This window comes from Equus quagga, chromosome 7, assembly GCF_021613505.1.
Source record: "Equus quagga isolate Etosha38 chromosome 7, UCLA_HA_Equagga_1.0, whole genome shotgun sequence".
Lineage (NCBI taxonomy): Eukaryota > Metazoa > Chordata > Mammalia > Perissodactyla > Equidae > Equus > Equus quagga.
In genome coordinates this window covers 123,654,383-123,798,561 of record NC_060273.1, presented here as the reverse complement: position 1 = coordinate 123,798,561, position 144,179 = coordinate 123,654,383, and positions in this window count along the sequence as shown.

The following is a 144,179-nucleotide window of genomic DNA, read 5'->3' as shown; positions in this document are numbered from 1 at the left end:
TCATGCTGGGTCACTTGTCCAGGGTGATCAGATATATGGGACCAACTTGACAATTCACATGTAAGAAATCACTTATAAATAGACTGTGCATATAACACTATGAATCAAAGTCAAAATATTTTGCTGAGTGACTGAAAGAAGCCAGACAAAAACGAGTAACATTTTGTGTAAACTTCTAGAAAATGCAAACTAGTCCACAGTGACATGAAGCAGACCGGTAGTTTCCTGGGGGTGAGGGAAGGGGATAGGAGGGAGAGATTACCTTGAGGCACAGGAAACCTTAGTGGGTCATGGATATGTTTACTACCTTGATTGCTCATTAACTTGATGGTTTTACAGTGGTATTCATGTGCTTACATTTATCATATTGTTTACTTTAAATATGTGTGGTTTATTACATGTCATTTATATCTTAATAAAATTGCTTTAAAAATAGGTTGTGAAGGTGGAGACAAATCTGAAGACAAGATTCTCACTCCAGTGGCTTATAAAGAGGTAAGTTTTACTGGAATCACAGAAAAAGAGAAGGATTTGGAGTATTGGATGCTGCATCAGGAAATCAGTCTAAGATTAGGTATCCTAGTGGGGAATTTTACAAGCTCTAGAATAGTACAAGAGCATTTGCCTACTCAACCAATTTACTTGTTTTTTAAAAATAAATTTAAGAAATTTTATTTTAGAAAAAGAAAACATTCCAAATGCTTTTTACATTATAATCAAGTGAAATATTAAATTATTTATCTACATTACATATTATATATGCCAGTTAATGACAAAGGAAGAGAACTGTGAGCACAGAAAGAGTAAAAAGGAGCATTCGAGGAAATGCAGATGGACAGAGAAAAGTGCACTTGAGAGAAAGAGAACTAAGGAGAGACAGAAAAAAAGAAAAATAAGAGCGTGGAAGAAAAGCCAAAGAGGAACTTGAGTAGCGTAGGTTCATGCCACACGTATTGCTCATCTGGTCAAAAAGTGGTAATTCCTGAAATATCAATGAGCTTTCTAGTAGTTTAAAGTAGTCATTTTTGTAATTAGGTTCTCTTAATTTACTTTTAGTTATCTATTTTTATTTATTTTCAGCACAATTCTAAACGGTTTGCATGTATTTGAAGGACTGACTTGGATTTCTGAAAGATATCTAAAAAGGGACTATTAGAGTTAAACAAACACATTCCATGTTATCAAGTGATAGATACAGGCCAGCGTGCCAGCCTACAAGAACCAAAGTTATTATCTGGCTGCATTAGAGACAAAAGTTGACCCACTTACTGACCTTTTTAAATAAGAAAACTGATCTCTTACTAACCAATTTGAAGATATTTCTTGTAATCTTGTCTTAAGCCATGAAAATCTACTTGTTATACTTAAATTTAAGATTTAATTATAGAAGGATGGTGTCAAGATGGCAGCGTAGGCAGACTCTGAACTCACTTTCTCCCCCAGACACAACAAACTTACAACTACTCTTGGAAAAATTATCCCTGAGAGAGAACTGAAAACTGGATAAAAAGAACCCCTGCAACAAGAGACAGTGCTGACTGAGGTGGAAGAGGCAGAAATTCCTTTCTGGAGAGAAAAAGGCCACCTTCTAGCCACAGCATGCCACGGCATGTCATGGCTGGCCAGGAGCAATCTTAGGGTTCAAAGCCTTACCTAGAGGAGTGGGGGATCTGAGCCAGGGAGAATTACTACAATAAGCAGCTTTTGGACTCAGCCCAACTGAGACAAGCATCGTAACATCTGGTGTTGCTGGCTATTAACGACAAAGGAGAATACCCCCAGAAAAGCTCAGAAAAGCTATCAGAAGTAAGGGAAGTAAAAGCCTCCTCTTAAAGGACCCACGCACAAATTCACCCATTTCAGAAAGCAACCTAAAAGCACTAGAGAGAAAAGTTCATACACCTTTGGTGAAAAGAGACTCACCTGATAGGCTCTGGGTACATCTCAGTGAGAGGTGAGACCTTCCCTGTCTGGGATCACCTGCCCACGGACTGAGACATTGGCAGCAGCCATTATTGTCACATATTACAGATGCCATTAGAGTTCTTCCCCTGGCCTGTTATCCCAGGGGTCTGCCCCACTCACTAGAGCAATGACTTAATCTAGTTCAGTCAGGGCAGGAAGCCTGCCATAGGGACTGGCCTCACCCAACAGCAAGCCCTTAGGCAACTTGTGGGTCCACATAGGCAAGGTGCCTGGAACCTCTGCAGCTGGGAAAGTGGGTCCATTTCTGTGGGGTAGTGTGTGCAAGGGATGGGCCTGCATTCGTGGAGTGTGTGGGGCCTCTGCAGTGGGACGACTGGGTCCATTTCAGTGGTTTGGGGCATGCACACAGGGCAGGACTGTATTGACAGGGTGTGTGGCCCTCCAGGTGGTGGGGCTTGTCAGCTGCAGTAGACTTGTGCTTCTCAAACAGCCACATAGGGCATTGGTCCCTTCTTCCAAAGCCTGAAATAATTAGCTTCTCCCATGTATGTGGCTGGCTCCACTGAGCTGCAATCCTGAGAGAGCTGACAATAGCCTTGCAGGCCAGAGGCCTACAGCAATGATAAGCCCCTGAGAGTAGCAACAAGTCCCATTGGGGGCCTACTCACTTAACAGGAAAACTGCAACAGGAATGTATTATTAGACCTTTTAACCAACTGTGCTGGGGCTCTCCATGCCCAATAAAGTGGCCGAAGGGTACATGGCAGCCACATGCAGGTGAGCATTACAACCAGCTGGCCAGGGGGACAGCTTAGCCTCCCCTGGCACTTGCAGCAAGAGCACCCCTGCCACAACAGAAGGAGACATGTAGCCCACACAGGGGAAACCCCTGGAACATTTGGAACTGGTGATGAAAGGGAAGCACACTGCTGGCATCACAAGACATCTCTTATATAAGCCCACCTCTCCAAGATCGGGGGACATAGCTGACCTACCTAATACATACATATAAGCACAGACAAAGAGGAAAAATGACGAGACAAAGGAACACATTCCAAGTGAGGGAACAAGACCAAACCTCAGAAGAAGAACTAAATGAAACAGAGATAAACAATCTACCTGACAAAGAGTACAAACTAAGAGTCATAAGGATGGTCACTGATCTTTGGAGAAGAATGGATGAACTCAGTGAGAACTTCAACAAAGAATTGGAAAATATTAAAAAGAACCAATCAGAAATGAAGAATACAATACTAGAAATGAAAAATTCACTGGAGGGACTCAGTAGCAGAGTAGATGATACAGAAGAATGGATCAGTGAGCTGGACGAAAGACTAGAGGAAATCACCCAAGCTGAACAGACAAAAGAAAAAAGAATTAAAAAGAACGAGGACAGTCTAAGAGACCTCTGGGACAACATCAAGTACACTAACATGCATATTATATGTGTCCCAGAAGGAGAAGAGAGAGACAAAGGGGCAGAGAAACTATCTGAAGAAATAATAGCTGAAAACTTTCCTAATCTAAGGAAGGAAACAGATATCCAGGTTCAGGAAGCACCAAACAAGATGAACCCAAAGAAGTCCACATCAAGAAACATAATAATTAAAATGTCAAGAATTAAATAGATTATCCGAAAAGCTGCAAGAGAAAGGCAACAAGTTATATACAAAGGAAACCCCATGAAGTTATCAGCTGATTTCTCAGCAGAAACCTTACAGGCTAGAAGGGAGTAGCATGATATATTTAAAGCACTGAAAGGAAAAAACCTACAGCTAAGAATACTCTACCCAACAAACACATCATTCAGAATGCAAGGAGAGATAGAGTTTTCCAGACAAGAAAAAATTAGAGTTTATCACCAAGAAACCATCCTTACAACAACACTAAGCAGACTTATTTAAGTGGGAAAGATAAGACCACAAATAAGAATAAGAAAATTATCCAAAAAAACCCAAAACAATAAAATCACTGATAAAGGCAAACATACAGTAAACATAGCATATCAACCACTTATGAAGCTAATATGAAAGTCAAAAGACAAAAGTACTAAAATTATCTATTTCTATGATAAGAAGCAATGGATAAACATGCACAAAAAGAGAGGTTAGATATGATCTCAAAAACATAAAATGTGGGAGGAGAGGAGTAAAAGAGTAGAGCTTTTAGCAAAAGGTCAAACTAAAGAGACCATCAACTTAATATAGATTGCTATATGCCTAAGTTATTATATATGATCCTCATGGTAATCACAAACCAGAAATTTATAATAAATACACAAAAAATTAAGAGAAAGGAACCCAAAGATAATACTAAAGAAAGCCATCAAACCTCAAGTGAAGAGAACAAGAGAAGAAAGGAACAGAGAAGAACTACTAAAACACCCAGGAAAAAGGAACAAATGGCGATAAGTACATTCTTATCAATAGCTACTTTAAATGTCTATGGAATAAATGCTCCAACCAAAAAGACATAGGGTGGCTGATTGGATAGAAAAAACAAGACCGAGATATATGCTGCATACAAGAGACACGCTTCAGACCTAAGGACACTCACAAACTGAAAGTGAAGGGATGGAAAAAGATACTCCATGCAAATGGCAATGAAAAGAAAGCTAGGGTATCAGTCCTTTTGTCTGACATGCCAAAATTAATGAGATACAGCGAAAGTAGATCTAAGAGAGAAGTTTACAGCAATACACACCTACCTCAACAAACAAGAAAAATCTAAAATAAGCAATCTAACAGTGCACCTAAAGGAACTGGAAAAGAAGAACAAACAGAGCCCCAAATCAGTAGAAGGAGGGAAATAATAAAAATCAGGGGAGAAACAAATGAAATAGAAACTAAAAAAAAAAAAACAGAAAGAAAGAAAAAATCAATGAAATGAAGAGCTGGTTCTTTGAAAAGATAAACAAAATTGACAAAGCTTTATCTAGACTCACTGAGAATAAAAAAGAGAGAAGGCTCTTAGATAAATAATATCAAAAATGAAAGAGGAGAAATTACAACAGACACCTCAGAAATACAACAGTTTACAAGAGGATACTACAAAAAGCTATATGCCAACAAATTGGATAATCTAGAAGAAATTGATACATTTGCAGAATCATACAACCTTCAACAGGCACATGAAAAGATGCTCAACAGCACTAATTATCAGGGAGAAGAAAGTCAAAACAATAATGAGATATCACCTCACACCTGTCAGAATGGCTATAATTAATAAAACAGTAAATAGGTGTTGGAGAGATTGTGGAGAAAATGGAACACTCACTTACTGTTGATGGAAGTGCAAATGGTGCAGCCCCTATGGAAAAGAGTACAGAGATTTCTCAAAAAATTAAGAATAGAACTACCATAACACCCAGCTATTCAACTGCTGGATATTTATCCAAAGAACATGAAAACACAAATGAATATGATCTATGCACCCCTATGTTTACTGCATCATTATTCACAATAGCCAAGAGTTGGAAGCAACCTAGGTTCTCATCAAGGGATAAACGGACAAAGAAGATGTGGTGTATATATACAATGGAATATTACTCAGCCATAAAAAAGGATGAAATCTTGCCATTTGTGACAACATGGATAGACCTTGAGGGTATTATGCTAAGTGGAATAAGAGGGAGAAAGTCAAATATCGTATAAACTCACTCATAAATAGAAGATAAAAACAACAACAAGCAAACACATAGAAATTGGATTGGTGGTTATCAGAGAGGAAAGGAGAGGGAGTAGGGAAACGTGGTGATCAGGCACATGTGTGTGGTGATGGAAGATAATTAGTTTTAGGGTGAACCTGATGTAATCTACACAGAAATCAAAATATAGTGACGTATGCCCAAAATATATATAATGTTATAAACAAATGTCACCACAATAAAAAATATTTACTTGTAATTAGCAATACTATGGGACATTACTAACAAATGATAAATGAGGTTCTACAAACATTGTTGAGGTAGGAATTTACAAAAATAATTCTGATACTGAAGATTGTTTCTAGGACTAGATACCACCAACTTCTCGTAAAGGAAATGATTGTGCAGAGATCCAGGGTTATCTTCATTGATGCAATTCTTAAACTCAAAATGTTGCATAAACCTGTTGAAAATTCAGGGGTAGCACACTGGCGTGACGAGAGGATTAAATTCAGAATAGAAGTAAAAAAATAATGCTTAGAGTGTGCAAAAAACGGGATGTGTAGCTATAATCAGACACACACAAAAAACACTTCAAAATTAAGATGTCCAAAGATGACAGTGGGCTAGACAAGATAGCAAGTCAGGTGTTAAGCAAGTCAGGTTTGCAGGTATGAAGAAGCAGGAACAAGGAGATCCTGCAATTGAAACTACCTGAGTATCAGAGAGAAAACCTCCTATAAGATTTCAGTTTTGTCTGGATCTAGCACAGACTCTAAAGATAGTAGTTCATGAGTCATTAGATGTGACAGTTATGGGGAGAGTTTGACCACAGAATGTGGTATATTCTATAAAGCAGACCCGGAAGTCTCATAGTAAGGACTGTACTTAAGACAAATTAGTCAATGCTCTTTAGCGTGGACATATTTCAACAAAATAGTATTTTTTATATAGGGCTTTCATGATGTTGCTGAACCATGAATATTTACTGATAATTTTTTAAAAAGATTCCCAGACTAATGATATTATCTAAAATCCCTCTCATGTTACAGATGAGGAAATTGGAGCTTAGTGGACATAAGTAACTGGGCCAAAATCACATAACTGATTAGTAGTAGATTCAAGTTTAAAACTTTTTGTTAGGGATTTGTGTTAATACCAACAACTAAGTCCCAGTCTTTTGACAGTAGGAGACATGCAAATGAAGAAACCCCAGGTGCAGTAACACCTCTGGCCTTCATGCAAGGTACAAGATGCCAAAAAGGGTAGTATAATTTAGGTGCCTGTATGCTAGGAGTATGGGGTGGGATTTTGTTGCTAGAATATTCTTAATTCTTATTGCCCTCTAGCAATTCCTGCAGGGGCACTACACATACAGGATTTGATAACCAATTAGAAATACCCAACCCTAAATGCAAGGCATCTCCAGTACATAATGCTAGAGAAAAAGGCTAACACCACATTTATAATATTTTTGTGATAGTCCATTTTTTTCCTCTAAAAATCACATCTAAATTGTGAAATCAATTTCTAGTCCAGATTAATGCAGGAGCAAAGACAGTTCTAACTGTGCCTTCAATTTTCAACAGAGGAAAATGCCAGAGTGTCTTATGATTTAACCTGACACTTGCTCAATCTTCCACCATAGTATCTAAAGCCAAGCTGTTCTTACAAACTTTTGTGATGTAGGTTATTTAACAAGAGCATAAATGTAAAGCCTAAAGTTGTTGTGGCAGTGAATTCTAACAAGCAGTTATATGGCTCTCTGTCCTTACCTTTAGTTTCCCCTGACAATCATTCTTCCTAGAATTAATTTATAGTATTCATCTAAAGTTTCGTCCACTGATGTCAAGTTGTCTTGAAGATTGAAAAGATTTTATTCTTACAGAAAGTTTTATTGAAATTGATTCCATTTTAACTTTCAGTCAATTTTGCCGTTATTTGACCTGGACCTGAATGTACTTAACAGACACTGAGTAGACAAATTCCTATGTAAGACTATCGTGATTACCTTGATCTTTCATCAAAGTATTGCGCAAATTTAAACCATGCTCCAGGACGTATTATACTTGAATTTTGTGTTGGTTATTCTAGTGCTGTTTTCCGGCAAAAATGGTGAGAAGGTTGCCTTCCTCATGCCCAAAAGAAAACGTCAGATGCTTTCAACTGAACCCTTGTCACTAAATACTTTACCAGTTAATAAAACAACTCAGGATACCAACAAAAAGGGATGAAAGAAATATTTAGTTTTTAGTTATGGAATCATCCCTCTAAAAAGCACACATTTTATCTATTAATTAAACTCAAAAAGATCAGACAAAAAAAAAAAAGAGAAAAAGAGGAAGGAAATTGGACTTTGCCAGTAAAGGGAGGGGTAGACACCAGCCTTTTTTTCTTGCTTTCCTAGGGGCTAAAATTCTCCTTTTCTTTATAAATGGGAAGGGAAATATTTTCTGCTTAAAAACTCTTGGCTTTTCTAACTTCATGTAAGCACCTAGAACTGGAAAACTCCAAATTTTGCACTTTCTTTTCTACCTGTCTTCAATTTACTTGAGGATTTTATAAGCTAAGGAGATAGGCTATTGATTTAAGCATCTGCTGATTTCTCTGTTTCCCATATAGTAAGATGCATGTGCATTTCATGGTCCTATAGTGTTGTTAGGCAGTTTTTATAATAAAGAATATAAAAATAAGTTATTTATGATCATTTATGTCAAGATTTTTATAGTGGAATATAAATGTTTAAAATATTTTGATATAGAAACTCAATATTTTCCTGTCTTAGATGCATTAGAAAAAATGTAAAATTAAGTATTTCCTGCCCTTAAAAATATGGAAGCAAATTTTCTGTGTGGTTTAGGCTGTGGAACCAACAGCCGTCAAAATCTATTTTGAAAGGGCAACAGACAAGGTTTTGATTGGGAAAAGAGAGAGAGAAAGAGTGTCCCTTTGTAAATAAATGCTTAGTGGTGAATCTATCAAAAGATGACCATGAAGAACATTTTTTGAAGGCTCAGCAGTGAAACAGGAATTAAATCATCACTACAGTGACTATGAAATCAGGCTATATGGCCACTCTAGTGATTACCCTGCCTAGCCTTCATTTGAATGAGTTGCATTTGCTGGTCCATGAGAACCACATCTTTTCTTCTCCTAGCTGCAGCAGGTGAGGATTGACTTCATCAGAGGCCAGCGTGTCCCCAGTCAGTCACCCAGCAAATGCCACCTGTGTCTCTGCTACATGTTACAAGAAATAGCTATGAAAGTCAAAAAGCCACTTAGTTTGTGGTAATTTGTTATAACAGCCCCAGGAAAGTGATGCAATGGCTTAAAAAATATTATCTCTCATGAGTCCATGGACTGAATGGGCTCAGTCTGGCAATTCTTTCTTGGGGTCTTTCACGAGGTTACAGTCAGATTGGCTGGAGCTGTCTTGAACTAAAGTTTGACTGGGCAGGACTCCAGAAAGGCTCACTAACATGGCTGACCATTGATGCTGGTTATGGGCTGGGAGATCAGCTAGAGCAATAGACTGGAACCTCTCCCCGTGGCTTGGGTTTCTCACAGCGTGGCAGCTGAATTCCAGGAGGGAATGTTCTGAGAACATCCCACGAGTGAGTCTTCTAAGAGGGCTGAGCTGAAGCTGCAATGCTCCCTATGATGTAGCCTCTAGTTCCAGACACCATTTCCACTGTATTCTATTGGCCAGGAAGATTAATAGCATTCCAAATTCAAAGATAAATGAATTAGTCTCTACCTCTCAATGGGAAAAGAAGCAAAGTGTTTGTGGCCAGCTTTAATCGACCACACCAGGTTAAACTTTTCAATTTTTCAAATGATATAGAGTAATTCCTAACATTTGAGTCTAGCCAATTATATTTTATAATATTCTACACCATACAACCTGTTCCAGGAATTTGGCCCCTCGATTTAACCAGAATAAACACTATGCTAAAATGCTCCATCCAAGCTTAAAACATAGTCTTTAGTCCTTCACTTCTGCCAAATTCCTATCTAAATCATAGGATACAGTTTGTGTCCATGCTTTTCCATTAATATTTTCCTTTTTCTTAGTTTTGAATGCTCCACACTTTATCCATTTTCTGAATTCTTTTTCCAACTTTATTCTAAACTACTCGCAACCTCAATGTGTGTGTGTGTACTGGTGAGGGGAACCCATCCAAGACTGAGAACTGGTTTAGATACGGCGACTGCACGAGGGGATGCAATAGTCTATTGCAGTGGCTGGCATCAGCCTTCTGTTTGCTTACTCACGATTTCCTCTGATTATATAAATATAGTAACATGCCAAGTGGCTGTCCATCTATTTTACCCTTAGGAACAACTTCCCCCATTGCTGTAGATGCTTATGGGCCCATACATGGTAATTGTCACTTTAATCTTGCTGCTCATTGATGGAATTATATCTACCCTGTGGCTTATATTTGAGTTCCCACCTAGAACTCTCCCATTCTGCTTCACCATTAGGTTCTGATATTTGGTAGCAGCATCACTGCCATCCTCCAGAAGACAACTTCTACTGAGCATCTTATGATGCTGGTACCCCATCACTAGTGCATTTCTCACTTTCTTAGTGAAGGTGGTCTCCTCTAGCTACTCCCAAGTAACACAGTAAAGTAATGGGTTCTCAGGCCAAATACAATTTCATTCTAACATTCCCACATCACAGAGCCTTCTGATGAGGAAGGAAAAAAGGATGTAAGAAAGAAAGGAGAAAAATACTATAAAGTAAAGAAAAATATGCAACATATAGGTGTAACTGCATAGCTACTTTAGATTGAATGATCAGGTACAGTCTTGCTGATGAAATGATATTTAATTGTAGAATTGAATGAAATAAAGGAGACAATCATTTAAAGTTAATAGTAGAAAGTAGAAAGAGTTTTCAGAAGAAGAAAATTCTTAACCTCTATATTCAGCTCATATTTCTTTCTTAATCTTCAAATTTCATATTTCCAATTCCTTCTGGATTTCTCCACAATGACCTCAAATATAACCAATGAAAATCTGAATCTACAACACTTCCTCTCCCTACCCATAATCTTGCTTGCTCTGTTAGTCTCCTAGGTCTGCAAGAACAAACTACCATAAAGTAGGTGGATTAAATCAGTAGGAATTTATTCTGTCGTAGTTATGGAGGCTGGAAGTCAGAAGTCAAGTTGTTGTCAGAGCTTGTTCCTTCTGGAGGCTCTCAGAAAGAATCTGCTCCATGCCTCTCTCCTAGATTCTGGTGTTTGCCAGCAATCCTTGGTGACTTTGGCTTGTAGCTACATCACCCCAATCTCTGCCCCATCTTTGCATGGCCTTCTTTCCTACCTGTCCTGTCCTTTTCTTTAAGGACACCAGTCATTGGGTTTAGGGCCCACTCTAATGCAGTCTGACCTCATCTTAACTTGATTATATCTGCAAAGACTCTTTTTCAAAAATAAGATCACATTTACAGATTTCTGTGGTTAGGACTTGAACAAATCTTTGGGCAACACAGTTCAACCCACTACACTTGACATCCTATATTCCCAGTGTTAGTGATGGAACACCTATCCTCGTCCATCACTCTCCACATTCAGTTGCCAAGTATGGTCAATTGAGCATCTTTAGTATTTCTTGAATGTATCCAATTCTACCCATTCCTTGTTATATTACTTTAATTTAGATCCTCATTATCTTTAGAGCCTTCTAACAGGGCCTTGCAAAATGTCTCTCTGCCTCCAATACTATCTTCTCCCACCCATCCATTCTTTCTACATCCACTCTACAGCCAGATTATTTTAAAGTAAAACAAAATCAACTTTACCTGAATCACATCAATCTGCTGATAAAAAACATTTAAGGTAGGGCTGGCCCCGTGGCCGAGTGGTTAAGTTCGCGCGTTCTGCTGCAGGCGGCCCAGTGTTTCGTTAGTTCAAATCCTGGGCACGGACATGGCACTGCTCATCAGACCACGCTGAGGCAGCGTCCCACATGCCACAACTAGAAGAACCCACAACGAAGAATACACAACTATGTACCGGGGGGCTTTGGGGAGAAAAAGGAAAAAATAAAATCTTAAAAAAAAAAAAAAACATTCAAGGCTTCTCTCTGCCATCAGTAAAAACAAACATAAGCAAGCAAAAACAAATAAAAAAACATATAATAAAAATGAGGTTTTAAATATACTTTAGGACAGTAATTAAATTTTGCCTCTGAATTTCGAAAGGCCCTCATTCAACACCACTTCCTACGCACACTGTAATGTAGGTGGTTTCTTATTCTCTGAATCTCATTTTTCTCGCTTGTTACACAGAGCTAAAACAATTGACTAAGTAGAATTATGGGACTCTTACAAAGAATAAGGGCTCAGCACACTTCCAGGCACATAGTGAAAGCCTAATGCACAGAATTGCCCTCTGCTCCCTCTCCAGGTCCTTCTCCAACCTTATCTCATGGCAATCTCACATTTTCCTGCCTGAAGTGCTCCTTCAGCAGAATGTCTTGATTTCCTACATCAAACTATCTACTCTTTTGCTTCTTGGCTTTTGTACTTGACTTAAAAACCTGTTTAACTCTCCACCTTTTGTAGGTTAATTTCTTCACTCATCTTTAATCCTGTTGGACACAGGTATCAGCTATACCGGGAAGCTAAGCTGACTTCTTAATCTTAGCTAGAATTTCTCCTTTGTGCACACTCCTGTCCCAGCATTTGTCAACGTCAGCTTCAGTTGTTGTTCTCCATTTGTGTCTGTTTCCATATGTGATCAGCTTTTGGAGAGCAGGGATCACATCTTACACTTTTGTCTATCAACCAGCACCTAACCCAGTGCTCTGTGTTCTTGGAATGAGTGAAAAGATGAAAGCATGTTTCTTGAGAGTAGCTATTTACCTATCCCTGGAATTAGGATAAATTTATATTACTAGAATTACACTCCATGAGAGTACTGACATCATCGATTGAGTTTATTGCTGTCTCCCTAATTTTACAATGGGGGTTAACATATAGTGAATGCTCAATAAATACTTGCTGATTGTTGAGTGGGTAAGAGTACTGCTTCATTTAAATTAGCAAAAATTGAAAGATATTTATCAGAAAATTTCACTCTGGTGCTAAACAGTAAGCAAGTGTAATCTAAACCCGTAAAGAAAGATGCACAGCTTTGCTGGGGAATAGGTGCCCATTGCCTGGCATAATGTCCAGGAGACCTGGCTCCTATCTCTCTGAGTGGCTACATAGCTATGCACTTGGGACCAATTACTTCATTTTCTCTAGGTCTCAATTTCTTCCTTTGAGAAGTGAAGGTCTTGGATTATCATCTCTAAAGTCTCTTCTATGTCTAAATTCTTTCATTTTTAGATAAGCCATCTTATCTAGGTAATCTAAGATTCCACGGCATTTTTCATGTAGGAAGAAGCGAGGAGAATTGACCTATACAGCCCTTGTGTTAAAAAGAAATCCTGCCCTGACAATTTGCTATAGAAATACTCTGTGTCCTAATTAGAGAAGAATTTTTCAAATGGAATGATGGAGTTTGGCACATTTTTCTTTTGTCCAACAAACGTACAGTACTCTTTTTGTAGTTATGAATTAAAAATAAATATGCAAGTAAAATATTAGTATTATAAAATATTAGTGTTCAGAACTGGGAGAGATGTGAAGGTGGTTAGTTAAATCCTGGCCTTTTGCAGATACAGGTGTAGAGGCACAGAGGCTGTACAGGGCTGTCCAAAGTAACTACAGGGCTATTTCAGGGCAGCAAAGCATGAGAATCCAGTCCTCCTAAGTCTTTCAGGGGTGCTCTTTCTACTCCACTAGGCTTTTCCATCTTCAGAATGCTAACTGACAATATGATTTCACCGAGAAAATAGAAGCAATCAGAAACAAACATCTACAAGCACCTACCACATCCACCTAGCTACCAGCATCTGTACCTGGATAATCCATGTTCTGCCTTCACTCTTATTACTACAGATGCACTCTCCCTGCTTTACTAAGGTCAACTCCTCCACTTGTGCCCAAGATCCTGTTCCCTCTGGCCTACTCGAGGGTATCATTGTAGTTTTTCCCCTGTCTTCAAAAGTATCATCAATTTTTCACATTGTGGAGGATCATTCCCATTAGCATACGAACATGCTGTTACTTTTCTCATGTGAAAACAAACAACTGGTTTTGACCCCTCTCTCCCTGCCCTCTAATACTCTATCTCTCTGATTCCCTTTACAGCAAAACTTACTAAGAGTTGTCCCTACACTCTGCTTTGGTTTCAATTTCTCTTCTTTGCTCTTTAAAATTTATTCCAACCAAGCTGAAACTGTTGCTAAGGTAAGTATTATTCTCCATGTTGTGAAATCCAGTGGCCAGTTCTCAGTTCTCATCTTACTTGACCTATCAATGGTATACGACAGAGTAGAACACATTCTCTTCTTTGAAACACCTGTTTCACTTGCATCTCTGACATCATATTCTCATGGTTTTCTTCCTACCTCTTTGGCCAGTGCTTCTCAGAATCCTTTGCTGTCTTCTGCTCGTATTTCCAAACTCTGATTCTTGGTGTCCCAGGGTCTGGAGATGGAGGGTGCCAAGTGACAAGGACCAAGAGCAGTCTCTAGGAGCTGAGAATGGCCCTTGAGTGACAGCCAGCAAGGAAATGAGGACTTAAGTCCTACAATAACAAGAAATTAAATTCTGCCAATGATCTTAATAAGCTTCCAAGCAGATCTTCCTCAGAGGCACCAGAGGAGAACTCAGTTGAGTTGATATCTTGTGATGGTTGGTTTTGTGGGTCAACTTGGTTTGGCTAAGGGATGAGCAGATAGGTGGTAAAACATTTCTGGGTGTGTCTGTAAGGGTGTTTCTGAAAAAGATTAGCATTTGGACCAACGAACTTGTAAAGTTGAGGAAGTGAGTAAAACAGATGGCCCTCCCCAAGGTGGTCGAACATCAATCAATCCATTGAGGGTCCAAAGAGAACAAAAGGCAGAGGAAGGGCAAGTTCACTCTCTGAGCTAGAACATCCATCTTTTCCTGCCCTCAGACATCAGTCGTCCTGGTTCTCTGGCTTTCAGATTCAGACTGGACTTACACAGTGGGCTCTGCTGGTTGTCAGGCCTTGGACTAAGTTATACCACTGGTCTTCTGGTTTTCTAGCTTCTAGAAGGCAGATTGTAGGACTTATTGGCCTCCATTATTGTATGAGTCAATTCTTGTAAAAATCTTCCCGTATATGTGTGTGTGTGTGCGCGCGTGTGTGTGTGTAGTAGGATAGAGTTTGGTATATCTGAGATATAGAAATCTATATCTCTGTCTATCTATCCATTCACCCACGCGTCCGTCTTATTGGTTCTGCTCCTCTGGAGAACTCTGACGAATACACATCTTAATTTCAGCCTTTGAAACCCTAAGTGGAGAACCCAGGCACACCATACCTGAATTTCTAACTTAGAAAACTATGAACTAATAAATGGGTGTTACTATGTTTGTGGTAATTTCCTAAATAGCCATAGAAAACTAATACAGTACTCAATAGATATGTGTTGAATTAATAACATTATATTTTATCACTACAATCCTTCCAAAATAATTGATATTTTTGTTGTGTCATGAATCTGATTTTATATTAATAAAAGATGATTTCTCTATTTCCAAGAGCGTGTCTTTTTTGTTTCTGATCAAATGTATAGTATTATTTTTCAATTTCACGGTACTCAAAAATATTTATCTGATAATATTAAAGATCCATTCAATTCTATATCCCTTGTTTCTTAGAATTAAATGAGATTTACAATTGCATTAAAATTTTTGTTAGTCAATAATGTAGTTGAGTCTTGAAATTTAATTTATGAAGATTTGCTTAGATTTTAGCCTTTCTCACAATCCTGAGGTCAAATGTATTCTTTTTTTTCTTCTTCACACCACTGGATGCTAATGACAGCTGTTCCATTTTTACTTTGGGTGATCACAATTTAAAAATGACTGAACATGGCAAATTAGAGAACCTATGCATAATAGGTTTTCACCTAGCACCTACCTTCCACATTCCCATCTATTCTGTAGTTTCACTAACTGGAAAGTGTTACATTTTAATCACACTTTGTGACACCAGCTTTTTCCTTTTCCATTGAAAAATAAATTAGGTCTTCTTCCCATCTGCATATCTTGTCACAAGGACTAAGTGATGTCTTATTGTTTGATGCTAACTTGATTTGAAAACCATCACTCTTTGATAATTTTTTCCATTTTCACAAAATCTACAAGGAACTTTTGGTTTATTACCCATCTTAGAAATGTTTCATGTTAACAGCTAAATATAAAGATCAATTAGAGAATAGACTTCAATGTTCACAGCATATGAAAAAGCCAAGATAAAATGTGATAGGAAGTAGCTGAAGTTTTTTGATCATTTTCCAGAGAGTGAAAAATATATTGTCATTTGTTCAGTTGTTCTTCTGGCTGTCATCTGTTTGTAAAATAACTATAATGATACTAGTAATTTAAAAAATAAAAAGATTCATGCTAGAGATGGCATGCTGGGACAGAGGCAGTGCAGATTATGTTTCTTAAATAAATTGATCCTATTCTTTTATTCAGTTAATATTTCTGATAAACTGTTGTTTGCTGTCTGTAGCTTTCTTCGTTGACTGCCTGTGAGAACAATGTAAGTGTCTTTCTCTGGATAACTATTATTCCTCAGTGGGAAAATTTCTCCTTTTTCACATTAAAAAAGTAGTAAAACTGCAGAACAGGCAGCTAAAAGGAGCCAGCAATTTTTTTCCTGAGAGTTGATTAAAAATAAAAGTAGCAGAATGCTCAATTCAAAGCATATTGTGTGCTCAATTGCACTGTGAGCTGATGTGATTTTGCTCGTGCGGGGGTAAATGCCACAAAAAGTGGAACAAAGTCAGAGGCCTCGCTCTCAACTAGAGCAATAAGTCGTGTTGAGACAAGCGTTATGTAAACTTGCTTTATTCTTGATCTCACGGTGTTTTTCCTCCTTCATTTTCCCTGGAATCCTGCTTTCTTCTCTTCTTACCTGTTCTTTCTCCCTGTCTTTTAGTAAACTACCTCAGATGCGTTTTGGAATAGGAGAAAGGGAATAACGCAGTCTTTACTCTTCCTGGGCAAGCAATAAAAATGAACGAGGAGACACCTTAATTATCAGGCTAGACATATCTACAAATTTTAAGCATTTAGCTTATGTATTTTTTTCCCCATGGGGTTGCTGTAGATGAGCTATTCATCTGTAAGATTGATTAAAAATACTCAAGTAATTGATTATAAAAGGGAAAACATTCTATTTTCTCCTTAAAATCAGGTGTTTGGGGGTACTTTTTTTGTAGTTTTAGAGGGAAATAATACCAACTCCATTATAAAAATTAAATATATTCAAAGAAAGTGTGAAAATCATGCCATAAATAGAATTATCAAGTTATAAAAGAAGTTACACTGAATAAAAATTTGGGTAGTAGGACTCTTTGAGCCTCAGTTTCTCTGCTTGTAAAATAAAGGTGACTGGAAAGAATGAAATCGCATTTTGCCACATTCTGAAATTCCATGACTCTGCTAATCAGTTTATTCTTCTAATCATTTAATATGCTGAAAAAGTGAATTTCTTGAACTCATTATTTACAACTTGAAGAAATTCTTTAATGTGTCTTTGTTATAATGTCCTTGTAACCATAAAAGTGAAATAAAAATAAAAAATGAAGCTAAAAGACATACTTCTGCAGAATAAAATCTGGGATGTGTTTGTAGCTGTGCTGGAGACTGTTGTGAAGGCACTTACAATTAACAAAAGGGAAACAAGTCTCTGGAAGTTCAAGGCTCTGGAATCACACCTACAAGCTGAGAGAGTCTGGCTGAATTTATTTGAAGCAGAAACTGCATAAAGTTGAGAGCCATCACAGAGGAAATTCTATCAGTCTCTTAGCTGAAAGAAGCTTTAAGCTCCCTAGTGTGGACCAGGGAGGCATTGAGATTGAGGGAGAGAAGAGGGGTTTTTAGTGGAAAGAGTGGCTTAGAGATATTCCATGAGCTAAGCAAAGCTGAATAGTTACCAGGACAGGTCACAGTGCTTCTTTCATGGAGTGAAAAACTGCTTATAAGCTCCTTACTAGGCAAATCCTAGGGTGAGAAATTTCTTGTGTGTTCTTCTGTGGGCTTTTGAGTGTCTTTTGTTCCAGAGGTTCAATTTACATTGGATGAATAACCCCACCACTTAAGGTTTTGATTATTAACAAAAAGAAATGCTCATATTTGAGGAAATCATGACTTTTCCATGGAAAGTGATACAACCTTTATATCATCTTATCAAAAAAAAAGAAAAAAAAAGAAAACAGCTTTTAGTGATCACATGAGGGAACTTCATAGCAATACAGGCCCACCTCAAAAAGCAAAATAAATCTCAAGTAATGTTAAATTGTACCTAACAGAACTAGAAAAAGAACAGACAAAGCCCAAAGTCAGCAGGAGGGAAATAATAAAAATCAGAGCAGAAATAAATGAAGTAGAGATTAAAAAACAGTAGAAAGTATTAATGAAACTATGAGCTGGTTCTCTGAGAAGATGAACAAAATTGACAAACCCTTAGCCAGGTTCACTAAATAAAAAAGAGAGAAGGCTCAAACAAATAAAATTAGAAATGAGAGAGGAGAAATTACAATAGATTCTGCAGAAATACAAACAGTTGTAAGAGAATACTATGAAAAACTATATGCCCACGAGTTGGACAAGCTAGAAGAAAAGGATAAATTCTTAGACTCATACAGCCTCCCAAAACTGAATCAAGAAGAAATAGAGAATCTGAATAGACCAACCACAAGTAAAGAGATTGAAACAGTAATCAAAAACCTCCCAAAAAACAAGTCCAGGACCAGATGGCTTCTCTGGAGAATTCCACCAACATTCAAAGAAGATTTAGTACCTATCCTTCTCAAAGTATTCCAAAAAATTGAAGAAGGTGGAATGCTTCCTAACTCATTCTATGTCACCAATATTATCCTGATCCCAAAACCAGACAGAAAGAAGGAAGATTATAGGCCAATATTGCTGATGAACATAGATGCAAAAGTCCTCAACAAAATATTGGCAAACTGAATACAGTAATACATTAAAAAGATCAAGTGGGATTTATACCAGGGATGCAGGGATAGTTCAACATCCACAAATCAATCAATGTGATACACCACATTAATAAAATGAGGAATAAGAATCACATGAACATCTGAATAGATGTAGAGAAAGCATTTGAAAAGATCCAACATCCATTTATGATAAAAACTCTCAATAAATAAATAAAAAGAAGGAAAGTACCTCAACATAATAAAGGCCATATATGACAAACCCATAGACAACAGAATACTTAATGGTGCAAAACTGAAAGCCATCCCTCTGAGAACAGGAACAAGTCAAGGGTGCCACTCTCCCCACTCCTATTCATAGTACTGGAGAAATTGGCCAGAGCAATTAGGCAAGAAAAAGAAAGAAAAAGGAATCCAAACTGGAAAGGAAGAAGCAAGACTCTTGCTGTTTGCAGATGACTTGACTCTCTATATAGAAAACCCTAAGTAATCCATCAGAAAAATTTAGAAATAATAAACAACTACAGCAAAGTTGCAGGGTACAAAATCAATTTTAAAAACATCAGTTGAGGGCCAGCCTGGAGGTATTGGTATACTGGTGAATTTCCTGTGATCTGCTTTGGTGGCCCAGGATTCACCAGTTCAGATCCCAGCTGCAGACCTGTTCACCCCTTATAAAGCCATGCTGTGGCAGGCATCCCACATATAATGTGAAGGAAGATGGGCATGGACGTTGGCTCAGGGCCAATCTACCTCAAAAAAAAAAAAATCACTTGCATTTCTATACACTAACAATGAACTAGCAGAAAGAGAAATCAAGAATACAATCCCATTTACAATCACAGCAAAAAGAATAAAATACCTAGGAATAAACTTAACCAAAGAGGTGAAAGACCTGTACACTGAAAACTCTAAGATGTTATTGAAAGAAATTGAAGAAGACACAAAGAAATGAAAAGCTATTCTAATCTCATGGGTTAGTATAATAAACATAGCTAAAATGTCCATACTACCTGAAGCAATCTACAGATTCAGTGCAATCCCAATCAGAATCCCAATGACATTCCTCAGAGAAATAGAACAAAGAATCCTAAAATTTATATGGAACAACAAAAGACCCTGAATAGCCAAAGCAATCTGGAGAAAAAAGAACAAAACTGGAGGTGTCACAATCCTGACTTCAAAATATACTACAAAGCTATATTAATCAAAACAGCATTGTACTGGCACAAAAGCAGGCAAACAGATCAGTGTAACAGAATTGATAGCCTGGAAATAAAACCACACATCTATGGACAGTTAATCCTTGACAGAGGAGCCAAGAACATGCAATGGGGAAAGGAAAGTCTCTTCAGAAAATAGTGTTGGGAAAACTGGACAGCCACATGCAAGAGAATCAAAGTAGACCATTACCTTGCACCATATACAAAAATTAACACAAAATGGCTTAAAGACCTGAATTTAAGACCTGAAACCGTAAAACTCCTAGAAGAAAATATAGGCACTACAGTATTTGACATTGGTCTTAGCAGCATCTTTTCAAATACCATGTCTACTTGAGCAAGAGAAACAAAAGAAAAATTGACAAATGGGAATACATCAGATTAAAAACCTTCTGTAAAGCAAAGGAAACCATAAACAAAATGAAAAGATAACCCACCAACTGGGAGAAAATATTTGCAAATCATTTATCCAACAAAAGGTTGATATCCAAATACAGAAAGATCTCATGCAAGTTAACAGTAAAAAGACAAACAACCCAATCAAAAAATGGGCAGAGGATATTGACAGATATTTTTCCAAAGAAGATATACAAATGGCCAACAGACACATGAAACAATGTTCAACATCACTAATTACTAGGGAAATGCAAATCAAAACTACAATGAGATATCACCTTACAACTGGTCAAAATGGCTATAATTACCAAGACAAAGAACAACAAATGTTGGAGAAGATGTGGAGAAAAGGGAACCCTTGTAAGCACTGGTGGGAATCCAAACCAGTGCAGCCCCTATGGAAAACAGTACAGAGATTTCTCAAAAAGTTAAAAATAGAAATACCATGTGATCTGGCTATCTCACTACTAAATATTTAACCAAAGATCTTGAAATCACCCATCCAAAGGGACTTATGCACCCCTATGTTCATTGCAGCATTATTTACAATGGCCAAGAGGTGGAAGCAACTCAAGTGCCCATCAACCGATGACTGCATAAAGTTGTAGTATACACACACACACACACACACACACACACACACACACACAATGGAATACTACTCAGCCATAAAAAAGACCAAATTGTCCCGTTTGCAACAAAATGGATGGATCTTGAGGGTATGATGTTAAGCAAAATAAGCCAGACAAAGAAAGAAAAGTAGTACATGATTTTACTCATATGTGGAAGATAAACAAATACATGGATAAAGAGAACAGCTTAGTAGTTAGCAGAGGCGAAGGGGGTTGGGGGCTGGCGAATGGGATAAAGGGGCACATATGTATGGTGATGGACCAAAATTAGACTACTTGGGGTGAGCACGATGAAGCGTATTTAGAAACTCATAATGATATACAATTGAAATTACACAATGTTATAACCTATTATGATCTCAATAAAATTACTGGAAAAAAATAAAATAAAACAAGTTTTAAAATAGTTCCCAGATTGCCAAGCTGCAGTACAAGGGGGAAATAGGAGGCAGGACATTTACGTGTCTCTTTTGAGAATATCATCAAACAACAAAGGGTTCTTAAGTGAGGAATTTGGATAAAACTTATTTTATCTAATTAATACTCAAAACTCTGCTAAAATGCCACTCCTTCTGAAGAGTCCAGGCTAATGCCTTTTCCTCAACCACAACTCCTGGCAGAAACTTTCATCCTTTAAATTCCATCTTATTCACATTTTCTATTAGCACTTACTTCTCAGAAGCATAATTAGTTTTTGTGCGGCTCTTACAAGATTGTGTGCTATTTGAGAAGTAGCCGTTTCTTACCTATATCTCTGTCCTCATTGCCTGAACCTTGTGATAGTCACATAACAGGTACTTAGGAGTTAATGAATAAATGAATGATTGCCAATACAAAAAAGCATCTGTAGTCCCAACTGTGAGTAAGTCTTACCCCAATTTGTATGTAAGAGCTTAGTCTCATAGGACATTCTGATTTATTTTTTGACTAAGAATTTATTTGGTTTGAGATAAAATTCTAATAACTTCCAGAAACCTTGGATGCTTATCAAAACTCCATGAAATCCGTAGAGATACATTTATCTCCTAATTGATAAATCTAAAACCTTGCCCAACGTGTTCTTCATTGCTGAATATCCACAGAGATGTGTAAATCTCAAAAGCTGAATTTATTATGGACTTCTGGAATGCATATTTCCAACTGCCTGCTTTAATTTTGCCCTGTGGTTTACTTAAAGAATTAACAAACACATTATCAGAATGCCTAGAAAATGATCATCATGTTTAAATTGTCTTAATACTAATTATAATAAACCCTTTAAACTTTAGATAACGTAATTTTAAGGTCTATCAGCTGATTAAAATTTAATTTTCTTCCATAAAATGACTGGCATACATTCAGGTGTGAAAAGGTATTAACGTTCATCAAATTAAATTCTAAGAATTTAAAACTAGGCTGTTACTCTATGTAAATTTGTAGCCAGGTTAACATCAAAGGTCAACAACCATGCATTAATGTGCCCTGGCGGTTATTCCTGGGAGCTATGTGATTCCTCACCCCTGATGATCTTTTATTTATCATGACTTGTATTTATCAAGAAAGCCAACAAAAGATTCTTGAGAAAATCAGAAATTATAACAGACCAAGAAGAGCCAATATATTGTAACTGATGATGGCATTCTGGCATGTTGGGATCAGACAGCCATATTTGCAGAAACTGGTTTCACCACATCGTACCTAAGTGATTAAACCCTCTGAGAGTCAGTATCTTCATCTGCAAAATTAAAGATGCAGCGCTTGCAGGATTGTTGTGAACATTTGATGATCAGAATATAAATAACCCTCAATAAATGTTGGATGTTATTACTTGACTGCCTAGCTTTCTTTTTTTCTCCTCCCTTCTACTTTGTGAATTCTGCTTTTTATTTTCTTTTATTCTTACTTTTTTCATGTTTTCTTTCTACTTCCTTGGGTTTAATAGTGATCCTGTTATTCACTCCCACTCCCATCCAAATAGAATTAGAAGTTTAATATTTACTACAAATAAGATATAAAACTAAAAGAGACCTGATCTTCTATTTCTTTGCCCATCTACTAATAACAAGGTCTCTGTCTGTCTGTCTCTCTCTTTCCCTCCTCCTTCCCCTCTCACACCCCCTTTAATTAGGAAACGAGGTCAACATATGAAGCAACAAATTTAAAACTAATGAAGATACCAAAGAATATACAATGCATCCCAGAAAATGAATAAAGGATTGAAGGATGTATTGAATAAAAGATTTAAGGAGCTCGAGAAGTATCTTCAAATTTAACATGTTTATATTACAGGAAAATATGGTCAAACCAATGCCAGGAAAACAGATGGGCTCAATATAAAAAATGAATTCCTGGATTGAAGGTTCTGAGAATGAAGAAATCTTTGACTTGGGGCACATAGTATCACCAATCAGAATTTTCCTTATCATTTTAGTCCTTGTCATTCCAGTCTTGTTTTGTTTTGTTTTTTTTAGATTGGCCCTGAGCTAACATCTGTTGCCAATCTCCCTTTTTTTATTCTTCTTCCCAAAGCCCACAGTACATAGTTGTGTATTCTAGTTGTAGGTCCTTCTGGTTGTGCTACGTGGGACATCGCCTCAGCATGGCTTGATGAGCAGTGCCATGTCCACGCTCAGGATCCGAATCCATGAAAGCCTGGGCTGCTGAAGCAGAGTGGGCCAACTTAACCACTCGGCCACAGGCCGGCCCCTCATTCCAGTCTTGAAGTTCTTCCAGGGTGTTCTATTTGCTCTTTATCTAAATCATAGCCATGTCCAATGCAGAGAGTAATTTATTCTCAGTCTGTCATTCCCTATCTGGTCCATGGCTAGCTCCAACATTAGAGACACTATATTTAATAGTAAGAAACAAACAAATTATTTTTAAATTATGTGATAGAAAAATGTTTCCAAATTGCATCTTTCTTCTATATTACAGAAATTATGTCGGCATATCTTCCCAGCCAGATAAAATCGGCAGGGAGTCAGTCAAATTTCATGGGGTGAGGTTATGGAAAAGTTCCAGAACCACTGTGCCAACTGAATTTTATTAGACTTTTGGGCTGAGTGTTCTCAGGAAACTCCAGTGAGATTAGAACCCTAATTTTTACTCATCTTATTTAATCAGAATTACATCTTGGAAAAGGGCTTTGCTAATCTTCATTATCTAAAGCCATAATATAAAACTTTCCACTGACAGAAGACGTTAACTTCGATATTCATTGTGACTTAACTGGTTGACGACAGTCTACTTGTCTTTATACATTTCGGAGAAAAATTTTTTATTTTCTAACCACCAGATTCCCAGCATTATGATTACAGTGGAGAAGATTAAAACATAAAATATAATAAACTAAACTATTGCTAAATGATATACTTATGTAGACATCTGTTTAAGAGAATTAAAGGTGGTGGGCAGGACAGTTAGCGTTTTGAAGAGAGGATATAGTTAGCCTTTCAACTAAATACAATCCTTCACACATTAACTTTGTGAAAGCCAGCACATCAGAGCAAGATCACACTTGAACCTGCATTGTTATTTTACCACTTTTAGGTCCCTACAGTTCAGCTAGCCAAATATAAAAGGTGAAAAAAATAAAAGAGCATTGACCTTCCAAACCTTTCACTGTAAATTTGAGGTAGAAGCAAAGGTCAGCAGCAGTTTCTTTAAGCTTACACGTAATTTTTAAAAAGTTCAAAAGCTGTCAGTGTAGAAAATATGTGAGTGTTCATATTTTATTGCATTAGCCGTGGTGCAGTAGAACTTTTATTCCTGGATATTCCTGAAAGACAGCTGGTGTCCCTCTCACAAAAAGTTTTAGGCATGAAAATTGGGACCTTTTGAGGAGAACAATTGTAATTAAAAACTGTATATTTCTGGGAGAGAAAAAGACGAAAAAGTTGGGTACCGTATATTTATGATCTTGTCTTATTCTAACATTTCTGTATGATGTTACCCCCATTTTCAGGGGAAATATTGAGGAAAGAGAAATGGGTAGGTAATTTATCCAAGAGAACAGATCTAAGAAAACATGGAACAGGGACCGAAAGCAAGACAGGAAGGAGGATAAGGAGTCTGTGAAAGAGAAGCTCATCATCATTTAAAGCTATGAATATTCTCAACAGAGAAACACAAAAGTTCCACAAAAGAAACATTTTTATTAAAAAAGCAATTGGAAATTGCAAGTCTTTGAGATAGACCATTTTCTCTAAGTATGTTTTGAAATTTGTCACCAAAACGATTCGAAAGTAAGAACTGGATATTTTTTACTTTGCAAGGGGTAATAGCCGTAAGACGTCAGCTCATGGATATTACCTTCAGCAGACACAGGGTACACAGGAGCCCAGTGTCCTCAGGCAATGACACCATAGCACCTGTCCTACTGTACCAGGTCATCCAAGGTAGGGTCACCAAGGAGAATCCCGTTTCCAGGGTGAGAATCCCACCCCGACCTGCTCTTCTTGGGCTCCCAGCCGGGCTGGCCTCCAGCCTTAGGAAAACCTGTCCAACTTCAGCCCTTGGTAGTTCAGCAGGGGTGGCCGTGACATGAGCACTGCATTGGTGGTGGCAACAAAGACCTCCAGACACAACCAAGACCTGAACACTGGAGCTCACCCTCCATCACCAGCCTCCACTGTGGCTCCAGCTTCTGTAGGCAGCACTTCCAGTGGAGTAGGTAAGGGCTAACAGGTCCCTGGAGCAGTCAAAGGAGATTTAGTATCACCTAAGATATATGGTAACTGATTCATTTTTTTCTTCAACAGACAGCAATTCTTCACCCTTTTCAACAGCTCCACAATTTTTAGTGAATATTGCTGTCAGTAGGCTTTCCTTCCCATGTCCAACCAAATTCTATTTTATGAAAATTTAAAGCAAAATCCTTAATATCTATCCTTCATAAAAACTGAGAGTGTTCACTCAGTGAGTTTATTCAATCTTTTCATATGCAATGCATACTGCAGAAAATTCAGTTTTTCCTTGGTTATTATGCACCTGTATTTAGTCTTAAGATTTTGTAGCTTTTAATTTTAGTCAATCAAGCTTTTCAAACATCCAGTAATTCACATTATTTTCTTCTTTCTGATAATATAGATTCATAAAATATATTGATTTAGCTTTCATAATAGTAATATTATATTATTATCATTTAATATATAATTTATAACACCAAACAATTTAGTCTCATTTTGCTGGAAACTAATAAGTAATTCCACTTCTTTAAATTTAGCATCTTTAATCTCAAAAGAATACTACCATTTATTTTATTCTGCAGAAAGTCAACCTGCTCTGGAAAAATCATTCACCAACTTCCACTGCTCAACAGTAGCAGGACCACATAGGTCCCACAAATATTGTAATTCTGTGTAACCACAAAAGATCCTGAATAGTCAAAACAATCTTGAGAAAGAACAAAGCTTGAGGCATCACATTTCTTCATTACAAACTATATTACAAAGCTATAGTAATCAAAACAGTACAGGGAAAAGCAAATCAAAAACCACAATGAGATGTCATCTCATACCTCTTAGAAAGTATCAAAGAGACATGAGGTAACAAGTGTTGGTGAGGATGTGGAGAAAAGGGAATGCTTGCACACTGTTGATAGGAATGTAAATTGGTACAGACACTATGGAAAACAGTATGGAGGCTCCTCAAAACTTAAAAATAGAACTATGATATGATCCAGCAATCCTACTTCTGGATATATATCCAAAGGAAATGAAAACAGGATATCGAAGAGATATCTGAACTCCCATATTCATTGAAACATTACTTACAATAGCCAGGATAAGGAAACAACCTAAGTGTCCATTGATGGATAAGTAGATAAAGAAGGTATAGTATATTTATACAATGGGATATTATTCAGCCATGAGAAAGAAGGAAATCTTGCCATTTGAGCCAACATAGATGAACCTTGATGGCATATGCTAAGTGAAATGAGCCAGACAGAGAAAGACAAATACTGCATGGTATCACTTATTTGTGGAATATAATAAAAAGCCAAACTCATAGAAACAGAGAATAGAAAAGTGGCTGCCAGTGGCTGTGGGGGGAGGAGGGCAGAAATAGGGAGAGGTTGGTAAAGGGTACAAACTTGCAGCTGTAAGATGAATAAGGTCTGAGTACCTAACGCAAAACTATATGACTATACTTTTATATGACATATAGTCAACAATGGTGACTATAGTTGATAACATTATATTATATAATTGAAATTTGCTAAGACAGTGGAACTTAAATGTACTTGCCAAAAAAAGAAGACAAAAAAGGAATTTAAAAAATGTTGTACTTCTGTTAAATTTGGTGACACTGGGTATTAATTTTCTATCGCCACTTAGGAAACTGTCACACAGGGGCTTAAAAATGCACATATTTATTATTTCAGGTTTCTATGGATCGAGTCAGACATGGTTTCACTGGGTCCTCTGCTTTGTCTTAGAAGGTTACAATCAAGATTTCGACCAGACTGTGTTCTCATCTAGAGGATAAACTGGGGAAGAATCTGCTTTCAAGCTCATTCAGGCTGCTGGCAGAATTAATTTCCTTGCAGCTACATGGCTGAGGGCTCCATTTCCTTGCTGGCATTGGCTTTGGCCCCCTCAGGTCCCAGAGGCTGTCCACAGTCCCCTGCCATGGAGTCTTCTTCAAGGCACCTCTCAACACGGCTGCTTGCTTCTTCAAGGCCAGTAGGAGAATCTCTGGTTCCAGTCCGCTAAGAGGATGTTATGTAAAAGTATATATCATTTTGCCATATTCTATTGTCTATATGCCTGCACTCTAGTTGAAAGGATGATACAAGGGTGTGACTCATGGTGGGCAGGGGGACGTCACTTTAGGTGTGTCTGTCATACGGGCCTAATGAAGATCTTCCAAATCTCTTGATTAAATGACATGCAAGCACCTGAAAACTAAGCACACATTATTTAATGTATTTCTCCACATTGCTTGTGAGAATTTTTTTTTGTATGAAAGTATGCATCCCCAAATGGCTCAAGACCGATTAAAGGGCTTTTGTTGTCAAGGATATTTTTTAACTATTTGAATACAGGTACTACTGCCTCATTTACCGTATTTTCTAAAAATAACATTCCACTTAGCTTACAATTCTACTTTCTCTTTTCTTCTTTTTCTGTTATAACGGGAACAGTAAATAAACTTATAATTTGCTCCATTTTGCAGTTATTCATATCTGGAGGTCTTCTCTCTTTGTAGCAAAACATATTTTTGATGTTCAGTAGTGGTTTCACCTACAGTCCTTCTATCTGTGTTTTCTTACAAAAAGGGAGAGAGTGAGAGAGCAAGCTCTAGTGCTAGCAACAGCAGCATTTGGAATAACAAAGATAGGCATTGAAAGGCTTGGCTGGATTGACATCAGTAGCAAAAACAAAGCATTATTTATGAAGTCTGTCTGGCTACAGTTTTCCAATGGTAATTTCTATTCCCTGACTCATTCCTCTTTTAGCATACACATTTAATGAAAACATTATGGAACAAAACCCAAAAGCAATCTGATGCCAAAGCACACTTAAGTATTGCTTAGCATGATGAAAAATGTTGTAAGAACAAATCACTGTGACTAGGATATTAACGGGACATACCATGGCTTCAAAGTGGCTGCGGGTATAGAATTTGGTACACCAGGTAAACAAAGCAGCAGCTTTTGTCTTTGTTGAACACAGAAAGCCACACCCTTATCTAATTGCCAGGCTAAATCTTTCCCCCTTTACCGTAAAGCTGCAGTGTTTGTACAGGGAGGCAGTTTCCCTGTGGAAATTATCATGATGGACCAGACAGCTGAGGTAATGATGTAACCAGGGTTACTGAGCATTTCACTGCTTGCATTAGCAAGAAGATTATATAGTTAATCAATCCACAAATACTTCCTGAGTTCTTATTAAATGCAAGACACACAGTGGCAAACCAGCCTATAATCAAATGTGATAACACAAATGATGGCACAGTGTAAACTATAAATCTCTATTACAATGTAAGTTATGATTATTTCAAATAATATAAATTATTATTTATATTATTTTGCAGCCTGACCTCCAAGTGGCAAGATAGTGCTTTTATCTATTCTGGGAGTGAACCAGAATTATCTGGATTGAAGTACATGTTTAAAACCAAGCATACTGGGAGCTGGGTCAAAAGGTTAATGGCGATGGATGCTAACTAAACTCATTGTGGTAATCATTTCACAATATATTTAAGTCAAACCATTATACTGTATATCTTAAACTTATACAGTGATTATGTCAATTATAACTCAACAAAACTAGAAAAACAAAAAGGTTGATGAAAAGTTAGATTTTTAGGAAGGCACCCCCAAGATTCCGTTATTTTCACTATGTAAGTAGCAACACAAAGAGTCTTTGCTCCCCACTGAATAAATGAATGACTTGGAGAGAGAACCGTGCATTTGTGGATGCCCAATGTTCCAGCCAAATCTAATTTATTAAACAGTGCTCTAAATTAAAGTTGTTTTTCTGCTGAGCAAAATATAATTGGCCTCAAGATCATCACTTTATCATTGCATTTACCTTTGATTATAAATGCATACTTTGGCATAACATTGGTGCATTTTATTCACAGAGACATTGAGAAATGGCTTTTTTACACATTTCACTGGTTATGAAAGGGAAGTTATGATTTAGCCTTAAGCCAACTTTCCTGCCTTGGGCTCTAGGCTTTTTGTTATTTTCTATTTTCTATTTCTTTATCATTTACTGAGCAGCTTCTGTTATTCTTCATTTCTCTTCCACAAACAGAGCCCTGAACTCAAGGCAGCATTTTTAAGAGACAAGACTAATCCGAGTGACTTATTAAGTGGGCTTTGAATGCTTATAATTCAATGCTACCTCTTTTGACTTGTCAAGTTTGGTGTTTCCTTCAGCTGGAGGGCATATAAAGGGAGCCTCTTTTGTTCTTTCTGCTTTGCAATCAGCAGCAGTGATATCAGAACATAGGCAACCAACAGCTCCCAACCCAGATGGCTTCTGGTGCTGCCTTCATGTTCTTAAATGAAAGAGGGTGAGACTTTGCACACCATTGTAATATCCTTCCAATCTGTGCATTGCCATTTTGATGCTAATGCAGTATTCCTAAAGAATATTCTCCAAACTAAAAGTTGCTAAACAGATGCATTCTCCTGACAGTCCCCTTCAATTCATAGGGAGTTTTGAATTTAAAGGCATATGAAAGAGTTTCCTCGCAGGGAAGACACTTGTTTCTACGCTCGCCAGTTAGCATTGCCTATGTATAAGGAAAAGTTGATTTTAACTTAATTTTCACCTTCTTTATAATATCTCCAAGCTAATCATCAAGATATCATTTTTAACACTTTATTTTTTTTAAGGTATGAAGTCTCAGAGTCTAATTAATACCCCGTGAATTCTAAAGAAATCTACCATACTCTAGCCCAAAGCAGAGAGGGACTCAGATTCAACTCTTTAAAACAGCCTCATAAAATCCAACAATCTGCCTGTCCGGAGGTCACTCGGCCAACATTTTACAACAAGCCCTTAACATCTAAAGTAGTTTTGACTTGAGGGACGGTGTCCTGCAACATGAGCGATTCCACAGTTACTTGGCATTTGTCTCAGAGCTTCCTGATGGTGTTTGGAAAGTTCTCAATCAAGAGTGGTAAATCTTAGATGTCATAGGAAGAAAGCCACCAAGCAAGACAAGGGCAGGTATTACCAACTTCAGTGAGTACAATTAATTTAAAATTTAGAAAGAAATGAACTTTCCTAGAGACACTCTATTTAAAAAATAAAATCATAGTTTGATGGCGTATTTTGTAGAGTTCGTCTATAGTGTAGTGAAAGAATACAAAGGGTCTTTAATTAGAAACAATAGTGCTAACAAGGGTGAAGGAGATGGTGAGAACAGAGGAAGCATTTTTGTTTTAAATCACTTTATTTTAAGCTAAACCTTATGCAACAAAATAAAATAAAATTTAAAAATCTAACGTAAGAGAATCATAAACAAAGACTTTCTTTCCTTTCTGTCAAAAGTCAAATAAGCACACTTAGGGCTTGTAGGTTGCACTACAGCATCAGGGACTCAGGTGTCCTTATTGTTCCATTGTATGACCTTAACCTCAGGTCAAAGACAGTAGCAGCTGCATTTTAAGCAGCAGGGTAGAAGAAACAGAGAAGGCAACAATGTGAGTGTGCACTTGCTGTCTCTTGAGAATGTTTTCTGGAAGTCACTGCATAATCTTTTGCTTTCTTTATGACTCGTCATCCAGACTTAGTACATGGGCATGTCTAGCTGCAAGAAAGTAGGGGAAATGTGGTCTTCAAGATAAAAGTTGAAGGATTCTATTCCTCTAGAAGAAGGAGAGAATGATAAAAAGGGAATAATATCTGCCAAAACTGAGAATAGATAGGAAGATAAATAAAGAGTGAGACTTGACGAAGAAGGGTGTAAGTGTGTGTCTTGAATTGTTAGCAATTATTCACAAAAATTTTTAGTATCTTGTTTAATAGTACATCTATAACAAAGCTAGTTTAAATTCTTCCTATGATAGTAAAACTGTGTGATTTAAAAGAGAGTTACCACTGTTAAAATAGTTAGAATATTTCCAGTAAAATCTAAATTTCAAATAATTTTGATGAAATTATTATAGCATTGGCAAAGAGTTAAATGCAACTGGTAAAGAATTAAAGTGACTTTAAAAATCTAAAGTCTCCTAGAGGCTGAGGGGAATGTGTTGTTCCAACGTGGTCCATAGAGGTGAGAATTTGAAGAAGTAAACTTATTAATCAAAGGAGGAAATTATTTGGTGAAACTGGGAGATGTAATTGGAGAGGCAAGAATAAGGTGTTAGAATTAGGTTAGGAAGTTGACCATTTACTAGCAGTGTATATTTTGGCAAAATAATTAATTATCTAAGTCTTAGTTTTCACATCTCTAAAATGAGAATTAAAACTCATTTCATACAGTTGTAAAAGTTAAGTGATAAAAATGTAAGCAAAATGTTAATACAAAGCACATAGTAAGGTATTCAAAAAGTTAGTTGTTATCATTATTATAATTATGCCTTATAATTCTTACATGCACCAATCTTTTCTACCATCCAGTTGGGTAGAAAGGTGGAAGATGAACTACAGTGGGACAAGGAGAAGGGGAAGAGAATCTAAAAATATGAGCTCAGTATTATGCCACACTTATTATTCAAACCCCATCAAATATTTCTAATAAATTATAATGAACTAGTTTCTAGTTCCACATGTAGGAAGCTTAGAAGTTACCACTTCATCTTAACAAGTGAAAAACTGAACAGATTAGAAAATTAACAACTCCCCTTTAACCTGGAAGGGAAGGGAAGACTGAACAAAATACTGCCCCCCAAGATTAGAGAGAGAAACAGCCAAATACAGGGAGTCACAGACTACCAGAGCAGAGACTTACTAACAGAAGCAGCTATTGGAACCAGTGTCTGGGTAGGAAAACCTGCAGCACAATTGCTGAATTGCTGGAGTCTCAATGTGGACACTCTGAGAGCTGAAAACTCCAGGGGGACCCAGACATAAAGGAACTCACCAAAATATTGTGAGATTTACCTCCAGGAGCTCAACCAGGTTCCCATAGTAAATATTGGAGAATATTCCCTCATGCTTCCCAGGGTGGATGGGGGGAAGGTGGGAAAGGAAACATTTTAAAATACCCCAGAGCAATCTGTTCTTCTCAATAATGCCTGCCCTCAGGGAAACTAGTTAAAAAGAGCATAACCTAACCTGCTAGTATATTATCCGAGTCTAAATGACCTGGAGGATGGGAAATACCAAATTCCAGCCCATTCTAGCCATCTTTATGCATATATATATAAATATATATATAGATAGATATATATATATATAATGAATGACAGCAATGATACAAAAGATGAGAGGGAATAATTAGCATTATTTTGCTATTATAAAGTACTCACACTACCTGTCAAGTGTTATGGTTTTATTTGAAAGTGGAATTGGATTAGCTGTAAGTGTATGTTGCAAACTCTGTAGCAACCATGAAAAAAAGTGAAAAAACATGTATAACAGGTATGGTAAGAAATGAGCAAAAAAAGGAATCATATAAAATGTTCAATTAAAATCACAAAAGACAGAACAAGAGTGGGAGACAAAAATAAGAATAAAGAACAAGGGCAACAAATAGAAAAGATTAACAAACATAGTAGATATTAATCCAACTATACCAAATATTATTTTGAATGTCAATGGTATATTTACATAAATCAAAAGACAGAGATTGTCAGAGTGAATCAAAAAACAATCCCAAACCATATGTTGCACATAGAAGAAACTAATTTTAAACACAAGGACACATATATATTAAAAAACAAATGAATGGAGAACAATATACCATACTAACATGAATCAAAAGAAAGCAGGAGTAGCTATACTAATTTCAGACAACAGACCTCAAAGCAAGGAAAGTTATCAGGAACAAGAAGAACATAATGATAAAGGGCTCAATTCTCCAAGAAGTCATAACAATCCTTAACATGTATAACAATAGAATCTCAAACTTTGTAAGGCAAAATCTGATAGAACCACACACACACACACACACACACAAACAAAAAAGAATTCACCATCGTAGTTGGAAACTTCAGTACTCCTCTACCGGCAATGGACAGATGTAGCAGACAGAAAATCAGTAAGCACATAGTTGACCCCATCAACACCATAAATCAACAGAATATAATTGACATCTATGCACTACTTCATTTAACAATAGCAGAATACACACTCTTCTTAAGCTCACGTGGAACATTCATCAAGACAGACCACATTCTCAGCTATAAAATCCACCTTAACAAATTGAAAAGAATAGAAATTATACAATATCTGCCCTCAGATCACAATGGACTTAAACCAGAAATCAATAAGAGAGATAACTGGAAAATCCCAAAATACATGGAGATTGAACAATGCACTTCTAAATAACACATGGATCAAAGAAATTTAAAAATATTTTAAACTAAATGTAAATGAAAACCTAAATATTTGTTGGATGCTGTGAAAACAGTGCTTAGTGAAATTTATAGCATTGAATGAATATATTAGAAAAGAAGAAAAATCTAAAATTGATAATCTAAGTTTCCACCTTAGAAAACTAGAAAAAAAGTGCAAATTAAATCCAAAATATAAGCAGAAGAAAAGAAATAGGAGGAATTAGAGCAGAAATCAATAAAATTAAAAACAAGAAATTAATAGGGAAAATGAATGAAACCAAAAACTGGTTCTTTGAAAAGATCAATAAAATTGATATACCTTTAACCACATTAACTAAGAAAAAAAGACAGAGGACACCATCACTAACATCAGAAATGAGAGGAGCCATCACCACAGATCCCATGGACATTAAAGGGATAATAAAGGAATACTATTACCAACTCTATGGCCACAAACTTAATAATCTAGATGAAATGGATCAATTACTTGAAAGATAGAATTTGTCAAAACCCACAGAAGAAGCAATAAATAATCTGAATTGGTCTATATCTATTAGAGAAATTGAATCATAATCAATAGCCTTCTTAGCAGAAGTCTCCAGGTCCAGATGGGTTCACTGGTGAATTCTACCAAACATTTAAGCAAGACACCGCATCAGTTCTTTACAATCTCTTTTAGAGATGTAAGCACAAGGAATATTTCCTAATTCATTCTATGAGGCCAGAATTATCCTAATACCAAAACCAGACAAAGACATTATAAGAAAAGAAAACCACCGGTCAATATTCTTCATTAATATAGATGAAAAAATCCTCAACAAAATATTAGCAAATCAAATTCAAAAATACAAAAAAGAATTAAACATCATGACTAAGTGGAATTTACCCCAAATATTCAAGGTCAACATTCAAAAAAATCCATTAAAGTAATCCATCACACCAATAGACTAAGAAATAAAAATCACAAGATCATATCAATAAATGCAGAAAAATATTTGACAAAAAGCCAATATCCATTCATGATAAAAAAAAAAAACTCTCAGTAAACTAGGAATAGAGAGAAACTTTCTTAACTTAATAAAGAATATCTACAAAAAACCTACAGCTAACATCAGACTTAATGGTGAGATAATGGAAGCTTTCCCTCTAAGATCAGGTACAAGGCAAGGATGACCCCTCTCACCACTGCTTTTCAACATCATACTGGAAGTACCTGCTAATGGAATAAGGCAAAAAGTCAATTGCTTTCCTATATACTTACAATGAAAAAGTGGAATTTGAAATTAAAAACATAATACCATTTACATTAGCAGCCCCCATAATGAAATACTTGGGTTTAAATCTACAAAATCCATATGAGAAAAACTACAAAACTGATGTATAAAATTTTAGAAATTCTAAATAAATGGAGAGATTTCCCATGTTCATGGATGGGAAGGCTCAATATTATCAAGATGTCAGTTCTTCCCAACTTGATCTATAGATTCAGTGCAATCCCAATCAAAATTTCAGCAAAGTTACATTATGGATATCAACAAACTGATTCTAAAGTTTATATGGGGAGGCAAAAGACCCAGAATAGCGAAAACAATATTGAAGGAGAAGAAAAAGTCAGAAGATTGACACTACACAACTTCAAGGCTTACTATAAGCTACAGTAATCAAGATTGTGTGGTATTGACCAGAGAACAGACAAACGGATCAATGGAACAGAATTGAGACTCTAGAACTCGACTCCCATAATTATAGTTAACTGATCTTTGACAAAGGAGCGAAGAGAACACAGTGGAGCAAAGACAGTTTTTTCCACAAATGGTGCTGAAACGACTAGATATCTACATGCAAAAAATAAATGAATCTAGACCCAGACCTTATACCCTTTACAAAAATTAACTCTGAATGAATCACAGATCTAAATGTAAAATGCAGAACTATAAAACTCCTAGAAGATAACACAGGAGAAAACTTAGATCATCTTGGGTATGGATAAGACTTTTGAAAACACATACAAGGCAAGATCCATGAAAGAAACAATTGATAATCTGTAATCTGGACTCATGAAAATTAAAAATTTATGCTCTGCAAAAGACAATTTGAATAGAATGAGAAGACAAGTCACAGACTGAAAAAATATTTGCAAAAGGAATATTATCCAAAAATACAAAGAACTTTTGCAACTCAAAAATAAGAAAACAAACAACCTGATTTAAAAATGGGCAAAACGCCTGAACAAACACCTCAACAAAAAAGATGTATGGATGGCAAATAAGCATATTAAAAGACACTTCCACATCATATGCCATTAGGGAATTTCAAATTAAAACAATAAGGTACCACTACACACCTATTAGAATGGCTCTGTTCTACAACAGTGACATCCCCAAATGCTGGCAAGAATACGGAGCAACAGGAACCCTCACTCATTGTTGGTGAGAATACAAAATGGTACAGCCACTTGCGAGGACAGTTTGGTGGTTTTTCACAAATGTAAATATCCTCTTACTATACATTTCAGTAATTGTGATCCTTGGTTTCTACCCAAAGGGGCTGACAACTTTTGCCCACAGCAAAGCATGAACACAGATGTTTATAGCAATTTTATTCATACTCGCCAAAACTTGGAAGCAACCAAGATGTCCTTCAGTAGGTAAGTGAATAAAAAAATTGTGATATATCTAGACAACAGAATATTATTCAGCACTGAGAAAATGAATTGTCAAGTCATGAAAAAACATAGAGGAAACTTAAATGCATATCAGTAAGTGAAAGAAGCCAATATGAAAAGGCTACATACTGTATAATTACAACTATATGACATTCTGGAAAAGGCAACACTATGAAGACTGTAAAAAGATCAGAGGTTGCTAGTGGTTGGGAGTGGGAGGATGAATGAATAGTCAGAGCATAAAGGATTTTAGGGCAGTGAAAATACTTTGTATGATATTGTAATGATGGATATATATTTTTCCATTATACATTTTCCAATACAATCACTATGTATTTTTCCAAACTTATAGAATGTACACCACCAAGAGTGAATCTTAATATAAACTATGAATTTTGGGTGATTATGACATGTCAGTGTAGGGACTTCAATTGCAATTAATATACCACTCTGGTTGGGGATGTTGATAATTGTGAGGCTATGTGTATGTGGAAGCAGGATGTATATGGGAAATCTCTGTAACTTCCCTTCAATTTTGTTGTGAACATTAAACTACCTAAAAAAAGTCTTAATAAAGAAAAATCATAATCAAGAAAAATATAATACATAGCATGTGTCCTTACAAAATTTGTGATCTAATTATAGAAATAGATTATAAGTTGTGAGAAGTTACATAACAGATGTAAGACGTGATACATGATATTTCATGCTTAGTGAGTCTAGAGTGAGCTATAAATTCAGAACAAGGAAATTCCTGAATGAGCTGGAGTTGCCTAGGAAGATTTGATGGAAAAGATAAGACTATGAGACTGAAGTGGATTCTTTTTTTTCCCCCTCAAGGAAGATTAGCCCTGAGCTAACATCCACCACCAACCCTCCTCTTTTTGCTGAGGAAGATTAACACTGAGCTAACATCTGTGCCCATCTTCCTCTATTTTATATGTGGGATGCCTGCCACAGCATGGCTTGATAAGTGGTGTGTAGGTCCATATCTGGGATCTGAACTGGTGAACCCTGGGCCACCAAAACGGAGCACACGAACTTAACCACTTCACCACCAGGTGGGCCCCTGAGACTGAGGTTGATTCTTGAAAAATAGTTTGCTTAAAGGAAGAGGAGAATGAGGAGGCTAGATTAGAGATAAGTTTACAAATAACATTCATACCAAAACTAATTTTGAATGCATTAACTTTTGTGCATGTAAATTTATATATTTCAGCATATTTTGATTATAGAATGGGGCTTTATACCCTGTAGAACTTAATTATCTGAATGACAGATTTTTCTCACTTATATTATTTCATCTCACCATTTTCAAACTTCTTAAGTTATTTCTTTTAAATAAAAAGGAAAATGCTTTTTAAAAAAAGGCCAATACGTTGCTAACAAATTGTTCAATTTAAAAGGTTATTGAAAAGATGCTATTAAAATTCTGAGATCATTCTGCATTAACACTAATTTCTCCTGATTTTGACAGGTTTTCAGTACCGTGATGTTGCAGTAAATTAACGTAAGTAACATCTCAATGTTATTTTAAAAAGTTCTGAGTGTGTCTCTTGAGGAACAGACATTTCTATAAATTGCTTGGGGATCAATAAGGCACATAGCTGCACTACATAGATGATATAAGTGCCATGTTACATTCATTCATCCATTGATGCAGTCGCACCTCAGTCTCCTAATTTCTTTTAATGACTTTCACCATTGGGTGACTTCCACACAGTGAGTGATGCACCATCTCTAAAAATCTCTCTGTGAAATATTGTACTTTCTGAGCATGTTATTTCATCCGTTCAGTTCACTTGCTAAAGAATACCCTTTCCCCATGTTATAATTCTACAACGTTTTGAGACTACTAGTCCATGAATCCCACCACTTTGTGTCAATTCCCTCCTTCCTTTATTGGCCTCCTTACCCCACCTATCCTCCGTGATCCATAATAATCATACTCTTGCAAATGCCTTTTGCTCTTTACTTGTTTCATTCTTGGACCCGCAAACTGAATAATGTAAAAACCAAACCAAACAAACCAAACCCCAAAACAAAACGGGGGAGGTTGGTTCCACTGTAAATGTGTGATCACCTCCTAAATATTAGTGAAGTCTTCTTCCGTCTTCTATACCGTTGCCACCAACGTCTCTTTCCTGATGTCCAGCTCTATACCAGTCCATAACCTTTGCTATTGCCCTCCCTACTATCTCATCTTTGACGACTTTCACAGTGATCTTTGTAAAGTATAAATCACTTTCCACCACCCTCAAGCTTCAAAGCCTATAATGGCTTTCAGTTGTCCTTAAGTAGCATCCTAAATCCATTAAGGAAGTTTAAATACATCGCACAGCCTTCCCATCTGTCTCTCATTCTCTTCTTAGGCTGTCCTCCTCTTGAGCACCCTTAATCCACCACATCCTTCCATCTCCTGAAACATACCACGCACTTTCTCACCTGGGGCCTTCATTCATTGCTGCATTTGGGCTGCTGGAAAGTCTCGTCTCATTTTCAGGTAGGCCTTCCCTCTTCTCCAAATCTAAAGTAGATTCTCCATTATTACCCCTTAATGCACCTTGTTCGTCTAACCAGTTCTTCAGCATGTGTAACCACATTTTTGTATTTTTCATTGCTTACTCTCTGCTTCTTCCGGTAGACCCCACATTCCAGGCAGCAGGAAATATCACCATAGGCCCATTGCATAGACGGTACTTGGAACATAGACATTGCTTCATAAATATTGGTTAAATGAACGGATGAACTAAGTGTGCTGTTAGTTGACAAACGTAGTAAACTGGGAATATTATATTTTAAATACCAGTACATAAACCAAGGAAGAATCCCTTAGAATTTCCTAAATCACCAATAGATGAACATGTTTTTCAGAAAATATTCCATCAATATGTGATTTGCTTCTCATACAATGAGGTACACTTTTACTTCTCCAACACAGTTCTAATTGTGCAATCACTGACTTTTGTATTTTTAATAGCCAGAAAGAATCGAATACATCATGTGGTTCTAATCCAGCCTTATTATACAGCGGCAGAAACTGAGGGCCACAGAATGTAAATGAATCTCTAAATGCCAGACAACTGGAAAGTGGCAGAACTGCTACCAGGATCGAAGTGTAAATCTGAAATCTTCCTTTTTACATACTGTAATGTAAAAATCTTACAAAAGTTGTTTAGGTTTTACCTAGCTACTTATCAAAAATATGGTGGCAGAGGGTCTTAATAAGGTCCTAAGTTACTGAGTTATCTTAGTTCATATGTTCTAATGGTTGCTAAATAATTCTTTCCAGCTCAGTGGAACCCAGTGTCGCTTTTCTGTAATTGGTTTTCCCTGAGCCGGAGACAACTGCATGATTCAGTTCTCTTCCTTGATGCTCCTCATAGAGCTCTTCCTGTACAGTGGATACTTGTTTACTATCCGGCACACTGACATTTGAGGCCTGTTTAGCGTACCTTAGCTATCACTTTAAACTTCAATTGTATTTAGTTCTTGACTGAAAGCTGGAGAAAAGATCAGATCTGTCCACTTACTGTTGCCCCAAGACCTTCGGAAAGGATCTGTAGAGGAAATATATGGAGACAGGCAGCTTTTTCAGTTGAATCTCTGTCCACTCAGAGGTGATAAAATAGGCAGAATTTGTTATAATTACATTGCTTTCTAATATATATCTATATTTTCCACAGCCCAATAGTTGTTAATGCGCTTGGATAGTAAGTTTTATTTGGCCTGTTTCCTTATTACCACACTTTCCCCATTCCTTCCTGTCCTTGTCTCATTGTTTCTTCTTTCTAGGACACGTCTTTCAGTTAACTCACCAAGATATTGGGACTTCAAGAGAATAACTGTCAGAGAAGTGTTTCCAACTAGGCAGGTTCATTCAATTAAACCAAAGTGAGCTGTATTTCACCAGAATAGGTAACGTTCTAGAGTTCCAAGGCAGAGATAATTGCATCCACAGGTCATGCTGCTTTTATTTATGGTTTTATTAAATTGTATTGCTTACTACCATGTACAAGCCTATAACCCACACTCATTCTGTTTTCTTTTTATTTTTCTTTGTTCCTAAAGAATAATATGCTTCTACATCCATTTCTAACTTCTCATTCATAGGTTGTTTTCTGTGTCTTTTCCCTATACTTTATGTTGTGATTTTTTCCACTTTGCAGAACATTTATAGAAAGACCTCCAAGAGCTAAGCAAGAGCTAGTCATAGCTCTTGCCTCTGAGTTTAAAAAGGTGCAAATACAGTTCTCACTACAGTAGGCCTGGCTCCTTTCATTGACATGCCGATCACATTGCAAATCTCTTGATCTACAAGTGATATGAATCCCCAAATGTACAAAATTTCTTGCCTTGGGCAAGTCAAATATTTACACCTCAATCTCTCCAGGGTTAACATAACTGGCCCTATCTAATCCTTAAATTATTGTGAAGCTCAAATTACATGCTCATTGGAAAGCAATTTGTAATAGACAAAGAGATACAATAAAATGAGCTATCATTATATAATTGCTCATTAAGTCACAGGTAGAAAAGGTACAGATCCATGATTGTTCTCCACTGGTAAATCTCCAAAGCGTTTTAGAGGTTTGGCGAAGTCTTCCTCAGCTCTCTCGTACCCAAGGAAATCGCAGGATAGAGCTCACAGATGAAGGGGACCATTTAATTTTAATTTCTAACTTGTCAAGTTAATTAAACTACAAATTTCTTAAGTCAGATTGTTGCAAACAGTGCAAAACTTTAGCAAGTAAGTTAAAAAGATGATGCATTTTAACTTCCTCAGCAGGTCAATTTTTATCTATATATTTTAAAACTGTTCTCTTCTCTAAGCTGTTTTTCACGCAGTTAGCATACTATCTGTTCGATGGCTGTAATATTGTTAGCAAAAATAATCTCATCCGTTTAGATCCGATTTGGTCAAGCACTGAAACTTACATGTTATTTTATATAAATCATTCTGTTAAGTTGTTTAAATCGTTTTTTACATTAATATGTGGGTATTTCAATTCTTATAACATTCAATTGGAATTGCCAAATATTTTAAAACAAATTTCTTTAAAAAATTTAAATTGAGTGTACATGTTTGAAGCTTTATTTTAAATGTCCAATTTGATTTTCTAAATATATTGGGGATTAAAATAAGTGTTTTTGGAGAAAAAAATGAGCCCTGTAAAGCACTAAGGAAGCAGCTAATAAATCAATGTAGTTACTGGCTTCATAGATTTCTGACCTAAAATCTGAAAATAAGTTAAATTTAAAAGATATTTATGGGGTTGGCCCCAAGGTATAGTGGTTAAGTTCAGCATACTCCGCTTCAGTGGCCCAGGTTCATGGGTTCAGATCCCGGGCGTGGACCGACACCATTCATTGGCCATGTTGAGGTGGTGACCAATATATAAAGTGGAGGAAGATTGGCACAGATGTTAGCTCAGGGTAATCTTCCTCAGGAAAAAAAAAAAAAAGATAATTATTCCATCAGAGATGGTTGGTGAACATTTCGAAGAAGGGATTTGCTGTCTCCATCACAACCTACTGAGAATCTTCAGCATCACTAGCTGTGGGACAACCCAACATCATGTGTCTCCTGATATGACAGTTATTCTCACCCATGGCTGCACACTAGAGCTTCCTGAGGAGCTTTGGGAAAAAAACAAAGAATGCCCAGTCCACATCTCAGACCAGTCGTATCGGATCTCTGGAGGCGGGACCTATGCTTGGGTGGGGAATCTCTCAGGGAATTCCAGTGTGTAGCCGAGGCTGAGAACCACCTTTACTAAATTTGAATATGATCAGGGCTGTGGACATAACTGCTGTTTACAGGAGGAAATTCAGCTGATAGAGAAGAGCTTTTCAAATTTCAATAGGTGTACGAATCATCTACGGATCTTGTTAAAATGAAGATTCGAATTGTGGTCTGGGAATGACCCATGATTCTGCATTTCTGATAAGCTTTCAGGCTGTCCGCTCTCTGAAATTTATGCTACTGGTTCTCGTCCATACTTTGATTACTACTGGGATAGAGGACATGTCAAATCACACTATGAAGCAGTGAACACAGGGCAACAAATGTGAGATTTTTTTGTAGGAAAATTATTTTAACCTTTTTTAGACCCTTATGGGAATAAATGGATTTTTTTCTTACTGTCATTGTGTTGTTGGATAAAGTTTTTTATTGTGATAAAATATCATAACGTAAAATTGACCATTTTAACTACTTTTAAGTTCAGTGGCATTATACACATTCACATTTTTGTGCAACCATCACCACTATCCATCTCCAGAACTTTTTCTTCATCCCAAATTGAAACTCTGTACCCATTAAACAATGACTCCTCATTCCCCTCATTTTTGTGCTTTTTTGTTGGTAATTTTGCTGTTTAAAATGCCTCCCAAGTGTAGTACTGAAGCGCTGGCTAGTGTTCGTAAGCACAAGAGGAGTGTGCCGTACCTTATGGAAAAAATACGGATATTACATAAGGTTTGTTCAGACGAGAGTATAGTGCTGTTGATTGTGAATTCAGTATTAAGCAACAATATATACTAAATAAGATGTATTTAAACAGAAACACACATAAAACAAGGTTGTGTATTGATCTCTTGAAGAAATATATGAGAGGCTTGTTGGGTCCTAACCCTGTTTTTCTCCTAGGAGCAATCATTCAGTATTTGCTGATTTAGTGTTTGTGGTGAATTTATAGAACATAACTGCTGTGAATAATGAAAACTGTATTTATTAAGTGCATAGATTATTTCTCTACTCAAAAACTTTCAAACTCTCTGATGAGTCAAAATATAAGTAAAACAGCACATGATTTATCATGACATAGGTGGCATCACTGGTAGGAGTTAAAAGGAGACCAGAGGAAAATCAAATGGCATGGAGTGTATGAGGAACCCAGACCAGAAACCTGGGGACAGACATTTACTACTCTTTCCCCATCACTCCTATATATAATCAATCACTGTTTCTTCTGGACATCATATGATAAATGATATGTCTCTACAATCCATCATTTCCTCTATCATTACTTCTGAACTTCTTGAATTATTTCCTAACCATTCTTGCCATCTCCAGTTTTGTCTTTCTCACCTCGATTCTATTGACAAAGGCCACCATGATACACTCCTTAAAATGCCACTCTGATTAACATCATTCAATGACTCCAAAGGACTCCAGAAAGTATTTTTAACTGTGGCCCAAGAATGGTATTCAGGGGATCAGGACCCCATGAAATGGTAAACAAACTGTTAAAATGCTTCTAAAGTGATTTCCCACCTTGGAGGAGATACATAGCTTTTATCATATGCTGCAAGGAGTCTTGATCACCTACCCTTACCAAAAATATAAGATCCAAGATCCTTAACAAAGCCTAGAAGGCCTTCATAATCTCATTCCTGCCACCCTTCCAGCCTTGCCTCTCACCAGTCCGTGGTGCTGCAGCAACATTAAACTGCTCATGGTCCCCAGCATCCATCATGGCTGTGCTCGTAATAACCACATTGATTTGAATGCTCTTTTTGACTGTGCATTCCTATACTTTATTTGGCTAAGTTCGCCTCGTTCTTTGACACCCTTAACCCCAATTTGGAAATGAACTAGTTGGACTAAAATAAGTAATAAAATATCAGCATGGGCGAGCACAGTGGTAGAGGGTACAGTGGCGTGAAAAGTTGTCAGAATGTCAGAGAGGTACTCAGGAGCCAGATTATGCAGAATTTTGTAAACTGGGCTAAGAAGTTTGCATTTTATTCCTGTGCGATGAAAAGCCATTAGAGACTTGTAATAAGGGAGTCCAACACAGTCTGAGTTCCATGTTCAAAAACACCATTCTGATATATAGAGAATAGACTAGGTGTAGTGATGGGCTGAAGTAAGGAGATAGATTAGCATGATATTGCGATAATCCATTCAAGATGATGGTAATTTAGCAAGGATGGTAGCAGTGAAGATGGAAAGTAGAGCTGGATTTTGACTGGGATGTTCTTTGGGGGTCAACTTGACAGGCCATATTCATGGACTGCATGTCGGAAAAATGGGAGAACTCCTAACTTTTTACTCCAGTAATTGGATGCATGATTGCGCCATTTACTGAGGGAGCAAAAGAAGAAAGGAAGCATGACTCCCAATTCTCTTGCTTGGAAGACCGAGTGGAGAGGGATAAGCATGACGTAGATATGTAATCCACAAGGAAGAATGGGTTTTCTGTGGGATAGATTGGGTTTATATTTAAACATGTTGTGTTTTAGGCTCTTGTGAATATCTAGTTCCAGAAATCTTTCTCTAATTCTAGAGAAGTTTTGTTTTTAATGAAAACTTAGCAACGCTACCTTTAAAAGCAATGTTCCTACCTTGACGATGTTCATAAAATAACCCTGTGGGCATAATAAACTATGTGGAAAAGAAGTCTTCCAGCCCATCTGAAGAAAGATTCACGTTTAATTAGAATTATCCATACAATGCTTCTGACTTTCTGTCAAGTTTTTATGAGTATTGATGGCAAGGATTTACGTACAACTTGACTTGATGTATTATAATTAATCCATTTTTAAACAAGTGACCTTCTAAAGAAATAATGAACAAAACAAATCCCTTTGGATTATAGGCTGTAATTTTTAAATCTTGACTAATTGAAAGAAGACTAATGGCTGTAATTCTGAATCTTGAATAAAAATGGCAGAATTTGACCTTTTGATCTTACTGTATAAAGTAATATTTCAATTTTTTTGTAAATGTGGAATAAATACATTGATTTACTTTTAATTAAACAGTACACATTTTGATTCAAATTCAGTTACCTCACAAGGAGACTACTTTTCTCAGTTCTTTCTTTTTTCTACTCCTGGGGTTAAAGTTGCCACACTATATGTCATGCTGACAATGCTTTCACTCCTTTCTTACCAGTTATGTATGAATCCAGACTTATTGACATATACAACTGGATATGTAATAGAATCTCAAGCTTCACATGGTCCATATGAGCCCTTGCTTATTCCTTGTACTAGTTGTTATTTCCTCTCCCCATGTGCCTCCATCTGCTCCATTAAACCTGCTTAAACTCACTCCTTTAAAAGCTCTGGCATTGAGCCAGCCCCGTGGCACAGCAGTTAAGTGTGCGCGTTCTGCTTCAGTGGCCCAGGTTTCACCAGTTCAGATCTTGGGTGCAGACCGACACACTGCTTGTCAAGCCATGCTGTGACAGGCGTCCCACATATAAAGTAGAGGAAGATGGGCATGGATGTTAGCTCAGGGCCAGTCTTCCTCCACAAAAAGAGGAGGATTGGTGGCAGATGTTAGCTGAGGGCTAATCTTCCTCAAAAAAAAAAAAAAAAAAAAACTCTCTGGTGACTTCCCATTTCCAAGTGCTGATATTTGCATTTCTGTACCTGAGGACACTTGCTCCCCAAACTGTACAAACCTACTATGAGGCTGAAAGTGCTGTGTAAGTACCCCCTTCCAACCAGTGAGTGAGAGTGGCTAAATGTCCCAGCTTTCTCCCTGCTAGAGTGGGATAATTCAGAGCTATCTGTGGTGGTCTCTTTCACAGAGTTTTCTCACAGCATTAAGCCTCAGACACTCTGTGTCAGCTGGCTTAACAAAACATCTGCAGCGGCAGCCCCCTTTTCTTATTTCACCTCTACACTTCCCTAGTCTTCTGGTTCTTTAAACTTCTCAAGTAAACCATTTGCAGTGAAACCCTCGTGCTTCAAAAGAGTCCAAATGGAGATGCTCCTGTACAAATCTATTCTTCTTGGAGTCTTTCCTATGTCAGTCAGTGACAACTCTAATTCTACCAGCTGCTGGGCCAAAGTCTGAGGTGTCATTCTTGATTCTTCTCCCTTTTTCACACCTCACATTGGCTTCGTTAGAAAATCTTGTAGATTCTATTTCAAGTATATCTAGAATGTGACCAGTCACCTCCATCCTTAGTGACTGTATTAGTCCGTTCGGTCTGCCATAACAAAATACCATAGACTGAGTGTCTTAAACAACAGACAATCATTGTCTCACAGTTGTGGAGGCTGGAAGTCTGAGATCAAGGTGCCAGTAAGTTTGGTTTCTTCCGAGCCTCTCTCTTTGGCTTGCCTTCTTACTGTGTCCTCACATGGCCTCCTCTGTCCACACACACCCCTGGTGTCTCTTTGTGTGTCCTAATCTCCACTTCATATAAGGACACCAGTCATGTTGGATTGGAACCCATCCTAATGGTCTCATTTTAACTTGATTGCCTCTTAAAGGTCCTAGCTCTAAACAGAGTACAATCTGGGGTACTTGGGTACATCTAACATTCAACAGATGAATGTTAGAGACACTCAGTGTAGCCCATCACAGTGACCCTACTCCTATTGACCCCAGTGTGGTCCAAGTCATTATCTTGCTCTGCCAGGAAAAGCAATAGCCTCCTGTTTGCTCTACTTCTGCCCTTTTTCTTCCTGCAGTCAATACTCAACATGATGGCCAAAGTTATTCCACTGAAACTCTGCTCAAAACCCTTTACTGGCTTCCCCTCTGACTTAGAGTAAACTCCTGTGACCGACATAATCTGCATTGCCCCAACTCCTTTCTCTCTGGCTTCACCTTCTGTTTCTCTCCCCGTCTATCGCATTCATTAGCCACACCGACCTCTTTGCTGTTCCCTGAGCAAGCTGGGCTTTTCCCATTTTAGGAGCTCTACATGCTATTTCCTTTACCTAAAATGATGTTCCCTGCCCCATATGCATGGCTATCTCTGCTCCTCCCTCAGGTCTTTACTCAAAACTCATCTCAAGGAAGCCTTTCCTGGGCACTATGTCTAAAATTTCAACTCCTCTCTGATGCTTCATATCCCACTTCTGTGCTATTTTCCCTGCTTCTTAGCGTTTATCACCTCCTAGAACATTAAATATTTTACATATTTATTTGGTTCATTTCTGTCTCCCTCACTGGAATATAAGCTTCATGAGCGCTGGAATTTTTGTCTGTTTTATTCACTCTTGACACCCCAGCATCTAGAACTATGCTTGCAGCATAGTAGGTGCTCAAAAAATATTTGTGGAATGAATGAGTGGCTCTCTGTGGCACACCAGTAAAATAATCTCTCTTACAGGAATTTGACATAACGCGGATTTGTCGGAGGTTCCACAGCCTTTTATCTTTGCCATGCCTCTTGTAGCAGTTCCTGTCCTCAATATGGGATACAGATAGACAATGCATATTTCATTACAATCTAATGTCACAAGTGAATTTCATCTATTGTATTGTATACAATGGACAAAAACACAGGGAAATAGAAGAGCAGATTGAAGGGCAGCACACCCAGACTGGCAGTTTCAGAAAGGATTTTCAGAATGACATCACCATTCTGATGTTTAAAGGAAAAAAAAATCCATTCTTTTAGCAATGATTCATTGATTATTATGAATGTGCCTATTACTTATATAAAAGCTGGGGGTAGAGAGAGAAATAAGACCTGGGCCCTGCTTAGGAGGGCTGTAAACTCCATAGGGAGTCTTTCCTGTTTTGAATTCACAGCTTCCAGTTTTGTGGGGTTGTGAGGAAGAAGCAGGAGAGTGAAAACAAAGAGGAGGAGGCAGAGGTGGAAGTAGGCGAGGAGGAGGGGGAGGGGGAGGACCAGTCCCTCACACGTTAGCAGAACTCAATTTCTGAGCAAACAGAAACACAGAAAGTAATGGTATCTTAGTAGCTTAGTGAGGAAGGTCTTTTCGTGACCGAAAGGATGGAAGAGAAGAGAGCTCTCCCTAAAAGCAGCCCTAAAATGATGCTTCGAAGCCTTCTCCGAAGGCCCCTATTTTGCCTCCCTTTGTTCTACCTTTGACGCAACTGATACCCAGTTCCTTAGAGGAGTAACAGCGTAGGTGATCAAGCAACCTTAAGGAGGCTTCTGCTAGTCGGAGGGAGAATGCATTCAGTGTAAAGAGTTTTTAAACTGAAGGCAATACTATATTTACAAATATGGATGTCTTAACTCATAGTTTCCCATCCTAGTGAGAAGCCTGGCCTTGATTTTCTCTCTGGGCATGAGAGGACAATGGAAGCTCTGCGTCTGGTTCTTCCCTAGACTCCCTCTCGTATGCTTTGTCTCTTGGTGATGTAAGGTGTATCCTTCCCTGTAATAAACACTAACCCTGAGTGAAGTGTTTGTGTGGGGGGAGTCTGATTGGAAGAGGAAGAACTAAACTTGGGGTGTGATTATTCCAGTCCCAGCGTTTCCTCACAGGCACCTAACATTTGCTATGAGCGATGTACTTTTCCAAAGTTCAAAGCTATAGCATAAGTAGAATAAATGTTTATAGATAACAGGCCTTACAGCCAGTGAAATTGAAACAAACATTCTTAAGTTGCTCCTCAGAGATGCACAGAATTAATTGAAGACAGATAATTGCACGTGTAATGGCTTCTTGTACACTAAGTACCTGTTTACAAATCAAATTATTCAATTTGGAGTCTCTAGTGTGTGCTGTCTATGCTCAATTAACCCCTTATGGCTATGCATAAACACCTAGTTTGCATAAATGTGGCCTTTAATATTTGTAAGATCATTTAAATTATAATTCAAATTTATACAACAAAGTGTGAAGTCAAAAGCTGCTATCATTTCCTAACTAAAGAGATGTAATGTATCAAGCATAGCTCTGAGTCGTTCGCTGCTATTGTTTGAGGCTTACATGTTTCTTTGTAAAACTTGCGTTTAAACAAGTTCTCTATGCAAGTGACATATACTCTAAGAGACATTAAAACATGCTTGATAAAAATCTGAAAAGGCAATTTTCTAAAGACGTTTGAGAGCAGCAATCAAAAGCGCTCTTCTTTAAAGAGCTACTGCTAAGTGTGAAAAGTAGGCTTAGTAGAGCTAGTCATTTGCTCATTCATTCGAATGTTACTGCGTGCCCCACGTAAAGAACCATGCAACGTGTGCAGAGAGGCGGAAGAAATGATCCCTGCGTTCGACACACGATTGGATTAGATGAACCTGCTCCGCAGCTCTAAGTGCTGTGGGGAGCAGAGTGCGGGGCCTCGAGCTCAGACCCTGGGGTCACACAGCCTGTACACCAGCTCCATATCTCAGGAAAGGATCCAACAATAATACTTATGTCATCACTTTCAGCCTTAGTTTCCTTATCTCTAAAAGTGGGCCAATGCAGTACCTTGCTCAGGGAGCAATGTGAGAACTATTAAATGTTTGCCATATTCCAAGAACTCATAGAAAAACAAAAAGTACACTTTTTGGTCTCTAAGTCAAGAAAAAAATTTCTATGCTATTTTGCCATGATGTAATTTCTATCACTTTTACAAGTTGGTAAAAGCAAGAAAAAAAAAAAAAAGAGTCACAAACGAGTAAGGAATGCCGCAAGTGAAGGAAAATGCTTTTGAAGGTAGGGCAAAAAGAAGCAGGGCTAAGATTAAGATTCATATAGTGAAGTTAGACTGGTCCCTTGAAGCTTGTGTGAACATATGGCTAATAAATGGCAGAATAACAGGGTAAGAGGGCAAACTGTAGAATGTATGCAGTGGATAAAAATTATATTTATTACTGTTTTATAGATTTGAGGCTTAGTTTTAGAGCTAAAAAGCCTTTGATGTGAATAATCTGGTAAAGACTAGAAAAAAATAATTTGAGGTTTTTCCTTTAATTGTCATTTATTTCCTATTAGACTCTCCAACTTGAGGAAAAATGTGAAATGATTCTTCTCTCCAGATGAAAACAAGGAAAATTATCATATAACACTTGGGATGAAGACAGAACATATACCTATTTTATTTTTATATTGTCCTTTAAAAAGGTTCTGTTCAATAGCAGAATTGAGTCTGCTTTTCAGTGGTAGTAAACAAAAGTAAAGACATATCCCCCGCGTCGGTGTCCCCAGGCACAGGAGACTTGAGAGAAGGTTGTTAATTTCTTTGAACTCTGCTGTTTTAGCATTCATTTGATGACTGAATATTGAATGTTTGAATTGGGTGATGTTTGCTAGTAATCTATATTCATTTTACTTGGTTTCTGAAATATAATTGCATTATGTGTGGAGCTTAAAGGCTCAGGAAAAATAAGGCTTTTAAACATGATTTTTCTCTTTTGGTTCTTCTTTCTTTCTTCTTCTCTCTCCCTCCCTTCCTCTCTCCCTCCCTCCTTCTTTCCTTCTTCCCTCCCTCCTTGTTTCCTCCCTCCCTAATTCCTTCTCTTTCTTGTTTGCATTTCCAAAGAGGTACAAGCAGTATTTCCTATTTATATTCTGTTCTCTTAAAAGGAAGAAACTCTTGAAAAACTTATTTTTAGTCACTGACGACTTATGCCCATGATGATTTGACTACACATGTTTAATATCTATTATAAATGGTTTAAATAGAAAAGATTGATTCTTTTCTTATAAAAGAACCATGGAGCTGCCAAACTCTAATTGCACATGTCCCTATTTTTGTGATTAGATAGGGAATATATATTGAAAAATCACCATACATCCATTCCATGATTTTGACTGTTCTCTGGGAATTATGCTTCCTGTGGTAATTGCACATTTCCAGAGGTGATCCAAAGCATTAGGCTTCTGTGGCCCTTACACTTCACAGCTTCTTCTGACTCTGATAGATGGCCTTTGAGTATGCTTTTGTAGCCATTTCCTCCACGTTCAGCAGTCTATCTTTTCTTCATGAAATGTGTTGGGTTGTCAGCTGAAGTGTGTTTGTCAACATTAGAAACAGATATTCCTGTAATTCCATTAGATGTAAGAGGATTTAGGAAAAAATTACAAATTCATCAAGTGTTCATTACTGGAAAGATGATAGTATGTTATAGTAGCTTTTCAAAATAGCAGGCTGTGGCTTTACTTTGAAATAGTGGGAAAGAAATGGGAAAAGAATCTCATTTATGCCATCTGTCCCGCTTAGAACCCATTCCATTCCATCCCTTTGTATTATAACTCATTTTTTCCTTGTTATTTTTTGAAGACAAATGTTACTTAGAACATGGTGGTAATGTAGAGGAAAAGAATGTATTTGAGAAAACTAAGGCATAAAAGTAACAAATAGCTGTCTTATTGTGAAAGAAAAAAATGGATGCATGCAGAATATTTATATTGGCAGAGCCAACATTTCTTTTAAAAAGTGGGTCAGTTTCTCAGAGACAGAAAAATGTGACTTGTTGCCATGGGTGTCACAATAACCTTCATATTATTAATAAATAGACAAGAAATTTTGAAGAAGCACAGAACAATGGCAAGTGTCTGAGTTTTCTACAATAGAGTGGCGTCACAGTATCTGACTGTTGTTCTGATTTTTATTTCCTTAAAGAAAATCCAACATTGGAATATGCCTTTTACCTTTTCTATCACTTCTGCTGGTGAATAGGTAAAGAAACAATGTTTCTTTCATTAACCTAAAGAAAAGAATATCATCAACATATCCAACCTACAGATGTCAGCTTATCTACTTAATGGAATAGATATTTTTTACATTCCCCAGAAATTAAGAAATGAAATCTGGCGTTTTTCATGTTTATCTGCCATTTATCATTATGTATCAGAATTTCTCAGTTCCATGGTTTATTTTGTAAGAAGACAATAACCATCTTTTGTGTTTATCATAATGTGGAGGTGATGTCTAATTTAAGTGAAAGTATTTCCAAAACACAAGTCGTAGTGCATGTGCTCTGTGTTTCTATGGCCAGTGATGGCTTTAGATGGCCTGGTGTAGTGTGTGGCTCTCATCAGATTCCCTTTTGGCAAGGTTACGAATTTGCGTTATGCTGGCTTGGGAATACATGCTGCTTCTGACCTTTCTATCTCCAGCTGTGATCCCATTGTCATATTCTAACAAACTGAGCTAACTGCTAACCATTCTAGTAAGATCAATTGAGTAACTGCTTTATATCATATACTTCCTGTTTTGGTCATTTGATTCTTTTTGTTCTCTCTTTTTAGGTTTTCAGTAACAGAAGCTTTAAACATAAACATGAATTATTAATTGCAAACTTCCTATAAATTCTACCAGATTACCATTCAAAGGCGGTGCAAGTCTATCAATGGAGAATCCCTCTGGGACAGTGGTGAGGAACTAGGTGCAAAGCAGCATGGGAAGACCTGGGGTAGGCGCGGATTCCTGGCTTCTACTGGATCGTATCTAGATACTCAGTTGCACCATTACACAACTACCTTCTGGAAGGGAAGCACCTTGCTTATTCATCTTTATATCCCTAAAACACACAACAATGCTTTGCAAGTAATGGGAGCTTGAGATATGCTAACTGAATGGGAGAAATTCTAGTTTTGTAGAAGTTCTGGAAAAGGTCCTATTCAGAAAGATTTTCTGGAACTTTAGTTTTCTCAGTAAAGCAGTGTTATTCGTCGTCTACCTTCCCAGATCTACAAACACAGTAAGACCATTGCAAGCTAAATTTATCAGAAGAATCAGGAACAGGGTATTTTGGTTAATCAATTATTTTAGTGTATAGACTTGCTATATATTAATGATTTTTCACATATTAGATATACAACAGAATACATTTAGTATTAAAATTATAGTGTGAAAGGTAAAATTGCATCAATGGAATTACAGCTTAAGCTCTTGGAATACTTGATGGGTTATCATTATAAATATCATTTGTCCTGTTATAACTCAAGCAGCCGAGAACATCTATTGAGCATTCACCCTACGAAAGACAGCATGCAAAGATTTACCTTAGTGGAACTAAATAGATGGTCAGTAATTTACTTTTATATTATGTTGCTAGAGTAAAGCAAAAAAATATCTTTTCATAGAAATATTTAAATCTTTGTTTTTTGTATGTCCTAGTATTTGCTGCCTTTCTACTCCAATATTTCTTAAAAAGTTTCATATTTTTCATTTTCATAATTGCTTTTTTTTTTTCCTTACAAATGCTTTAGTTCTCCTTTTATAGACTTTTAACTTGTGGAAGATTTTGTATTCAGATATGTACCTCATTTTCTAAATCTTGCTTTCGAATGGATAAGATTCTTCTTACTGACCTTTCTTCATTGATCTTAATTTTTCCCTGGGACCCGAAATTGATTACGAGAATAAATGCATTATTCATCAACCAATGGTTTAGGTAACGATGCTGTTTTTCTATTTTTATTTCATGTTGTTGAACCGTATGATTTACAGAACAAACAATGCGGAAGAGTTTCAAGAGACAAGTATGCTCTATGCTTAACAAAGAAAAATTCACTCAGGTGGGCTCATCAAGATGAAAATATTTTGAGAAATGAAATAGGGGTATATTGTTCCCTGACTGAACCTAATGGGTTTATAATGATCACAATCTTTCGTCTCAATCCAATCTCTCCAAATCGTTCCTATCCTGTTCTGCTAATATGGAAATGCTACTGTTTTTTAATATCATTTCCTCCAAAGAGGTTACAAAGCCATTACTTTATAATATTTGGAAGACAACACAACTCTTTAATGTATCGGTAAGTATGTTTTTTTGAAGAAGAATAATCCTTTCCTTTTTATTTTCCAAAGAAAAAGTTGAGATCAAATGTATCCTAAAATGTTTCTATGAATCATGAAGCAACTTGATAACCACAAAGCCGTAAATGCAATGAGCATGAATAGCTTTGACGTATGGCTGTCTTCAAGGCAGGACTGTCTTCATCATCCACCATTCTTTATCGAAAGAAACAGTGGAAACTGAACTAATTCATTAAAAAAATAACCCACAGACAAAATGTGACAATAGTTTCTAGGAAACACTCTACAAACATGTTAGAAATAAAAGTCCAGATGGAAGTATAAGTCTAGTCATCAATTGGAAGAAAACAATTAGCAACATTGTAAGAGTAGCTAGCTAGTTAATTTATGTTCTTCAGAATCTCTAAGACAGATCAGAGAAAAATATTAGGGGCAAGAAATCCACGTCCATAGATTTTCTAGAGGGTACATATAAACATCTGAAATCTCCACGTGTGCACTATTGGATTCCACTTTGGGTTTTCAGAATATTTCACTTACATCTACATCCTAATCTACTGTTTCTTATGCTTGAAAAATATACTTATCACTTTTAGGGGAAAAAAATCATAAACCCACAGTATTGGACATAAACTATTTTAATTACAATGGTACTTAAAATGGTATAAAAATAAATCCAGATATAAGTCGTTATGCTTATATCTCTTACAAAATGATGAAGCCAAACAATTTTACAAATTAAATATAAACTATAAAAACAATAAAACTCAAATCAACAATATCAATTTTGTTTGACAAATAACGTTGTTTTGCTGAAATTGCTTTTCAGGATGTGAATAATAGTTTCTTAGACATAGGTTCTTCCAAATAGTCATAAAATCTTCAATTTCAAACTATACTGAGGTTTTTATGTGTAGAGTAGTGATATCATTTCCTATTTTCTTGGTGTGAATTGTGTCATTGTGTCCGCTCTTTTATTTCCCCCATTAGCTTTTGACAAAGTAGTAACATTGCCACTTCAATCATATAATAAACACAAATGTAGCCACTCAAATACAGTGATATTTGGTTTTAGGCATCTAGATGATCCAACATACACCCAAAATATTTTTTTTAGGATCTGATTATTGAATAATTAAGGATCTCCAAGAATATGCTTGGAAAAACTCAGACAGCCTCAGAACTCAGTAGAGGAATACTAAATCAGTTATAAACAAAATACAAAAAAAAAACTTTAAAAAACTACCACCTATGAGACTAAATACATGTCAGTAGACAATGTCACAAAAAGTAAAACATATGAAATGTAAAAACAAAACAGAAAATTCTCCAAAGTTAGAGCATCAAGACAAAAGGGAAATTTAGGGAAAAAAATGTATGTAAGACCAAGCAAACAGAATTTACAAAAAATGAAAACTATGAAATAGCAGTTACAATGCAGGTCTTTTAGTGTTTTTTCCTTTGTAGAAAGAAAAAAAGGCAGTGTTCATTTCAAAGAATAATCCTGGTCGGAGGATGGAGTCAAATTGATGGTGGGCTGGCGTTAGGACCGAATACAGAATAACTAGAGCTCAAGCAGAAGCATCCTACTTCCAGCCAGTTCAGAATCCCAAACAAATTAAAGTGGGAAGAAAAGGTCAATTATGTTCAAGTTTCTTTTTTGGAGATTTAGTTTTGTTTGTCAGCCAAGTCTTTATACTTTGATGTGAATTGACGTGTATCGAAACTTGAGATGGTTTTCATTCTTTTGTTTTACATTCTTATTCTTAGCATCATGAAGCAGAAAGTTCTCCCAATTCTTGCCAGCAGAGCAGGAGCTACCTTGCAGGAGACAAAGAAGGGCCTGAACTGTGTGATGGTCCTGCAGAAAGGTATGGTTACAGTGGAAATGGAGCCTTCTGTGCTGGTCTGCAGGAGGGCTGCTCTGCGGTAGCCCACGTTGGTGTTTTTTTCTTGTGGCTATAGAGATGCTAATTCAGTTGTGTTTTAACGCAGAATTTTTGTAGTAATATCAGCTTTACTATCTTTCAACTAGATTTTTTGCAAGTGTGAATATTACATTAATACTTGGATTCATATTACAATTTAAAGCAAATTCAACTTTCAAACATTTCACTGGACAAGTCTAGTTCCAAATTGCATTTTAATTGAGGTAAAAGTAAAGTAATAATGGGTACTGGTGAGCTATGTATTTGTCTGAGATTTGCTAAATGTGGAAACTTTTAAAAATAGATTCTTGGGGCCAGCCGGGTGGCGCAGCGGTTGTTTGCATGTTCTGCTTCTCAGCGGCCCGGGGTTTGCCGGTTTGGATCCTGAGTGCCGACATGGTACCGCTTGGCAGGCCATGCTGTGGCAGGTGTCCCACATATAAAGTAGAGGAAGATGGGCATGGATGTTAGCTCAGGGCTAATATTCCTCAAAAAAAAAAAAAAGATTCTTTTTATGTTTATCTATGTCAATAAATTTCCTGTTTGTGATTATAAAAAGAAAACAATAACCATAATAATACAATATAACTATTATTTCTGTGTTTCCTCCCTATGTGTCTGCTTAAATATATTTTATATGGATGTAATCTATGCCGTCCATATTCTCCTGATTCCCATGAACAATATATCATAAGCAGTTTCCATTTTATTATATAGCATTTTAACCATAACTAAAACTGATTCTGTCACTAAATTTTATTATAAAATATTAGATTATCAGACAAGCCAAAAAATATTGAAAAGCTAAACAGAAGCCCCAAATCTAACCACCTAGATATCAAGATTAACATTTTTATTTAGTTTTCAAACTTTCTTGCCTAAAAATCTATGTGAATGTATGCATATTTGTAAGAAATTCTGTTAGTTCCCCCAAAATATCCCCTAGACCTTCAGTGACACATGCCCATGGTCTCCTCTGGAAAGCACCCATGATTCTCTGAGAACTTTCTTTCTACCTCAGGGAGCAGTCCTTGGCCACAGCAATGGGAATTAAAAGATGAAGAGCTCAGCCTCCTTGAAATTCAGGGTAGGATGACTCTAAGATGTTGTGATGGCCCATTCCTATGAGACATGGGACTCTTCTAAAGGGTAACTAAGGCTGGAGAATCTGCCAAAACTCACTGAGTTTCTTCTTGCCCAATCCTCTTTCCTTCTCTTTTTTCACAGGCCTGTATTGTGGTCTGAAGACTCTTCCTGCTAACTCTTCTTCCTCCTCTGTATTCTTCACAGTTTCCCCAATAAATCTCTTTTATATTTAATCCTATCTTGGCTGCTTTTCAAAAAATCCAAACAAATATAGGTATTGTCAGGAGTAGTTAGAGAAAATAAGAGGTAAAATGGAGTTTTGGGATGGGTCAATTGATCATCCATTGGGCAAAGAGGATGCCATTGGCGTGGAAACCATGAAACTATAATCTTAAGCTGCCACCAGGCCATTTTGCTCTCCAGGTGAAAAACGAGTCACCATCTTGACTGTAATGATCAACCATCACAAGCATGAGATGGTAGAGCTGTGTTTATACAACTAGGCAGGCAGGTAGAACTATGTATGGAACCTGGGTGATCCATGTATGCTCAGTACCCTCATGCCTATTGTAATGGTGAATGGACATTTGTTAACAACTATGGTCCAAGAAGCTATGATTGCCAAGGGCTTAGGTCCTCAGGAATGAAGGTGTGGGTCCCAAGACAAGATTAACCATTGAAGCCTGACAAGGTGACAGCTGAGGGTGAGGGGTTTTAAAATGGAGGAAATGATGAGTATGACTTATGACCCCAAAACCAACAGCCTGTAGCTGTTGTCGTCCATCTCTTTAAATTTCCCCTCAAGAAGGGAGGGCCGTGGCAGCCATGTTAGAGCTATTCCTTGAACCTGCGTTGAGAATTAGATCTGTGTAGGGCAATGGGTGGATGGTAGAAAATACAGTGTTCAGATCTTATGCTGCAGGGATCATAGTTGACTGACGGTTCCAACTGCCACTTTTCTGGACCCAGCACTGCATTTGTGCTGCAGGATACTTCCCTAGAGCTGTTCTCAGTGAATGACTGAACATTAGTGGATTGCTAATGCCAGCCCTTTCTGCGGTATCGGGACACGTCTAATGGGTATTCCCAATTGACCTGAGGGAAACTCTTAGGACTGCACTGCTGTTTGAGACTCTTCTGTCAAATCTTCTTTCTTTCACCTCTCCTTCCACAGCTGTCATACTTGCACTGTATGATGCTCTCCCTGCCTACTCTTTCTTCCTTCCTTTCATCCTTCATAGGAATTTCCCCAATAAATTTATTGATCATCTAATCTCAGCTTGATGTCTGCTACTCAGAAAACTCATACTAACACAGCCAAGTTCCACACACTCTCCTAGAGGTTCCCAGGAGCAACTGAGCCCAGTCGTCCACAGTAATTATTAACCTGTGTATTAAGATACCCTGTTTTGAATTCTTTCCATTCTGTATTTCATATCCCTATTCCTCTACCAATCCCTCTTGAGATTAAAATAATGTGCTGGTTTTAAAGTAAATCCACACAGTTTTGGATACTCATTTTTAAGAGGTGGAACCTAATTTCTCTCCTCTTGAGTGTGAGCTGGAATTAATCACCCAAGTCTAAAGAAGAGAACCTAGCAGAAATGATGGTATGTTCTGTTAACAGCCGGCAAGGAACTAAGACATCCTGCCAATAGCTGTGAGCCCTTTTGGAAGCAGATCTTCTGTCTCAGTTAAGTCGTTAAATGATGGGCTAACATCTTGACTGTAACCTCAGGAGAGACCCTGCAACAGATCTGCCCAATTAAGTCATTTCTGTACTCCCAACTCTCAGAAACTGTGAGATAATAAATGTTTGCTCTTTTAAGCTGCTAAGTTTTTAGGTAACTACAGATAAGTTATACATCCTTATATTTACTGCATATACCCAAATCCTTTTGTCAGGACCAGCTTCTGGAGGAACACACACAGACACACACACACACCTATATCTACATAATGTAGATAATATTCTGGGTGTGTGTAGGTTTCTCACATTGTATCCATGAGTCATTTAGTAACAAGGGTTTATTTTTCGCCACTAACATATTTTGAATGATTTTCAAAAACATCTATGTCTATAGAATCCTTATTAGTCACTCCATAGTATTCCACAGTATTCTATTATTTAAACGTTTCATAATGTGTTTAAGCATCCTTTTTTTTTTTTTTTTTTTGCCGAGGAAGATTAGCCCTGAGCTAACATCTGTACCAGTCTTCCTCCATTTTATATATGGGTCACTGGAACAGCATGGCTGACAAGTGGTGTAGGTCTGTGTCAGAGATCTAAATCCATGAACCTGGGCTGCCGAAGCAGAGTACACCAAATCCAACCACTAGGCCATGGGGTTGGCCCCAAAGCATCCCTTTTTTTGTGAAAAATTAGAGGTGTTTCTCATTTGTAAGCTCTTGTTGTCTACTTATTATAAAAGTGATAAAAATATGCTAGTTAATAACCATTGATTAAAAATGTAAAACATTTAAATCATTTGTGCCTTATTCTGTGACGTAATTCATAATTATGCTCATTTTGCAACTATAATTAGAGCAAAGGACAGGTGGTAAAGGTTTAAAATGATGTGTTTATTAAAAATCATGTAGGCTGCCAAATAATTTCTCACCATCACAAGTGTCCATTCATTAGCTCTTCCATTGAGACAGGGCTGATGAAATTTGAAGGTGGACAGATAGAATGAAGTAACTCTAGTGTCTAAACATGAAGTGTGCATTTACTATCAAAGGGGCAGCAAACAATGCCATGGCCAGCTTTCAGTTATAGTTGTAGTTTTATCTTACTTAAATATGATAAAACTTTCCAAGAAGTCACAGGCTATTCACTATTTTTATACAAAAAAGTCATAAAAGATGAGTTAATAAGGTAGATAATATTCTGTATTATGTATATGTGGGTTTCTCATAGTAGGTATGGCTCTTCTGCTTGAAAGTAGATATATCTTAAATAATCTTAAGCACAAAGAAATTTTATTATGAGATTAGCTGAGCAGTTCATGGAAACTGAGCGGAATTCACTAGACATAGAAGTCAACTGAAGACAAGGACTCCAGGGACATCAGTTCATTTATTTCTTGATTCATTTTCTCTAAGTGCAGGTAGGCTTGCTCTAATTTTTGGTCTATAATATTTCTAAGCAACAATGACACAACAATGACAACAGAAACAACCATCAGTTATTGAGTGTGTACTAAGGGCCAGGCACTCTATGTATATTTTATCTAAAGTCATCCTCACAGGAACCCAAAGAGTAAGTACTTTCATGATCAGCGGAAACTGAGACACAAGGGTTAATAACTAACCTGTGGTTACACATCTATTATGTGAAAAAGAAAAGAATCAAAGTTAGTCAACCTGATTCAAGAGGCTCTGCTTATTGCTGCTTTTCACACTATAGTCCAGAATCCCTGAGAGAGACCATCTTGACTTTCTGAGTACCACGTTCAAATTCATGTGGAATGTACTCCTTGCCCCAACAGGGATCATATCCCCATACCTAATTCAATAAGCTGTAGCTGGAGGATTGGACCACATTCTGCTCAAATGGCATTTCCTATTGAAACGATAGGGATAATGGATCAGTGGGGGCCTTTTGTAGAAATACAAAGTGTGGGGTGGGATAACAGAGGAGAGTATAAAACAAATGAGGAAATATAAACAAATATCAAATTTTTGCTAGATTTAGAAGAGTAAATAATGTAACTTTTAGTTTTCGATGAATAATTAAATAGTCCACAAAAAGAGCTCAGAGTGATTAAAGAAAGAAGTGTGGCTTCTTATCTAAGAATGTCAAATGACAGTAGATTCAATTTTAGAGGAACCTTTTTTAAATGAGTGCTTTAAAATCAGGAGAACTTCTTTGTTATGGCTCAGTTTTAAAGTGCATTTTAGGGTTGAAAGGCACAATTCTGTATAATGCTAAACATCTTTGAGAGTTACATTAGATGCTGGGTAGAGTACCTATAAGAGGATTTGAGGTGAATTTACGGCTTGGAAGAGAGTTTCAGGAAGGACTGCAGTGAGAGTTGAGCAATGCATATTATCCTTTACGTATCCACCTATATGCATGCCTATCCTCAAGGAGACTTTCTAAAGTGCTGGGAGTTTTGTGCCGGTACAGCCGATACAGCCATGTGCTCTCCTACTATTTCCCTACTATCCAAGATCATGATCTATAAAATTGTTAGCCCTGGTTCGGATTATATTTTGACCACAAATAGAGAAAAATTGGTGATCAGCAAAGTTGGATATCACAGGGGAAACTGAAAACTGGTCCAGATTGTTTACTTCTCTGTTTGGTTTGGTTTGGCATTTTCCTAAAGGCTTTTTTTCACCCTGATGATGGCTAAGTTTATCCATTATTTAATGAAATTTAATAACAGTGTAGATATAATCCATATGTATAGTGCAGAGATTTAATCAAGTAACCTGGCAAAGGTTGTTAATTTTGAGATAGAAGGAGAGGAATCCTAACAATATAGACATAACAGAGAACAGTCCAAAAACAAAATAAAGAGAATGAGTCCAATTTTTAAAAATAAAAGGAATTGAGGGGCTGGCCTGGTGGCGCAGCATTTAAGAGTGCATGTTCCGCTTTGGCGGCCCGGGGTTCCCCAGTTTGGATCCTGGGTGTGGACATGGCACCTCTTGGCAAAAGCCATATTGTGGCAGGCATCCTACGTATAAAGGAGAGGAAGATGGGCATGGATGTTAGCTCAGGGCCAGGCTTCCTCAGCAAAAAAGAGGAAGACTGGCAGTAGTTAGCTCAGGGCTAATCTTCCTCAAAAAATAAACAAACAAATAAATAAAAAGAATTGAATTTGAAAAGCATAATAACTTAAGATGAAAAAAAGGATCTCTCTTTTTCAGTCTTTCTTCTTCAGTTTGTTTTGGGGGGTCAAGTTGAAAAATGTGTATGACAGAACTAGTATGCAAATCCAAGTCCGTGTGGCTCCAATACATTTATTTTATTTAAAGTAAAGACAGAATATGACTCAGACTCAAATATGACTCAGACGTGATATTTTAAGTACCAAAGTGTTCATGACATATTGCTTTGAAATCTGGTTGAGTCAATCTTCAACGATAGGTGTATGGAGAGACTAGAACTTTGTCTTCTCTGAGTTCCTCCATGTACTCCTGATTGCATCCAGAGTAATGCTGCCTTTTTCCTCCTGTCTTTCATTGATTTTCATCCTTCCACTGCAATCTCTTCACATTTGGGTTCTAGTCTTCAGATCCCTATCTTGTTTCTTTTTATTCTTACTGTATTAATTATCTATTGCTGCATAACAAATTACACCAAAATTTTGCAGCTTAAAATGTCACACATTTATGATCTCACACTTTCTATGGATCAGGACCTGGTCATGGCCCCTCTGACTCAGGGTCTCAGGAGGCTGCAATCAGGCTGCAATTAGGGCCACATTCATCTCAAGGTTCTACTGAGTCAGGACCCCCTTCCAAGATCACTCAGGGTTTGTTGGCAGGATTTCATTCTTTGCATGGTGTTGACTGAAATTCTCAGTTGTTTGCAGGCTGTTTGCCAGGGGTCACTCTCCGTTCCTTGCTTGTGGGCTTCATCATCAAAGCAAGCATGTGAGAAAAGTGAGAGAAGGCATACCAGGAAGTCAAAAGTCAAAGTTTTTTATAACTGGATATTAGAGGTGCCATCCCATTACTTTCACCATAGTCTGTTCATCAGAAGCAAATCACTAGGCCTAGCATACATTCAAAGTATTTTTCAAAGCTATAGTAATCAAAAGAGTATGCCATTGGCATAAAAACCGACACATAGATCAATGGAACAGAATAGAAAGCCCAGAAATAAACCCACGCTTATATGCCAATTAGTTTATGACAAAGGAGCCAAGAATATACAATGGGGAAGGATAGCTTCTCCCATAATTGGTGTTGGGAAAACTGGACAGCCACGTGCAAGGGAGTGAAACTGGACCTCTGTCTTACACCATACACAAAAATCAAGTCAAAATGGATTAAACACTTGATCTTAAGACCTGAAACCATAAAACTCCTCGAAGAAAACGTAGTTGGTAAAAGCTCCTTGACATTGGTCTTGGTAATGTTTTTCTGAATTTGACACCAAAGGTAAAGGCAACAAAATGAAAAATGAACTAGTGGGACTACATCAAAGTAAATGCTTTTGTACAGCAAAGGAAACTATCAACAAAGTGAAAAGACACCGATGGAATGGAGAAAATACTTGCAAATTATATATCTGATAAAGGGTTAATTTACAAAATATGTCAAGAACCCCTACAACTCAATAGGAGAAAAAGCCAATCCAATTAAAAAATGGGCAGAGGAACTGAATAGACATTTTTCCAAAGACGACATGCAAATGGCCAATAAGTACACAAAAAGGTGCTCAACATCACTAATCATTAGGGAAATGCAAATCAAAATCACACTGAGATGTCACTTCACACCTGTTAGAATGGCAATCATCAAAAAAGACAGGAAAGAACAAGTTTTGATTAGAATGTAGAGAAAAGGGAACCCTTATACACTGTTGGTAGGAATGTAAATTTATGCAGCGAATGTGGAAAACAGTATAGAGTTTCCTCAAAAAATTAAAAATAGAACTACCATTTGATCCAGCAATTCCACCTCTGTGTATTTATCCCAAAGAAATAAAATCACTATCTGGAAGAGATATCTGCATCCCCGTCATACATTGCAGCATTGTTTACAATAGCCAAGACATGGATAAAACCTGTGTCCATCAACAGATAAATGGATCAAGAAAATGTGGTGTATACATATAATAGAATATTATTCCTTCGAAAGAAGGAAGTACTGCCATTGGCAGCAACATGGATAGACCTTGGGGACATTATCCTTAGTGAAATGTCAGACAGAAAAAAGGCAAATACCTTACAATATCACTTATATACAGAACCTAAAACAAATAGAACTCATAGATACATAGAAGAAATTGGTGGTTGCCAGAGGTGGGAGTTGAGGGTGGGCAAAAGGAGTGAAGCTGTTCAAATGGTGCAAACTTCCACTTATAAGATAAATAAGTCCTGAGGATATAATGTACAGTATTATGACTGTAATTAACAATACTTTATTGTATATTTGAAAGTTGCTAAGAGAGTAAATCTTAAAAGTTCTCATTGCAAACACACCCAATAAATGTCCAATATATGAATATATCAAATCATCATGTTGTACACCTAAAACTAACACAATGTTATATATCAATTATATCTCAATTAAAAATTGTTAAAGTTGCCAAAATGTTTCAAAGAGATCATTTATATTCCTCACCCTGTTTAAACTAATTTTACAACTTATATAACTATAACACAATTATCAGGAACAGGAAATTAACATTGGTGCAGTATTATTAAATAAACTACAGACCATATGCAAATACCACTAATTTTTCTTTGAATATCCTTTCTCAGTCCCAGGATCCTATAGAAGATCCTGCATTATATTTAATTATTCTCCTCCTACAAAAAGCGAAGCTGTTCTGAGCCACCCAAACACCCTAAAAGCACAGAAAAATTAATTTCATGTAATAAACAAGCAACACAAAAGTTTCAGTCAGATTCCATATGCGATTAATGACAAGCAAGAAGGAGATTAAGGAGCAGAATAATGTCCCAATGAGCAATAAAAGTACACAAGACTTGCTCACAGACAGATGAAAATCATAACCTAAAATTACAAAATAATAAAAAACTAATTTAAAAATGATAAACACTATGAAAGAACAACATAAATCAATTCAGAAATAAAGTGACTAGAAGAAACAAATTTGAGGAGAGGAGGTAGACTCAGAAAATAAGATAAAAATTCATGTCACAAATTGAAACTAAATTAGAAGGAACATAATGGTAAATAAATAAATGAATGATATCTAAAGAAAAAAGATCAAAGTTATAAAAATCTTAAAAATAAAAACATGGAGATAAATTTATATAAGAAAATAATGAAAGATTATATAAATGCAATATATATTATATATTCAATAAATATATATTATAAATACTAGAGAGAGAGAGAGATCAATCGATTCTGAAGAAGAAAACCAACACTAAAACCATGAGACATAACAAAAGAAAGTATAACTCAAGAAAAATTTCCTGACCTAAAAGACCACTTAAGGGTCAAAGAGCACTGCTAAAATCAATAGAGACTGGCAAGACATATTACTGTCAAACTTGTCAATCTATGAGATTTTAAAGAAAAAGGAAAAAAATCTTTTGGGCATTCAAGCATAAAGAGCAAGTCATTTATAAAGGAAGAATTTCAGATTGTCACTATATTTTTCAACAGCAACTCTTTATACTAAAGGTACTGAAATAATATATTTAAGATACTTGAAAGAAAATGTGAGCCATATATTTTTACATCTAGTCAAAATGAACTTTTATTATGTAGACTTCAGATAAACTGAATTGAATACGCAAAGATATTCCTATAATTCCTTATTGACGAATCTACAAACTTCAGGCAAACAAAAAACTGGAGAGATATTGACATAAAAGGGATGAGGAGCGTTAAATGTATTTTACCTGTTTACCTTAGAGTAAATTGTGGTTGTAAGGAAGATAGTTTAGTATGCAACTCTGAATGCTCTGCCAACGTGTACATGCTAAATTTGCTAGAACCGGAGGAAGAAAGGGGAGCATATATAGGTATTAGCTGCAATAATAAGGCTGTTAGTGCAACTCAGATCCCGGGGACACAGTAACGTGGAAAGAAGAGGTTACTAGTTCATTTCAATATACTAGCTCATATCAGGGGATCATAAAAATATAGAGATAAAAGAGGAGTTAAGGATAGCATATTAAATTTTTAGTCTCAAATTAACAGTTGGAACAAAAATAAAACTTCCTAAAAGATAAAATATATACACAACCACCCTCAAAAAGGAGAGAGAGAAAATAAAACCTGACAGGACTCACCAAGTATAACAAAGTACCTCGGCTTACGTCACCTAAGAAAGCAAAAACGATCCTCTAATTGGTGATTAACAAAGCTAACTGAACATTCTGCTGTTATATGAGGCTCACTGGAAGATACAAAGAAGGGTTAAAAATTTAAAAGATCTACAAGAGAAATGCAATCCAAGAGAAAGCAGAGGTCACAATATGAATATCTGATAAGACAGCAATCAGACAAAAAGTATTAAAAGAAACAAAGAGGGATATATTATAATCCTAAAGGCTACATTCACAATGAAGATATATTTATTAATATTTATGGATTTTTATGGACTCATTAACATACTAGTAACTTTCTTAAAGCAGAAAATGTAAACTATGCAAGCAGAAACAGGAACACATTAATGACAGGATACGTTCTCTCAACCCAAGATGGAGCAAGTGAACAAACCCTAGTAATCCTGTAGAAGACCTAAAAAACATAATCAACGAAGCCGACTTGTAGCTGTGCAACTGATCCTGAAAATAGATAATATAGCCTATTTTTAAGTGCACATGGCACATTCTTGAAAATGGCCCACGTTTTAAGCTATCATAACAGCTTCGTATTGTCTCAATTTACCTAAACAATGGAGGCTTCTGCCGAGTCTCTTTTAGGATGCTTGACCTTGAAATCCAGTCACCACGCTGCCAGGAAGTCCAGGTCACATAGAGACCCATGTGAAAAGAACCAAGACCCCACGCTTCAGTCCACGCTGAGTTCTCAGCCATATCCTGCACCAACTTGCCAACCATGTTAGTGACTCGTCTTGGAAGTAGATCCTTCAATTCTCACTTGAGCAACTCCAGCTAATGCTGAATGGAATGGAGATGAGCTTTCTCTACTGAGCCCTGCCCACATGGCAGACTTCATGAGAAAAATAAATGATTATAGTTGTTTGAAGCCACTCAGTTGTAGACTAGTGTCGCACAACAATAGATGACTAGAACAGTCATTTGATACTGCTCTAATGAATCAGCCTACAAGTCTCTTTCACCTGTTTTATGCCACGGTTGAATAATCATATGATTCTAGGAAGCATTTGAGCTTTCTGTCACTGTCACTCTCTGAAAGATATATTAATAGGACAAAAACAAAATGCTCAATGGCAAAAGATGTGGTTTAGGTAGCAAGGCATATTAATCCTTTTGTGCCTTACTTCTCTCTCTCTCTCCCTTATTACTGGCTTCTCTTAGTATATCTGGGAGTCTAGGAGGGGTTTCATCCTCTTAGTCCCTCTTCTTTGGAGTCAATTTGCATGCAGGACATGTGAGCCAGCACTTGATCCTCTGAGAGATACAGTGGCAGTCTCTTAGCAGACAAACTGGAGTTGTCATGTTTTCATCTCATCCAATTATCTGTCCAAGGGGTTTCTGTCACGTCTCTCAGTAACAGCTTTGCAGGAATTAGAAGCCCCTTTATGAGCACCAGATTTATCAACTAAAGCTCTAACAATAGATATCAATACTTCTGCTGCGAAGATATATGGGAAAAAATAAGAAAATATTTCATAATTTATATGTCAGTTGTCTTCTAGAGAATACAAAGACTATAATGTTAAATACACAAATGGTTCAGTGGTCAAAATCATTGTTTTCTTTTATAATGTTATTACCATTTGTTCTTAGCAAGCAATACTTTAGATAATATGAACTCTGAGAATAAAGAAAAATACAGAACATAGTCTCATCAGATTTATTTCCAGTAAAACTTGGGCCATCACCATAACTGATTGTTCGATTAGATCATCTCAGATTTGAAGGTTGCAAGGGGAAAGGTTGGAAAGTTTTTGTTTTTATTCTCTTTTCATAGTTTGTTTTTCATTATCTATTTGAACTTCCCTTGAACAAGTCCCTACTGGCAAATTAGCATGTATTAGTTTTAAACAGTATCAAATTACCAATATTGTTTTTTAAACCAAGACATTATTTATACTGCTTTCATTTCCTTATGTTAAGTCAATAGAAAAATGTAGCTTTTCCTAAACAGGGTTTGAGATTCACGGAAATCTTGTTGGGAGAATTAGGTTAGTCAATACTTTATTCATCTTAACTCATAAAACTTTATTTTATTGTTTTAAATTTTTTCTCCTTATTTTTTCCAATTAGTAAGGAATTAGAGTTTCTGAGAAGTCTTTCGGCTCAGATCCTGAAATGTTTTTCCCTAATAGTACAGTACTGAGTTTGACTGTTAATTCAAAGTAAGTCCTGGGCATGTTGCCTTGAGTTGAAGGTTGTGGTTGGAAATCATACCATGGATGCTTTCTAAATGGCCCCACTGTATGTGATATAACACAGGCAGAATTTTTGTGGAGGCTAAGGCCAAGAGGGAACAGACTCTAACTACTCATTTGTGTCTCATTACATTTATACATGATAAGTAATTATAATAAAAATTTTTAAAGGCTATCTCTCTGGAAGTGAAAGGTTCGTAACCTTCTCCCCTTAGGAAGGGAAGAAAAGCTTTAAATTATTGGAGGATTTTTTTGTGTCAGACTTTGTGCTAAGTGGTAGAGGAGAAAATGGAATGTAAACATAAGTAGGACACGGACTGGTTCTTGAGAAATTCACAGCTAAATGAGGGAGGACACATGCTGTGGTATACTATGAGAGGGGTTCAAATAGAGATCAGAACATGCTCCTTCAGAAGAAAGGAAAAATTATGAATCAAGTACAAGAACATTTAGAGAGGGCACTGAGAGAAGAAAGGAAAAATTATGAATCAAGTACAAGAACATTTAGAGAGGGCTCTGAGAGAAGAAAGAGGACAGGAATTATTCCATGTTAAAAGAAAAAAAAAACACACTGAAATATAAAAACCCATAAAGTATATTTTCTAAGGGTAGGTGGCTGAAGTTAGGTTGTAGCATACGAATATATAACTATAAGACAAACTGACCTTATATCCACTTTGTAATTTAACTGAGTCCAATTTTTTCTCTTTTTAAAGATTGGCACCTAAGTTAACATTTGTTGCCAATCTTCTTTTCTTTTTTATTTCTTCTTCTACCAAAAGCCCCCAGTACATAGTTGTATATTCTAGTTGTAGGTCCTTCTGGTTGTGCTCTGTGGGACTCCGCCTCAGCATGACCTGATGAGCAGTGCTAGGTCCATGCTCAGGATCTGAACCGGTGAAACGCTGGGCCACCAAAGTGAAGCGCACGAGCTTAACTACTAGGCCATGGGGCCAGCCCCTCCAACGATTTTCTTCATCTGTGTCTTATGCATGAAATTTTCACTATCTTAGTAAAAAAATAGGTCTTCAGGTTTATTTCAACAGCTTCACTGGCCTATTTTTCAGTTCTGTGGTTTCCTGTACTTCAAACTTAGTTCTATCAAGTTTCATTTTCTCCACTTATGCAGCTGTACCATGTGACTTTAATTGACATGTTTTATAAGTGGAAAAATAAATCAGTTGTTATGTTCCTCTTCCAGACTCCTGAAGGTACTGTTTACCACAATGAACACACCTTTATCTTGTCAACAACTCCCATGTCTGCACTGTCTGGAGAAAGAATATAATGGGAAGAAACCTAACCTAGATGGCAGTAAAACAGGATAAAGAATCTAGAAAATTTATCCCTTAAAGGGACCAAACACTAATATTCTGACACAATTAGAAATTAAACCAAAGCAGAAAAAGTGATTTGAGTAATAAATTTCACTAAAGAGCAATTTCACTAATAGTTGGCAGAAGTTGGGTTGACAAAAGTTCGTCGAGAAGTAGCAGCACATTCTCGTGAATTAGCTTTTCCAACAGCTCCGTGAATCTTTATTCAGAATCTTGATTCATCGTGTTTGTACACACTGCACAACCCCAATGGTAGGAATATATTTTAGGACTGGGATCTAAGTTAAAATAGTGGCACAACTGATTTGACATATTCACATGATTGGCTTTGTCAGAAATGTGTCTGGAAACTTACCAGAACAATTGCCTCATTGTCATTTGCAATAATCCAGATGACACAGTCTGTCAGTGAAATATTTTTCCCAGCATATGGCAGCAGCATCAGCTGCTCCAAAGTGGACTATTTTTACTGTAGGGAGTAGAAATGTTTATCTTCCTTTTTATACACAGAAAGGTGAACTGTTTGATCATAATATACATTTCCGATAACCAAGAATTTTGAGATTATAAGAAAAAACAATGGAATTTAGGACTCTAATATGGATATTTATGAAAAAAATAGAAGGGACTAGCCAGAGCTGAATCATCCAATAACGCAAATGAGCAAGGGAAGTGTGAATAATAATATCACACAGACAATAAGATACAGTATAAAGAATACTGCGCCCCATGTTTTGAAAGAATTGGCTTAACAAATAAATTACAAATACTGATTACAGTCAATTTTCCCACATTCTTGGTTTAGTAATGCCAATCATGTCAAAATTAATGGTTGAATTTTTATATTTGATAATAACTTTAAACATTTTTTATTATCTTCATGAACTTTTTGGCATCTTCCTTCTCCAGAATAGGAACTATTTTGTCCAACTTTTCATGATCCAGAGAAGGTCATAGACTTCCTCAAGACTGCGTGGGAAAGAAAGTATACAGATGGCAAATAAGTATGTGAAAAGATGCTCTGCATCTTATGTCACTATGGAAATGCAAATTAAATCAGCAATGAGACATCACTACACAAGGATTCCAACAACTAAAATTTAAAACACTGACAATACCAAATGTTGGTCAGGTAATTTTTTTTTTCCAGATAGTTTTTCCGTATACTCCAACATATATTCAAGTAGATTTTTTTATTTAAAAATATTCTCAATTCCTGCTAACTAGAAGATGTGACATGTATAGTCTGTTGCTTCAATTTCCTCTAACACTCTTCTGCATACTTTTATTTCTCTAAACGTTAACTTCATTCTAGATTGCACTGGATCCATTCTCATTTAGGATGTTTCCCTACTCAGAGTAGAGAAGATGTAATCAATATAAATTGAGTTAACCTCAAATCTTACTTGAAACATTCTAAATACATCAAGTTTTTCTGTAGTTAATAAATCAGCAGGTAAGCATGGTAATGCTAAATGAGACTAGCTGATGAATAATAGTTGTTAATGTGTTGATCTGTAATGGGGGAAAATGTTCCTATTAAGTATACATGTATGCCAAAATATAGACAACCATCACTTTGATTTTCCACCACTATATTGTGAAATTGTAAAGCCAAAAGTCTCGAGACTCTTTGATTTCATTTTATTCTCAGGCTGCCTTTCATCTTACTACATTAGCCTCTGAGATGTACCACATAGGCAGCTTAATGTACATGTTGCAAGTTCATGATGTCATAGTGTGCAACAGGTAGGGACAATCAACAATAGCTTGCTCCTTGGGATATAAACCTGTCCTCTTATAGAAATGCCTTCACATGGTATCTAAGGGTGCCCGGAAGTGAATATTTTAGGCCATCCTCTTAGAAATAGCTTGATTTGCCTATTCTCTAACTGCTGATTCCATTTGGATACAATCAGGAGCTAAAGCGTAGCTATTTTTCAGCTCACCAGTCTAGCTTTACAAAATCAAGCTGTCCTCTTTCTACATCCTTGAACAAATGGAATGATCATGGCTTGTGAACTGAGTTTTGGTAATCCATGTGTTGGTGATATTTCAAACAAAAGCTCATGATTTCTGACACACGTTAAGTCACACCTTTAGAGGAAAAGCCACAAATAAATTATTTACAAGATACATTTTGCATATGGGAATGATAAATGAAAACCTGTCCTAAAAATTTCAAATTTGTTTTTATTTAGATATGGGATAATCTATTTTCATATATTCATATTAAAGCCATAAGTAATTTATTATTTATGACAAAAACTCATTTCCATAAAGCATATACCTAAGGAAAATGACTTTTCATATTTTTTCCACAAAAATATGAATGAATGCCTCAGAAACTGTTTTTGAATAGTATTGAGAGTAATAAAACATCTCATATTCTGCTTAAAATTCTAACCTGGAACTATAGTTGATACTGTCTTGATGTTCTTTACTCTTGATCTGGACTACCTTTAGTTATTTGCTTGATTCAATAATTATAGCTAAAATTCCTGTACTGATTGTGGACATGTGTTCCTTGAGTGTTAATGATCAGTAGAAGAAGCTTATAAGGAGATCAAGAGTCTATAATATGCCCCTCTCCTGGTTAATGTGTCTACTTTGTCTATTACTTACTGATCTCCCATGTTGAAATCTACCATATCTGATAATTTTCTTTGTCCTGAAAGGATGTCATGTTCTGATGCACTCATAATTTTCCCAGAAGGGTCTGATACAAACTTAGTTGTCAATGTGATGGGCATATGCTTTTATCTATACTTTCTGCCTCCAAAAATGTATATTACAAATCTTTTCTAGGCATATATTGCTATTGAATATCCTTGATAATGAGAGGCTGGGTATTGTTAGGGGCTACCAGTGATTCCAAAGAATGCTGCAAATAATTTCAACTTTAATCAAGTGTTCATTGTTAATCAGATTTTAGTAGGTACCTTAGTGTAATGTTTCTTGCCTGGAAAATCTTGTGACTAAGTGTAATTTGATGACATATCAGTGAATAAGACCAAAAGTCTCTTATGAAAAAAAAAGAACACACATACACAGTTTGTTGGCCTAGATTGGCCCAAAAGCTAGGGAAATAATATTCAGGGAATTACATGTGAGGGAGAGAAACTTCTGAGTAGAGAAATATGTGGAATGCTTGGGTTAAGTATGTCTTGGGTTATGATCACAGAAGAAAATCCCAATCAAAGATTTAGGTCTCAAGTTATATCTTTCCTAGGGAAAAAAGGCTGCTTATTAGTTGCATCTATTTCTCAACTGAAGAAAAAACATACTCTTCTTAAAATTCCCTTTTAAGGCAGAATCTCTACTTAAAAAAACTAAAGCCAGACCTCAGCTTTGCCACAATAGAACAGATAATTATAGCTAAACTAGCCCATGATTTACCACAACATTCTTAATTCTACTTCCAGAGTTTTATGGTGAAATATTTTTTCTAACTCAGCTGTTACAAACAGAAACTTTTCATAAACGCGAAGTCCAACTGCATTTCAAAGTACGTATTTTATATTTTATACACAATAATGCATGAATGTATGTCTTTTATAATCTTAATTATTACTGATGAGGGTAAAGTCCCCTGTAAGCACCTACCCCTAAATCCAGTCCCCTTCTCCATACCAAATTTAGAGTGTTTAAGATAATAATAAAATGAAAGGCAAAGTAGTAAGGTTGAGAAAAACGACACACTGTGGAACGAAGTAAGTGTGAGTTCAAAGCCTTGTTTTTATATTACTAGCTGTGTATTCTACGTATGTTCTCTGAGTTTCAGTGTTCTTAAATGTAAAATGCAGCACAATTATGAATTTTTACAAATAATGCGTGTAATATGTCTGTTATCTACTAGATGCTAAATAAATAAATGATTAAAGAAACCATAAATGCGAAAGTATTGGAAAGCAAAAGACATAGTGAAAAACCATGGATTCTGATCTGAAGACAAACACAAGCTTAGTAAGATTATTTAGACGTTCTCAACTAGGAACGAAATTCATTTTCTTGATGCCAGATCTACAGAATGAACTCCCGAGGTGGTGAATCTCATTCCTCCAAGACACGTGTGTGCTCACGCCAACAAAGAGCTTCTGGAGGAAAATCTAGGAACAGTGTGAAAAACAAAAACGTTTTATACCAAAAACAAAACAAGGCAAAACAAAACAAAATCTTACCTCCAGTTTTCCAAGCGTAAACTTTGAATCGTTAACAAAATAGGACTTCTGGTCTTAATTTATCCTTCCCGAAAAAAAGGTATCAGAATTCAAAACTACACGGATTTAGTAAACTCAAGTCAATATTATATTGACTGCATCATTTTCAAAATATTTTTGCTAAGGGGAAATTGACAAAACAAAAGAACAACACATCCCAAATGATGTTTAAAGAGGGAGACGTTAACCCCCCTGAATTTAAGATGTTGACCCTGGGGCTCTAATGCCTTAAAACCATGAAGGTTCCTATGGGCTGGGTTTGCATAATATTCAGCGAGAGCACCATCTGAGAGCTGGCATTTGTTATAGGACCAGATATGTGAATAGTCCTTTTACATTTGTAATATTAGGGACCTTTTAAACCAATTGCTTCAACTTTGAAGCTTACGTGTTTGCAAATTTAAAGAATACAAGTGTTAGAAATGTCATTATTCTGAGAGGAGGCTTGGTGGCCCCGATTGGAGAGAGGAAGACCCAGATGGAGAATCCTTTCTTGCCTTTCAATGGGATATAACAGCTCTCGTAAAACCAAATCGAGAAAGAGGCAAGCTCTCAGTTCTGAAAGGAAGAAAGAACAGGGTAGGTGTAAGATGAATAAATGTTTCAAAGAGAAGAAAAGCTGAACTGGGTATTGGGAGAACAAATATTTGGCTCTTTTGAAATGAGAATTGGTTAGTTTCTAGGAAAATGAAACAATAAGAAAGAATAACTAACAACCTGGTAGAAAGTAGCTGGATTGAAAAGCCAACATTTGTCAAGACTCAGATAATATGTAGTTTGTATAATGTACAGTCTAATTTTAATCCTATGTGTGCAACAAGAATTACAATACATTCTCCTATTCTCCTGAATGTGTCTAAAATTAGAATAAAGTTTAAAACATATCAAATGAGTAGCACAATCATTCCTAAAGGAGCTGTTTATGTTATTGGCCACTGGCTCACTCATTTGGCTGAATCTCTGTATTTTACCTATTCCTTTAATATAGTAAGTATCAAGTGAATAAAACCAAGAATTTATAAAAATCAAAAAAATCAATCATATCATTTTCCTCAATTTAAGACCGATATTGTTAAATTTAATGAAAGATGTCCTACTAAAATCTTATATAATCAGTGATAGAAAAATTTCAAATGTTTATCAGTTCAAAATATTAATTTGAACAAATATTGCAATATGCGTTATGAAATTTTCTCAAAATAATTAAAAACTCATGCACTTCCAATCTCGAACTTAAAATCCAGCTGGGAAATTTAACTTAATTTTTCTTCTTTTACTGACAGACTGTAGGAGTTCAGTAAAAATAGATTTTTTCAATGTTATGCTAATGTATTTATGAGCCTATTTTAAATCAAAAAGATAAAAAGTCTGAAAAATAATATTTATAAAAGGGGAACCAGGAAGCTTCTTAAATATTTATGGAGGTCTTATAATAATAGATAAGTATTTTAAGGTTTAACTAAACATGATGCCATCCTCTATTTTTATCAGTGCTATATTTATGTTGAATAAGAAACTATAAACACATAGGCTCCTTTATCTAGGTCTTTCCCACATCCCCAATTAATATAAAAGCTGTTTTCGCCCATCAGCTTGATGTTAATTATTATATAATAGTCATAATACTTGAAAAATTGCTTTATGAAACCAACAAGGTTTGGACAGGATCCACTGGGTTGACCACTGAGATTTATAGGATGTTGATATTTTCTGGCATTCTTAAAGGAACATACTGAAATCCCTCCAAGCCCACAAATAACACACCATCCAGGCTACTGGGTTTTTTTTTCAGTTTTGTTTGTATTTTCAGGAAAGATCAGGAGCAGCACAATGTTTTGGATAAAGTGTGAGCCGAAGTACTGACGTGCTAGTTGGATGCGCAAATGGAAACTTTTTTTGATTGGTTATCTCCCATCGCAGCTTACATTTTACTTCCTGTCACTATTTCTTTCTTATTTGTTTATTTATTGGCAGGGCGTCGTAGGGGAAGCAATTCTATGCACTGCCTCAGTGGCCAGAAGGAACAGCTGGCATTTTCTATTCTTGAAAGAGGTGCCAAGCCTAGAAATACATGGGTAACTGGCGGTGTGAAAGACTTTGAAATCTGTCTCAGCAGCTGTCACCGCAATGGGCACGGTACAAATACGCAAAATGGTGCTCTTGCCTGCCCAGGCCTTCTGTACTTTTGGCAGCGTAGCCTCGCAATTCTAAATGCTGTGCGGCTGCCTTCAAGGCAGCAGGGGTGCGTGGGTCAATGTGCAGAGAGCGACGGGATCTTTCATTTCACCGCGTGTTTGCCAAAGGAAAACAAAGGGAAGGCGTTGCTGTCTTTGTTTCTCTGATTTCATGTATGTCTTTTAATTTTCTTTTGTCGTACGGTCAAGTAAATTCTAAGAAATCTGCTGGTGGTTTTGAGAATTCTGTAGTCCTTAAGAAAACATGGTTTGAAGGAAGGAGATCCACAGGTACAAGATCTGCCAGATGGTTTAGTTGTTTACAGGTAATTTCACATGGATAGTTATTGTTTCTTATCTACATAATTTCAAAAAAAAATTTTGTGACCTTCAGAGACCATGAAGTGGGAGAATATGAATGACTTAATGGAACAAATTAGGAAAAACTCTACATCTCTACATTTTTACATTCTATTTTCCTCTTTAAGTACCTTTGCAATCTTTGCAATATATATCTATAGATGATTAGTATACTATAGTTTGATAAATGTTGTAAGGGAAAGGGAGATAATAACAATCCCATTATATAAACAAAAGATTCAATTTAAATAGATCAGGGCTTGTTTAGTCTTCAAAAGTGGTAACTGCTATAAACAAACTTTACGTGACCTAACATTTTAAGAAGAAGATAATATTGATCCGTCAAATGCTAAGCTGGAAACTTTTTAATATGTATCTGGGCTTGAAGCTGAGCACTGAGTAAAAGCCTTGTTGAAGGCTTGACTCTCTCATGGGCTTTCCCACACCTCTCTCAATCTCTTCTTGCCAGTAGTGGTGGAAGCCTGAGTAAAATGCTGTAATATACATTTATTATGCCTCTAAAATTGAATAAGACATATTTTTAAGTGCATTATGTAAGGTGTTAAGGGATTTTTATATTAAATGAAAGTGACGCTTCCTGACTTTAAGCTGCACACTGCTTAGGGAAATATCAATGATGAAAATATGAAAAAAAAAACGCTTGGATTAAATTGGATGGAGAGAGATAAAGAGGGAATATAGTCCATTCATATGTTGATTACTGTTGCATTTCTTTTATATTCTAGTGTGTAGACATACTACAGCCTACGTTAGAAAACTTAAAATAATAATTTGTATTTGTCTTATTATATTTTTATTCAATTTATTTTAACCTTTTAAAATTAATTTTTCTGTGTTAATTGAACTGTTGCCTGGTGAGAATACTTTTTTGAGAGATTGAAAATCATATTATGATGAAATATAGCAAGTGAATTTCAATCCTATAAACTTTCTCTTGGACACTTTTCATAGAGATAAAAGAAACTGTTTTTATAATATTATTATACATGTGCATTAAAGATATCATCACTATTTTCCTAAAGAAGGTAGTGGAATTCCTTCTCTACTTAACCTAAAATTATTTTAGCAGGTTCTATATATTTACACCATTACAGCATTTGAAACCCTGGGAAATAGCATATCCATATTTCCCTGGCTGGGGAAATATGCCATTGGTGAGGGCTACCCATGGATTTTAATGGTATTTATACTATGTTACATCTTAAGTGTATAGTGAGTTCAAAATATTATTTTCTATATCTTCTATTTGCCAGAAATAATTTATAAAAATATATTTACAACTTTCTAGTCTCTCATTTGAGTATATTCATAAAAAAAAAACCCAAAAAAAAGAAAAAAACAAGTAAATCGTGGGCAAGAATAAGGGGCGATTAAAGTCAACATAAATGATTTGTATCTCAACTCTTTCTAAAATTGTACCCACTAAACTTTGTATTCTTCTGACTTTTCACAGTTTCATTTTATCGTTTCTTCTCCCGAGATTTTCATTTGATAAAAATTCATGTTTAAACCAATTATTATTAATGTTTCTGGCTAAACATAATATATGTGTCTAATGAATTAATGTATTTATATTCACCATATCAATTACTAGATCAAGCTTACCAAATTTTAAATTTATTTGACAAAGTATGTATATAAATTAATTAGTAAAGAGGTTGAAATATACCAGATATAAATATCTGAGAGGTTTTATGATGTTCATGGAAACCAAGAAGAACATCCATTTTAAGTATGAACACAGGTTTCAATCATTATTTTTCTGAAATATACAATTCTTAAAACTTGAATGAGAGAGATTTTTAAGTTTTCCTATTTTGGAACTATATGATAGAGTAAATATTAACTGGACCCTCAGGTTAATGTTATACCATCAATAATTTATGTTATTTGTTGTTGTTAAACATTACCCATAACCGATAGTGAAAGCAAGCAAAATAATTTAGTACAAAGTACATAATGATGCTTTATATGATCTTAATTATTTCATCAATATTTGATTTCTACCTTATGCTATATGATAACAGATAAATGGAGGGTGGGAACTACCCTTGCAAAGGGGACAATATTTAAAACTTTGTTTCCTCTCTGGAATGTGCTAGATAAAAACTGGTCAATTTTTTTTTTTTTGGTGAGGAAGATTAGCCCTGAGCTAACATCTGCCACGAATCCAGTTTTTGCTGAGGAAGAGTGGCCCTGAGCTAACATCTGTGCCCACTTTCCTTTATTCTATATGTGAGATGCCTGCCACAGCATGGCTTGATAAGCAATGTATAGTTCCGCGCCCAGGATTTGAACCAGCGAACCCCAGGCCACCGAAGCAGAGTGCACGAACTTAACCACTATGCAGCCGGGTCAGCCCCAAAATAGGTCAAATTTTATAGTATTTTTCTTATCTCAGAAAATATTATGTAAATAGGGTCAATCTATAGACACTTATTTACAGTGTCAAGTCTGACACAGCACAAGCCTGCACTAGTACACGCTCAGCTCTACATTGTAAATGGGAAGACGTAATAACACAGCATTGAATGTGAAACCTTGTGATAAAACACTCTCGACAAAGCGGCCGTTCTCACTAGTTGACTTTGACAGATTTTCTATTTCCTAATTAAATATAAATTTTAAAAACTAAACATTTTTCTTAAGAAATGAAAAGTCATGGCATTATCATAGGAACACATAGCTAGTAATTCTCGCGTGTGAAACTTAACAGAAATTTTCAAAGAGCTGTGCTATTCCATTTCCCACATGATAAAAAGCAAACACTGTGGCTGCTTTATGCAAAGAACAATGGAAGTGTTACTTTTATTGATCCTGGATGAAGCTCATCTTAATAAAAACTACGTGCAATACTACTAAGTATACAATATATTCATTGCATTTGAAAAAATTGTCAGAAATTTAGGTCCAAGAAATTCAGAAGAATGTTTGCGCAAGTTACATAGAAGTTTATTTAGTGACAGTGCTATTAGGAAAAGCCATAAAACAATAGACATTGGTACTTAACCACTGTTACAATCAGAAACACCTAAATGTCTTAAAGATTGTGAAATGAATTAAAGATTGTGAAATGACTGATAGATATAAAAGGATGTATTTTTAATATTTGGTGCAGTGTTGGAGGTGGGGTCATCTGGAAGCAGACATGGAAACAGAGTTGGGGGGCAAGATGTTTAATAGAGATTAACAACTGTGACCAGAAAAAGAGGAAGCAGGATTGGATGAAGGTGGAAATGGAACTGCAATGCGGGCCCTCAAAGTCTTGACCACCCCAGGGGGCTCTGGAGTAGGTGTTGCATTGTAATCCCATGTTGGCCATATCTTCACACCACTGCCTCACCCAGTCACCTAGGAAGGGCACGGCATTCAGCAAACTGAATCTCTGCAACAGAGGCAGATTCTGAGGAGCTGACACCAAGTCCACCCAATTAATTTTGATTCTTTGATACCATAATACCAGAGTGATCTGGTATGATAAGATCTTCTGATTACAAAAATTTAAAGAAGTTTTAAAAATATCTAAGTGCTATTAAAGTAATATATTTTAGTTCATTGGCAACATTGTTTTCTTTTCTTGTTTCTAATTGACACAAAAATTGTCATACCTTACAGTATTTTTAATAAAATTGATTTTTAGGGCAGTTTTAGCTTTACATCAAAATTGAGTGGAATATACGCAGTTTCCATATATCTCTTACTGCCCCTTTCACACACACACACAGCCTCTCTCGGTATCAACATCCAGCACCAAAGGCATCCATTTGTTACAATCCATGAATCTACGTTGACACGGCATACCCAGCGTTCATAATTTACATTAAAGTTCACTCTTGGTGTTGTATATTTTATAGGTTTGGACATGTTTATAATGACATATATCTGCCATTATAGTATCATACAGAACAATTTCCCTGCTCTAAGAAGTCTCTGTGTTCCACCGATTTATCCCTCCCTCCCTCATAATCCCTGGCAACCACTGATCTTTTGACCATCTCTACAGTTTTGTCTTTTCCTGAATGTCATATAGTTGGAATCATACAATATTTGGCTTTTCAGATTGCTTTTTCTTAGTCTTATGTATTTAAATTTCTCCCATGTCTTTTCATGGCTTGATAGCTCATTTCTTTTCAGTACTGAAGAATGTTGCATTGTCTTGATGTGCCACAGTTTACTTAGCCACTCACCTGCTGAAGGGCATCTTGGCTGCTCCCAAGTTTTGGTAATAATGAATAAAGCTGCTCTACACATATCTGTGCAGGGATCTGTGTGGACGTAAGTTTTCAGCTAACTTGGGTAAATACCAAGGAGCACGAAGCCTGGATTGTGTGGTAAGAATGCATTCATTTTGTAGGAAAACTGCAAAATTGTCTTCCAAAGCTGCTGTACCATTTTCCATTTCCACTGATGTCAAAGATAAACACCGCTGGACATTAGTTAAGTGGTGAAAACAGATTTTATTGAGTAACTACTCACAGTAAGGGAAAGAGCTGAGCTTCATGCATTGCGCAGAGGTGATTGGGTGTTTTAAAGGGAAAATAAGGGAATGGGGTAAGATGGGGCTCAGCAGCGTAAAAGAAGGGAAAAACTACGGTGTTAGTCTGTATAAATGAGATAGGCCATCGTGTTTGCTAGCTGTCATTTATCAAAGTTAGGATTCTATCCTCCTACAGAGACTGGGAGAAAGAGGCCCTATCCTCTCTGATGATTATGTTTCAAAGGAATGGCTCTCAGATCCTTAAGAAAGATGCCTCTGAGTTGTAAGAGATACGAATTCAAAATTGTAAGCCCTTTTTAGTAAATGCTCTAAGAAAAAGAAGTCAGGGACCTAGCATCAGGTGTTGACTAGAATGGACAGCAAATTGTGCTGGTCGTGTTGAGCTTTGTCAGGCAGGCATTTAAGCAGGGGCTCAGGTCATCCTAGGGACACAGCCTTATGCTGCTAGAAGCCATGTTAGACTTTGTTCATCTCTTAGTGCAAAGGTTTGCATGGAGTAATTATGTGCCAAGAGCTCTGGAGTTCTCAACAATGAATGAGAGTTCCTCCACGTACTTACCAGCATTTGGTGTTATCAGTGCTCTGGATTTTGGCTGTTCTAACAGATGTGTAGTGGGATCTTGTTTTCATTTGCATTTCCTTGATGACATATGATGTTGAGCATCTTTTAATAAGCTTATTTGCCATCTGTACATCTTTTTTTGTAGGATGACTGTTCAGGTCTTTTACCTAATTTTTAATCAGGTTGTTTGTTTTCTTATTGTTGAGTTTTAAGAGTTCTTTGCATATTTTGGATAACCGTCCTTTATCATATATGTCTTTTGCAAATATTTTCTCCCAGTCTGTGGCTTCTCTTTTCATTCGTTTGGCAGTGCCTTTCACAGAGGAAAAGTTTTTAATTTTAATGAAGAGGCATACCAACGATTTCTTTCACAGGTCATGCCTTTGATATTGCATCTAAAAAGTCATTGCCATACCCAGGGACATCTAGATTTTCTCCTACGTTATCTTTTAGGAGTTTTATAGTTTTTCAAAAGACCCAGAATAACACAATATTGAAGCAGAACAAAATCAAAGGACTGACACTACCCTTCAAGAATTACCCTATGAATTACCACAAAGCTACGGTAATCAAGACAGTGTGGTATTGGCATAAGAATAGACAAAAAGAGCAGTGGAACAGACCAGAAAGCACAGAAATAGACTCATAAATATAGTCAAATGATATTAGGTAGAAGGATAGATGATTGAGATAGATTTATACATATAAAATATATGCACAAACATGAAACTACATAGATTTTGTATATATGTAAATCTCTCTGTCATCTATCCTTCTATGTAACATTCAACTCTGTTGGAGGGTTAGTTTGATACCACCTATTCTACCACAGACATAATCCAAAGTGTGATTTTTATCATGTTTTCATGTTTTCTTTGTGAATAAAATATTTTTTTAAAAACAACCTTATTGAGGTATGATAGACTAATATATTATCTTATAGAATGTTACTCCCACTTTCATTTGTAAGGTACACATTCTGTTTCTATTCTTTTAAAGATTTTCTTTGGCGTTTTAATTCCACACATGATTTAATACAAGATAAAATTTATTAGTGTTTATATAGTTTTAAATACTTCAGGGACCATAGAAAGCCCTATCTCTGATGTTGCTCCTTTTATGTAATTTTCTTACTCCTTGAAAAACATGCTATTGATGATTGTTTATTCAGCTTTATTGCTGTTAAACTCTCCTAGACGCTGGAAAGACTAAAACCACCTTTATTTCACTCAAAAAAAATTTTTAAGGATTTTTTAAAAGATTTTTCAATGGATATTTTCTCATGGCATTTTGAAAAAGTTATCTGTCTTCTCAGTTTTGTTTTCGTTATTGTGAACTAAGCAGTTAATTCTTACTAGGTAATTTATCTTTTCCCTCCAGACACTTTGAACATCTTCTCTTTGTCTTTGATGTTTAGTTTTAAAATCATATTTCAGATGTGCCTTAATTTTTATTGATTCTTTTTGAATTCTTTGTGTTTGCTGATTTTGAGTGCATATGTCTCGCATCAATAGAAAATGTTTAGCCATTACATCTAAAATATCTCCTCTCCTTTGTATGTTAGATCTCACTCTGTTTCGAGCTTTGTAAACCCCCTACTGTCTGACATTAGTTTTGTGGGCATATTCTGGATAATTTCTTCAGCTCTTACACTCCAGTAATTTTCTTGTGAGTTCTTTCAAATATCTCCTTACTTCTGAATTTCTAATTTAAATAATTACATACATTTTTTTAATCTTTTTCTTTACACTTTTTCTTATTTTGATTGCCTTATTTAATTATTTAAAAATATTGGCCGACTTATTTTGTGTTGTATATCCCAGACTTCCAGTTCTTACCATATCTTGCCTAAAATTTGCCCTCATACTAGGAAATGGAAAACTCATCTATTTAAGCCAAATAGAATGAATTGACTCTTTGCTTGAATACTTGTCAGAAAAGTCAAGTACAAATCTGAAACCATATTCCAATAGGTACTCTTAAATACTTTCTTCATTAGTATGTTGCTGTAATTAATAACATGAGAAAATGATGATAAATTATTACATGAACAAGTAAAACGATAGGCTGTAAAGGGATACTCAGATAGCAATTCAAATTTAATGTATAAATATAAATGTGTGTATATATAGAGAAAATGACGATTCTATATATAACAAAAATTTTCTTGGTGTAAACGTGATCTTCATTTTATATTGTCCAGATTCATATATGATTTTATACATTGTTCTCTAACGAATGGGTATTGCATCTTTATTTGAGAAAAAACCAAAAATAATTACTTAATTATATAATCCCTTTTAATAAAATCCTTTTTGTGATATATTTGAAATAATGTCAGGAGGATGGATATTGGGTCTCCGTGTTAGCTGCCATGGAAGCATTTATCTTTCCTAGTCAAATGGAGATAATATGGGAGAAATATACTGGAAGAATTGGAGGGTGCATTTTTCTTCTTAGTATAATAAATTAATGAATTGTCCTATGTGCGTTGTGCTTTGGGAAAGATAAAAATGATCTCTGCTCTTAAGGAGTTTATATTTTAGTGAGAAGATGACGTACCAAAAAGAAAATAAGGCAGAAGACTGAGTGGATGCCAGGATTGTTGTTTAGATGTGAGGCAAACAGTCTTCTCTCTTAACCCTGCTTCAGCTAACGAATATAGGTAAGTCAGTTCAACTCTCTTTTTGTGATCTTCCTCTTTTGTCAATGTCATTACTGCCCTACCTAATTCCTGGTGCTGTTGTGAGATAAAATTTGTTCACACACAAAATAGTGCCTTGCAAAAGTCAAAGCTGTTTGCGTTAAGTAGATGCATTACTAACACTGTTCTGGAAAAGCGAGTTCAGTTGAATGTTGCTTTATTTGTCAGATAGTGAACCTGAGACCTCCTGGTTAAATGAAATTACTCTCTTTAAATAACCTTGTAATTACATGTGGGAAGGATAATAGACAACTGATAGGTAGTCTCACTCTGTTTTCTGTTCATAGACTAAAAGTCTAATTTCCAATGGCTGTCTTGAAATTTATTTTAATTATAAAGGAGATTGGAAGATTTAAGGATCAGCATAATTGCTGGGAAAACAATGCGTCTACCATCCAAAACCACATGTGACTAGGTAGGGTTTTTCTTTTATAAATGTTTTATTGGCTTTTTTTTTTTTTTTGAGGAAGAATAGCCCTGAGCTAACGTCCATGCCCATCTTCCTCTATTTTATATGTGGGACACCTGCCACAGCATGGCTTGATAAGCGGTCTACAGGTCCTTGCCTGGGATCCAAACTGGTGCACCCCAGGCTGCCAAAGCGGAGCACATGAACTAACTGCTATGCCACTGGGCTGGCCCCGGGTAGGGTTTTTTGACTTGGCAAATGTTGTACTGTACCATAAGTCATGAGATGAAGAGTCCAGTGGTCTTTAAGGACACTGTGGGCAAACGTGCCCGGTGGTCAAAGAACCTCTTGAGAGAAAAGGGTTGACAGTTTCTCACTTTCTTCAATTTCAGTCACTGATATATTTCTAACAATTGGCAAGGACAGGCTTTACTGACAGTGAAGAGCAGAAAAGGATACAAAAATTCCACTATATGAAGGGCTGTGAATGGACTTTGTTGGTGACCAGAACTCGATGTGTTGCTTAGATTGTCATGGCAAAGTCCATAAGGAGAAGTACTTCATTTGGCTAAATCCAGAAACACTTTCTAAAATCCATAGGTAATTAATATATATTTCTGATTACTTAATAAGGACAACATCCTGTACTATGAATTTTGGGTGATAAATAAGTAAATATATATACATACTATCCTCCAAGATCTCATATGCTAGAAAAAAAGGTAAGTTATATATGTTTATTATGAAGCAGAAACTGATAAGCATCAAACTTACAGACTAATTTTTATATAAAAGCAGAAGATGAAGATATTACTTCTCTTATTTGAAATTGGGAAAGATTCTAGATGAGATGGCATTTGAGTAGAATCTTAAACTTAAAATTTAAAAGGCGGATGGATCTGAGTAGCAATGTGTAGTAGTTTTGAAAAGGATAGAGTGTGGAGAAACAAAAAGAATTAAGGAAGCCATGTGCCAGATCACCATAGATCTTGAGTATTGAGTTAAAATTAAGATGTTCATTCCTTTTACCATCAGGGCTTATAGAAGAGTATAATCTAGCATCATGTAAAACTCGTACTGAAGAGACTTTACAATCAGGGTGGCCCCTTGGAAGGCTTTGTGCCACTGTCCAGATAACAGAGAAAATGAGCCTGGAAAACAGGATAGAGGAAGAGGGAAAGGTGAAAACAGGCAAAGATCAAACATATTACAGAGAAGAACTTGGCAACTCTATGGTTTGTGCTGTATGTCTTTTGCTCTATACTTTGTGCACTAACCGTCCTGTATTAATTATCTTTTCCCATTCTTCTATCCCTTTTTCTGTTCTTTATCTATTCTTTGATGCTGCTTTCTTACATGTATATGCATTTTTAGCTTTGGAGAAACGATTTTAAAAAGTAGAAAGATATAATACATAATACATTAAACATCTATATTCCTATCACACTGAACTAATCTTTAAAAGATTAAAAATAAAACCAATATTCTTAAAATAAATAAACATAAAATTAAACCAGATTGCATTATTCACCACCCTCCCAGCTGCAATTATCATGAGATTGATGTATATAATTCATGTATCTATATTCATATCTGTAATATTTGTTATTTATAATGTGCATTTAAATATACTTGAATAGAATCATCTACATCTTGCTTTTTCACTCAACATGCAATTACAAACTAAGTTATGAAAATGATGCTTATGATCCAGCAATTAGTTTTCTTGGTATTTTATCAAAGGAGTTGAAAAATATCCACACAAAAACCTGCACATTTATGTTTACAGCAGCTTATTCATGATTGTCAAAACTTGGAGACACCCAAGATGTCCTTTAGCAGGCAAATGGATAAATTGTGGTATGTCTAAACAATGGAATATTATTCAGCGCTAAAAATAAATAAGCTATTAAGCCATAAAAAGACATCAAGAAAACTTAAAAGCATATTACTAAGTAAAAGAAGTCAATTTGAACGAGCTACATGTTGTAGGGTTCCAACTGCATAACATTCCGGAAAAGGAAAAACTGTAGAGACAAAAATATCAGTCGTCGCCAGGGGTTGGGTGCGGGAGGGGTGAATAGGTGGAGCACAGAGGATTTTTATGGCAGTGAAAATACTCTATATGACACTATAATGGTGGATACATGTCCTTATAAATTTGTCCAAGCCCATAGAATGTACAACACCAAGAATGAACCCTAAAGTATAGACATCGGATGATAAAGTAGGATCATCATTTGTAATGAATGTAGCCCTCTGATAGGAGATGTTGATAAAGGGTGAGGCCATGCATGTGTGGGGGCAGGAGGTATATGACAAATCTCTGTACCTTCTGCTCAGTATTGCTGTGAACCTAAAACCACTTTAAAAAAATAAAGCCTGTTAAAAATAAAACACATACACAGAAACAACGCCAAGGTTTTGAATGTCAATTAGAGGGGGCGGTGCAGTCAGCAGAAATAAGGTGGCAAAAAGAGAAGAGAAGGCCAGGTTTGGATGAGGAGCCATGTTAAAAGTCCTTCTTGGGATCTACTAAAATCTATGTGCTAGCAAGACATCCTGGTGGAAAGGCCTATAAGGCAGGTTAAATGTGAAACTTGATTTTTGAGAAATACGTCAGAATTTTATGGAAGTTATTCTCAGTAGGAGTGACTATTGAAGTCATTTAGGATTTTGTATTTTAAAACTACTTCCTTAACCTTCAAAGTTCTCCAAGCTTCTCATTTCCTAGACTTATGGCTGAAGAAAAAAAAAATCAAAGAATATAAAATAGCCTGGATGTATGTAGGCCATTTTTATGTTTTAGTAGAATTTAGAGTCTTCCTAAATTGAAACCAAAATGTTTAAATTCTTCTGTTCAGTTTGAAACTTTAGAGACATTATCATTTTTATATGTACTACCAATGGAATAATAAATATTTGCTCTAGAGTATATATTAAAATCAAATTATGTCCTCAAAATAGGTAATAGGCACTGCTTTCTTTTGATAGCATAATTTGTTTTTAATATGTGTTTTAACCGGGCAATTTCTTTTCTTTTTTTGCATACATAAAACTTGTTTTCACTTTTGTAGTTTTGTACCAGACTTCAATTAGAATTTTATTCACAATCGGGCACATTGTTTTATTTAAGTTACTTATTTAATCCAAATTGAAATGTGTGCCCAAGAAGCCCTCTGCAAATAATGAGAAAGTGTCTTTAGTTTAACCTAGATCAAGTGCTTATATTTTAAAACTCGTGTGTGTGGGCTTACCGGCAGTTACCTGAAATCTGTCCCTGAGCTTTTGACATTAAACAATTAAGCTCCATTTCTTGACTTTCAATTAGTATATTCACTACCCCACTCCATGTTTGTTAAGTTGATTAATGAATCACCAGAGAAATTTCAATCCTGTCAAAATAATGGAGAATTCATGATATTTGTTCTTTCTAACCAAATTTGAAATGTGAATTCAGGCTCCGAAGCAGCGTTTCGTACTGGGGATCATAAAGAAGGATGTGGTGTGGGAAAGGGGAGGGTAGGTGTCTCCAGAAATGTTCTGAAGGTCGCATGGTGGGCAGAGTGAGATGTGGGCAGTCCCAGAGGGCTCACAGTACTGTGTGCAATCGTTTTTTTAGCTTCATGGTAAGGTTATATAATATTTTTGACTATTGAAATGTTATAAAAGTATTTGGTTCAGGAACAGTCCCTCCAATTTTTCCAAATGCAAAGGACTGCCTTAGTGATTCTGTTTAGACCCTGGATGCTACTCCCATCCCTCTAGGAACCAATTATTCCTGCTGAAATGTTTGCTGTCATGTAGACATGGGTTGGGTGACAGAAATCACAGAATCTCAAAAAATTAGCTGAGACAGAGAAAAAAATCTTTAAAGAGCCTTGGGGGCAAACATGGAAACAACGCATGTGGAAAAATTGAACCAATGCTGAAAATTCCTCTGATGTTTTACAGAGGCAAAATAACTGGAAACAATGTTTCTCAAAGTCCATTTTATTTTGTAGTTGTTTGAAACTACTTCTTTAGAGGATTACATACTGTGTGAGGGGAAAGGTGAAAAAGGATTTGTGTAGCAAATGTTTCATCATGGGGTCAGACTTACTGATATCACCTGATAGGGTATAGTGCCACTGATGATTTTGGAGACAAATGAAGTTTTTAGAGCATGAACATCAGAAGAAATTTGCACCTAGTCCCCTAGACCTAAAATATCTAAAAAACACTAATGAATGTGAAAGATAACTTCACAGAATTCTAAAATTACTACTGGCCCATGCTTCTCTTGGTGCTCCATAAATGCAGGAAGGTCAAATTCTATAGCTTATTGTACTGTCACTATCCAGTCGTTAGCCAACCTTCCTCTCCCTACTCAGTTATCTTGAGGTAATCTTCTAGGTCTCAGGGCTGTTGTAACGCAGCCTTCCAAAATGCTAGCCTTCACTCTCTCTGCCTTTCCAACATTCGGGCACCCAAATGTTTCAGTTAAATGGATGTCACTACCCCTTCAACTTTTTCCATGAACACATTTTGGCTGGGCCGTTTTTCTCCTATCTATCCTTCAGCCAGTCCCAGCTTCTGATTGTACTTGTTTACTATTGGCTAAACTTGCCCTTTGACCCAATTCTTGTCCTTTGCCATTTTCCTTGAACTGTCATATCTTCTGTGATGTGTCTCTTCACCCCTTTCCTCTGCCGCAAACCAGGGAGCTTCTTATCCTAAATGAGCAAATTCTCTCTACTTCACCTCCTACACTAACAGAACATTTCTTCTCCAGAAATATTCTTCCCATTGTCTATTTCGTCACATTTCCTTGCCTGAAATCCACAAGCCTTCCAACAGAGACTGCCCCAACGGAGGCTTTATCTTCTCTTACAGCCTGACTTTCCAAAGGAGAAGGCAGATGAGCCTGGTCTCTGTTTACCAATTCCAGATCGCAATTCTGTTTTCTTACTTACTCAAAGATTTACTGTTCTGAAGTCTCAGGTTCCATCATGGAGTCAGACTCCACAGTTTAGAGCTTCCTCCGCAACTGCATCACCATTTCCCTTAACTTCCGCCATGCGCCTCTACCTCCATCAACAACTGTAGCCCCTGGGTCTCTGTTTTGTCTTTCTTCCTTACTATCCATTATAGTATTTGGTTGTGTATCATCCACACTGATGGCAAATGGTGCACTATGCTGTCCAAGTTGTTTGCCTAAAATTCCCCATCATTCTTTCAAAGAGACTCAGATTCTCAGATCTAATTTTATTCTGCCCATTACTACGTATTAATAAAGTCTGTTTTTAACTATTAAAACCACTGATTCTTAAACTTTTTAGAATGTTCCTAATCTATCAAATATCTGCCTTTGCAGTGGTTGGTCACCCCCAGCAGTTCAGTGCTGGCACGTCACACGTATTTCCTTACCGCACTTTTACTGTCACGTCATGCTAACCAGTCCCCACTAAGTCTTCGCTATCTCTCAGCTATTCTTTTATTTATTTCTTGTTTTCTCCCAATTGTATTCCCCACAGCGGCTGTTTCAGATCTTTCTGAGAGTCCTTGAGTGTGGAATCAGAGTCCCTGGATTCTTGATCTTTCTTATTCTTTTTTTCAGAGAATAATCTTCTCATAGATGATTGAGGTCATGCTTTCATCAACCCCAACAATCAGAAACCCTTCCACAATCACTGTATATCATCACCTAATCATTTCTTATCCCCTCTCCAATGAGAAGCTGACACTCCTCTGCCTTCTACGGTCTCACCCGTATGCCTCCTCTCACATCCCTTTTTTTCCTTACATGCATTTAGCTGAACTTTTCCAGGATGATCATGACGTAGAGGTGAAGAGCATGGACTTTGGCACTAGGCTGTGTGAATTCAAGTCCTCATGCCGCCATTTACTAACCACAAAAACACTTATGTACCTTTATTTGTATACGTTCCTCGTCTGTAAAAGGGAAATCATAATAGTGATAATTCTAGGGTTCTTGTAATAAATGAAATTATGTACTTCAAATGCTTACATCAGTGGTGAGCACAATGTTTTCTACTGTTATGAAAAATATTTTTCCTAATTCCAGTACCTCCAATTTTTGTACTCTGCCAACTCCTTTACTAAAATTTATGAAAATAGTCAGATTACTCATATTTTAAAATAAAATTCTCCATAACTGGCAAATATAATTGAAATGATTTGTCATAAAATATCTCATTTAACAAGATTTGTACGTTGCCTTTTTTGGATTTAGCATCACACATGGAACATTCAATGTTTTCAGATCAATATATAGAATTACAGTGTTTAAAAAATATTTTCAATTGATGGCATGACTGCTTATTTAATCGAAATATTAATAGTTATAGTAGGTGGAAATATATTGTAGTCTACTTGATGCTTTGATATAACGATACTAGTAAAGAGCATTCACATATATTTAGTATATCTATAAATATTTGTATGTGACTTTTAAAAATGTCTTTCATTTTTGGTTCTTGGAAAGGGAAAAAGTATTCCTTTTAGCTGTTCAAATTTCACATTCCCCTGTGTGCCTAGGATAAAACACATCCTTTCTTGAATCCTCATTGAGGCGTATGAGCTCGTCTGTTACTTCCAACCGGGCAGATGTTAACTAGGCTCCCTCTCTGTCTCTCAGTTGCTATTGGTATCTGGCTAGGTTGTTCTCAGGACAGTTTGTAGGGGTGATTTCCAGAGTTAGAGGATTCTGTTGGCCACTGAAGTCACTCTGAAGAATACTTTGTAGTTTGGTTCCGTGAAGACTATGTTTAGATCCTTAAAAAGTAATGAACATGTGCACATGTGCATATGCAAATATTAGATATGCAATGTAGCACATGAAAGAAAATGTAAAGAACATTGGAAAGCAAGAAGTTTCCCTATTGTGAAACTTTGCAATAGCTTAAGACATATAAGCAATACTTTAAAGCCTTAAAAGGTCATTTGCAATACGTATTGAAGACTCTATCTCTGTTGCAGGCATTTTAAAAGGTTGTGTGCATCAGAGTAGAAAAAGAAATTGCCTTAATCTAAATATGGTCTTGCTACAACCATCTGGGACAAAAATATGAAATTGGATTCTCTTACATTCAGCATGTTCTGCCTTTGACCATTATTTACAACCCTAGTGGCACTGTTTCAAAAGTACATAGGGATTCTATGTTTAAATAATCAAGAATTGTAAAAATAATATGTTATGACAAGAAAAAGTCATGGTGAATGGTTTTAAGGTCTAATGAGATTTGTCTTTAAACTGTTCGATAAATTCTTTATTTAAGTACAAGCTAATAAAAATTCTTCTGTTAGCAAAGTTTTGGCCTAGATGTACATAAAACAAGGCTTCTTAATAAGTAAAAAATAAAACTCAGAGGTTGGGAATGCATATTTTTCTCATTTAAAATATAATTTTAATGAAATTCCTACGTGAGCTGCATTCAAATATAATGAAAACTGGCAACTAATTGTGGTAAAATAAAATGCGTGTCAAATTTAATTGTCTTCAATAATTCAGTTTCATTAATTTATAATTGAATTAGACTTCAATACATGGGGAAAATTTTTTTTGTGGGACAATTCTAAAATTATCTGTTCTCATATAATTTCCTGATTGGCAACCTTTTTTGACTGTCAGAAAATAATATGAATATGTAAAAAAAATACTATTTTCTATAGCTTGGATAGTGGTGACTTAGGCAACATTATTATCTTGTTAATGTAGTTGGAATAAATTTCTTTCTTAAAAAAGGAAACAACAGTATTATCTATGTACTTATCCTGTAGGCTAAGGGACATTGGCATTTTATCAGGTGCATTATATAATAGGGACTTATTTTGATCTTGTATTATTGAGATTATGTTATTTTTTTAACCTGTCAGATTTCCTTTATTTACGTAGTTTAAAATATTAATGGTATACTTTAGTTTTGGTATACAATGAAAGAGGAAAAGTCTTTCTGGTTCACTTATTTCTCAGAGGTTTTCACGGTGTGCAATAGGTACTGAAGTATGTGGATAATGATGGTGATGACCCGCGGTATGCTACAGACCTTATAGCACTGAGCACTTTGTAAGTGCTCCATGGTGGAGAGCTGAGAGTGATTCCTGCACTTCTCAAGTGGGGAGAAAATATGGAAGCAATCAGGTGATATCCCCTAAAAAATTTCTAGTATTTAATAGCTCTTTTATAAACAGGTTTTGTCGATAAAAAGAAAATGCAGCAACATATTCCGTGAATTCACGAATGAAAACAGAACAATGGACTGAATTTTTGATATGGACATTCCCTAAGCAGATGAGGCAAACACTATTCCCTTGACATTTTTTTCTTCCCAAATAGTTTTTTGTGATACTGAAGTTTTCTTTCTTTCCTTTCTTTGGGTGAGGAAGATTGACCCTGAGCTAACATTTGTTGCCAATCCTCCTCTTCTTGCTTGTCACTGAGCTAACATCTGTGCCAGTCTTCCTCTATTTTACGTGGGATGCCACCACAGTGTGGCTTGACCAGCAGTGCTTAGTCCATGCCCAGGATCTGAACCTCCAGACTTGGGTCCGCCAAAGCAGAGCACGCAAGTTCAACCATTATGCCACTGGGCCAGCCCCAGGTTTTCATTTATTTTAACAGCAAGGCTATAGTTCCTGCCATTTGAGGCACAGTTGTGCATAAAATAACTTGGGGAGGTATATACTTGATGCTGGTTGCAAAGGGCCTCCTTTGGTTGGCCTGCAACTTTATTAAGGAGGAAAGATGGCTCACTCTTTCCCATCCTTTCTCCTGTCTGCATTTTGGCACAGCCCTGTTCTGATAAACACCCACCTCATACTCTTTGGGGTTCTCCTGCCCATCTCCTGCAACATTAGTGAGCCTTCCTAGATATTGGGTCAGAGATGGTTGTGCTGCGGCTTTGAGGAACAAGCCCTGATATGGAGAATAATTCCATGATTATTGCTGATGAGTGAATTACCTTCCACTGGAAAGTGCTTGCCTTTATGGTAGGAACTCAGGGATCACAGAGAAGATGTGTGACTACCTAAATGCATTCCTTTCTCCTGCTTAAATTTTGGAATCCTGGAACAGGGCAACCCCTTCCATCATGTAATTCTAAAAAGTTTTAAGATGGAAACATCTCTGGTAACACATTCTTCCAAAATTTATACTAAATGTAAATATGTGAAATCAGAGAAAGTGAGGCAAGGAGAGCCAAGTGGCATTGATTTTGTTTTTTTTATTTTTTTTGCTAAGGAAGATTCACTCTGTGCTAACATCCACTGCCAATCCTCCTCTTTTTGTACATCAGCCACTGCCATAGTATGGCCACTAACAGAGGAGTGGTGTAGCTCCACGCCTGGGAATTGAACCTGGGCTGCCAAAGCAGAGTCGCTGAACTTAACTGCTAGGCCACTGGGGCTGGCCTTGATTTTGTAATATTAAAGAAGAGAGGGTAAAGAAGGAATAAAAAGGGATGGAATTTAATATCTATCTTTAAAATAAAAAAAGTACAATAAGCATAGACTTGAGAGATCTGTTATTTCTTTTGCTTTTACTCTGCTTTGATATGAGCTTAGGGCAACTTGTTAATTTTCTGCAGTTGTTAACTAACTTCCTTTTTTAATGATGAATATCCTTTGGGCTTCCTTTTCTTTGATCAGACCTTCAGTGCAACTTCACAGCCAGTTGAAAACACTGGTTTGAAATTGCAATCTATAGGCAGCAACCCAGTTGTTACACTGACATGTGTACACATATAAATTGGAAACTATTAAAATTTGGTGTTGCCCTGATGGCTAATGGCTGATTAAAGATAATCAAAGAGAAAAATAAAATAATAGTCTTTGAATGATAAGAGAGCATTTTAAAAATAGTACAAGATGCATCTTGCAAATATTTATGATACAGGGTTGCAAAACTGTGCTCTTTTCCTCTTTAATTTCTCCTTTCCTTCCTTCGTTTCTCTTCTCTCCCTCCCTCCCCTTTTCTCTCACTCTCTCACCCTTTCTCATTTACTTTTCTTCAAAAAATATTGCTACCCTCTACCGTAATTTCCTTTCTTGAAGCTACAGGGAAGTATTAAATGGCAACTGAAAACCCTTGAAAAGTTGTTTCCTTTGAGGTTTGTTGATGCTTTCTGTTTTCTTTCCGACAGGAACACGCCAAGAGCAGGTATCAAAATAATCCAGGCACAGACGTTGATCTGCAGTTTTGATGGTTAATTAGTGGATCGGGTATCAACCAGAAGCGTGTAATTATTATGATATTTGAAAGGAAGTCACTTGCTATTTTCCTCCCCTATTATTTAAGCTACAGCACGTGGCTGTAATGACTGCAATGTGGAGAGAGCTACATTTCTAAGCGTAATAAATAGGAATCAGATGCAATTATTCCTGATGCTTCCCAGAGTTGTGCTGAGAGCATGTGTTTAGCTGGTGATGCGCTGCTGAGTGCTTTTTCTCTGGGGCACTAGAGCTTCCACTATTAAAAGATTTTAAATTATGACTCATTTTGTATTTAAGCTGTTGGCAACAATAATGGCTATTGTCATCAAGGCAATCTACAAGTGACAGCAGTTTGGATACTCGTCTTCTTGGTTTAAGGTGACATGAGAGTTTTCAGGCCATGTGGTTAAGTCTCTCTGGTTTCCTTGTTTTATATGTTCTTTGGAACACAGTAAATGTTTAGACTGGAGGAATAATATGGTATTCACTTGTTACATAGGGCATTTATTTCTATAATTTATAGCCGAGAGACGGAAATTTTAGCCTTTCCTTTTCCTTTTTTCACCCAGAGTTTTCTACTTCGTGTTTGTAAATAAATAATAGAAAGCTTGAGCCACCCCATGATACTATAATAGTAAATGTTTATATCTTAAAACAAAAAGTATTTCCTGTCTAAAAGAAATTGCCTATGGGAGACCTAGGGAGCAATTTCTTTTGATTTGAAATTTAGGAACCTCATGGTCAGTCTCAAAGAGTGAATAAAATGTGTTTGGAGGATGAAAATTGTTGCTTTCCTCCCACCTCACCTAACCATAATTAAATGGTCTTAGAACTGAGAAATATCTCACCTAAGTATTTTTGGTCTGCTAAAACAAAACTGGTTTGCTAGAATATGAGATGTTCTATGTCCCTAAAATTTGCAGATTAAATAAGAAATAGACAACAAATGAACTAAGAAAAACTTGGACAAAGACAAGCATTTTAAAGAGTAGTTTCAATTTTAACAAAAACAGTATTTCTTCTTATTTTGCCTTTTTTTTTTTTTTTTTTTTTTTTACCTTTTCCTATCAACTGTACCATTTGGGTCCCTGGTGAAGGAACAATGTGTAAAATAACCTGGAAATATGTGAATCATGATTTAGAATCTTAATAAAGTGAATGTTCTTAGTAAGTAAAATTGGGATTTTCCTGTAGCTGGGAGAAGAACGATTAATTCCCAGAAAGGAAAAGAAAAATAAGAGATAAAGGAAATGACAGGCCTGCTTTGACCAAAAGTATTAAAGATGAAGGATGGAAGATGAAAAAGAGATCTTAGATGCCTAGCATTAAAGTATTCTAAATAGGCTATAGCCCTCTCACTTTCCATTCGGAAGTCAGTACGTCGGAGTATTTTCCGTTAGCTTTCTTCTTTTTTTAGTTTTGCTTCACTTTTTAAACGCAAAATGAGACATGGTCATTTAGGGGGGCTTGTGTGAAGAAAGAGCGCTACATTTACTTGAGTTGAAACTTAAGAGCTTTGAAATACAGCCAGCCTAACCAACTATGCACTGCTAATGATTTTTAGCATTCTCTGAATTTTTAGGCACTCTCTTCTCACCACTTCATTTCTTCCCATCATAACATATATAATGACACTTGGTTATATATAGTCACATATACGTATTATATATGTAATATATATCATATATTATACATAGTCATGTATATATACATGGTTATATATAGATATATATGCATTATATATACATAATATATATATAGGATTAAGATGAATTCAAATTCTCAGCACCTCATAGACTATTTCAGTTTCTTTGCATTTTAGAATATTTTCAATGTTATTACTGTTAAATTTCTATATTAAATGGTTTGATGCTGCTGACGTTTAACAGAGGATGTTTTCTAATATGAAAATTAAAGTATTAGATTCCAAGTCAAATTTTTGTCTTACTATGTGACTGTATAAGTAAACATACATTCTATTAAATAATTTATTTAAGATAATTTAAGATATACTACATATTTTAGAAGATAAAAGACTATAAGAAAGATAATTTAGAATTTTGAGCCCAATTGTGTGCATATACCCGTGTATATTAAGAGAGAGATGGAGGAAATATGGAAAAAGGAAAATAAGAAAATGCAAGTGGGTGAAGAGGCAGACACAATCTGGCTCATAAATCCTATAATTGCAAGAAGAAAAACTTAACAATTTCTTGAAGTTAAAAATAGTTTCAGTTCAAAGTGTGGCAAAAGTTCCTTATGTACTTACCATCTCTAATGTAGAAGATCAATTTTTAGCTTACATGAATGATCTGCTTGAGGACAGGTTGACCAACATAAAAAGTGTTCTGAAAACTTAATTTTAAAAAATTCAAGAAGCCCTCTGAAGTTGTTAATGGGGCATGACAATGTAAGGTTGAGAACCTGAACACGTGTACTGGTCTTGCTCACATAATTTCCACCTCACTGATTCCTAGCAAAGAGAAGAAAGTTTAAGAATTTTTAGAGAATTTTATAAGGAAAATTTTAATTAAAATCTGGCATAAATCTCTTTTGTGAAGTTGAGTGCTGAATATATGTCCAAAAATACTTTAAACTATAAATACCGAATGCGTTTCATAACTAAACAATTTCTGTGGATATAAACTTACAACATTCAAAAACGTTTATTTTCTTCTTACTTCTACCTGAGTAAAAATATCTAGGCAAAGATGTGATGTTAGGGCAATTAGCAAAATTAAAATTGATTTAGTTACTTTGAAACTCATAATAAATACATGTTACTTAAGAATCTACTTGCACTGTTTATACCTAGAGGCTGCCTAGCTACCATGAGCAAACCTTCACCATACAAAAATATAGATATTTGATCTCTTTTAACGGAAAGCATAAAGATACACTAAATGCTGTATTGTACATTAAATGTTCAGATTTAGCATTTTAGTAGTTTTTGTTTTGTTTTGCTTTTGGTGAGGAAGATTGGTCCTGAGCTAACATCTGTGCCAGTCTTCCTCTATTTTGTCTATGGGATGCTGCCACAGCATGGCTTGATGAGCAGTGTGTAGGTCTGCACCCAGGATCTGAACCCACAAGCTCTGGGCCACCAAAGCGGAGCGCCACTGGGCCAGCCCCCACATTTTAGTAGTTTTTGATGATATCTAAAGTCCATAGGATTTACTGAGTCTTAGGCCAAGACATTTTAATAGGATATAAGGCCAGAAATCTGTGCTATTGAAACTTATCTTTAGTTTGACAATGGAAAGCATAATAGAATTCACATATCTGACAGTATTTTATGTCAAATACACTTAACCTGATTAATGTCCCCACAAGCGTGGATATGCTGGATCCTATGTATCTCCTTTCTCCACTTAACCAAGGTCATAAACATCCTTTAAGACTAATCTTAAATATCACATTCCTTCAAGCTTTATTTAATGTCCCAGAGCTTGTTAATCCCTTCTGTGTGCTTGCACACACTTTGAGCACTTCTTGTATAACGCTTGGACAATATTATCATTTGTTTGATTTCAATCTCTGATTCCTCACTAGACAGTTAAGCCCTTCGATAGGAAGAGTATCTGGTAATCAAATTTGGCAAATGTATAAATGGATGATCAAATGAGTATATAGGTCACAAACAGATGCAAAGAGAACGACTCCTTCTGTCTTTTGAAGATTGACTCCCTCAGAATTGAGAGTCATATAAAAGGGTCTCTGATCTTGTTATAGCGCCAGGGTCAATGATTATGATGCGTGTCCTAAGAACCCAAAGGGAGGTCCTCCTGAGCATTTAACTAACTTTAAATCCATATGGGCTGGTCCTTATTCCCTATTGTCTTGAGACAGTTTTCTTGATGTGCATCTTCTGATGTATACTGGTAAGTTTTATTGATATGTACAGAAACGTGTGTTGTCCAGCCTTCGCCCACCCCAGGATCCTCATTGAGATTAGTAATCCACAGGGCTGTGAAGGTTTGGACTCCCAGAGAATACCTATCCACAGAAACATTAGTTCTGGTTGTTCTTCCTTTTCCTCTCTCTGGGAGAGCAATTCAGTCATCCCTGGTGGAGAAAGGAGCAGAAGGAGCTCAGTGTGTGGATTGCATACAGAATTACGAATTGATGAGAAGTTTGGCCCATAGAGACTGTGACTTACCAAGAAATTCTCACTTCCCAGTAACTCTTGCACAGGTCTCCTGAATCACAGGACAATATATTTTATTTGCATATAAAAATGCATGTTTCTAAACTTACATTATGAGACAAGGGTAACCTGGGATTTGTTTTTCTTTTTTAAGTTATCTACTGCCGTGTAACATACTACCTCGACGCCTAAGTTGCTTAAAACAGTGGTGATTTACTTCTCGTAATTCCATGACTTGGCTGGGCAGTTTGTCCTGGTTTCGCCTGGGTTCCCTCAAGTGAATATATCTGGCAGTTAATGTCTCCTGCTGGCTGGGGCCCCTCCTGTCTCCTCCACGTGGCCTCTTATCCTCCGGTAGGCAAGGCTGTCTTCCTTATGCAGAGATCTCAGGGCAGCATTCCAAGGAGGCAAGAGTAAAAGCCACAAAGCCTCTGTAAGCCTAGGTTCTGGAACGCAGTGTCACTTCTGCCACATGCAATGAATCAAAGCAAGTCACAACACAAGCTCAGCTTTAAAGGGTGTGGATATAGATAGCACCTCTTAATGAGGGGGGCTATAAAATAATGCAGCCATGTTTTCCACCTACGACAGGATTCGATTACACACTTAGTGGTTTCCAGTATCCAACGTCATATTCATTCTCTCAAGGTCAGCTACTATTCACGTATAGAGGTTAAAATCATCTCATTTGCTGTCATTGCACTTAGTGTTTTTCTAGTGTCTCCCTTATGACTTGGGTGAATAATTTGTCATGACCAAGTCACGCTTTGCTCTTTTCATAATTCTAGTTATTCTACCTCATGTTGAAAAATGGGGCTATGTTAAAAACATTTACTTATTTCTTTTTGTTAATGAGCATTTTAAATGAGTGAAACAATACATTTCTAAACATTGTCTCATTTGACTATGAAAAAATGTTACAGTGGAGAAGAATTCAAAATAATAGTGAAAAACACTTGGAATAGGATGCTGAAAGGGTTTTTTCTTTTCTGTTTTCTCATCATTTCCCTAAAGAACCAAAAGTAAGAAAATAGGACATGCTATTCTAGGACCATTAATCTAATGACAGCTTCAAGGGTTTGCAAGACATTTCTTCTAAGGTTTACTAAGACATCATCACTCCTGTTATCCTTAACCCCAGTAACCAAAGCAGTCTGTGAAAAGACCCTGAGAAGGCAGCTCACTAAAGTTGGGAACTTTTAGGAGCACTGTTTTGTGGGTATGGTAGCTAGTGCTGTGTTTCAGGAAGACAAATTTAGCAGAGGGTGGGGGTAACGAGAAGGAGACTCCAAAAGAACCAGTGAGTGGGATTGCCAGCGCCAGCCGGAGATTGACCGGGTCCTTTGTGCTTTCCACTTTGCTGACACGCAAAGGCACATCCCTGGGCTTCCACTGGACTGGAGCACAGTGGAAGAACTCTTGAGAGCTTGGAGACTGGGGGACTACATATGAGTGTTGAGACTGACACCTTTTGCTTGGAAAATTCTGAAGTCTGAGCCTGCCTAGAGCAGTCCTCAATGTCCAGGAAAAGAGAGAAAGTAGCCTAAGTGGAGCTGCCTGCCCTCCCACTCTGTGATTTGCCCCTGAGCTAGGAGGATGGCATGAAAGGAAGCCAGGATCGAGTCATCTTAAAATTACCCCATTCAAAAGAATAACTTTTTAGGGTGAGGATACTTCTGGAATAAGAGGCTCTGGAAGCACTGCTGGGAGCAGGCGGGGAAGGAGGTTGGAAGAGGTTAGTAAGAGCATATTTCATAAAACAAGACACACAGGGCTTTGATGGGCCCACAAATGTAGCTTACAAGAGAGCCTGCATTGGAACGCCGACCATAAAGAGGGCATTCACGGCCACGTTACAACAGTGTGGGTGTTCTAAACTCTTCCCTGGATACTGGTCCTTATTTCTCTATTTAAATAGAACTTCAGTTTCCTGACTTTTCACAATTTATTTAGCATAACATGTGCTATATTTTAATAAATGACTAATAAAAAATGTTACTAAAACATAAGCTTAAGGCAAATCTATCTCCTAGTTAAAGGCAATACCTTGACACTATTGAGCTGGATAAACTGAACAGTATGGCCATTGCTATATGAGGTTCAAATGTTATCATTTTAGAATCTTCTCTTTTATGTTGAGAGTCAATACATTTACAAGGAGTTATGACAGATATAACAGCATAAATCTAAACACTGGGTCATAGACTGGTGATAAAAATAGACTGGCATTTACAGAAAAAAATTCTCCAGCTTTTCACTCAAAAGTGTACTCTACCTTTAGATGGATTATATAAGCACAGTCCCGATGCTTACATACCTCACTTCCAGGAGCCATTTCAGAAAATGTGAAGTGTATTACCTCTTCTTGTCAGAGTGACCCAGGACAAACAAATAGAAACGTGACTTCAGAATTACTGTGGACATTTTGCATAGTTAGTGTCCCCCCTTTTCTCCTCTGCTGGCCTTGCCTCCCACGCCCACAATGTCCCAAGAGATATTCCATTCCTCGGTTGCCCCCTTCCTTTATATTGCTTTGTAGCTGCCTAGTTCTGCACTATGAGCCGCCTCACTCCCTTCTCTATGTCCAAACTCCAAATTCTCCACTATACTTCTCAATAGTGCTACACCTGCCACGAATCTCAGAGCTTATGCTCCTGACCTGGGCCAGAATGCTCATGACAATACACAATATGGGATAACCTAACACTCAGGCACAAAAAACATTTCAAACTCAATGGAAAATGATACTTTTGAATAATTGGGGTTGTTTTTAACTGCCTAGGATGACACCATTTTGTTTTCTGAATAAGACACTAAACAATGTTGAAATTGACAACATATTTATAACAGTATTGTATGTGGCATTTACAACACAATTTTTCTCTTCATCTAATCAAAAGAACAATTCAAGGGCTGGCCCCATGGCCGAGTGGTTAAAGCTCCATGCTCTCTGCTTCGGTGGCCTGGCTTCACAGGTTCAGATCCTGGGCGTGGAACTATTCCACTCATCAGCCATGCTGACAAAATAGAGGAGGATTGGCACAGATGTTAGCTCAGGGGTAATCTTCCTCAAGCAAAGAAGAGAAAGATTGGCAGCAATGTTAGCTCAGGGAGAATCTTCCTCACCAAAAAATAAAAAAGAGCAATTCAGGCTGGGGATATTTTGGGACATCAGCTCTCTCTTTTAAAAATTTTAAATGAGAAATGTTCTGATATCTTTTCTTCTTCTCTAAGGAGACCATTAGTGAATAAGTATGGTTGAATTTAGTCAGTTCTAAAAAAAGGAATTGGAGAACACTGCTGGCTAACTTTGTTTGGGAAAAAGAACAATGCATAGAGTTGTTCTGAACTTTTAGACTGTAAAGGAAACTTTGGAGAACATAGGAGCCCAGCTGCAAATGTTTACAAGGTAAAATTTTAAAATTGGGGGCTAGTCTGGTGGCATAGTGGTTAAGTTCGTGCATCCTGCTTTGGCAGCCCAGGGTTCAAAGGTTTGGATCCCAAGCACAGACCTATACACTGCTGATTGAGCCATGCTGTGGCAGTGTCCCACATACAAAATAGAGGCCAATCTTCCTCACCAAAAGAAAAAAAGGAAAAAAATTTAAAATTGAACAAACTAGTCTTCGATAAACAGATTGATATTTTAATAATGTAAAATTATGAGACACTTTTTAAGATTTTCATTACTTTCGTAAAAGTGTAATTATATCATAACAAATATAAATAGGATTGAAACTGAAATTAGAAAACAAGAAGAAAAATTGTTCTCTTTTATTATTAGGATTAGAGCTGAGAATTAGAAGAAAAATGATTAAGTGAAAGATGAAGATTTTATGGAAGAAAGAGTGACTAATAAGATATCCCAGAGTAAATGTCAATTATATAAATTCATCAATTTTTTAATGTGAAAGTTAATGAAAATGGATAGGAGGATTAAAATAATATACATATTTTCTGGTTACTCTCTAATCTAATAGAAGAATGAAACCTGAGAGATGGTTAATCATTCAATACAATCCTTCTTATAGTAATAATTATAAATGTATAATAGACATTACCAACAATAGTCATCCCTTTGTTTCTAGGATGTGTTTTTAATCCCTCAACAGATGCAAATAGTTCCTTTAAAAAGTGAGCTCTCTTTTCGTAGAAGCCTAAGTCTCTTCCTCCAAAAAAGGTTTGATTCACAGACCAACATAGAACATATTTCAATAAGCCAGGGGCCATTTGCTACATTCTAATAACATATAATGATTTTCATGATTTTATTTTTTGCTGTTCCAGGAATTTTTTTTACATATTTATTGAGGGATAATTGACATACTATAAACTACATATATTCATAGTGTACCATTTGGTAAGATCTGACATATGCATAGACTTCTGAAATCATCACTGCCATCACAATAGTGAACTTATCCACCGTCTCACAAGTTTCCTTGTGCCCCATTGTAATTCCTCCATTCTGTCTCTCCCCACACTGTCCACTCCATCCCCAGGTATCCACTGATCTGCTGCCCTCCATCACTAAGGGAAATTTTCATTTTCTAATAATTTATATAAGTGTAATTATACTATATGTACACTTTCTTTGTCTGGTTTCATCAGTCAGCACAATTATTTTGAGATTTATCCGTGTTGTTGTATATATCAAGAGTTCATTCCTTTTTGTTGTTGAGTATATTCCACTATGTGGATGAACTAAAATTTGTTCATTCATTCACTGGTTGATGGGCATTTGTGTTGCTTCCAGTCTTTGGCTATTACACATATAGCTTTTAGGAGCATTTATGTACACATCTTTGTATGGATATAGGCTTTCATTTTCATGGTAAATACCTAAGCGTGGAATGGCTGGATAATCTGATAGGTATATGTTTGGTTTTTTAAAAAACTGCCAAACTATGTTCCAAAGTTGTTGTCCTATTTTACATTCTCACCAATAGTACATGAGTGTTCCACTTTTTCGTATTCTCACCAATACTTGGCATGTGCAATCTTTTTAATTTTAACCATTCTAATAGGTGTGTAGTAGAATCTCATTGTGGTTTTAATTTGTGTTTCCCTAATGACTAATGACATAGAGCATCTTTTCATTTGCTTGTCATCTGTATATCTTCTTTGTAATGTGATTGTTCAAATATTCTTCTTTAATTTATTTATTTTTAGTTGGGTTGTAGTCTTTCCTTACTTCGCTTTGAGAGTTCTTTATATATTCTGGAAAGAAGTCCTTTCTAAGAAATCTTTGCCCAACCAAACATCACAAAGACTTTCTTTTATGTTTTCTTTTGAATGTTTTATATTTTTAGGTTCCACATGTAGGTCTGTGATCCATTTTGAGTTAATTTTCGTATGTGGTTAGAGGAATGCTGTGAAGTTTTTATCTTTTTTTAGTTGTTCCAGCATCATTTATTGAAAAGACTATCTTTTCACGAATAATTGGCTTTGCATTGTCAAAAATGAGTTGATTATAACTATGTGAGTTGACTTCTGCACTACTATGTTCCAAGGATCTATTTGTCTCTCTTTGCACCAGTGTCACACTGCCTTGATCACTGTAGCTTTATGTCTTGATCACCTGGTGCTAATCTTTCAAATTTGCATTTCCTTTTCATAGTTGTTTGAGTTATTATAGGTCATTTGCATTTCCATATGAATTTTAGCATCAGTTTGTCAATTTCTACATAAGAGTCTTCTGCTGATTGGCATTGTGTTAAATCTATAGATCATTTTGGGAGAATTGACATTCTAACAATATTGAGCCCTTCGCCCCATGAATATGGTGTATCTTTCCATTTATTTATACATTGTTTAATTTCTCTCAGTAATGTTTTGTAGCTTTCTGTGTACAGGTCTTTTATATCTTTTTTCATATTTGTACCTAAATATTTCATGCATTTGATATTATTATAAAAATTGCATGGTTTAATTTTTTTTTTCTTTTGAGGAAGATTAGCCCTGAGCTAACTGCTGCCAATCCTCCTCTTTTTGCTAGGAAGACTGGCCCTGAGCTAACATCCGTGCCCATCTTCCTCTACTTTTTTTTTTTATATGGCACGCCTACCACAGTATGGAGTGCCAAGTGGTGCCATGTCTGCACCCAGGATCCAAACTGGCAAACCCCAAGCCGCCGAAGCAGAACGTGCAAACTTAACCGCTGCGCCACGGGGTCAGTCCTGCACTGTTTAATATTTTTGATTGTTTATTGTACTAATTCGAGTCTGGATCTCATCACCTTTCCTATATAGACTATCATGTCTGTGAGTAAAAGCAGTTGTACTTCTTTCCAATCTGGATGCCTTTCATTTCTTTTTCTTATTTTACTTCCAGTACAATGTTGAGCAGGAGTGCTAATAGCACATATCCTTGTCTTATTCCTCACTATGTATTCACGATTTTTTTGTAGTGTTTAATCTGCTACAAATCCCTTCAGTTTATTTTTCATCCTCCACATTGTAATGATCATTTCTAGAAGTTCTATTTGTATCTTTTTTCCATATCCTCTCTGGCTTTACTTAAATATTTATACATTTCCAATACAGTTATAATTGTTTTCATGTCTTTGCTAATTTTAACATGTACGTCAGTTCTGGGTCAGTTTTGATGGATTATTCTCCTGCTTTTTATATGCTTGGTCATTTTTGATCAGTGTGAGATATTATAAATTCTACCTTGTTGAGTCTTGGATATTTTTGTTTTCTATAAATATTCAGGAGCTTCGTTTGGGGACAGTTAAGTTACTTGGAGGCAATTTGATCCTTTCAGAATTTGCTTTTGTAAGCCTACAAGCCCAGCTGGGCCAGGACGTCAGGATTTCATGCCTAGAGACCAGAGAAATGACCCGGGGACTGGTAATGAGACACATAGGTTTATTCGGTCCTACTTATGGGAGAGTGTCCAGTGGCCGCCGGCTGGCTGGAAGTGTACACCCGCAACCACCCCCTAAGAGAAGCTTAAGTAAGGAGAGGAGCAAAGGCTGCATGCTTGCCAAAGGGCTGTCTTTGTTACGGCCAGCATTCCCAGAACAGTAGCTCACATGGAGGGGCTCTGTGTCCCTGTAAGACATGATGTTATTCTCGTGGGATAAGGGGGGATCCAGGCTGGCCAGGCCCAGATCGTTATGAATCCCAGTAGCTGGGCTGCCTGCCCAGAGGGGAGCCAGCAGGACACATGGTTGCAATGGGCCTGGGAGCTTTCGCTGAGCAAGCAAGGCCTAGGCCCTACAGCTTTCAAATTTGTTAGATGGAACATCAGGAGTGGGGCTAATAGCTCCCCACTACTGAGGAAGACACTCACGTGCATTCTCCTCCAGGCCCATGAATCCTGAGGTTTTCAAGCCTGTGTGAGCGTGTGGTTAGTTCATCCCCTGCCTTGGGTAGCTGCCTCCCACACATGCTCTGATTACTTCTCAGCTGAACACTAGCTAGAGACTCCTGCAGATCTCCAGAGATGAACTCTGTCTCTGGTACTCTAACATACAACCTCTTGCCTCTTGGGTTCCCTTGATCCTCAACTCTGTCTCAACTCTTAGAGCTCACCAGGTTCCATCTGGGCTCCGTCACCTGTCCCATACCCTGGAAAATTTGTTAAGGCACGAAGCTGGGGTGTATCATTCCTAGAGCAATGAGAGGACTCACTTGGTTTGTTTATCGTCTCTCAGGGATCACTATGCTTTGTTGCCTGATGTCGAGTGTCCAGAAAGCTATTGTTTTGCATAATTTGTTCAAGTCTTGGTTGCTTCAGAGGGTAAATTTATGGCCTGTTGCTCCATCCTGGCTAGAAGTGGTGGGCTGTTCTTATGAAATGTCAATCTTACACAGGAATCTGGCATATTTTGTCAAAGGGAAATACTCTCAGATCCAAAATTCTTAATTTAGTCTAACTTAGGCAACTTCACAAGTCCTTTTACTTCTTTTATGCTGTCTAGACACTGCTCTAGGATAAGTTAGTCTCCACTTCACTCAGTTGACATAAGTAAGACCCGAATCAAATTTATGTTTTGGGTTAAACATGTAGACAGGACAATTGGAATTCTTAGCTCTGATTGGCAGACAGCCCAGCACCAGTAATCTGCTCATGCCTTAAATCCATATGTGTTGGTTGTGCTTAGAGGCAATGTACACAATTGCTGACTGGACCAAATTTATAGTAAGTTAATGGAAAAGTGAGTAAAACAATAATAGCTATACCTAACATTTATTAAGCCATTACCATGCACCATGCACTGTTTTAATGGTTTACATATATAAACTCATTTAATCCTTACAACAACCCTGTGAGACAGGTCCTATTGCTGTCCTTGTTTTAAGATGAGGAAACTGAACCATAGATAAACCTGTGGTGAGATCATGCATTTCCTTATCTATCAGACCACATTTAGGGGAATATAAAGGAAATCTAATTCATTGATGATTGTAAACAAATTGGAAAGAAAGAAAAATTGAGAAGAAGTATTAAAATAACAGACCAAGGAGAGAGAAGATAAAATAACAATAAGTGTAACAGACAATAAAATTATTTGCATTCAGAATAAGGCTTAGTGAGTACACCTGGGGTCAGATATTGTGGTGGGGAAATTACAAGTGAAAGAGAAAAGGCGAAGATGGTTCTGGTGTCTGGAACCTGTGGATGGTGCTTTAGAATGTTGGTGATATTGATGGAATTAAGGTGGAGAGCGATAAGAAGGATAAACAAAAGTTTTAGAAATGTCCTATTTGTGGATAGTAGAATTACCAGGTGGGAGCTTTGTATTGTAAGTTGATATCCTCCTCTTAATCAGTGATGTGACCACATGAAAATATCAGTGTAGCTTCTAAAGGCATTTATTTTATAATTTGAGAGAAATTTTGTCACCAGGAGAAGTCTTTCTTATAATCAGTGATTGACTGTCAAAAGAGAGAAATAATGGATAATAAGATTCATCAGGGGGAAAAAATCTGGTGTATACTCTATTCTTATCATTTCTAAAGCCCGTTTTTAGGCTATAACATAGGAGTGTGGTTTGTGATAAGAACTGTTTTACATATATTTCTTGAAGCCAGAGACCATTCATTCTATATAAGGATAATTATACAGAAAGTTATTTGCAAGACTTTCAGAAAAGTGAAAAGCACATTTAAAAAAATAGCAAAAGTAATATATCTTCTTGGCAGATAAAATTCCTGTTAGGATTTTGTCCAGGTTTTATTCCATTATTAAACCTCTAATTGTAAATTCTACGGTATCTGTGCATGGCAAGAAGATCTGAAAGAGGATCTATTAAGGATATCCTTATTCTCGACTCATTACATAGTGTATGATGAATGCAGAGTTGAGATTTCTCAAGTTCTGTGATTCAGATGAGGAACCCCCTTGGGAAAGCAGCAGAGGGTTAAAGTCAAAAGCTTAATCAAGCTAATCTCACTCACAAAATCTATGTAATTTTAGTTTTGGTAGGTTTCTACATAAGTTGAGTATTTTGATCTTGTGTATGTCCTGTTTCTTGAAGTTAAATTGATTCAGAAGGTGCTAAATGTATTGATTATACATTAAAAAGTAGAAATTTAATCACTTCCTTACCCTTTGCCTAGATTGATATGTCCCCAAATTTCATTCTGTTCTTTTTGAGTTCAACTAAATTTTTGGGAATTCATTAATAAAATACTGATCCATTGAAGAACAACATGTAATTCTATTGATTTTTATGTATAGTATACTTCCATCATTATTTTTTTGTTATGGATTCTTTTTTATCATTCAATTTTCTTTTCATTTTTTTGAATTTTGAGTTAATTTCCTGGAAAATGAAAAGTGTTTTAAAAAATGATGTTTTTTTCTTTTGTTGGTCAGCAAAATAAAGTCGTTAAGAGCGCTGGCTCTGTAGATAGAATGCCTGGAATTAAATCCTGGCACCAATATTTAGTTGTGTGATCCTGGGCAGGTTGCTGGCCTCTCTGTGCTTCAGTTTCCCTATCTGATAAAATGAGATTGTAGGAATTATACATAGCAAGCCAAGCACAGCACTAATAGCTGTACATATTTTATGTTGCCATTGTTTGGGGAAAGAGAGAATCATTTCACTAATTTGGAGAGAGTTTGGCCTAATTAATAGAAAATTACAAAGAACATTGTAACTTTTGAAGGGCTATAAATAAAAGACGAGAGTGTGTACGTGTGTGTGTGTGTGATAACTGAGTAAAAGTTCTACTCAAGGGACCGGCCTGGTAGCGCAGCGGTTAAGTTCACACCTTCTGCTTCTCGGCGGCCCGGGGTGTGCCGGTTCGGATCCCAGGAGCGGACATGGCACCGCTTGGCACGCCATGCTGTGGTAGGCGTCCCACATATAAAGTAGAGGAAGATGGGCACAGATGTTAGCTCAGGGCCAGTCTTCCTCAGCAAAAAGAGGAGGACTGGCAGTAGTTAGCTCAGGGCTAATCTTCCTCAAAAAAAAAAAAAAAAGTTCTACTCAGGTAGACGGGTCATATATAAAGAAGAGATTCTGAATAGTCACAAAGTTCTGATTATTGAACAGGCTTCCTCACAAATTTAGTGAGTTTTGATTAGCACAGTCAGTGGAGCAGGATCAAATTACCACTTACGTTTGTTAAAGGGGATCATTCATTTAAGAGGGTTGGACTCAATGACCTCCACCATCCATTTGAATTAAAAGATTTAATGAATTAAATACAGTGACCAACGATGCTGCAATAAAATCCAGTACCTCTGGCTCTTCTCTCCTTTACCACTCATTAAGTCAGACAAGCAGCCTACCTTGAGGCAGACTCATTCTTCTCTCTTCTGGATCAAGTCAGGAGATGAACTCACCTCTTGAGAGCTGGAGGCAAGTTAGCCCTTTTGCCATGGAGGTCATCATGACTGTACCACCTTGTGGATCTGACTTTAGCAGACTAATAAACGCAGTGGCTGAGCATTTCTTTTACTTAGTAATAAAATTAGAAATTAATTCTGTCCTCTCTCTCACCCTCATATTCACTGAAAATGATTAGTGGGTTCAGAAAGTTTTTTTCGTTGGTTGGTTCAATATACTTCACAGATATTTCTTTATACAACTCTCTAATTCAGCATTAAGGAAGATATGCTATCTTCTCCCACAAGTCAATATGGAGGTACTAGACCCATGCACACCAAATGCATCTGACCTGTGGGCACAGATCCTTTCTCAGGGTGTGTGTATCATTTAGTTGAGTCAAAGCTGGCACTTGCTTTCTACCCACACTTCATACTCTGTCTTCCAACCTTCAGTCTTAGAGTCATTGTCAAATGATTCTTTGTGATCCCATTCAATTTATAATCTGATTTACATGCCCCATTTCTGTGGGAAATGCCATGATATTTTCAATCTGTTCTACTTAACAAATTTTTTGCACAGTAGGAAAGCTATAGCAATTATTCTTTCATGATATAAATGTGCATAGAAAGGAGATGTCCCATGTCAGTCTTTTGAAAGTTGTGGGTTTCACCCTGTTCATTAATGGAACAATATCAAGAAGAAAATTTTAAGGCTATATTATCTCTCTGTCTTTTTATCACTTCTTACTGTTTGTAGAATTTTAATTCATACTGTGTAAGCACAAACAAAAAGTATATCAGCAGGAAATCAGGTTTTTCAAACAAATATATACACTACTTTTAGAATTCACTAACATTACATATCTTGCTAATATCAGCAGAAAATAATTATTTGTCCTCTTCCCCGTTAGGGCTGTGTATTAGAAATATAAACTGGCTAGGAGAAAACAAGTATTCTGTATTCTTGAGCTTACTGGATGCCATATTGTCAGCCTCTCCAACTGCTTTATTGCATTTAATCTTCATAACAACCCTCGGAGTTGGGTATTTCTATTGCCATTTTTATTGAAGAGGAATGTCAATGTTAGAGAAATTTTATGACCTTCCTGAGGTAGCACTTTCAAGATCTGAGCTTGACTCTTCTGTCTACAGATTCAGGTTCCTTCCAAAACATCAAAATAATGGGATCCATTAGAGGCTTCCAAGTAAGGAATATTATGATTAAAGTCGTGTTTCTTTGTAACCCATCCTCCCTATGTGTATTTGCCCCATTCATATTCCCTGCCTGATGACCTGAATAAAGTTTAGGTCTTTGTTCTATATTGCCATTGCCTTTTTAACTTGGAAACAGCCATTAAAGTAACAAAAACAACAACATCTCCATCATAAATTCACAATATAATTTTAAATTCTAAAGCCTAATGTAATTGATTTACATGGCTTCTTCATGTGCATCTGGAAGTCACATGGTGTGACTTTAGAGGTATGCAAAGGTGGTCTGATATTTCATAATTAAATTTTAACTATATATTTTCATCAACATTAAAATGAAACTCTCTCTGAATTTGGTACATTTTTAAAGAATTATTCTTTCATATCTACAATCATATGAATGTGGAATAGTGTCTGATAAGAAGCTGAAAGGTAAAAGCCTGAGGAAATAGGTCAGTTAAAGACTAAGGAGGTTAGGGCTGTGACTGGGATGGAGAAGTTCAGCACATTGGCTACTAGAGAAACCAAGATGAATGCCACTTCAGACAGCCTTGCTGAGAACAGAATGGAAATTAAGCGATGACTAGATGACAAATGCTACCTTTCCATGACTCTAAGATACCATCAATTAATAACAACCTTTCAGAAGTGATGTGTCACAATTTTGGAAATGTTAAAATATGCAACTCAGTGGGGAGAGAAACCCTGTTCTTAAAATACCTAAAGGCCTTTAAAAGGGTTGTGGTAGATAGTGTGAAACTCAGGCTAGAACTCATTTTTCCAGCCCCTCTAGTAAGTTTGTAAATATCCAGCTCCTACATTAAGTGTTTCCTCTTCAAAATACATAAAGTGATTCCTATTTCTTTCTTAAAACCTGCCTGATTCAGTGCTTGGTGCTCAGCATGTTTTCTGGCAGAGAGAGCAGTGAGCTGTTTTTCATGGGTAAATGGTATACCGGAAGTCAACTACGTAAGATGGCTAATGAGTTTCTTAAATTATCTTTGTGGTCACTTGGAATGAAGTGCCTACTAAAGACAAAGCATTGGCGAACCAAGTGGCTGTTGCAACAGATCAGTAGACTAGGAATGATGACTATAAGTGCTGTGGGATGGGCCAGCAACTTGTGACCATGCTGGAAAGCCTAAAGAAAGAAAGAGTCTTGATCAGCCTTTAAATCCTTGATTTGGGAAATACTCATAGGGCCAAGGAGCTACTATGATTACACTAACACTATAATCTCTTATCTCTGTCGTCACAGAAGCTGATGTAGCTGGAAATCAGATACAGGTTAAGTTTTCTTCCTAATCTTCCAAGGTTTCTTACGTGAACTTTAATGTATTAACTGAGAATGACTGAAGCTATGGAAATAAAATGAATGAAACATTGGGTAAATTCAGATAAGTCTATATAGTCTGATATTTCAAAACCAATGAATTCTCTTGCAAGCAGAAGCAGCCTCTCACTCTCTATCTTGTACGCCCCTATCTTTTGAGGCTGGGCCTGCCTTACCGAAAGATCCCGCAAGGACTGTACCTGACAGCCCTGTAATTAGCTTAGAAGCAAATTCCATTTCCCTGTAGGTTCCTTCTGCACGACCTCTCATTTCTTTCACATTTTTACCTAAGATCAGATACTAGCCAGATGAAAGAAGCAAAGGCTTAAACCTCCAAAGAGTTGCAAGACTATAATATATTGGTGGAATGCTGGAGAACATGTGTGGGAATAGCTTCTAAGAATGATGCTCCAGGGAAAAAGGAACATAATGTTGGGGTTAGTCTACTGCATCTACTGGGATGAGATTACCTGTAAATCTAGATTTAAAGATGTGACTAGGGTAGCTTGGAGTAGTTGAAACTTTGGATGGTAGGTTAACTGAAATTTGGAACTAACTGTAGACGATAATAAATTAAAGAGCCTAAAAATTCTACATTTAGTGAAGATGAAAGAGTCCAAAGTTTTAGTAAGATAAAAATGCAACCTACTCTCCCATCTCCTAATAATTTATTTCTTGAGAAGATCAAAAGGACATTTATCTTGCCAATGCACTGAAAAATACAGTGCTGAGGGGTGCGCCAGCATCCTTGAAGAGCACCTTGGTGTCTGTCCTCAATCAGCCAGAGATGAGGGTAAAAGGTGCTACCACTGAAATGTGCGTCTCTATTTCAACGGGCATGTTAGAGTGTAGAATGTTAGAAGACAAGTGGCAGCTTAACCACCAGAGGAAATGGGTACGTGATTTCTGTAATAGGTATTAGAATAAGAAAGGAAATCATGGGCCGGCCTGGTGGTACAGCAGTTAAATGCGCATGTTTCGTTTCAGCAGCCTGGGGTTCGCCGGTTCGGATCCCGGGTGTGGTCATGGCACCATTTGACAGGCCATCCTGTGGTCGGCATCCCATATATAAAGTAGAGGAAGATGGGCACGGTGTTAGCTCAGGGCCAGTCTTCCTCAGCAAAAAGAGGAAGATTGGTGGCAGATGTTAGCTCAAGGCTAATCTTCCTCAAAAAAAAAAAAAGAAAGAAAGGAAATCAGAACAATTATATTGATAAGGATAGCTGTGGTGGATGAGTGGTCTTGCAGTTCCCTAGGGGGCTGTGACCATGTCCTCTTACTATTATGCTTAGTAATCTGTTCACCAAATTTTCCTTTCTGTCTGTGTGATTTAGAGGTTTTCTGGTTTCAAGGTGTTAGTACTTAAAGTCAGAGTGATTCCAAAGTGATAACAACAATTATGTCATCCGATCTTTCGGACTTCCTTATGCTTCTGAAACCATAGGCTGTTTAAAAGGAAAAAGAAGTAATGTTAGCCTGGAGTGATGGCTTCTAATTATCAAAGAAAAATATGATTACTGCTATATACGGGAGCAGGGAGGAGTATCATGCATATTTCTGGAGTGATTCTCTGGGAAATCTCTCGTGTGTCCACAGCCAGTGATAAAGTTAATGCAAGACTTTCACAGTGTAGTATTAGAAAAATACCAGGTGCTCACACTTCTTAAAAATGAGGAAGTTGGTAACCTATCATGTAAAGAAACTTGATCAGTTGGCATTCTGGGTGCAGGCGAAGGGAACAACAGAGGCGGAGAAGATGAAGAATGTTAAATATGGCAACTCTGGGCTATGACCGCAAGACCATTTACCATCATGAGGACTTTGACTCATACCAATGTTTTGCTTCTTGCTGTGTTTTGTCCCTTGCTCTATTTGTTTTCTTTCTTGCTTCTTCCTAATATTTATACGTTTCAACAATTTCTCCCTCCTCCTATAGTGGCTTTATAAACTGTATGTGTATGATAGTTAAATTAATAATTTATTCTTTCGGTAATAGGATATAAATGCATTATTGTGACTGAATGGGAAAGGATGGACATCATTCAGAAATGAATAAGGTAATTATTGGAAATTTGTGTGGCCCATTTTCAGGAAATAGTGAATGGGTTTATTTGATGATGCATAATTTATTAGTTTACATAATAATATGTTATTATTGCTATGGTTGTATTTTGCAAGCTTTAAGTAAATGTATTTCCCTGGTATATTAGTCTGTAGAGTTCTCTGAGTAGTCTGGAGAGTTCAAACCTGAGGCTCAGCCCAGGGCCCATTTCTCCATCCCTTCCAATGATTGCATAAGTACCAAATATTCTGTATGAAATCTCTCTCTGCCTAGCACACTTAGTATAGTTTATCTTACATTGAAACAATTAATGCAAGGGTGGACTTTATTAAATGGAAATCCTCATTCTTCTGCAGAGATACTCAATACAGTTCAATATGCAAAAGTGTGTTTTGAAAAGAGTTTAGCAGTAGGAACCAGGGCGAGATTAATTACTCTGCAAAATGCAAAGAATTTGAGTTCCTGGGTAATTCACACAATAGAACAGAAGTGATGGAGAAGAAATGAGTCAGTGAAATGGCATGAAGATGGGGTAACAATTTAGAGTGAAATTAACTGAAGAATAAATGTTTATAGTGGAGGGAGGGCTGAAGGAACTTTTATACTAGAGGTGTCTTTACTATCTGCACTGATATGTTTAAAAAAGCCCTCTGACCCATCTCCCTACCTCCTCCCCTGAAAAGAAAAAAAAAAAAAAAAACTTCAGTGACGTCTATTCTACTCACAAATGCCCCGTGAGTCTGAATTTTTTCGGAAAATTGAGACAAAGCCTAAGTTTCACACTTTGGTTGACAAAGAATGAAACAAAGACAGAACTCTCAGGATTGAGATGTAATACAAAATTCTTTAATACGGTCCCCTCCCCCAGCAATTTATAGGAATCTGGGACAAAGTTGGAACTTCCAAAGGACATAGAAAGGTGAATCCAGGGTGATATACATACATATTAGGAAGCATCATAAAATTAGGAAGATTTTGTCTACTCTATTTTCTTCTGCTCTACTTAAAGATCTTCATAGAAATCTTCCAGTGAGAAAGAATATTTAAAGTGGCTAAGCATTATCTTAGCATTGATAAATTAAACAAAACAAAAAATTGTTTAAAAAGTACTTTAAGTATTCATTCTCTAACTCATGAATTCATGCATAAGCATTTTTGAATACTCAATTTTCTGCTAATATCTGTGAAAACGCAGTGGAAATCACATAACACCAGTGCTCTAAAAGGTCTTCTGCTTAGGCAAAGAAGTAAGGGTGTGGTTACAATACTGGTGAAATAACAAAGATACAGGCTAAAGCGGTCTGTTGGGGAAGGCCAGAGGAAGAAGTCTGATACAGTTTCTCAACGAGGATGATGCTGAAGTGTTTTGGAGATTGTGAAGTAGTTAGCTAAGTATAAAGGAAGGAGGAGCCTGAGTCCACCAGAGGGAACAGTATTTGTAAAGATACAGGAGTGTGGTCACTGCAAATAGTTTAAGATGGCGAGAGAATAAGGTCAAAGTTGCGGAGTAAAGGATTACTACAGACAAGTCTGGAAAATTTGGAAGGAATCAGATAATGAAAGAATTTGGATTTTCTTCATAAGGCAACAGTAAGCAATTAAAAGGTTTCTCTGAGAGTAATATCCAGTTGTTGTACGAAACAGCCTTGAAGTGTGTATGATCACAAACAAGGAGGCCAGTTAATGGTATGTCATAATAATTCAAGTGCGATTAATAGGGGCATAAACTTAAGGAGCACCAACAATGATGAAGGTGGCTACCAACTCTAGAGACATTAAGAAAGTAAAACAAACTGGACGTATTGATGGAAATGGGTGGAGAGGAAAGCAAAGAGGCGAGGATAAATCCTAGGTTTCTGCCTTATAGTTAAGAGTTGGTGGTAGTAATAAATATGGAGAAGTTACTGAAGTAACAAAATAATAATACTTTTTGATCTTAATGATTTTTGAAATTATCTGTTACACTGGACTGAAACATTAAACATAAAGCTTTTGTGTCTTTAGGGCTGGGAAAACATTTCATGGTAAATTAGCATACAAAAAAGTTACAGCTGCCTCATCTTTTTAAATACTTAATCGCAGCAGGCAAGTGTGTTTGTGTAATAAATACCTTCTCCCATTAAATCATTGTCTACAAGGAACCCAAGTCTAGTTTTACTAGAGATAGAGCACTTACAGTTAAATGAGTTATAGATGTGCAAATATCTTATGCAACTGTTAAAGAGAACAGTGGATGTAGATATTATGTAATAATTAAATAATATGATAAGATGTATCCAAGATAAACAAGATCCATTCATTCATTCACTTTTAGAGGTCATATTTGACAAACTGCCTCCATATCATAGCAAGATTCTAAATGAAAATAATTTCATTGGAATCAACTTTTGATGAGGAATTAGCCAAATCATAGAGTAGGCATTAAATGTTAGTGAAGTTCCAGGTAAGCAAGAAGCCATTCACATTCCTTGTTCTAGAATGGCATGTCTAGAGTTTTGTTAATGTGTAAAATATTATTTCTTAACAAATGGAATAAGATTGTGATGTCTCAGAGGAAAATATTAGACTACATTTTGGGGAGAGTGAATTACTTAACAGGTAGAGAAATCAGCGACTCATGACTCTTGCTAGTGGAAAAAATGGATTAGAATCTGAGATCTTACTTACCACCTGCTGATAGCCTAAAAGCTCCCTGGAATTTACCAGATGAGTAGAGGGACATATCATTGTCTACACAGCTGAATACCAGGTATTGGCTCAGAATGGGGATTCAGAAGAGATCCAAGATACTTTCCTGTGAAACAGGTAGACATTTTCCCAAAGAAAGAGTCTCTGTTCTACTGGACAAAGAAATTTGAAGAGATGGGTAGAGGCATGCAGACCTAAGGAAGGGAGAGCCCACAAGATCCAGTCTTCTTGTGAAAAAGCCTTTGTCTTAAATTTTCTACCCTTATGTAGTATTAGGAAAAGTTTAAGTTCACTAGAATTTCCACATGGTTCCTCCGATATCGTAGTTCTCTTCTATATATTTAGTAATGAGTTTTATATTTGAATTACAGTCTGATCATTTGTCTTGTGACATTTGACATAGTAAAATGGCTTGCCCCTGCTCCATCTAATTTCCTTCAGGGATCAATGGAAGAATGGGTATTGACCTATTCAGTGGTCTACAACATGAAGACTACTGGCTATCATTAGTGGTGGGGATGACTTACCACGTGGAAAACATCAGAGGGCAAATATATAAGAGAAACAGGAAAATTAAGCCTTCTAATTGGCTGGTAGGTTAGTGGAGACTGCTTAGAAACAGAAATGGTAGATATTAAGGTGGTGCATTCAAAAAAATTCTTCTGAACCAGGCCAGGTACTTAGTGCTACGAATACATGGAGGAAAAAAAAAGATCCTATTCTCAAAGACCTTGCAGTTTGTTAGCAAAGTAAATAGATAATCAATGATTAGCACAGAGAGTTGTAATTGTGAAGAAAAAGGTACACAGAAGGTTGTAAGAGCCCAGATAATGTGACATTTAACATCTAGTGGGCAGGTCTAAGAAAATGGGGTTTCAAGAGGAGTTAAAACTTGAGCAATATCTTAAAGAATGTGATATAAAATCTCATTATTTATAAAATATAGTCCTTTCTCATTTACAGGCAGAACTCACTAAAATTGTAAAGAAATTTATGTAAACAGTGAAGAAATTTTACATAAGAATGATATTGCTACTCTAAAGAAGACCTGAATTATCTTATTGGTTTATACTTGGTTTCTCACATAATTTTTCTCAATTTTTAGCTTTTCCATAACTAGATATTGTAGGAGAGGAAAACATTTCCTCTACCCACTGTGGGCTCTTCTGGCCAGGGAACAAATTAAATTCACATGAGACGGAATAGCAGGAGAAAATTAAACAAAGCTTTATAACATGTATACATGGGAGAGGCCCAGTCAAGCTGAGCAACTCGCCAAAATGGCTGAAGCCACCACCTTAAATATCATCTTCAGCTAACGACAAAGGAGGATGTTGGGGGTAGAGGGGGAGTCGATCATGGGAGATTACCACCAGAGTACCGTAAACAAGATGAAGATTTAAGTCCTTGCCTTTGGCATTGATTAAGAGTTTCTAGAGATAAGGTCAACCCCCCTTCTTCCTGGTACAGAGAGGGAGACACCTTTATAGATGGAGATTTCCTTTACAATGTAAATGTCCCTTAACAAAGGGTAAGTAAATTCTACTCCTCAGAGCCTCCTTTCTGTCTGCAGTTTTTAAAAGTAACAGGCTTAAAGTAATCCTCATGCCAAAGAGACATATCTTGGGGTGGCCAATTCCCATCCCCCACAATATATAGGGGCAAACCAGCTACTGCCTAATATGTGATATTCTCCCCTTTTTGGGGGTTATCCAAACTCTTTTATATTTTGCATATTTTTAAGCTCTTTCATTCCAAAGTCTTCTCAGAGCCTTGGCTTTTTCTAGGGCTCAGTCTTAGAGTTCACGCTTTTGTCATCTGATACTACCTTTTATGCTTTTGAGTCCGTTTCACATGTTTTAATGCCTATTCATGGGCAAATCAACTCCAAATTCTTCTCTTGGATTTGAATCTTAATATTATCCTGTTGAAAACTGAAATTTGTCTCCAAATTTCTTCTTTATTTTGTATGGCCTCTCTTGATTGAGTTACTATTCTCTCAATTATTCTAGTGAAAAACCCTTATACTGAAACTTGTCCTCCCCCTCAGCCTTAAAATACCTTTAATCATGGAAGATTCTCTCTCATCAATCTCCGTCCAGCCTTATTCTCATCTTAATTCTCACTGCCATCGCCTTAATTTAGGTCCTCATTACCTTTTGCTTCAAGAATTGGAATAATTGATTAGTATCTCTGACATCATTCACTTCCACTTACAATCTATCTTCTCTTCTTCCACAAGAGTGATCTTAATAAAACTTGAAATGCTATTCTGTCTCTTGCTTGAAATTCTTCATTGATTCCCATTTATTTGCCTAAGTGATAAACGATAAGTTCCTTAGCAACTCACCCCAAGTCCAGGTCCTACATAAACTGGCCACTGCATTTCCTTGCCAACATTGGATAAAACATATCTTTGCCCTGGGCCCCACTGTGGTTTATTCTCTATCAAATTTAAAATATGCAGTATTCCCTTCTTCTCCCGTAGGTATACACACACTCTGACCGGCACGTTTATTTATCACCCTGGCTTTGATTACCATTTCTATGTTGATGACTCCCAAATCTATATCTCCCTCCAGTACGTATTTCCTGGGCTCCAGACAAGGATAGCCAACTCAAATGTTTATTTCTGCTAAAGTGTATCACAGACATCTCAAATCCAATATTTCTACAAATTGGATTTATAATCTTCCACAAACCTATGGCATGTAGTTATTTTAGGGAAATCTACGCATTATTATGACAATACTTCACTCTTCTACATGTAGAAACAGGCTCAGAAAAGTTTATTTGTCATGATGCTTGGTGTTTCAAAAGCCCCAACTCTAGCTGGATTTAATAAAAAGGACATGAATTGTGTCCTACAATTGACGGTCAAAATCAAATCATGTTTGGCTCAAACAATTATTTTAGCCTATTACTCATATATTCTCTGTATTTGTCTCTCTCTATCATTTAGTTTAGAGGTTTTCTATGTTGCCTCCTTTCTCAGACAGATGTTCCTCTCTTTTTGGGCAATATGGCAGCCAATCACTTTAAATTTTTGTCGTATCCTTTCAGTAGCCATCAGATAAATGTAGAGCTTTTCTTTTCTAATGGTCAAAAAAAAAAAACCTCCCATGGAAAATATTGAACATGTGCCCCTTTCTGAAACAGTCACTGTGACCACTGTTGAGACGTGTTATCCCAGAAGCTGGAAGATGGAAGCCCAACGGAACCACATGGACTGAATAAATGTTTGATCCATGAGGTGGGGGTGGAGAATTATGACACTGTTACCAGGAGAAATGGATGCTAAATAGGCAAAAGCAATAGCCACTTGCTCATAGTTTCTCAGCAAATAAGTGGTCAGCAAGGATGTAAACTTAGGCCATTTAGTCCCCACACTATGCTTTTTACGCTCTACAACGAATATTGTCAGCTGTAACTAAGCAACTAGAGACATAGAGAGATGTAAGACACAACCCCTATTCCTAAGGGAACTGTAAATCTTCCACTGCAGGTGAGCAGTTCCCAACCATGTCATCACCAACAATTTATAGTGTTTCTTCTCAAGAAAGCTATGGTTTAAAAGGCCTTATAAATGATATTGATTATGTACTAATTGATTGCTTATATTTTATTGATATATTACATTTTATTATACAGAAAATTATTTACCTAGGTTGAGAATTACTATTTTTAGTAAAGAACACTGAAGGATGGTGAGTTGGGACATTGCTTCTGCATAATCCTTTCTTGTCACCAAGATACATGCTTAGCCTCATGTTTCTACTGTGCCTCCTAGATTTGTCTTCTATGCTTCAAAAGCATATTTTTCTCTTATCCCTAACACATAAATTTCCAGGCCTCAACCCAGCAGGCTGTCAGCCAGAATATGGTGTAAGGAACATCAGTGTGCTGTTGATCATTGAGGCTGTTCACAAGTGTTCTGGTCTGTCTCCTGGATAGGGTGGTACTTTGCAACCATCTTGAACTTAGGCATGGTTGTGGGATTCACTTTGGCTGACCAGTTGTGAGCAATGACATGTGCCACTTCTTCGAGGAATTTTGAAAGCCAGTGTTCACTCCAATGTCTTCCTTTTTCCTGCTTCGGCAGTCATGGAGACACATGAGGAGATGGAGCCTCCGTCAACCTTCATTTTTCCCGGCAAATATAATGAGCAAAGCTCTCTGCCAACCTATATTGGACTTATAGCACAAGAGAGAAACATGTTTTGTGGTATTTGGCCCCTGAGATTTTGGGGGTTGTCTATTATTGTAGCATAACATAGCCTATTCAGACTGAATCAAGTGCATTCACAGAATCGCTCAGATATGTAGCCCCTTCCAAAGATATTTACAGTATTAGAAAATGCATGGAGAGTCAAACCAAAGTAAATAAATAATAGTGGAATTTTGGAATTTGAGAGACCTCAGGAGTATATATTTGAAGGGTTCCACATTAGGCAAATACTCTCCTGCTTGCTAAGAAATGAAAAAAAAGGAAAACTAAAGAAAAACAGACATAGTACTTGAATCTTGAAAGAAAGTCATGGGAATTTAATTTAAGTTCATTGTTCTCTGAAGCAAATGCAGACAGATATGCGTATATTATTTTTTTGAAATAAAATATAGAAGCTACCAAATGTAAAGAGTTGTTCGCCATTTACAGTAACTTGCAATTTAGTGACATCCAGAACATTAAAAAATAAAGTTCTGAGTCCCTCTGCTTCTGTTTAAATTCTGTCTGGAAGAACAGAACATGATAAACTGCCCTTGAAATGCTGTGAAAGGGAAATAAAACTTTATTATCTCTGTCCAAAGTTAGTTTGGGAAGGTTCTTCAGCTTGTCGTAGGAAGCTGGGAGGAAGGCAGAAGTTAATGAGCTGCTGGCATTGTGATGGGCCTCTTTGAAAGAAGCTGTGCTTCTCCAGAGTGAAGCCATCGGAAAAAGGAGTCAGCATGGCAGCAGGAAGCATCATCACTAATAAGGAGCCCACCACCAAAAGCTGGTTAATCTAACATGACCACTAGCAACTGTAGACAATAGCAGCATGGGTCTTCATTTTCAAAGACAATATTATCACTTTCCTCCCCAGAATATGAGAAAATATCAATCTCTTCAGAAGCTCAAACTTAAAAAAAGGCTGCAGAACAAAATAAACTTCATAGAACAAAAAATAGTTTAAAAGATATGGAGACAAATGTAAGAGAGAGATTTCATCTCTGTGTCTGGGATGCAGCAGACCGTGGAAATTCCATTTACCATCTGTGACTGAATATTCTAACGCCAAAATCGTCCTCTCAGTGGTACCTTTAAGTGGCCCATGGCTTATTATCTAAAAGGCTTGGGAATTGTAAGTTCCCTCTAACGACTTGGCAATGAAGGTAAAGGATTGCTTTAAATATTTCTTGAGGGAATAACTAATTAACAAGAGACAAAGTTTGTGTTGCTCCAATTTGCATTCCGAGAACATGGGAAAGAAAGAGCTCTAGGAGGCTGTCGTTCTTTGCAAACTTCATTCAGGAGTGTGGGTTTATTTCCTTTTTACATACCACTTCCCTTGCATACACAACGTTGTAAGAAGCTGAGTCCTGAGGATACACTTTATTCCAAAAGTAAGAAATGAAAGATTACCAAAAGTATAGTGTGGGCTTCCTCCCAGTTTAAAAGAAAAATTAATCTTTGTTCTATAGAAAATAAATGACAAAGATACAAGAAAATTGGATTAACGTGAGGTAATTCAATTTATTGATAAGTATTAGCACTAATCAAGTCATGTAGCAGAGGACTCACAGTGGATGATGAAAAATAGGGAAGATTTTCTTAGCAGCAATGACCTCCATTATGGACAATCTATTAGAGGTTTCACTTTGATTAAAACATGTTTTACAGCTCATATTTTTCATTAAATCTATTTGCAAATGGAAATTTTTTTTATTAATGGCTGGAAGAATTTGAGAGGAGGAGGTTTTAAGTGCTGTTAAATGAGCTTTGATTCTTGCCAATGAGCATTAGAAAGGTAGGAGGTCAAAGTACGGTTTTAAATACCACTCTTTATTTTTAATTTTCTTTCACTGTCTATAATATTTTCACCATTCCCTTTATAAAATAAAATATCACTCAGGAAGAAAATTAACATGAAGAATTATTAAAAACAGCCTGTCGGCTTTGAATAACACATTTCAAATTACCTCTGGGGAAGCTGAAATTACATACAATTTCAAGTTTGAAGTAGAAATTTATCGATTGCTTTTCTTTGTAAACTTGATACAGTTCAGTTTTCAACAGATTTGCTCTCAATTTTTTCATTTTCATTTTTATTTCATATAACTGATGCTGATATATTTTTTAAATTTTGTGTGCATGTGTGTGTAAAATTAAATTCTTCTCTATGCTTCTCACATTATTTTTTATGTATAATTTCATCATATTTCCAGATTTTTAACCATATCTATTTTGCAAGTGAAGTAAAAAGGCTAAGGACTGTTTTAGGGATTTTTCGAAACAACTAAACATCATATGATAAGTATGTTGTATTTGATATGAGATTTACTCTGCAGCCGCCTGTTGCCCCTTCAAGTTTCCTTCCAATGTTGAGCTTTGTTCCATATATTTTACACTTTGATGTCTCTATACAGGGTGCAAATTTTGTTCATTTCATTTTAATTATTGGATATTTCAAGATAATTTAGTAATTTTTAATTAAGGGGAAAACACATAGAGGGTTTAAATATAAAAATGCTTTTTAAAATTATGGTAAAAACCAAAATTCTCCATCTTAACCATTTTTCAGTGCACAGTTTGGTAGTGTTACATATATTCACATTGCTGTAAAACAGAACTCCAGAATTTTTCATCTTATAAATCTGAAACTCTATGCCCAATAAACAGCAATTCTCCTTTTCCCCTTCCCCTTAGCCTCTAGTAACCATCATTCTACTTTCTATTTCTGTGAATTTGACTACTTTGAGATCTCACATAAGTGGAATCTTATAGTATTTGTCTTTTTGTGATGGGTTTATTTCCCTAAGCGTAATGCCTCAAGGTTCATCCATGTTGTAGCATGTGACAAGATTTCTCTCCTTTGTAAGACTGAATAACATTCCCTTGTGTGTAATTCCACATTTGGTTATTCGTTCATCCATCAGTGGACATTTCGGTTGTTTCCACCTCTTTGCAATGATGTATAGTTGCTGCTATGAATATGGGAGGGTAGATATCTCATCAAGATCCAATTTTCAGAAGTTCTTTTGTCTTTATACACAGAAACAGGATCACTGCATCTTACAATAGACTGATTCAAATTTTTTGAAGAAACTTTATACTATTTTCCATTCTCACTAACAATACACAAGGGTTTCAACATTGCCACATCCCTGTCAACACTTGTTATTTTCTGCTTTTTGATAGTAGCCATCCTAATGTGTATGACGAGATATCTCATTGTGGTTTCTATTTGCATTTCTCTGATGATTAGTGATATTGAGCATCTTTCATATGCTTATTGCCAATTTGTCATCTGTATATAATCTTTGGAGAAATGTCTATTCAAGTCCTCTGCCCATTTTTTAATCAGGTTATTTGATTGTTTCTGTTGAGTCATAGAAGTTCTTTATATATTCTGAATATTAATTTCTCAGATCCTTGATTTGCAAATGTCTTATCCCATTCTGTAGGTTATTTTTCCGCTCTATTGTGTCCCTTGAAACACAAATATTTTTAAGTTTGATATAGTCCCATTTGTCTATTATTGCTTTTGTTGCCTGTGTTTTGATGTCATATCCAAGAAATCGTTGCCAAGTCCAATGTCATGAAGCTTTTCCTCTAGAAGTTTTATAGTTTTAGGTCTTAAATTTGGGTTTTAATTCAATTTGAGTTAATTTTTTATATGCTATAAGATAAGGGTCCAACTTCATTCTTTTGCATGTGGAGATCCAGTTTTCCGGGACTATTTTTTGAAGAGATTATCTTTTCCCTGTTGAGTGATCTTGGCACCGTTTTTGAAGATCGTTTGACCGTATATGCATGAATTTATTTCTGTGCTCTCTATTCTATTCTATTAGTCTACTTGTCTGTCTTTATGCCAGTACCATACTGTTTTGACTACTGTTGCTTTGCAGAATGTTTTAAAATCAGGGAGTGTGAATCTATCAACTTTATTCTTCTCTTCCAAAACTCTTTTGGCTATTCTGGTCTCTTGAGATGCCATATGAATTTTGAGATGAATTTTTCTATTTCTCCCAAAAATGCCACTGGGAGTTTGACAGGGATTGCCATGAATCTGTAGATCACTTTGGGAAATATTGACATCTTAACAATATTAAGTATTTCAATTTATGCATATGGCATGTCTATTGCATTCATTGGTATCTTCTTTAGTTGATTTCAGTAATGTCTTTAAGTTTTCATTTTACAAATATTTCACTTCCTTGGTTACATTATTTCCTAAGTATTTTATTCTTTCTCATGCTATTGTAAATGGAATTGTCTTTTTAGTTCTCTTTTCAGATTATTTATCATTAGTGTATAGAAATGCAACTAATTTTTGCGTATTGATTTTGTATCTTGCAACTTTGTTGAATTGGTTTACTAGTTCTAATAGTTTTGTTTAGACTCTTTAGGGTTTTCTACATACAAGATCATGTCATCTAAGAAGAGATAATTTATTTCTTTCTAAAAGTATTTTTTAGCATAAAACTTACTATATAAATTTTACACTCATTGCATTCTAATATAATTGCAAAGATCCTACCAGTTCTAAGGAATAAAAGAAGAGTATACTTGGAAATATAAGACCATCACTAATACTGGGGAGCTAGTCTATGTAGCTGGTTTCCAGTTACAAATACTTTATATACACCTTAATCCTGTAATCTATTAACTTCCTTAATTATACTTCTTGTAATTACTTAATCTATTACTGCAAATAATGTTTCAAGGTGTGTTCTTAATAGTTACTGACATTTTCAATTGCATTTCCTGGATTTTTCTATTTTCAAAGAACAAGTAAAGAGAAAGACTGAACAACATTAATCCTGACAAAATGAAGAGAGCCCTTATATACATACCTTTCATACATTAATATAAACTGCCAATTCTGTAAAAGGTACATCCCGTGTAGGTGAGAACAGTATTCTATTATCCTTCCTGTGGTCCTAACTATATATTCATGATATCTGTGATTTATACAGGTGATGAAATTTTTATTAGTATACTACCATATGAACAAAAGATAGATTTATATAGTAAATAAGTTAAATAGATAAATTAAAGGATTTATCCATGACTAAGGATTTACCTTCTATTTTTTTCAAAACCATAAAATCTGTGACATGAAGACTAGATTGAGTCATAAGACCCATTCAATACAGAATAATCTGCAAGATTATATAATCTCATGACCCATGATTAAAGAGCCTGACTGCCACCTACAGAGTGTTGGTTATACTAGAGGGGTCTGAAAGGCTACATATGTTGAAAGTTTTTAAAATCACATTTAATAACCAAAAGTATAAAGCCAAATAATAAAAGGGTAAGGGGCTGGCCCCGTGGCCGAGTGGTTAAGTTCGCGCGCTCTGCTGCAGGCGGCCCAGTGTTTCGTTGGTTCGAATCCTGGGCGCGGACATGGCACTGCTCGTCAGACCACGCTGAGGCAGCGTCCCACATGCCACAACTAGAAGGACCCGCAATGAAAAATATACAACTATGTACCGGGGGGCTTTGGGGAGAAAAAGGGGAAAAAATAAAATTAAAATAATAAAAGGGTAATTGTTTATGTTTTTCATCATATCGTTATATTAGGTTTCATTACAATGCCTTTCTGGAATGCCTTTAAAATAAACATTTCTTGGAAAAAATCCTATCTATGGTCTGATCTACTCATTCATATCTGAAAACAGAAGTACTGGAAAGTTTCGGGAAAAATCAGAGTAATTGAACAGAGATGAATTGTGTACAGAATGAAAACTTCAGGTCTATTTTACATGTATCATTTCTTTCTATGGAAACAATGGCTTTACTCAAAACATCTAATTTGGATTGGATCAATGTATCATTCCTAATGATTATTTCAAATTTAAAAAAAAATAAAATATGATGATGATGAGCCCCCAGGAAATCAAAACAGCTTTAGCAACATGTGGATTCTGTCTACATTTACATGAATTTTGGCATCTTCATAAAAATTTAACACTCTTATAAGTATATATTGACTAATATAGTATCTTTATTTTTTATTTCATGTTTTAAATTTGGAAATTTGTTAGATAAATTTGTCCTTTCAATATTTGATCCTAGCATATTTGAGCAGCATTCCACTGTTCTTCACATTATTTTCACACAGTCTAGCTCCACAGACTGAAAGAGGGGACAGGGTACAGCAGTCCCACTCACCGGCCCCATTTTAGTAAAACTGTAAAGCTTCCCGTTGACTCTGTAGTATTCAGTAATTCATTCATATATTCATTCATCCACCTGGTATTCATATGACAAATATATATTGAATAAGCATAATATTTCAGGAACTATGCAAAGTTTCTCGATTTTAAAACACAGATGAAAAATATAATCTCTGCCTTCAAAGAGTTTATAGTTTAATGACAGAGATATTTGATAGAAAAAGTTATCAAAGTCTGTATTAATTATAAAATAGAGATTTATACTGTATACAGTCAGAGAACAAGGGAAAGGGGTCAGTGCTGGCAAACAGGAATGCCTTCTATATTTTCTATACACAGTTACTAGCAAGGAGGGGCAAATTTGATTCTAAGCTTCCTCAACGCAAAGCAGAGAAAGAAAAGCAGACGATTGCAAGATTCCCAGAATCCATGAGAAAAGAGACTCTTAGGTGAAAAATAGAGACGAAAAGGCAGGCAATTGCCAGATTCTAACCCCAAATAGAAAAAAGCAGATAGCTACTAAGAATGAGCGTTCTGTAAAATATCACAGAAACATCTCTCCTGAGGGTCTTTAAAAAGACATTGTATGATACACTCCAGAATGTTCTCAACAGCTCATCCACAATAGACCTAATTACAAGTTTACAGCATTTACTATTTTTCATGCCCTTCAGTGTCAGCTGGTAGCATAAAACCAGAACTCAATTTGATAAAAGCAATTACATAAAAAACCCAAGTGGTGCAATCCAAATTCAAAGTTCTTTAATGGTCTAGCCTGATGCAAAGATAGAGTTGAGAGTTTCAAGTGGAATGGTCGAGCTAACTGACTATAGCAGTGTATCACGAGTCACATCAAATTCCTTCTCATGTGGAAGATCCTCCCAGCGGTTAGAGACGCGCTGTCATCATTGATTAATGTCATTCATGCTTCATTTGTGTGGAACATAAAAACTTCATTCCATAAATGAAAAACTCCCAAGTTCCTACTCTTCCAAACTCTAAGAAAAGAAATATAAACATTTCTAATACTTCACCTGCCTTCATCATATAAAAGAAGATACTCTCTTTGGTAAGTAGGAAAAACCTATGCTCCTCCTCTAGCCTCATTGTCATGCAGGTCCAGGATAAAACCCCCCTCATAAAATGCCTAAGCCTTGAAACAACTCAACTGTAAGTACTCAGACAAAAAAACATACAAGATCTAGGAACAGTGTCAAAAATAAACTACGGATTCATTCTTTCAAAGTGAAACATAGCTGTAAATCTTAGTATAATGAACGTGTTGAAAATTAAGGAAAATATTATTGTGGCTCAAGTTTTAACAAGCCTACTTGTTTTTATTCAATAGATCACTGCCAGGCAGGCATTGTGCCAAGTGCCCTGACTTCAGTATGAATATTCAGATATTGAGCTCACATTTTATTGAAAGGGACAGTCAATAACAAACAAACAAATGAAAAATAAACATAATCCTAAAAATGGCTTTGGGAAAAAATGCTGATCAGCAGTACAGCAAGCTGAATTTACTACTAGAATACAGAAGGGTATGTCAGCAAAGAAACTGATAACTACATAAAGATTCCTGAGTCACGATGTCACTTGTAAGGCTAATTTTCTAGCTTATAATTCATTTCGGGCCAGGCCTAATTTTGTTCAGGCCAAAAAACCTGTAAGTCTCTGGTAATTTGCATGACTGAAAAAGAGACTTTCATTATCTCTTTGAGCACAATAGAAAAAAAAAATCAGATGAAATTGTTCTCTTGGAGGTTGCTTGAGGCCAAATAGGCAATAATAAGGTAATAAATAAGATTTTATATGAGTTCATGGAAAGAACTCATTGAGAGATGACTATATTCCACTCTACAACTTTTCTCCTAGGTAGTTTGCAAAGCAGAATTTCAGATTTTAGAAGATTATCACTCTGATGAGAGTCTGCCTGTATTGCGACGTAGCTTAGTGTAATTAAATAAAGATGTGAATTCATCTTTTTAAATATATTTTTTTCTCTTTCATTTCTTTCTTATGATCTTCAGTGAACATAATTCTTGATTTAAGCTTTATTTTATTAACTGATACATCTATCAGTGTTTCAGTACCAATATAGGTTTCTCATTTTCAAAATTGATTAAGGAAAAATTCGGACTCTCTAAGGAAAAAAATAAATCTGTGATTTCTCTTTTGTATGTGAATTCTACCAACCCTGCTCCCGATTTATTATTTATGAGCCCATTTTGTTCTGGCAATACCCATGAAGGAGCATTGTCTGTGCTTCATAATTGAGCAATAAGACATCGACAGCAAGTGCCTTCCTCTGTCTCTGCAGAATATTTACAAGAGGGAAGGCTGAAGTGCAAGTGATTTCAATCATGAGAACAGAGCAATAATCTCAAAGAAAAAATCCTATAGTCTCTTAATGCTATTAACAACAGAAATAATAAAAATGGAAACATCTGCATCTACTGGGTCTATTCAGTGGGTATTATTAATTCAGGCATGCATTCTTGGTAGCAAATCAGAAAGTTCCATTTGTGTCAAGAGTCCTGAAGCTATCTGACAATGAGATGTTACTATTTCTCTATTGACATTCTCAAGGAAATGGCTTAGTCCTGCAATTCGCTTGAAAATAAAACTATGCAAACATATCCCAGGAGAAACCAGTAACTTTGAACAAAGAAGGTAACTCCTTGATTATTTGTTTCTTTCCAGAAGTGGAAGCTGGAGAATGAGATTCCGTCTCTGATAGAAAACATCGCATTAAAATCCTTCTTTTACTCATCCCTGGGCTGCAAAAGTCTGTATTTGTCATTATCTTTTGAGGTCAAATACTTAAGTGAACTCGACATATTGTCATTATCAGCAGGCATAGTGTGGGGCAGAAAGTTGAAGCTGTGTTTGTTTATTGAATCTAGGATAACTCAAGGACAAACGACTTGAGAATACTTAAAGGATTTGAAGAAACATTCTGAGATAATTCCAGTGTAGATCAAAAGATAATACCAAGACAGAAAATCAGGGTATTTACCATGATCTTTCTAGGAAAAAAAAGTGTTAGCTGCAATCTTAAATTTTCAATTAACTGCAAGGCTGTCAGGAAAGATGACACTAAAAGCTGTTTTGCAGAACCAGAGATGTGCAAGGTTAAGACAGCTTAATCATCATCACTACATTATAGACTTGGCGCTAATCAAAACCGTACTGAGGTCAGGGGAGGCTTCAAGCCCTGAGAGTCAATTGGCCTCTCCAGGAAAGGCCAGTGGTTAAGTCTCTTGTCTTCATGAGCACAAAAGCTTATGTATGATACAGTCAGACATCATCAAACTCACCCCTCTCAGTGAAACTGAGACATAAGGATGAGCTTACCTTTCGCATTTGCAGAGCCTTGGGCAAAAATGTAAATAGAGACCCACTAATATCTAAATCTTTAAGAGCCACAGATTTTAAGTAAAACATGTTTTATTCTTCTTCCTGGACAATCTACAAATGTCAAAATAATCTTTTATTGGGGGCCGGCCCTGTGGCATTGTGGTTAAGTTCGTGCGCTCTGCTTTGGTGGCCTGGGGTTCGCAGGTTCAGATCCTGGGCACAGACCTACACTCCACTCATTGAGCCATGCTGTGGCAGCGTCTCACGTAGAAGAACTAGAATGACCTCTAACTAGGACATACAACTATGCACTGGGGCTTTGGGGAGAAAAAAAAAAAAGAGGAAGAATGGCAACGGATGTTAGCTCAGGAAAAATCTTCCTTACCAAAAAAGCATAAATTTTTTTTTTTAATGCTCTGATACTATAAAGAAACTATTTAAATGCAATATGTTGATCACTTGGCTCAAATCTCTCTTCAGTCAGGAATATACCTTGATATAAGGGATACTATGACTTATAATAAGAAATATATATTTGATCTTCACCCCTTTCCTGGTGTAGACCTCCTAAAACCTGGAACTTCCTAAATGATAACAGCCATAAAGGTGTCTTTATTTTTCATAATAAACCCCTTTCAACTTTCAACCACAGCTGAGTTTATGTTAATAAGGTGACTTTTGGAAGCCCCCTAAGGATGAGGGCTGGTTGCAAGGGGAACTAACCATGTGATTCCAGGGTTGGAACTGTCAGCACCATCCCTCACGACCAGGGAGGAGAGAGGGACTGGAAACTGACAGTCACCAATGGCCAATGATTTATTCAATCATGCCGACTTAATGAAGCCTCCATAAAAACTCCGGAAGTCGGGGTTCAGAGAGCTTCCACGTTGGTGAGTGTGTGGAAGTACTAGGAGGGAAGCGAGCCCAGAGAGGGCAGGAAAACTCCCAGCCCCTTCCTTTACACCTTTCTCTATGCATCTCTTCCATCTAGCTCTTCCTGGATTGTATCCTTTCCTAATAAACTTTAATAAGTAAACTGTTTTTCTAAGTTCCATGAGCCACTCTAGCAAATTAATTGAACCCAAGAGGGGGTCATGGGAATATCTGATTTATAGGCTGTCTGTGAGAAGCATAAGTGACAACCTGGACATGTGATTGGCGTCTGAAGTGGTGGGGACAGTCTTGTGAGACAGAAAGCTTCACCTGTGGGATGTGACCCTGTCTCCAGGAAGACAATGTCAGAACTGAATTGAATCAACCCATCTGGTGTCCAGAGAGTTGGAGAATTGCTGGGTGTAGAACCCATACCTTTAGTGACCATAAGTGTCAAAAGCGAAGTACTGAGAGTGGTGCTGTGAGTAGAGAGAGGAACAGAATAGGTTTTTTTTTTTATAATATATAATTACAAAAATAATGGTGTATACAATAATTAATTTTAGCATTACCGCTATGAGAATTTTCTTTTCCATAGTCACAGAAATGTTTTTGTTTCCTTGCTCTATTTTCCCTATGTTGAAAAGAAAATTTTCATGTATTCATCTATTTTTTTCTAAAACAATCTCTAAATAATTATAAAATATTTATAAAAAATAAGGAATTATTTTTACCACTTTCAAACATAGATCTCTGTGCTTTTGTAAGTTGTTACTAATATTAACAGCAAGTGCAACTTCATACCCAATGACTATGTATAGAAAGAAAATGAGCATAATTTACAGTTTACAGAAACTGCAATTTGCTCTTAAGAATCGTTTGTCATTTCTGTAACTTTTCTTATGCATCTTGATAGACTTAAATTGCTTTAACAGCATTTAGTTGACATTCAGATTTTGTGTCTGAGAGTGCCTGTAGGGTCAAGTTTGATATATGTTTCACCCATCAGGACATTTCATCTTTGGACTGATTCAGAGTATATTGTATTTAATCTATGAATTGTTCCCAAAAATGTCATCACTATAGGCACAACTGAGGCTATGACTCCTACAAGAAAATTTAAAGTAAATGTTGTACGTGGCACATACACACACACACAAAATATGCTTCTGGATTTGGAGCCAAAATGCCAACAAAGTCAATGCCATTGTCATAAGTTTGTGGTTAATAATATTTAAATTTATTTTAAATAACTGAGTTTTTAAAGTTACTTTTTTAATTAAATTTGATTTTGTTAGATACAAATTAGTTTTCAGTTCCAATGTTCAATGTTCATCTAGTCATCAATGTGAAGACTGGAATCATCCTTCCTGCATGCTGCATCTAGACCTACACACACACACACATATATACAAAATTAAGAATAATATAAATTATTTAATAAAACCAAATATTCCTTAGCCACCATGTACTATCATTGAGAATATGCATTAATTAGTTGTGTCTCTAGAAACGGAAAAGAGAGGCAAGAAAAATGGACACTTAGCACTACTAGAAAATGACACTTCTTTATGGAAGAGATTATTGTATTCATGCACTTTGAAAGCAGGAATTTGACAAGTTAATTTGTGTTTTATCTACGTACTTCTCCCATTCCAGTCCTCCCTACACTCTGAAGCAGTGTCCATCTCCCACTGCGGCAGGGGCACAACCTGCACACCTTCACTTCATTTGAGTACTGTTGCCTTGTGATAAAGACATAGGGCAAGAGAGGTGGGGAAGTGTTTCTTTGAGGCATTTAAATACCTCTGATATTAGTGGCCCAGGACAGGGTCTAAAAGCAAAACTGCCTAGGAAAGGAACTTAATTGCTCATGATCTCTCACAGCCAATTAGTAATACAGTTTCATGACTCCCTGGGCAGTGACTTCTTTTTTTTGACTGTCTCCTTTCCTTTCTGGTATAAAGCCTACATAAAGATATTTTAGTAAATCTCCCTAATTTTATCACTCAAATAAAGCATGAGAATTATAAGAAACTTCTTAGCGACTTTGTCTAAACAAACTCTATGGTAAACTGCATTCTATGACTCTGGAAAATCAAGGTATTATAGCAATTAAAATTGGCTTTTCATATATTATTGATATTACATACTATTAACTACATGAAATGAAGAAAAAATTATGGGACTATGGGGAAGGGAGAAATTTTCCTCTACTGTTCTAGGTTCTTCTGGCTGGTCTAAGAATTAAATTGGCATAGACAGATTAACAGAAGAAAAGCAAATTTAATTTTGTACATATGAGAACCCTACATACATGAGAGAGGCAGAGAGAAAAAGTTAAAATGAGATACATATACCATTTTGAGCTAAGGAATGGGATAGGGGCCTGAGGCTTCAGAGGGGAGAAGGGGAATTCAAAGGATAATAAAGAGAACAGATGGTCAGTAATTAGAAATTTGCCCTGACATACAGACAGGCCATAAAAATTTATTTCCGGTAATAACTCTTATTATGGGCAAAGACCCCAATTGAAATTCTTTAAGGGAGAGGGAAAAGTTTCTCCTGAGCCTGCAGGGTCTTGACTGCCTTTAACTCAAGATATTCCACATGCCAAAGTGGCACATCTTGGCAAGGCCTCTCTGAACCCCTTCGGTAGGAAAGGCCAATGAACTGAGAACCCAGAAACCTTGATTTTAATCTCAGCTTTGTAACTGGCTACTTAAATGTTCTGGTTCTCTTAGGTAAAACAAATAAATAAAACAGGAAGTCAAAGTTCTTTTTTGTTGCTGAGGAAGATTTGCCCAGAGCTACCATCTGCTGTCAATCCTCTTCTATTGTTTTGTATATGGGTCGCCTCCACAGCACAGCTTATGAGTGCAGTAGGTCTGCACCCAGCATCCAAACCCATGAACCCAGGCCGCTGAAGCAGAGTGCATGGAACTTTAACCACTTGGCTGCAGCGCTGGGCCTTCAAAGTTCTTTTTTAAATCTATGGGCCTACAAATATTTGCAGTTTATAGACAGCACGTTTAACTTGCGAGTGTAAGGAAGAACCATTATTTAATTACATGTTGGCAGAGATTTTTCTCTTCAAAGGAGAGAACTGATTTGCTGCTTCTTGCAGAGGTATGGTTTCCAAAGTAGGGCCCCCAGGGAGAGCCTCATCTGCTTTATCTGAAAGCTTGTTAGAAAAGTGGATTCTCATGTTTGAAAACCACTGCCCTAGATCCATTTAGATTTAGAAGAAGATTTAAGGACAAAGTGATAAAATTTGAAGTGAACTAATTATAGAAGCATTCGGCAGATGTTAAAGATGGAAGCTATGAGTTAAGTTTGTATAAATAAAGCTGTTTAAATGTAACCTTCGCAATATGGGAAAAGAGACAATTAAATGCTAATGCTTATCACCTATTGCTTCTGAGAAAATGGTTAATCATTTGAGGCACTAAGTGCCTTTCTCTTAACAGCAAAGGCTAGTCATTTAGGTGATTCAAAAGAGTTTTAGTTGTCCCACTTGTCACCAAAACCCAAAATGTGGCAGAGTAAATGCTGCCTGGAAAGCAGAGGCTCAAAGAACTTAGATTTGAATATACACAGAAGACCAGCACTCTTCAACTATTCTAGAGATAACAGGTGAAAAAAGCAGCCAATATCTGAGACATTTTCTTTTTTAAAGAAAGTGGCAGTTCAGATGAATTAATGACTCAGTTTTCAAAAGCAGAACTTTGAGAAACTGCTACCCAGCAAGGGCTCTCTCCACTTGTACTCACAGAAGCCCATACTGTGTACACCGGTCTCTGAGGGAAGAAAGTTTATTACACAACCGATTGGTAAAGAGAGAGAAGGACAGCTTCTCAACTCTGTCTCTCTGATTCAGGGTATGGGGAAAGGTTTACCGGGTCAGGGAGGGTGGGCTGGTATGTGGAAGTGCTGGCAGGATGAGTTTCAATCAGCAGATTAAAATTTTCTCTTCTGCTCATGCTCCTGGCTGACTCACCACCCCTGAAAAACAGCTTTAACATTCTGGCGTTAAGAAGAGGTCAGCACGTTAAACAAGGGTAAAGGTGTTATGTAGATTTAGGTCATTGCCTTCTCTGTTGATATGAATTCCTAAGGATTTTGTCCTCCTCTCCTTCCTGAAAGGACAGCACCCTTACAAATGGAGATTTCCCCTATAAATGTAAATTTCCCTTTCAAATGGGTAACTTCAACTGGGTTTTCAGAGCTTTTCCCTGTGTCTGCTGTTTCTTAAAAATAATCAGCCTTAAAATAATTCTCGTGTCAAAGAGCCATATTTTGGGGTGACAAATTCTGTTCCTGGTCCTGTGGTTACCAAATTATAAAAACAAAGCCCAAGAGCTAAGTGATGCAGATTCTACGGAAAGCAGCAGATACTCAGGGTATGTGGCTTCTAAGGAGGACAGCCTTCTTGATTCCCCAGACCCTGGCAGAGTACCATCTGAACTACCCCTCTTTAATCCTCTCCTTCAGGTTAATCATGAGTTCAATGGAGAAGAGAAACCATCTACTGGTACTGGAAATCATGGTGTGTAATGTGCAGGAGGTTTAGCAAACTCATTTTACTGTGTGTTTTTAGTCATTCGATGTTAATTAGGGAGCATTTTAATAAAGCCACAAGTGCAAAAAGACCCCTCTAGATTATAGTTATTCATAAACACGTGAATTTGGTGTTTTTATTTTAGTTCACAGAGAACATGAATAGAATACTGTAACAAGGCTTCTTTCTTTCTGTGCTTGCTGCATGTTACATTAGCATGATAGCAGAGAGAAGGAACAAGTAAGAAATGCAGTTACTTATGCACTGAGGAGCTAAAAATAGCCAAAGATATTAAAATAGAGAGAACTTTTAAGAAATGTAAGAAGATTTAACAATTCTGAGAATGCACCCATATGCCATTTATGAAATTTCGATTAGAGCCATTTATTCCAAGCCTTAGTATTATTAAAAATTAGGTAAGCCTAAAGTTGTTCAAAAGAAAAAAATGAGAAAGGATGAAATATAGTATGGAAACATTAGAAAGGAATATGTAAAATAGATGTATAATTTAGTTTTCAACAAAAAAATTTAGTAGAGTTAATTTGTAAAAAGAACATTTTCCCTTTTTGAAGAATACAGAGAAAGAATGAAAGAGTTGGCATTATTCCATATATTTCTTTCATTACTATCAAAAGTCCTAACTAACCAGACTCTTTAAAATTAAACTTAATTTTCCTTCAGACCCAAAAAGTTAAAAGTACTTAATTGTTCACTGATATTGAACCAACTCTGGATCAAAATTATTATGCACTGTTTGAAAGTTAATTAATACATAAGTAAAATATTTCACACAATCAAGATGCCATATATTGACAGTTGGATTGAAATAATTGAAAAGTAAAGCATATTATCAGCAACGATGTTTTCTAGCTGACCAAATATTCTTATACAGCTCCAAACTTATTATTTATTTGTAAAAACTATTCAAAGTTAAGAGAAATAATAAAAAAATCAAATTCAGTCACATTTCTCAGACTTTCTAATGCCATAACTATAGACACATAGAGGAAGGATTTCAAGTGATTCCTTTAAAAGTGTAGTTTAACACTGCAATTGTCTTCACGTTAAAATAGACATTGAAGGATTTCAAAGGAGTCTGCTTTCCAGTCTGGCATGTAAGCAGCCTGGAAGTTGCTATTCCATACTAACAACAAGTAAAAAGCTGAACAAACTGAAAAATCAACAACTCTTCTTAGATCTCTATCAGAAGTGAGGTCACAGCACACACTGCTGCCCTTGAAACTGGAGAGACAGACAAATACAGAGAATCACAGCTTACGAGAACAGAGACACAAGAGCAGAAACATCCTTGGAAACCAGTGCCAGGATAGGAAAACTTAAACTGCAATTGACCAATTGCTAGAGACTCAATGTGGACAATGCTAAGAGTAAAATCTCCCAGGGGATCCAGTCATAGAGGGATGTCTTCACACTTTTGTGAGTTTTACCTCTAGGAACTTAACCTGGTTCTCATAGTGAATATCAGAGGAAAATTCTCTCATGCTTCCAGCAGGGGAGAGGAAGAGCAACCATCTTGAAATACATCAGAGCACTGTTCTTCTTAACAAGGTCTGCTCTCAGGAGGAACTATTTAACCAGAGCCTAACCTGCCGGGGATTTATCAGAACCTAACTAAACTGGGGGAAATGAAATGCCCAAGTCCAGCCCACTCCAGTCCCATCGTGTTCCATGTAAGGTGAGCAGGGAGAACTGAAGAAACACTCATGAAGTTCACAGTCCAGAGGCACAGACGCATTAAAAGACTGAAACTTAATGAGTAATCGGAAAACCAGAAGGAGAAGAAAGAGAGAAAGAAACAGAAGAAGTATTTGAAACAATAATGGCTGAGAATTTCTCCAAATTAATGTCAGACATCAAACCAAAGAGCCAGGAAACTGAGAAAACACCAAGCATGAATGCCTAAAACGTTGCACCTAGGCATATCATTTTAAAACTACAGGAAATCAAAGAAAGAAAAAATTCTGAAAAATAACCACCTTCGTATAGAGGAACAAAGATAAGAATTGTATCCAACTTCTCCTTAGAGACCATGCAAGCGAGAAGAGAGAGGAGTGAAATATTTAGTGGTGAGAGGAAAAACCCACCAACCTAGAATTCTATACCCTATCTTGAAGCTATCCTTCAAAAGCAAAGGAGAAATAGACTTTCTCAGACAAATAAAAATTTGGGAAATTTGTTGCTAGTAGACTGCCTGGCAAGAAATGTTAAAAGAAGTTCTTTAGAGAGAAGTAAAATAATATAGGTCAGAATCTCGGAACTATATAACGAAAGGAAGAGCATCAAAGAAGGAATAAGTGAAGGTAAAATGAAAACTTTTATTTTCTTATTCTTCATCGGTCTAATAGTTAAAAGCTCATTTAAAACAATAATAGCAAGGATTATTAAATTATAATATGTTTATGTGTATATATATGCTCATGTATCCTTATGTATAAGTGAAATGAATTGCAGCAATAATATAAGGGACAGGAGGCAGGAATTAGGATTATTTTGATTTTATAAGGTACTTAGCACCACCCATAAGGCAATATAGTGTTATGTGAAAGTGGACTTGAATTAGTTGTAAATGGATATAGCAAACTCCTAGTGCAACAACTAAAAACAAAATAAGTATAATTGATAAAATGAGAGAAAATGGAGTCATATAAAATGCTCAATTAAAACCACAAAAGACAAAAAAAAAGTGGAAGACAAAAACAGGAAGAAAAGGGCAACAAATAGAAAACAGTAACAAATATGGTAGATAGTAATCCAACTATATCAATAATTACTGAACAGCAATAATCTAAATGCATTCATTAAAAGACAGAGATTGTCAGAGTGGATCAAAAAACAATCCCAACTATATGTTGTCTACAAGAAACCCAGTTTAAATATAAAGACACACATCGATTAAAAGTAAAGGTATGGAGAAAGATATACCATGTTAACACTAATCAAAAGAAGGAAAGAATAGCTATATTAATTTCAGACACAGTGGAATTCAGAGTAAGGAACATTATCAGGGATAAGGAAGACCATTACATAATGATAAAGCGATCAATTCTCCAAGAAGACCTAATAATTCTTGATGCATATGCACCTAATGATAGAACATCCTAAATGAGGCAAAAACTGATTGAGCTGCAAGGAGAAATAAATGCATCCACCATTATAGCTGGAGACTTCAATTTCCTTCTATCAGAAATTGACCCATCTAGCAAGTAGAAAATCAGTAAAGACAATTGAATTCAACACCACCATCAATCAATTGTACATAATGGACATCTGTGGAACGCTGTATCCAACAACAGCAGAATATGCATTTTCCTCAAGCTCACATGGAACATTCACCAAGATAGACCACATTCTGGGCCACAAAACATACTTTAACATATTTAAAAGAATAGAAATCATACAATGTCTGTGCTCAAACCACAAGGGAATTTAACTAGAAATCAGTAGCAGAAAAATAGAAATCCCCAAATTCTTTGAGATTAAATGAAAACTTCTACTTACCACATGGGTCAAGGAAGAAATCTTAAGAGGACTTTCAAAATATTTTGAACAAAATGAAAATGAAAGCATGTTATTCCAAATTTGCGGGATTCAGTGAAAGCAGTGCCTAGGGAAAAATTTATAGCATTGAATGCATATGTGAGAAAAGAATAAAGGTCTAAAAATCAGTCATCTAAACTTCTGCCTTAGGAAACAAGAAAAAGAAGAGCAGAAGAAAAGAAATAAAAAGAATTAGAGCAGAAATCAATGAAATTGAAAATAGGAAATCAATAGAAAAAGCAATGAAACCTAAAATTGATTCTTCGAAAAGATCAATAAAATGAATAAGCCCCTACCCATGCTAAGACAAAGAGAAATCACACAAATTACTAATATCACAAATGAGTGAGGGGACATGACTATAGATCCCATGGACATTAAGAGGATAGAAAAGGAATACCATAATGAACTCTACGCCTACAAATTTGATACCTTAATGTAATGCATCAAATCTTTGAAAGACAAAATCTACCAAAACTCACACAAGAAGAAACAAACCTGAATAGGCCTATATCTATTAAAGAAAGTGAATCAATAATTAATTACCTTCCGGGGCCGGCCTGCTGGTGCACTGGTTAAGTTCCCACATTCCACTTTGGCAACCCAGGGTTCACTGGTTTGGATCCCAGGTGTGGACATGGCACCGCTTGGCAAGCTATGCTGTGGTAGGCATCCCACATATAAAGTAGAGGAAGGTGGGCATGGATGTTAGCTCAGGGCCAGTCTTACTCAGCAAAAAGAGGAGGGTTGGTGGCAGATATTAGCTCAGAACTAATCTTCCTCAAAATAAATAAATAATTACCTTCCAAATCAGAAAGTACCTGACCCAGATGTTTCATTGGTGAATTCTATCAAATACTGAAGGAAGAAATTCTACCAATACTCTACAATCACTTTCAGAAGAGAGAAGCAGAGAGAATACTTCCTAACTCATGCTGAGACCAAAATTATCCTTATACCAAAAACAATAAAAGACATTATGATAAAAGAAACTACAGACCAATATCTCTCATGAATATAGAATCAAAAATCATCAACAAAGTCTCAGCAAATTGTAATCCAACAAAATATAAAAAGAATTATACGCCAAGCCCAAGAGGGATTCATCCAGGTATGCAAGGCTGGTTCAACATTCAGAAATCAATTAAAGAAATTTTTCACACCAACAGGCTGAAGATGAAATCACACAATCATACCAATAGTACCATAAAAGACATTTGACAAAATTCGACATCCATTCATGATAAAAGCTCTCAGTAAACTAGAAATAGAGGGGAACTTTTCAACTTGATATCTACAAAAACCTACAGCTAACATAACACTTCATGGTGAGAAGCTAGATGCTTTCTCACTATGATCAGGAACACAGCAAGGATGTCTCTTTCCAAAATTGCTTTGCAACATGGTACTGTAAGTCCTAGTTAATGCAATAACACAAGATAAGGGGAAAAAGGCATACAGCTTGGGAAAGAGGAAATAAAACTTCCTTTCTTCACAGATGACATGATTGACTATATTCAGGCTATGTCTGAAAGAATAGACCAAAAAAATCCCTCCCGGAACTAGTAAGTGATTGTAGCAAGGTTGCAGGATATAAGGACAATATACAAAAGTCAATCCTGTAAACCAGCAAAAAACAAGTGGGATTTGAAATTAAAAACACAATGCCATTTACATTAGCACTCCCAAAAATGAAATATGTATAACTCTAACACGTATACAAGTTCTATGTAAGAAAAACTACAAAACTCTGATGAAGGAAATCAATGGAGAACGAAAGAAATGGAGACATAGTCCACGTTCATGGGTAGGAAGATTTAACATCATCAGTATGTCAGTTTTTCCAAACACTATCTACAGATTCGATTCAGTCCCAATCAAAATCCAAATAAGTTATTTTATGGATATCAACAAAGTGATTCTAAAGTTTATATGGAGAGGCAAAAGACCCAGAATAGTCACCGCAATATTGAAAGAAAAGAACAAAGTTGGAGGACGGCACCTACCTAACTTTAAGACTTACTTTAACACCATAGTAATCAAGACAGTGTTGAATTGGTGAAAGAATAGGCAAATAGATCAATGGAGCAGAACAGAGGGCCCAGAAATAAATCCACACAATGTAGTCAACTGATATTTGACTAAGAAGAAAAGGCAATACAATGGAACAAAATAACCATTTCAGGAAATTGTGCTGAAACAACTGGTCATCCACATGTGAAAAGACACAGACTTTATGCCTAAATTAATTCAAAATGGATCACAGACCTAAATGTAATATGCAAATCTATAAATCTCCTAAAACATAACATAGGAGAAAACCTAGTTGACCTTGGGTTTTGTGATGACTTTTGAGATATGACACCAAAGGCACAATACATGAAAGAAAGAATTGGTATGCTAAACGTCATTAAAATTAAAGCTTTCTGCTCGGCTAAAGACACTGTCAAGAGAATAGATAGATAAGCCATAGACTGGGAGAAAATATTAGCAACAGACATATATGATAAAGGACAGTTATCCTAAATATACAAAGAACTCTTAAAACTCAACAATAAGAAAACAACCTGATTAAAATTAGGCCAAACATTTTAAATGACACCTCACCAGAGAAGAAATACACATAGAAAATAAGCATATGAAAAGATGTTCCACATCATGTCATCAAGGAAATAGGACTTAAAACAATAAGATATCACTACAAACCTATTAGAATGGCCATAATCCTGAACGCTGACAACACCAAATGCTGCTGAGGATGTGGAGCAACAGGAACTCTCTGTCACTGCTGCTGGGAATGGAAAATAGTACAGCCACTTTGGGAGAGAGTTTGGCAGTTTCTTACAAAATTAAACATACTTATACGATCCAATCAAGTAATCATACTCTTTGGTGCTTACCCAAAGGAGTTGAAAACCTACACCTACACAAAACCTGCACATGGATGTTTATAACAACTTTATTCATAATTGCCAAAACCTGACAGCAACCAAGTTGTCCTTTAGTAGGTGAAAGGAGAACTAAACTGTGGTACCTCCAGACAATGGCATGTAATTCAATGCTAAAAAGAAATGAGCTATCAAGCCATGAAAGACAGAGAGAAACTTTAAATGCCTATTATTAAGTGAAAGAAGCCAGTCTGAAAAGGCTACATACTGTATGATTCCAACTATATGATATTCTGGAAAAGGCACAACTATGAAGACAATAGAAAGATTAGTGGTTGCTAGGGGTTGGTGGGATAGAAAAATGAATAGTGATAGTACAGTGAATTTTTAGGGCAGTGAAACTACTCTCTATGATACCATAATGGTGGATCCCTGCCATTATATACTTGTTCAAACTCTGAATATACACCACCAATAGTGAACACTAAGACCGACTATGGACTTTGGGTGATTATGATGTGTCAATGTAGGTTCATCAATTGTAACAAATATACCATTCTAGTGAAGGATATTGAAAATGGGGAGGCTATGCATGTGTGTGGGCAAGGGGTAAATGGGAAATCTCTATACCTTCTGCTCAATTTTGCTGTAAACCTAAAACTCCTCTAAAAAATAAAGTCTGTTGTATACAAAGATATCGAAGTAGTAGCTATAACAAAAAAAGTATTAACTACTTTTCTCTGAGGAGATGGAATGGAATATGTTTCAAACCAATCTCAATTCTACAAAGAAGTGGAAAACTGGTGTTTAACTTGAGAGACACAAGAAATGTAATTTGAATGCAGTAGTGCAACAGAGGCCCAAGTGTTGAAAGTAAGCCATTTAGTGGGGAAGTTTTAATTTCCTAACTCTCAAAACTATGGTAAAAACATAACAGAAAATGTGTCACTACTAAAATATGAACATCATTGTCAGACATGAAATATGAAATGAGCCGTGATGCAGTTCTGTATTATCCAGATATAACCATGTTACTGACCCATGTTCTCCACTTAGGAGTGATGGGGATATTATAACACACATGTAGATTTGTGACTTGAAACACAAAGTCGTAACTTTTGTCCCACCACGCCATGGTGGGAGAATTTTGTCTGCTTGGGTACTTTTAAATTTTTTCTTTCAAAATTTTTTGTAGATACCATACTTTCTACATATTATTTTTACATGAAAAATAAAATTTAGATTACAATTTCAATTGATAGATATATTCTTTTACAAAAGTCCTTTAGTTCTTTTTAAAGTATAAATCATAGTTAAATATCATTATTATATTAAATATTTATCTTTACCTCCAATATATCTAACCCCTCTCACATACAATGGGAATTCAACTTATTTGTTATAAACTGAATACACAAACCATGTCACGTGAGTTTTATATAATTCTAGATTAAACATAGCCTGGAGAATAAGAAAGACTATAGCTGTGGAGGCATTACAGAAATAGTCGGTTTTGGCATGAGGGTAGGTAAAGGAGCTCCAAAGCAGTCAGATAATTGTCACGATTGACAAAGAAAACATTTGCACATGCTTTTTTCTGCAGATCTCAGAAATTATGATGGGTTTGGATAGAGGTCTGCATATGAACGTATTTATAGGTTTAAAGCAGA